At 46.5% G+C, this 144,179-nt stretch overlaps 3 protein-coding genes across 4 annotated transcripts; all 3 read left to right on the plus strand.

Moving 5' to 3' along the window:
* The first annotated feature begins 2,377 nt into the window (after positions 1 to 2,377).
* On the plus strand, positions 2,378 to 5,892 carry sdhaf1 (succinate dehydrogenase complex assembly factor 1). Its single transcript, XM_041179086.1, has 2 exons — positions 2,378 to 2,629; positions 5,427 to 5,892. Exon 2 carries the CDS (start codon positions 5,443 to 5,445, stop codon positions 5,722 to 5,724), a length of 282 nt encoding a protein of 93 aa, XP_041035020.1. The 5' UTR covers positions 2,378 to 2,629; positions 5,427 to 5,442; the 3' UTR covers positions 5,725 to 5,892.
* A 6,858-nt stretch (positions 5,893 to 12,750) lies between these two features.
* On the plus strand, positions 12,751 to 63,251 carry clptm1 (CLPTM1 regulator of GABA type A receptor forward trafficking). Of its 2 annotated transcripts, XM_041179281.1 has the most exons (15): positions 12,843 to 12,887; positions 18,246 to 18,365; positions 24,446 to 24,576; positions 28,755 to 28,878; positions 30,787 to 30,945; positions 33,738 to 33,855; positions 34,658 to 34,743; positions 35,038 to 35,158; positions 42,324 to 42,568; positions 46,961 to 47,054; positions 48,700 to 48,890; positions 53,624 to 53,719; positions 56,975 to 57,110; positions 59,728 to 59,895; positions 62,374 to 63,251. In XM_041179281.1, the coding sequence occupies exons 4-15, from the start codon at positions 28,876 to 28,878 to the stop codon at positions 62,538 to 62,540; spliced, it is 1,584 nt and encodes a 527-aa protein (XP_041035215.1). In that variant the 5' UTR covers positions 12,843 to 12,887; positions 18,246 to 18,365; positions 24,446 to 24,576; positions 28,755 to 28,875; the 3' UTR covers positions 62,541 to 63,251. The 2 variants fall into 2 exon arrangements, with proteins under 2 accessions (XP_041035213.1, XP_041035215.1); XM_041179279.1 differs by lacking the exon at positions 18,246 to 18,365 and having other exon boundaries at positions 12,751 to 12,887.
* A 29,095-nt stretch (positions 63,252 to 92,346) lies between these two features.
* Positions 92,347 to 103,161, plus strand: LOC121272556 (potassium channel subfamily K member 13-like). The gene is made up of 2 exons (XM_041179205.1): positions 92,347 to 92,815; positions 102,272 to 103,161. Exons 1-2 carry the CDS (start codon positions 92,347 to 92,349, stop codon positions 103,159 to 103,161), a joined length of 1,359 nt encoding a protein of 452 aa, XP_041035139.1.
* Positions 103,162 to 144,179: the final 41,018 nt, after the last annotated feature.

Genomic DNA, 144,179 nt, shown 5'->3' on the forward strand with positions numbered 1-144,179 from the left:
CTCCGGTACATCGATGATTACTTCGGTGCGGCTTCATGCTCTCGTCGGGACTTGGAAAAATTTATTAATTTTGCTTCCAATCTCCACCCCTCCATCATTTTCACGTGGTCCATCTCTGACACTTCCCTTCCCTTCCTTGACCTCTCTGTCTCAATCTTTGGTGATGGACTGTCCACCAATATCCATTACAAACCCACCGACTCCCACAGCCATCTCGACTACAGCTCCTCACACCCCGCTTCCTGTAAGGACTCCATCCTATTCTCTCAGTTCCTTCGCCTCCGTCGCATCTGTTCCGATGATGCTACCTTCAAAAACAGTTCCTCTGACATGTCCTCCTTCTTCCTTAACCGAGATTTTCCACCCACGGTCGTTGACAGGGCCCTCAACCGTGTCCGGCCCATCTCCCGCGCATCCGCCCTCACGCCTTCTCCCTCCCAGAAACATGATAGGGTCCCCCTTGTCCTCACTTATCACCCCACCAGCCTCCGCATTCAAAGGATCATCCTCCGCCATTTCTGCCAACTCCAGCATGATGCCACCACCAAACACATCTTCCCTTCGCCCCCCCCCCCCCCCCCCAGCGGCATTCCGTAGGGATCATTCCCTCCGAGACACCCCTGGTCCACTCCTCCATCACCCCCTACTCCTCAACCCCCACCTACGGCACCTCCCCATGCAAACGCAAAACATGCAACACCTGCCCCTTCACTTCCTCCTTCCTCACCGTCCAAGGGCTGAAACACTCCTTTCAAGTGAAGCAGCATTTCACTTGCATTTCCCCCAACTTAGTCTGCTGCATTCGTTGCTCCCAATGCGGTCTCCTCTACATTGGAGAGACCAAACGCAGATTGGGTGACCGCTTCGCAGAACGCCTTTGGTCTGTCTGCAAGCATGACCCAGACCTCCCTGTCGCTTGCCATTTCAACACTCCACCCTGCTCTCATGCCCCTATGTCTGTCCTTGGCTTGCTGCATTGTTCCAGTGAAGCTCAACACAAACTGAAGGAACAGCACCTCATCTTCCGACTAGGCACTTTACAGCCTTCAGGATTGAATATTGAATTCAACAACTTTAGATCTTGAACTCCCTCCTTCATCCCCACCCCCTTTCCATTTCTTCCCCTTCCCTTTTGTTTTTTCCAATAATTTATATAGATTTTTCTTTTCCCACCTATTTCCATTATTTTTAAATGTATTCCACCCATCGTTTATTTCACCCCGGCCCCACTAGAGCTACCTTGCTTGTCCTGCTCTCCATTCTTAATTAGCACATTCCTTAGATAATATCACCACCTTCAACACCTCTTTGTTCTTTTGTCTGACATCTTTTGGTTATCTCCACCTATCACTGGCTGCTTGTCCCACCCCCCCCCCCCCCCCCCCTTAAACCAGCTTATATTTCACCCCTTTCCTACTTCTACTTAGTCCTGTTGAAGGGTCATGAGGACTCGAAACGTCAACTTTGCTCTTCTCCGCCGATGCTGCCAGACCTGCTGAGTTTTCCCAGGAATTTCTGTTTTTGTTCTGGGAGGACCAGGGTGGGTAGTGACGGTGGGCGGCGCTGCGCTGGGAGGACCAGGGTCGGTAGTGAAGGTGGGCGGCGCTGCGCTGGGAGGACCAGGAGCGGTAGTGACATTCGGCGGCGCTGCGCTGGGAGGACCAGGAGCGGTAGTGACGGTGGGTGACGCTGCGCTGGGAGGACCAGGGTGGGTAGTGACGGTGGGTGGCGCTGCGTTGGGAGGACCAGGACTTTACGGGTAAGTGTGAGGAAAACGGAGGGTGATTTTGGCCGCTTTTGGCCTGAAATTGGCGCATTTAGAAACGGGAAAGGAGAGCCAGATCCGCCAGGCGGCAATGGGAGCGGCTGCTGCCTTTCGGGGCGCGGAAGCTGAGCGCGATTCCCGCCCTGTGGAAAGGGGTCACCCGGGCTCGGCTGGCTCCCAGCCTCAGGTTACGACGGTTTTACGCCGACTCAAAATTGGGGAACTAAAGCCAAATGCTCCATGAGATTGGGGGGGGGGGGGGGGGGCGGGGTGGGGAGGAAGGTTAATGCAAAAAGAACCAAACAAAACACTCTTCATGGTGAAAAATCTGAGATAAACACGAAATTTGCTAGAAATTCTCAGTGACCTGTGGGGAGAGGAAGAACAAATGGTTAATATTCCAGCTCAGAAACTCTCCTGTTCTTATACCAAAGAGAAATGCATTGGGTAAAGTTGAAGGAATGGGTTTCTAACCCATTCCTCAGGGGTTGCACCGCGCCCCTCATGTTTCACCTGTCTGTCTCCTCGATAAGCCCCTAATATTTTCTTTATTACAGGTTCAAAGATATCAAGCAAGCTCCGCACCCTGAATTTTGGACTTGGATCCCCTCTCCCCCCCCCCCCCACCCCCCGTACTCCTGTCCCTTCCCCGGAGTCTGCCGGGGGCTCAGGGGGTCGCACCCTTGAGGCGGATGATTGTGGGCAAGATCTCAGCAGAACGTGCCTGTGCCAGACTTTCAGATCAGATCTTCACCTGAGCACCTCCCCCACCACCGCCCGCATTCTCGGTTGAAAACGGAAGTTTGCACAAGAGGAGGAGGCTGTTCGGCCCATCGTGTGTGCCAGCCAAAAGGCAGCCATCGGGTATAAATTCTCATTTCCGCCTCTTCGTCCGTAGCCTTGCATTTTGCAGCGTTCCGAGCGAGTATCTTGGGTTTTTCTTAAAAGCGGTGAGGATTTCTGCCTCCACCACCCTTTTGAGGCAGTGAGTTCCAGTTCTCCGACCTTCTCTGGGTGAAAAGATTTCTCCTCACTTCCCCTCTATTCCTTCTACCAATTACTTTAAATCTATATCCCCTGGTTATTATCCCTGATCTAGCCACTCTATCTAGGCCCATCATAATTTATACACCTCAATTAAATCTCTGCTCCGCCTCCTCTGTCCTAGAGAGAACAACCCCAGCCTATCCAATCATTTCCTTACAGCTAAAAGTCTCCATTCCTGGCAACATTATCTTAAATCCCTGATGTACATTTCCTGCTATAAGCACATCCTTCTGGCAATGTGGTGACCAGAACTGTAAGCAGTGGCTTAACTAGTGTTTTATACAGTTCTAACATTACGTCCCTGCTCTTATGCTCTATGCCTCAACCAGTAAAGGGCAGGATCCTGTATGCCTTCGTAGCCGCCTTATCTATCTGTCCTGTTACCTTCAGGGATTAGTGTCATAGAGTTATACAGCACAGAAACAGTCCCTTCAGCCCATTGTGTCCACACCGGTCATCAAGCCTCTATCTAATCCCATTTTCCAGCACTTGACCCATAACCCTGTATGCTATGGTGTTTCAAGTGTTCATCTAAATACTTTTTAACTGTTGTGAGGGTTCCCACCTCTACCACCCTTTCAGGCAGTGAGTTCCAGATACCCCCCACCCTCTGGGTGAAATATTTTTCCTCAAATCCCCTCTAAACTTTCTTCATATCTGCCCTGTCCATGCCCCTCATAATTTTGTACACCTCAATCAGGTCCCCCCTCAGCCTTCTCTGCTCTAAGGAAAACAACACCAGCCTAACTAGTCTCTCTTCATAGCTGAAATGCTCCAGCCCAGGCAACATCCTGGTGAATCTCCTCTGTATCCTCTCTAGTGCAATCACATCCTTCCTATAGTGTGGCGACCAGAACTGCACAGAGTGCTCCAGATGTGGCCTAACTAGCATTTTATACAGCTCCAACATAACCTCCCTGCTCTTGTATTCAATGCCTCGACTAATAAAGGCCAGTTTACCATATGTCTTCTTAACCACCTTATCTACCTGTGCTGTTGCCTTCAGGGATCTATGGACATGCACATCAAGGTCCCTCTGATCCTCTGTACTTCCTAGGGTCCTACCATTCATTGTGTACTCCCTTGCCCTGTTAATCCTCCCAAAATGCATCACCTCACTTCTCAGGATTAAATTCCATTTGCCACTGTTCTGCCCATCTGACCAGCCTATCTATATCATCTTGTAGTCTAAGATTTCCTCCTTCCTATTTACCACACACCCATCTCGGTGTCATCTGTGAATTAACTGATCATGCCTCCTACATTCATGTCTAGATCATTAATGTACACGACAAACAGCAAGGGACCCAGCACCAAACCCTGTGGTACGCCACTGGACACAGGCTTCCAGTCACATAAACAACCCTCAACCATCACCTTCTGCCTCCTGCCACTAAGCCAATTTTGGATCCAAATTGCCTTGGATCCCAAGGGTTCCTACCTTACCAGTCTCCCATGTGGGACCTTGTCAAAAACCTTACTGAAGTCCATGTAGACTACATAAACTGCACTCCCCTCATCTACACAACTGTCACCTCCTCGAAAAATTCAATCAAATTTGATAGATATGATCTCACCCTGACAAAGCCATGCTGACTATCCCTGGATTAATCCTTGTCTCTCCAAGTAGGGATTAATTCTGTCCCTCAGAATTTTTTCCAAAAGTTTCCCTACCACTGATGTTAGACTCACTGGCCTATAGTTCCCTGGTTTATCTCTACTACCCTTCTTGAATAATGGTACCACATTAGCTGTCCTCCAGTCCTCTGGCACCTCCCCTGTGGCCAGAGAGGATTTGAAAATTGATGACAGGGCTCCTACAATCTCCTCCCTTTCCTCCCACAGCAGCCTGGGATACATCTCATCTGGGCCTGGGGATTTATCCACTTTTAAGCCCACCAAAAACCATTAATAATTCCTCCTTCTCAATGCTAATTTATTCAAGTATATCCCAATCCCCCTCCCTGAGTTCTGTATCTACATGGTCCTTCTCTATAGCGAATGCAGATACAAAGTACTCATTTAAAACGTTATCTACGTCTTCCAGCTCCTCACACAAATTGCCACTTTGATCCCTAATGGGCTCTACACTTTCCCTGGTTATCCTCATGCCCCTGATATACTTAAAAAATGCCTTTGGATTTTCCTTTATTTTACCCACCAGTGTTTTCTCATTCCCCCCTCTTCGCTCTCCTAATTTCTTTTTTAAGTGACCCCCTGCACTTTCTACTCTCCTCTAGGGCTTCTGCTGTTTTGAGCCCTCGGTATCCACCATAAGCTTCCCTTTTTTCCCTTATCCAATCCTGTACATTCCTTGACGTCCAGAGTTCTCTGGACTTGCCGTCCCCACCCTTCACCTTTACAGGAACATGCTGGACTCTCACTATTTCCTTTTGGAATGACTCCCACTGCTCTGATGTAGATTTTCCTACTAGTAGCTGCTCCCAGTCCACTTTGGCCAGATCCCTGTCTAATCGTATTAAAACCGGCCTTCCCCCCCAATTCAGAACCTTTATTTCTGGTCCATCTTTGCCCTTCTCCACAACTACCTCAAACCTTACTGAGTTATGGTCACTAAATCACTGGAATGTTATTTGTTTGTATTTTTGAACAGATCCAGGCAGATCACCATGGTCAGACACAGTAAACTGCAGAAACAGGTCTTAAACCTTTACAAACAGTTTCTCCGAGCGGCCAGGGAGAAACCTGGATTTTTGCCTCTGATTCACGACGAATTTCACAAGAACTCCCGAATACCCAGAACTGACGTGATGCACATTGAGTATCTGTTGAGAAGAGGGCAGAGACAGTTGGACCTGTTAAGCAAGTCGAACACCAAACAACTGGCAGCATTCACGAGGTTCAATCCATCGGAGAACCTAGGCCTACCGACGATGAAAGACCCGCCGTGACTTCCGTGAGAGCTGGCCTGAAGACGGTTAACATCTTGATTGTGAAGGAAAGTTGGCATGATGGTCCAAACTTGGAAAATTGAGCCACAGGGTAAACGTGGAACCCAATGAACTAGTTTGCGCTGGTCACACTAATAAATTAATAAACACTATGTGTATATGATATTACGACACCATAATGGTTATGTTACTGGACTAGTAATCCAGAGACCTGGACTAACGTTCCTGAATTATGAGTTCAAATCCCACCATGGCAGCTGAGGAACTTAAATGAATTAACTAAATCTTGCGGGGGGGGGGGGGGGGGAAAGGGGCTAGTATCAGGAATGGTGACCAAGGCTACCGGATTGTCGATTTGGTTCACTAATGCCCCTTTAGGGAGGGAAATCTGCCATCCTTACCCAGTCTGGCCTACACATGACTCCAGAGCCACAGCAATGTGGTTGACTCTTAACTGCTCCTCTGACGTGGCTGAGAGAGGCAATTTGTATTCAGGAAGGTGGCTCACGGCCAAGGGCAACGCGGGATGGGCAGTAAATGCTGCCTCCTCGCCAGTGACGCCTGTGAACAAATAAAAACAAAACTTCATTGATTGTGAAACAATAGGAAAGATTACAGCCTTTAGAAAAGAGTTTTCTGAATCTTTCAGCGCTGGTCTTTGCCTATGCCAGAGGGTTGCTGGGGACAACCTGATGTTATGCAGTTTGCTTTATTCTTTCAGGGGATGTGGGTGTCACTAGCTGGGTCAGCATTTAACAATTAGCCAGTAGTTAATATAACTAAAAGAAAAAATATCGGGGTTGACTCTCAAGTATTGTTATCAGCATTGAATTATGGATTTACCGCCTTTGGGATGTAGTCTATGAGAGTTTTATTGTAAGCCGTTAACCGCAGAATTTCCATAGTTAATTCTCATACAAGTTGGTGATCATTACTCTAACCTCCTATCATCAGCTCAGAAGTAAATAGAACGTGGAGCAGTAGCAAAATGGATAACAAACTGACCAGAAAATAGAGAGTAGGGGGTTCAAGACGGAGGTCGCGTGGCGCAGTGGGTAGCGCCGCTGTCCCTGGGCCGGAAGCTCCGGGTTGGGGTCCCACCACAGGACTTGATGGCTGAGGAAGGTGCTTTCATGACGCGGCCAAACGGGTTGAGTATCAACGTGTAAATCCCTCCAACACACGCCAATGGCAGGTAGTTAGAGTGGGAGAGATTCCTGGTCGGCCATGTGATGGAAAGAATGTGGGAGCCTCTACCGTCACACTCTGTTAACTCCAGGCTACAAACATGCAGGTAACAGTATATGTTGCCAACTCAGACACGGGTGGTGGTGGTGGTGGGGTTTGATGGTTGGCTTTATGGCCTGTGTGCATCAGATCAGTGCCAACAGCATGGGGTTCGATCCCTGTTCCAGTGGGGTGGATTCTAGACCTGCCTCATGTCCTACCCGTGGTGGAGATGGTGGCGCCATGGGCCAGACCCGCCTTTGAGCAGAGAACTGAAGAAGGGGTTAAAGGTTAGCTATTCAGACTGGCGGAGAAGTGGTGTTCCACAGTGAAAGGTGCTAGAACCACTGTTACCGTTTACATAAACGTTTTAAATTGGAAAAATTCGTGAATGGCACCAAATTGAGAGTTGTTAATATTGAGGAGAACTGCAGCAAGATACATAGAACAACCTTGCGAGTGCGCAAGTAAATGGCAAATGAATTTCAATATAGAGAAATGTGCATTTTAATAGAAGGAATAACTGCTCCTTGGAAAATAAGTCTAAATGGTGTAGAGGAGCAAAGGAGGTACAGATATATAGATCACTAAAACTAGTGAAGCAGTTTAATAAGACCATAACAAGCAAAGCATAGATTCACTTCCAGAGGGATAGATTTGAAAGGCAGAGAAATCATGTTAACCTGATACAGAAATTTGGTTACACCACACTTAAAGAGAACTGTGCACCATTCTGATCACTATATTATAATACAGAGAGTGGCACTGGAAAAAATTAAGAGAATGATCCCAGAACTGAAAGGTTATACCTGTCAGGACAATTGTACAGCCTGGGACTCTTTAGGAAAGAGAAGGCTGAGGAATATTCGGATAGAGGACTCAAAAATTATGAAAGGGTTTGAGAACATTTCCACTTGCTGGAGATTCCAAAACTGCTGGTTACAGTTACTCCTGGGAGATCTGCTGTCATGGTACGTTATGCTCATCTATCTTTTATTCATTCACAGGATGTGGGCATCACTGGCAACTGCCCATCCCTAATTGCCCTTGAACTGGGTGGCTTGCTAGGGCCACTGCAGAGGGCAGTTAAGAGTCAACCACATTGCAGTGGGTCTGGAGTCACATGTAGGCCAGACCAGGTAATGATGGTAGATTTCCCTCCCCAAGGGGGCATTATTGAGCCAGATGGGTTTTTACAACAATCAATGATAGTTCACATAGGCTTTCTATTCCAGATTTATTACTTGTGTTTCCATTCCACTGGCTGCCATGTTGGGATTTGAACCCCTATCCCCAGGGCATTAGACCAGGCCTCAGGACTACTAGGCCAGCAACATCACCACCATCTCCCCAACACGTCTTGTGCCATCCTTACACATCCACTGTCGGCCATCTGCAATCAAAACTAGGGGCCGCAAGATACGTAAACAGGGAATTCGGGAGAAACTTCTTCACCCAGAGAGTGGTGAGAATGTGGAACTCGCTACCACAGGGAGTGGTGGAGGTGAATAGTGTTGATGCATTTAAGGGGAAGCTAGGTAAACACATGAAGGAGAAAAGAATAGAAGATTATGCTGATAAAGTTCCATGGAGGGAGGTGGGAGGAGGCTCGTGCAGAGCATAACTCCGGCGTGGACCAGTTAGCTCGAATGGACTGTCCCTGCATTGTAAGTTGCATGAAGTGGATGCACAACATTCCTTGTGACATCCTTCACTTTGGTTTATGGAAGTTGGAAGACCAAGCACTCAGATCAGGCTGTGGCTTAGGCCATAAACTATCAAATAGATTTATTGAACCGTTAAATTTGCATGTATATCGCACCTTTGTTCAGAAAAACAAGACCTTCCAAAATACTTCACAATTAATGAAGTGCTTTTTAAGTGCATTTATTGCTGTAATGTAGGGAACCCAGCATTCATTTTACGCCCACAAACAGCTATGTTTTTGTCATGCTGATTGGGGGAATAAATATTGCCCAGGAGAACTCCCCTGCTTTTCTTTAAAATACAACAATGGGATTTTTTTTTTACATCCACCTGAAAGGGGCAAACAGGGCCTCAGTTCATCTCACCAGAAAGATGGCACCTCCAGCACTGTACTGGAGCCTCTTCATTTAGAGGTGAGGGGACTACCCACTGTTGATTTTTTTTCCTCCTTTTATTCTTTCATGGGATGTGGGCATCACTGGCAAGGCCAGCATTTGTTACCCATCCCTCATTGCCCTTGAACTGAGTGGCTTGCTTTACAACTAATGGTTTCATGGTCAACATTACTGAGACTAGCTTTAACTCAATTCAAATTCCACCAGCTGCTGTGGCATTAGGCTAGGTATCTGGATTACTAGTCCAGCAACATTACCATTACTCCACCATCTCCCCATAGGAGAAGGGTAAATGAACTGGATTAGATACAAACAGATCAATAATCATTACAATTTGACTGTCCATGTACTATTGCAAGCAGCAGATTCATCTCTTTTGCCAACTGTCAAAATAAAACAGATCTTTGTAAACTCAGCCCCTTATGTCTTAGTCTGTATTCCTGTAGTTCCTGAGTCTGTATTCTGTCCTGCCTCTGTCAACTTCAGAACCGCAGCAAACTGAAAGCCACCTTCAGGGCTGACACTCCAACTCTTGAAGATTCACCAGAAACAAAGGCCAATAAACCATATCTTTCATTGTGTGTTTATCCATTCATTGAGAAACAATATGGTCCTGCACAAATGCAGCTGTTGCATACAGTGGAGCTGAAAAAAGTTATTCACCTGCTCATCTATACTCAGCTGAGATGTCAAGATGAACAAATGGAGTAGAATGACACCTAAGCAGAAAGGTCTTAGGAAGTATCTGGTAGGTCACCAGATCAACAGGTAATCAGTTTGTTTATCTCATTGTTGTTCACATTTCAGTGTACTGGAAACTACATATAATAATACAAAAGGCCCTGTTCTTTGCAGACACAAAGAACATGTGCACACAATTGTGCTTTCAGTTAAACAAAATAACTGACAGCCATTCACTGGTTCATTCCCAGGGCAATGTCTTGACCAATCAAAGTCAGGCTGCTTGGTTTAAATTTCAAACAATGCTTGGCAGTTAACTGTCAGTGGCCATCAACTGGGGCATTCTCCATGGCAATGCCTCTACCAATCAGAGTCTATTGTCCCCTGACATTGGTGTTTTCTTGTGAATTGTCCTGAAGAGTGCAAGACGAAAAGCTTCGAAAAATAAAAATCTTATTTCAGCAATATGCATTGCTGTTTGTAGGACCATTCTGGGGTGCCAGTCCAGAGAAAGTAAACTCAGCTTTTACACCAGGGCCGAATGGTCTACTCCTGCTCCTAAGTCCTATGTTTTGGCTTCCCTTCTTCACTTGCTCTCACGTGACCTCTTGTTTTTCACCCGGCAGCTGCTGGTCTGAAAACCCAAGCGAAGATATTCAATTACATGGGATTTAATCTTTACAAGATGAAGCAGTGACATTTACAGAGAGCATGTGATCAGATGCTGCATTGCCATACATCACATGATCAATGTCATGTGATGAGATGCCACATGGCTATACGTCACGTAATCAGACATCATGTGGACAGAATGTCACACAATCAAACCTCCAATTAGAGTTCACAGCCTGAGTGCAGAAGGAGCAACATTTTTAAATCTTCCAAAATACCAGTGTACAGTACCAGCAGCATGAACCCTTTCCTAATTACTTTCATCATTGAGAAAACTTGATCTTTGCCCACCGAAATCCAAATGCAAAGTTAACTAAATGGTTTAACCACTTTTTTCTCCTCTTTTTTGTCCCTCCTAGAATATTATATGTCAATGGGAATCAGGAGAGGGGAGAACATTTTTGGTCATGATGCTCTGGTCATATGGTGCAGGGCAGGCTTGATTTTTTTTTTATTTCTTAAAAAGTACTTTATTCATTTAATTTTGCACAAGTACATTACATAATGCAAATTTGACATTAAAAAGTGCAAGCAGTCCAATTATTTTCAATACAGTACAGTACATGACACCCTGAGGTGCCTCACTGCACTTATAATCACAGGTAACGAACATTTCATTTCAAACATGCTTTGGTGCATATTGTCCCAGGCATTTTACACAGGTTCCAGTCCTTAGTGTTATAAATTGTCGCTCATTCACTGAGCAAAGGAGGAATCTGGAGCCAGTTCTGCCTTAACATTGGTTTATTCACATAACCCAGGAAACACAGGCATAAACTCCCTTTTCCTCTCCTCACACAGGTGCAAACTGGTTCTTATATATACTTAAGAATAATACCATAACCTTTCCCCAATTAGTAACAGTTGTTCTTACTTACAACTAGAGCATGCACTTCATTGTGGCAGGATTGCAAAATTTACTCCAGTGAGAAAGCCTTTAGAGTGGGGCCTTTCTCAATCTTGTCTGTCAATTCCACATGTATCACTTAGCCAATCCCAAGTGGAACTTCTGTGACCTATTTTTCCATACCCTTGCATGCTTCAGACAGCCATGAAATTGAAATTCCTGATGATCTATCTTGTTGCAATATCTTTCAGCCACAATTCATTGTTAAAAAATCATAAACTAATGCAAGTGGGGAGGACAGTCAGGAGATCAGGGGAACGGTCAAGTCTCAAGATGACAAGTCCAAGGGTATCAGCAGTAGAAGATCTGAAGCAGAAGCATAAAAGCAGTTTTTAAAAAATCAGTTTTTTTCTCCCCTCTTTAGACTTTTCATAGGCCAGAGCCATTCAGGAAACAAAAGGAAAATGAAGTCCAGAAGTTCAAGAAGCAGTTTATCCACCTCCTGAATCCCCCTCCTTCTGTCTCCTGGTCTTATTATCTTTTTTATCCCTTTGGTGTTATTGGCCTCAATGCATAGATATAATACACAAAGTGCCAACTTCCCCACACAGCACAATGGCACAAAAGGATAACATAATAGAAAGCAATTCAGAAGTGCTTTTCACTGAACTGAAATTTAGGATGGGTTCTTAGCTCAGTTGACAGTTAATTGTTCAACTCTTTCACTGATGGCCTTCATGCAGTGAGTGGTTAAAGTCTGGAATGCACTGCCTGAGAGTGTGGTGGAGGCAGGTTCAATGGAAGTTTCAAGAGGGAATTTCTAATTAATTAGAGTGTTATCGGAAAAGAAAGAATGCGCAGGGCTACTGGGAGAAGGCAGGAGTATGGCACTAAATGAATTTCTCATTTGGAGAGCTGGCACAGACATGATGGGCTGAATGGCCTCCTTCTGCGCTGTAACAATATTGTGATTCTGCAGTATTGCCAACAAGAGCTAAATGCATTCCTGGAGGTTCCATCACATGACTCGCCCCCACACTCCAGTCATGAGTCGGCCAACACAATCCATCCTTGTGACGTACGGCCTTCCTACGCCAATTGGAAAGCAAAAAGACTCATTACCCATTTGGACGATGCTTGACTGGCAGCCTTTCTGTCCCCCCCCCCCCCCACCACCACCCCACCCCTCCACCCCCCACCCCACCCCACCCCACCCCACCCCACCCCATATTTTTACATCTGGTAAAGTGAAATATTCAAAGAAAATAAATAAAAAGCAATCTTTTTAAATGCCCCGATGATTTTTCTCCAGGGTTGCACAGCAGCCGTGTGCTGGAGATTGACCTTCAATTCCTGGAGACTTTCAGGCCAATCCTGGAGGGTTGGCAACCCTCTGACTCTTGTCATGAATACCCTGGCACTGAGATATGCGTGGGTGGGCGGGCAGAACTTCCGCCAGCACCAAAGATGGCGGGATCCTATTTCTCACGCGGCTTCTTTTTTTTTGGCCGGGGGTCATGCGCCGCGAGATTCCCGTTTGACCCTGGCCCGAAATCCCGCAGTTAGTTTGCGGGCGGTGGGGCAAGATGGCGGCCCAGGAAAGTGAGGTGCTGGTCAGGCCGGCGAACGGCGAGGTGAGGAAACCCGGGAGGGGCGGATGACGTTCCGGGCCCGGGGATGGGGATGGGGATGGGGATGATGATGGGGGGGGTGGGGAAGGGAACCGGTCAGCGGCTCAAGGGAGGGAGGGAGGGAGGGAGGGAGAGGACGGGGACGGTCGGACGGCCGGACGGCCCCTGGTCACTGACCTCAATACAAAGCGGCTGCTCTGGGGCCCTGAGCTGGAGTCTCTGTGAGGAGCCCTGGGCACCTCCACCTTGGGCAGCAGCTGGGAGGCGGCGCCAGTTAGATTCACCAGAACGATACCTGGATTAACCCACAGGCCGGGGGCCGGGGGTGTTGTCTCCCCCTGAATTGGAAAGGCGGAGGGGCTGATTGGATTGAATTTGCCCGCTGGAATTGCTGGTAATGTCACTGGGGCTAGCAGCCCAGAGGGCCCGGGCGAATGCCTTTGGGACGCGGGTTGAGATTCCCGCCACGGCAGCTGGCGGAATTTAAAGCCCGTCACTGCAGTCTGGAATTGAAAGCTTAGCCTCAGTGACCGTGACAGCTTCAAAAAAAAACAACCCCCCTACCTGGTTCACTAATTTAGGGAAGGAAACCTGCCCCCCGCCCCCCCCCCCCTCTCTCCCCCTCTCTCCCCCTTCTTTACCCGGTCTGGCCTGCATGTGATTCCGGGTCCACTGCGATGTGGTTGACTCTTTCACTGCCCCCTCCGAAACGGCCGAGCAAGCCGCTCAGTTCGAGGGCAGCTAGGGATGGGGTAGCAAGTGCTGGCCTCACCAATCTGTGCCGGGTGGCTCGTTTGAGTTTTCACGCCAGCTTTCGGCTGAAAACCAAGAGGTCGCATGGGAGCCGGCCAAGAAGGGAATCCAAAAGAGAGGACTTAGGAGCAGGAGTAGGCCATTCGCCCTTTGAGCCTGCTCCACCATTCAGTAAGATCATGGCTGATGTGGTTGTGATCTCAATGCCATTTTCCTGTCTGCCCTCCCATAACCCTTGACTCTTTTGTCTATCAAAAATCTATCTAACTAAACCTAATTCAATGACTCAGCCCCCATTGTTTTCTGAGGAAGACAATTCCACAGACTAACAACCCTCTGAGAGAAAAAAAATACTTCATCTCCATCTTAAAAGAGAGACTTCTTGTTCTTAAACTGTGTTCTAATTTTACCCACAAGAACAAACATCCTCCCAGTATCTACCCTATAAAGCCCCTTAAGGATCTTGTGTCTCAGTAAGATCACCTCTCGTTCTTCTAAACTCCAGTGGATTCTCAAATCCAACTGAGGTGTGATACTGCAGAGTCTGGCTGCAGAGATGAATGATTGGCCAGTAAGGTTGATCCCAGACCTTCGAGTACTGGAGTAGCTTGATCCTAATTAATGTCTTCGCACTAAAGAGAAGGAAACATCTGCATTTCTATAGTGCCTTTTGCAACCTTAGCTGAGAGGAAAGATTGTCTAGGCTGGAGTTATTTTTCTTCCAGTGAAGACTGAGGGGAGATTTAATTAAGGTGTATAAAATTATGAGGGGCTTAGATAGAGAGATAGGAAAGACCAATTTCTCCTCACAGTGAGGTCAGTAACTAGGGGGCATAGATTTAAAACTTTGGTAATATTAGAGGGGAGTTGAGACATTTTTTTTCACATTGAGGATGGTGGGGATCTGGAACTCACTCCCTGAAAGGGTGGTAGAGGCAGAAAGCCTCATTGTATTTAAAAACCACTTGGACGTGAACTTGAAATGCTGTAACCTACAAAGCTTTGGGGCAAGAGCTGAGAAGTGGGAATATTCTGACTAACTGTTTTTTGGTATTCATGAATACGGTGGACAAAATGACTGGCTTCTGTGCTGTATAAATTTCCAATTCTATGAACTTCAGAATGCCTCAAAAAAAAAACTCTACAGGCAATGCCCAATATCTTGAAGTGGCATCATCGTTGTAACATTGGAAATATGGTAGCAAATTTGCGCACAAGAAACTTCCAAAGTAGTGGGATAAATTCTGTTTGTGGTGTTGGCTGAGGGATAAATATTGACCAGGATACAAGGGAGAGGGAAGGCAGGGTTTCAGTTTAACACCCCATCTCTGACTGCAGCATTCTTTCTGTACTGCAGTGAAGTGTCAGCATAGATAATGGACTCAGATCTCTGGCCTGATCCTGTAAGAGGTTCAGAGACCGGACAAAATTCGGACAAGGAGGCTCTTGATCCTGTGGTATCAGGACAGTTTATTAAGCAACAAAAGTTACCCTTAACAAACAAAGGCAGTCGATATCCTCATTCAGATTACTGTCTGTCCTCTTGAACTTCTCACAAACCCACAAGCTTCAATCTGGGCTGCGAGAGTGTGACAACCTAGTTAAAGCTGATGATGGTAGTGATGAGATCCATGTTGCAGAATGTTCTTTTGGTTGGGACAGAATGAAGAGAGCTGTGGTTTCCTGATTATATTGCTTAAGATTGTACAAAAGGAAAATGTTGCCACCCTCTTGGAGCTATTCACTGTCCTGGTAAAATGGAACCCAGCACAGATTCTGTAACCGACCTTTAAAGCTGTGCGAGAGATGCAAGCTTTTATAAAGAACACACATTCACAGAATAGTAATAAAAACAGAAAATGCTGGGAAAACTCAGCAGGGTCTGGCAGCATCTGTGGAGAGAGAAACAGTTAATGTTTCGAGTCCATATGACTCTCCAGAGCTTTTTCAATTCACAGTAATAGTCAGACAAAAAGTGACGGAGCCCATGAAGGTGATGTTAGGAGCAGCTGCTAGAAGTTCACTCAGATTTTCAGAAGGCTTATAAAGGGGGAGAGGTGGATGGAAAGGCAGAGAGGTTTTTAAGGACAGCATAGCAGCTGTTGGACCACAGATTGCTGAAGGCACAGTTGCCAATGGTAGGGTGAAGGAAGAGGTAGTGGGGCCGCATAAGAAGCCTAGATTAGAGGAATGCCAAGTCATTGAGGAGGCAGGGCAAGTTGATCAAGATGTGCCTTCAGCTACCCGGCCCAAAGTTCAGGAATTCCCTCCCCTAAATCTCCCTCCTTGACGAAACTGGTCATCTGTCCTAAAACACCCATATTTGTATTTATTTATCCGGCATTTATTGGCTATGATTAATTGCTCTTGAGAAGGTGGTGGTGACAGCAGAGTGGCTTGCCAGGCCATTTCTGAGGGGCAGTTCAGAATCAACCATATTGCTGTGGGTCTGGAGTCACATGTAGGCCGGACCAGGTGGGGATGGCAGATTGAAAGCCGAGCAAAGTTCCTCCCCTAAACAGTGTTGGTGAACCAGATGGGTTGACATCAATCCAGAAGTTTTGTGCCCACTAGCTTATAACTAACAAATGAATTTCAACACGGATCAATGTGAGGTATCACATTTTGCCAAGTAAAATAAGGAAGTTGCACATTACTTGGGAAATGAGAGTTAATTCGGGTGCAGGAGCGAAGGGACCTGGGAGTACAAATACACAGATTGCTAAAAGTAGCTACAAAGGTCAATAAGACCATAACAAATGGTCCGGAGGGATAGAATTGACAAGTAAAGAAGAAAATTAGAGTACTGTGTATAATTCTGGTCATTACATTATTAAAAAAGAGAGACAGGCACAGGAGTGGGTGAAAAAACGATTTACAAGGATGGTACCAGATGTGTGGGGGGTACACCTATCAGGGGAGGATGAACAGGCTGGGTCTGAAGGAAGACGGAGGCGGCCTGATAAGGTGTTTTGGATAGAGTGAGTACAGAGAAAATGTTTCCTGTTGTGGGCAGGAGCAGGGAAGAGCATAACTAGAGGCGGTCAATATAAGATAGTCATCATGAAATCCAATAGGGAATTCAGAAGAAACTACTTCAACCAGAGAGCGGTGAGAATGTGGAACTCGCTACCACAGGGAGTGGTTGAAGCGAATAGTATAGATACATTTAAGGGAAGGCTTGGTAAGCATTGTGGGTGCAGGAATTTGAGAGCTATGCTGATAGAATTAGATGAGGAACAGAAAAGTGGATCGTAAATGCCAGCATGAATTGGTTGGGCAGAATGGCCTGTTTCTGAGCAATTCCGCCAGCTGCTAAGGCAGTGTGTTCTAAATCCAAACCACTCACTGCATAAACAATTTTTTCCCCATGTTGCCTCTGGTTCTTTATATTTGTGCCGTCTGGTTATTAACCCTTACATTAGAAACAGTTTCTCTTTATTTGCTCCATTTAAATCAATGGTGTTCACTAGAAAAATACTTGAGGGCCAATTGGGATATTGAAAAATTTTGATTGGGCTGAATGGCCTCCTTCTGTGCTGTAAATGTCTGAGTCTATGAGAGCGGGGAGGGGGAGGCTGAGAGACTGGGCTTGGCGGGGTGGGGAAGAGTTGTTGGAGCAGGAATGGCGGGGGAAGTTGAGAGCGGGGAGTGATTTTTTTTATGTCTCGCAAGCTCTGATGCACGCAGTGATGGGAAATCGGAGTGCATTTCACAGCAAAGACAAAGAATTTGCACACAGGCCCTAGGAGGAGATGGACCATGTAGCAAATACCCCATAAATCCTTCAGGATTTGAAGCACCTCTATCAGATCTCCTCTTGCTTGGCCTTCTCTGTTCTATGGAGAACAGCCCCAGCTTCTGCAGCTAATCCATGTAACTAATCTGGAGTCACTACTAAATCTCTTCGGTACCCTCTCCAAGCCCTTCATGTTCTTCCTAAAGTATCCCAGAACTGGGCGCAGTACTCCAGCTGAAGCTGAACTATTGTTCTATATCGGTTTAGCATGACCTCTTTTCTTTTTCTCTCTATTTAATAAAGTGCAGGACTCAGTGTGCCTTAACCGTTCTGTTAACCTGACCTGTCTCCTTTAAAGATTTGTGTGCACACACCCTCGAGGTGGGGGGGCGGGAGGGGTGGAGTTCTCTCTGTTAACGCACCCCCTTTAATGTTGTATTTTTAAATTTATATTGTCTCTCCTCATTCTGCCTACCAAAATGCATCGCCTCACACCAGCCTGCCTGTGTCCTCTTGAAGTCTTACCATTTTCTTCACTTTCCTGTACTTTGAAGCTTTGTGTCATCTACAAGTTGCTCCCTGTATCCTGTCCGATTCATTAATGTATATCAAAAAAACAGCAGTGGTCCCAGTACTGAACCCTGGGGGAACATCACTGAATCCCTGCCTCCAGTCAGAACAAAGAGCCATTCACCATCTGACATTGCGTATTGGTCACGTGTTGCTCAGCTGTTGTATGTTTTGATTAGTTAGTGAATCTCTCATCTGATTTTGGCCTAGATTCATTTCCTACTGATCTGACCATTGCTGCAGTTGAGGGTTTGTTAGCTCGAGAAGTGGAGGCTGAATATTGCTCCTGTTACTTACAGGGTAGTTGCCCGTTGCATCCTAATTCAGTGGGCTGAAGGGGATATGGATTTTTACAGCAGGCCTGGAGACCGGTTAATGGTCTACGTGGCTCATGATCGCAAAGAGGTTGCCTCCAAGAAGTAAGTTGCTTCTTTTGTGCCAAACATGTTCTTTCTGTCTCAGTGGCTCCTACCACCAAGATGTCTCCAAGCTTTGGAATCCAGCCTATTCCCTTTCAGAAACCTCTGGGCTTTTGAAGTTCAAACTTGACATCGCCTAATTACTTTCTGATTTGCCCTGCTTTCTCTTTCTCTCTCCAAACCTGATTGATTGAATGCGGCATGAGCCCCAACCCTTCATCTTAAACTGAACCCCATGATAAACTTGCGTTTTACTCACAATTGGATTGCTCTAGAGAGAGCTTGCATGGACTTGATGGGCTGAATAACTGCCTTCAATACCATAATGACTCTAACTCTAGTAAGGGGAGAGAAACTTTCTAACTTATCTTGTGCTCCTGGACAGAATACTGTTACAATAGACAATCATGTCTAGCCTCCAACCTTTCTCTATTGTGTTCTCATCTCTCAGCTGAGGTTTTCTCTCTCGATTTCCCCTAAGCTGCAATCACTGTGTCTTGAACGCCCTCCCTTCTCCCTGCATCCTCATTGTGTTGAAATTAAGATGTGTGACCGTTTCTTGCAACCTAACTCATCCTTTCCTAAGGTCCCAGCAACTTATCTCAGGCTTTTGCTGCTCCAGTTGGCACCGCGCCCCCCTCCCCACCACAATCACAAAGTTAGTTTTCTTCTTACCATTTGCGAGCTTAGTGGTTTCTACAAGATCATTTCTCATCAAAAAGTAAAGCAGCTTGGTCGGTTCACCCTCATTTTTTTAGCTTTGAAATTTATTTGGCGGCAACGCCAAGTTGGTTTCCCACACTCGTACCTGGGAGTTATGACATTGAAAGCAGAGCTGGAACAATAGGGTAGTAACTCTTGAACCTTTTTGGTTGAAGGCCCCCTTTCCAATGGGTTAGTAATCATAGAACCTCATCTAAATTATGATGCTGTATAATACTCAGTACCTGGGTGAACTTTTTTTTTGAGTTCAAGAACATGGATATTTAAAATTTTCCTCTTCAAGGCTGAGAGCACCTGGCACCCATCACCAGCCTTGTTAACTATGAATCTACCTGCCGAACCTCCACGCATGCTCTGCTCCGAGGGTGAGACAGCCAGCCTACTGTGCTGCACATGCGGTGACCTACCCCACTCCTGTCCCCAGGATTACACCAAGCCTGCCTTTGGACCTTCACTATTCACGCTCAGCTATTTCCTGGAAAGGCAGTGCAGACCACCCAGAGCTCTGCGGACCCCAGTTTGAGAAACACTGTTTTAGGGGACCCCTCCCCCATTTTACATTTATTGCCAAGATGGTTGCCTTCCATCTGGACAGTGTTCTGCATCTTCACCCCTACCTCTGCCCTTCTAGAAGCATTGTCCATGCTTTCACCACCCGATGATTGATTTCTTGAACTCGCTCCTCATTTTCCTCATTTACTGAACTCAACTAATCTGGAGCTGTGACATTTAAATCAACCTTCTTCTTAACCTGAGTCATGAGCCACACCTTCCTACATTACAACTGTGATTATATTTTAAAAGTGCTTCATTGGCTGTAAAGAAATTTGAGATATCCTGAGGCTGTGAAATGTGCTATATAAATGCATATTTTTATGACCCTGGTTTGTGTCTAGTCCTCTAGTAGGCTTCATCTCAGAACAGTGTTGCTTTGGGGACATTTCTTCTAGATACAATACTTTTTCTATCATTCACCCTCCCTTCTGAAAGACTTCTTTCTCAAGTTGTGTCTTTGGTCCATCTTTCCTGTTTCTCTTCAACGGCTTTACTTTCTGCTCTCACCTGACGTTGAGATGTGAGAAGGACATTAGGACAGGCGGGTTAAAGCTAGTCAAAAAGAGCTATGTTTTGAGGAGTGCCTTAAAGGCGGAGAGCAAGAGGGCAGAGAGATTTAGGGAGGGAATTCCAGAGCTTGGGGCCTGGACAGCCAGCAGTGGCAGGGGTGGTGGAAGCAGGGGATGTACAAGAGGCCAGTCTGGAGGAATGCAGAGTCCTTGGAGGGGTGTAGGGCTGGTAGAGATTACAGAAATAGGGAAGGGGAAGGCCACTTACACCAAGGTGGGAATTTTAATACTGAGCTGTTGATGGACCGGGAGCCTGTGTGGATCAAAATCCTGGAGCTCCCTCCCTAACAGCACTGTGGGTGTACCTACACCACACGGACTGCAGCGGTTCAAGAAGGCAGCTCACCACCACCTTCTGAAGGACAACAAGGAATGGGCAGTAAATGCTGGCCCAGCCAGCGAAGCCCACTTCCCGTGAATGAATTAAGCAAAAAACAAGCGCAGGGCTGCTGGGTGAATGGGACCTGGTGCAAGTTAGGGAATGGGCAACAAAGCTTTGGATGTGCTTGACTTAACGGAGGAAGAGAGATGGGAGGCTGGCCGGGAGCCCATTAGCATACCAAATGTAAAGGTGACAAAAGCATGGATGAGGGCATCAGCACCAGATGGGATGAGGAATCCAAAAATCAGTGTTATTCTGAGTGTTACAGCAAATGACATAGAATTTACAGCACAGGAAGAGGCTGTTCTGCCCAGCTGGTCAATGCCACACAAACCTCCCCACCCTTCATCTAGCCCTATAAGTTAAGCTGCTATTCTGTTCCCCATAATGTGCTCATCCAACTTCCCCTTAAATGCACCCATACGGCTCGCCTCAACCGCTTTCTGTGAAGAGACGTCCCACAATCTCACCACTCTCTGGATAAAGAGGTTTCTCCTGAATTCCCTATGGGATTTATTAGTGGCTATCGAAGATTAATGTCCCCTTAGTTTTGGCCTCTCCTGCAAGCGGGAACACCTTTTCTACATCGACCCGATCAAATCCTTTTGTAACCTTGAAGAGCTCTATCAGGTCAACCCTCAGTCTCCCCCTTTCTATTTTCTATTCATAAAATATAACTTTAGTGGTTGACTTTTTTTTAAACATACCCTGTGACTTGAGAGCACTGCCACAATTGCAGGAATTTGCATTGATTTATTTAAAAATCCACCCAGCAGGATTCTGAAATCTCATGTTGATGCCTTCAATTCATAAATTAGTCACATGTCGTTTCACCAGAACCATACTGGAGTTTGGAGTTTTGAAGTAACTCTTTCCAGTACAAACACGTTTCCATCTGTTCCTATTCAGATGAAGTTACATTGTTTCATAGTTTGCCATTGTGAGATATGAACTCTTGATTTTGGGGTTACAAGCCCAGTACCATAACCACTTGGCTATTTAGGAGGACACAGATGGATGTAACTTGTATTCTGACTTATAATAGCGATCTGATCACTGCATTTAGTGTTAAAAAAGATTTGATGGGGACAGATATGGAGAAACTTTCTCTGCTGGGAGAAATGAGCATATAATGTAACTAGAGCTAGGCCCAGAAGGTGGTTTCCTTTGATAGCTGACAGGGTTATTCTGAATGAGGTGTTGCAGACTTGTGCCCTGTGTTGTATACGTCATCTTATCTTGTGGTATTATTCTGATTGAGGAAGTTGTGTTTTCCAAAGCTGATTATTGCTAAGCAGAACACATCTAGATGTGACGGCGGGAGAGCTCATGCAGTGGAGCAAGGGGCTGGAAAAATCTTTCCACATCCCTGCCTTTTCTTGGGTTAAGATGGGAAAAATTACCTCCCGGTGTAACTGATTTTACAAATATTCAGACAGAAACCGGTCATTTTCATAATACATCCATGCTGGTGCTGGTTTCATACGAGTATCCTCCCACTCTGCCAGTGCACCCTGTTCTTTTCTCTCCCATGCTGACCAAGCTTCCCCTTTAATGCAACAATGCTATTTGCCTCATCAACCCCTTGTGGTCACGAGTTCCACATTCTAACCACTCATTGGGTAAAGAAGTTTCTCCTGAATTCACTGTTGAATGTGTTAATAGCTATCATTCATGACCCTTATTCTGGTCTTGCCTGCAAGGGGAAACATCATCTCTGTGGTCTGCCCTATCAAACCCTCCCATAATCTTAACGGCCTCTGTTAAGTCATCTCTCAGTCCTAGTTGGTTCAATCTTCCCTGATGGGTATAATCGCTCAGTTCTGTTTGATTTTATTTGAAAATGTACAGAGAGCTTCTGCCAATGGTTTTAATTCCTCTTTTGGTCTTTATTTCCTGCTGATTGGTATTGTGGCATATCCTGGCCAGTGCCCTGTGCTGTTAATTTGTAAAGACTAGTGAAATGATGTGGCAGGAGCTTTATACACAGACGCATAGAGTGTAAGAGCAAGAGAACTATGCTTATTCTTTAAAAAAATCACTGGTTTCACCCCACTAGAATATTGTGTTCAATTTTGGGCACCGCACTTTAAGAAGGATGCCAAGATCTTGGAGAGAGTGAGAAAGTGCTTTAGTATTGCTGAAAAAAGAGGCATGCTATTGAAGCTTTTCATCTTGCAATCATCAGGACAGCTACACAAGATAAACCAGCAGTAAAGGAAACAACAGTTTATACTGCATGAGAAGAGAGTGCTGATTGGTTGCCAAATGGACTCTGATTGGTAGAGGCCAATGAGGAGAATGCAACAGAAGGAGCATGTCCACACATTACAGCTTTTCCAACTAAACAAAAGCTTGGGCGTCCGCCATTCCCCTGGCAATGGCTTGACCAATCAGAGTTGACGTGCCTCGTTGAATTTGAAACAAAACCTTGGCAGTTAAACGTCCTCTGCATTTTCCATGGCAATACCTCTACCATGGCAACACTTCTACCAATAAGTCCACTTGCCAACCAATCACTCTCTTCTCATGCAGTATAAATTGTTGTTCCCTTTACTGTCGATATATCTTGCATAGCTGTCCTGATGAGTGCAAGACTAAAAGCTTTGATAGCATGCCTCTTTCAGCAATACTCAAGTTCGGTGCTAACAAAACACTGTTAAAAGTGCTTTACTGGAATGGTACCCACAAATGGGATTTCAGTTACATGGAGAGACTAATGTAGTTAGGGTTGTTCTCCTTGGACCATAGACTGTTGAAATATTTATTAGAGGTAGTCACTGAAGGATCTTGATACAGTAAATAAGGAGAAACTTTGCCACTGGCAGGAGGGTCGGTAACCAGGAGGACACAGATTTAAAGTAATTGGCAAAAGAGACATTTTTACACAATGTTGTGACCTGGAATGCAGTGCCTGAAAGGTTAATGGAAACAGATTCAATAACTTTGAAAAGGGAATTGAATAAACACTTGGAAGTAAAGGTTTCAGGGCTGTGTTGGAAAGGGCAGGGGAATGGGACTAATTGGATAGCTCCTTCAAAGAACTGATATCAGCACAATGGGCTGAATGGCCGCCTCCTGTGAAGTATTGCTCTGAGTCTATGACTCCCATGGTGGAGTATAAATTTTGACATTTCTAAATTTAATTATGTTTGTTGCATATTATAAACAGGTGATGTCACTCTAGCTTGAATTTTCATTTTTAGTAACTTTTCATGTTGCTCAATCTTTTTAATTTCAATGTTTATGTAAAAATGAATTTTATTTACAAATGCATTTGGCTAATTACTACACTGCTGCAGTTGAATTTTAAGGCTGTTCTGAGAATGTACTTGTTGATAAAGCAGCCAGTAAATAAATGAAAAGAAATGGCTTTTTTTTTTAAAAAAAAGGTGTATTTATATAGGAATTTTCACAATTTCAGGAGGTCCCCCAAAGCCTTTTACATTTGAAGTATAATCACCTGTTATTTAGGAAATGAGGCAGCTCCCGCAAGCAGCAGTGAAATAGATGAGTTAAATATCTGTTCTAAGTGTTGGTTGAAGGATAAGTGCTGGCCAGGTCTTCAGGGAGGACTCCCCTGCTCGTCTTTTACACCTGTCTGAGGGGATAGTTGGGACCTCGGTTTAACGTTTCCAGCGCGGTAGAGCTCCCGCCCGCTGGACTATGAGCCTCCGGAGTGTGACTTGGACCCGCAATTTTTCCGACTTGCACAAGTAGCAGCGGAGCCACAGCTGAAAATGTGGCACTGTTTATGTGAAATGTTTCCACTTTTGCTCCGTTATTTCTGTCCATCCTTCCTTTTGGGTTGAAGCCTGATTCTATAACCTGTTTGTATTTGCATTCTGCAGGTCAGCAGTGAGGTGGTTGCTGATGGGCAGGTCCAAGTATTGGAAGGTAATGGGGTCGATACGCAACCACCACAGCAGCAGCAGCAGCAACCCCCCAATGCTTGGCAAGTGATAAAAGGTGTTTTATTCAGGTGAGGGCTACATCAGTAGAACTAGCAGGGCCGAGGGAGTTATAGTTATGAAGATGAACTTGTAAAACGGAAAGTTGATGGGTAGAAACCATTTCCCTTGGTGGGAGAGCTCACAACTAAAGGGCATGATCTTGAAATTAAAGCTAAGTTTTTCAGGGATGATTTCAGGAAGCACTTCTTCACACACACACACACACACACTCTAATAGGAATTAGGACCTCTCTTCCTCCAAAAGGCTGTTGGAGGCCAACTGAACATTTTGAAACTGCGATTGTTAGGGCTTTTGTTTGGGTATGAGCATTAAGGGTCATGGAACCAACGCAGGGAGGCGGAGTTCAAATGCAGCTCAGTCTCAATCTAATCGAATGGCAGAACAGGCTTGAGGGGCTGAATGGCCTATTTCTGTTCCTATGTTATGAAAAATTTTTGCGAGGCTGAGTATCGAGATAAGGTTTCTACTGTCTGGCCAATTAGTGGTGAGGGAGCACAGACTCGAGTAGAAGGATGAAGCAGGAAGCAGAAGTCTTCCACAGAGGTCATTGTGACATGGGATGTCTTATTGCTAGTGGCTATGTAATTTGAAAAGGAATAGGATAGCATTTGAAAAAGATGAACAGAAGAGTACATGAAAAGATTATGAATCCGTACCTAAAACAGCGGTGGAAGCAGAATCCCTAATAGCTTTGAAAAGGGAAGTAAATGTTTTCTTCAAGTATTTAACAGACTACCAGGAAAGGGCAGGACAATGGGCCCGATTGGATAGCTGCCTTTAAGAGTTAATTCTGGCAAGATTGTGCTGTAAATTTCTACAATTCTAAGACTTTCCCCTTGACCCAGCCTGTTTTTGGATAATTAAAATTCCCTTCAGCTATCACTTTTTAATATACCATTCTCCACAAATTGAATTCCCAATTTCCTTTCCAGTGTTTAGCGGTTCATAATATACTCTTCACTAATGCGCCTGATCCCTCGATATCCCTGGCCTCACTCTGAAGGGATTTTGCTGTAGTTGTATGACTAATGGGAAACAAAGCAGCAGGTTTGGGGGGGGGGGGGGGGGGGTGGGGGGGGGTGTGGATTCAATTTCATGGAAAATTATGAAAAAACTGAAAAGAAAGGAGAGCCCAGGAGAGGCTATTAAAGTCCCCAGAACACAAAATAGGACAGAGTGTTTGGAAAGGGCTAGGAATCTAACTTCAAGCACATCAGATAAAGGGACGACAATGAGAAATACAGGACTGAAGGTGTTGTATCTGAATGCACGCAGTATACGAAATAAGGTAAATGAGCTTGTGGTGCAGATTGAAATTGGCAGGTATGATGTGGTGGGCATCATGGAGACACGGCTGCAAGGGGATCAGGACTGGGAGCTAAATATCCAAGGATGTACATCCTATTGAAAAGATAGGCAGGTTGGCAGAGGGGGTGGGGTTGCTTTGTTAGTAAGAAATTAAATTAAATCGATAGCAAGAAATGACATAGGGTCAGATGATGTAGAATCTGTATGGGTAGAGTTGAGGAACCGCAAAAGTAAAAAAACCATAATGGGAGTTATGTACAGGCCTCCGAACAGTAGTCAGGATGTGGGGCACAAGATAAACCAGGAGATAGAAAAGGCGTGTAAGAAAGGCAAGGTTACAGTGATCCTGGGGGATTTTAATATGCAGGTAAACTGGGAAAATCAGGTTGGTAGTGGAATTTGTGGGATGTCTACGAGATGGCTTTTTGGAGCAGCTTGTGGTGGAGCCACTAGGGAACAGGCAATTCTAGATTTAGTGATGTGTAATGAGGCAGATTGGATAAGGGAGCTTAAGGTGAAGGAACCCTTAGGAGGAAGTGACCGTAATATGATAGAATTTACCCTGCAATATGAGAGGAAAAAGCTGGAATCAGATGTAACGGTATTACAGTTGAATAAAGGCAACTACAGAGGCATGAGGGAGGAGCTGGCCAGAATTGACTGGGAGATGAGCTTAGCAGGAAAGACAGTGGAACAGTAATGGCAGGAGTTTCTGGGAGTAATTTGGGAGACACAGCAAAAATTCATCCCTAGGAAGAAGAAGCATACTAAAGGGAGGACCAGGCAACCATGGCTGACAAGGGAAGTCAGGGACAGCATAAAAGCTAAAGAGAAAGCATACAATGCGGCGAAGAGCAGTGGGAAACCAGGGGATTGGGAAGCCTACAAAGACCAACAGAGGACAACTAAAAAAGAAATAAGGAGGGAGAAGATTAAATATGAAGGTAAACTAACCAGTAATATAAAAGAAGATTGCAAGAGTTTTTTAGTTATATAAAGGGTAAGAGAGAGGCAAAAGTGGACATTGGGCTGCTGGAAAATGATGCTGGAGAAGTAGTAATGTGGAACAAAGAAATGGCAGAGGAACTGAATAGGTACTTTGCGTCAGTCTTCACAGTGGAAGACACAAGTAACGTCCCCAAAGTTCAAGAGAGTCGGGGGGTAGAGGTGAGTATGGTGGCCATTACCAAGGAGAAGGTGCTAGGAAAACTGAAAGGTCTGAAGGTGGATAAATCACCTGGACCAGATGGATTACACCCCAGAGTTCTGAAGGAGATAGCTGAAGAGATAGTGGAGGCGTTGGTGGTGATCTTTCAAGAATCACTGGAGTCAAGGTGGGTCCCAGAGGAAAATCGCTGATGTAACCCCCCTGTTTAAGAAGGGAGTGAGGAAAAGATAGGAAATTACAGACCGATTAGCCTGACCTCGGTCGTTGGTAAGATTTTAGAGTCCATTATTAAGGATGAGATTTCAGAATACTTGGAAGTGCATGGTAAAATAGGGCAAAGTCAGCATGGTTTCATCAAGGGGGAGGTCATGCCTGACAAATGTGTTAGAATTCTTTGAGGAGGTAATGAGTAGGTTAGACAAAGGAGAGCCAATGGATGTTATCTACTTGGACTTCCAGAAGGCCTTTGACAAGGTGCCGCCCAGGAGGCTCAGTAAGCTAAGAGCCCATGGTGTTAGAGGCAAGGTACTAGCATGGATAGAAGATTGGCTGTCTGGCAGGAGGCAGAGAGTGGGGATAAGGGGGTCCTTCTCAGGATGGCGGCTGGTGACTAGTGGAGTTCCACAAGGGTCAGTGTTGGGACCACAACTTTTCACTTTATACATTAATGATCTAGACGAAGGAACTAAGGGCATCCTGGCTAAGTTTGCAGATGATACAAAGATAGGTGGAGGGACAGGTCGTATTGAGGAGGTGGGGAGGCTACAGAAGGATTTGGACAGGTTAGGAGAACGGGCAAAGAAGTGGCAGATGGAATACAATGTGGGGAAGTGTGAGGTCATGCACTTTGGTAGGAAGAATAGAGGCATAGACTATTTTCTAAATGGGGAGAGAATTCAGAAATCTGAAGTGCAAAGGGACTTGAGATTCCTCGGCCAGGATTCTCTTACGGTTAACTTGCAGGTTGAGTCGGTAGTTAGGAAGGCAAATGCAATGTTGGCATTTATTTCGAGAGGACTAGAATATCAAAGCAGGGACGTGCTGCTGAGGCTTTATAAGCCTCTGGTCAGACCACATTTAGAATATTGTGAGCAATTTTGGGCCCTGTATCTCAGGAAGGATGTTCTGGCCCTGGAGAGGGTCCAGAGGAGGTTCACGAGAACGATCCCAGGAATGAAAACGTTTGAGGACTCTGGGTCTATACTCGATGGAGTTTAGAAGGATGAGGGGGGATCTGATTGAAACTTACAGAATACTGAAAGGCCTGGATAGAGTGGACGTGGGGAAGATGTTTCCATTAGTAGGAGAGACTAGGACCCGAGGACACAGCCTCAGAGTAAAGGGAAGACCTTTTAGAATAGAGATGAGGTGAAACTTCTTTGGCCAGAGAGTGGTGAATCTATGGAATTCATTGCCACAGAAGGCTGTGGATGCCAGGTCATTGAGCGTATTTAAGACCAAGATAGATAGGTTTTTTATTGGTAAAGGAATCAAAGGTTACGGGAAGAAGGCGGGAGAGTGGGGTTGAGAAACTTATCAGCCATGATTGAATGGCAGAGCAGACTCGATGGGCCGAATGGCCTAATTTCTGCTCCTATGTCTTATGGTCTTATGAAATGCAAGCCTTTGCAGGTGTGTTGTGTTAGAATTCTGTTTTTGATCTCTTATTCTTCTGAGCAGTAATTTTATTTTTTAAAATTGTATTTCAGAATTTTTATCATCTGGCTGATCAGCAGTTGGTTCCGTCGTGGAAGTGCACCTCCGGAGCAGAGTGATCCAACCGGAACAGTGCGACATCCCAGCCGCAATCTTTTCCCCAAAGACACACTTATGGTAAACTAAACTGCTTTCTGAATCATTCCCCCACATCCCCCCACCACCTCAAAAAAATACATAGCCTTACTTAGAAAACATGAGTGTCTGCACCTGAAAGAGAGGCAAATTGCTTCTGCTGAAGCAATCAACTTGAAATCTTCAACCCATCTTCTGACACACTTGGTGTGCATTTACACCATTTTCTGCATTTAGTTCTAAAGACGTACTTTTATAGCACCATTTGACGATCCCAGGACACTCTAATTTTTTGGCTTTACACCCAATGACTGACTTTTGAAGTGTGGTCACTGTTTCGATGTGGGAAGCATGGCGACCAATTTGCGCATTGCTACCTCCTGCAAACTGTATTATAACGACCCAGTAATTTTGTTTTTAGCGATGTTGGTTGAGGGATATAAAAGCCAGAAAAATGGGGAGAGCTCCCCTGCTTTTCTTCGTGGGAATTTTTACGTCCACCCGAGAGAGGAGACAGGATCTTAGCTTAAAATCTCATCCAAAAGACACCACCTCCGAAGTGCTGGGCTTCCTCGCTGCTACACTGGAGTGTCAACCTACATTTTTGTGCTCAAGTCTTCAGATTTGTTCCTGAACCTCTAACCCTTTGACTCGGCTGAGAGTACTACTGAGCCATGGCTGACATTGTGCCTTATTTTCTGCCATTTTGCTGGCCACATATTAATGTGTGGGTCCTGTAGGGGACAGTGCTTAGACCCTGTTGACTCTAATCGACATGTTGTTATGATCCCCATAGAGACCAATTTCTTTTAAAAAGAAATTCGAACTTCCAGTTAATGCCTGAATGTATGACAACAGGATTGCATGTCGTAAGACATTTACTGTAACAAAAGACTAAAAGCACTACTGACCAAACACCATCTTTGTAGGCAACTTATACTTTAAACCACAGAACGGAATACCTCCCTTATTTTTAGCACAACTGAAAAAGCACACTTCAATGTCCTCTTAAGTAGACACTCAATTCTCCCTCAATCGGGCCAAAAATGATTCTTGGCTCCTGAGGGTTTATTTCTATTGCTTTTGTTTCTCAGCCTGGTAACTTCTAACCCCAGAAGTATTCTTCTGAATGAGGTGAATCATCCAACCTCTTTTTAACTCCTTATGAATTTGGTCAAGCTCAAGCTTCCACCTGCATCCTGGTGCAGTGAACCATAGAGACTTTTGGTCTCTAGCTCCTCTCTTCCTTGCTCTCGCTCACTCTTTTCTCACTCTCGCAGCGCACACACACACTTCCCCTCCCTCCGGGACGCTGGCAGAATAACCCATCTGAGACGTTCTAAGAATATGGCCTCCTCTGTAACTACCCCATCTTGAAGCACATCACCATGGCAGTGTGAATCACATGGGCCTTGTATCCAGGTACAGGTGCTAATTAGCTATCCATGGGACCCCTTTTATCTTGGAAGTAAATGGACAGTTTAAAGCATAACAGTTTGTAACCTGACATCCTCGACACTTTTCTAGGACTTTGGAGACTCTCAGTCTAACCACTATTAGCACAGAGGCTGCTGCCATTGTTTCCAAGTGTAAATAAATAGCTTGTACCTTCTTCCCAGTAAAACAATCTGGCCCCCTTTTAATCTCTAACAATCAAACCACCTGAGCCTGTTGCCAGGCAGACTTCAGAACAGGTCATGACCCCCTTCATTTTACCTTAAACGCAGTCCCAAAACCGCAATCTTATCAACCGCAATTTGTAACACTGTGAAAAATGGCCTAGACAGTAGAAAGAAACATAACAATCGTTGTTACTTTTTCTTGCAGGTTGAATCCGATTTACCATGCCATGCTTTTCTAGGCTATGCACTGTCACCAAAATTATTCAAATTGATTTTTCATTCCTTGTTTTCACATTATCCCAAAGTATCTCCTTTACGATCTTGACAGGACCTACGTGTTTATATCTCAGAGAATGAGCACTTCACAGAATTTAATGACACTGTTCCACTTTTCTGGGAGCACCTTGATCTGGTGTATGGAGACTGGACAAGTGGAGAGTCCGGGACTGGATGTTATGAGCACTATGGAGAAATAGAAACAACGGAGGTACAGCAGCTCTGCTATTTGAATATTTTTTTCAGCAATCTGGCTTGTGTAAAATTGAAAGCCCTGGGAGTTACTGAATTGCTTCTGCCCTTGGGCTGATGACTCTTCAGCCCAGAAATTACTGTCAGTGATATTTGTGAATGAATGCCTTGTGTTTTATTGGACTTTTAGCTAAGAGGGTTTCCTCATGCACAGCACCAAAGATTACTCCAACGTGCAAGCTCTCACTCCGTGGTAGTCATGTTCGTGGGCTAGTAATCCAGAGCCCCTGGGCTAAAGATCCAGATGCACAAGTTCAAATAACACCAGAGCAGCGAGAAAGTTAAATTGATTGAGTAAATTTGGAATAAAAAGCTGGTATCAGTAACGGTGACCATGTAGCTATCAGATTATCATAAAAGCAAAAAATTAGTCAACCATCTGGCTCACTAACGTCGTTTAGGGAAGGAAACCTGGGACCCTTCCCTGATCGGGCCTACACGTGACTCCAGACCCTCAGCAATGTGGTTAACAATGGAAAGCAGTGTTCTATTAGTCTACAAACCACCAAACTGATTTATCAACTAGCCAACCCTAATTAAATAAGGTGCTATATAAATCTAAGCTGTTGTTGCAAATGCTTTTTCAAAGACAAATTCCATAGGTTTACTGTAATATACAGAACATAAATATGCCTGCATGGAATTTATGCTTTTACAATTAAGGATGCTTTTGGACAGACAGATGCAAAAGGTTTTATGCTCATCAGTCATTAACCTTCTCAAGGTCTCATTTTTATTTGCAGCAAGCTATAGATATGCCATTTTTGTTCCTCTTTGTTGGCCAGACCTGTTCCAAAGTGAAATACAGAAAGAATTGCTTGTAATAAAATTTAATCATGGGACTTAATTGAATTGAGGCATAAAAATTAATAATGGCTGCATCTACTGAACGTTTAATGTGTTCACATGACATTCCTGTGTCCGGCCTTAAAACAAGATTTTAACTGAGCTAAAATATTGGAAAGAGTCTTTTCTCCCTATCTCTGTTTTTTTTTACTTAACCTTGTGTCTCTATGTTAAGTTTTGTCGCTTATCTGTGTTTACTTTCTCTTGCTTTCTGTGGCCAAGTAGGTGCACCAGTTTCTTCCTTCTAGTCTGCCTTATTTACGATTTCCCAGATTGAGGTTGAACCGAGTTGCAGGAGGTAAGATGAGAGATACAAGCTTGAATCTGGCACACTGTATCTTAGGAAAAGGAATAGGCCATTCAGCCCCCTTGACCCTGCTCCACTGTTCAATTTAGATCATGGCTGATCTGCATCTTATCTCTTCCACTGTTTTAAAAATTTATTCTTTCATGGAATGTGGGTGTCACTGGCCAGGCCAGTATTTGTTGTCCATCCCTAATTGCCTCTCGAACGGAGTGGCTTGCTCGGCCATTTCAGAGGGGCAGTTAAGAGTCAACCACATTGCTGTGGATCTGGAGTCACGTGTAGGCCAGACCAGATAAGGACGGCAGATTTCCCTCCCTAAAGGGGCATTAGTGAACCAGGTGGGTTTTTACAACAATCGAGGATAGTTTCATGGTCACCATCACTGAGATGAGCTTTCAACTCCAGATTTTATTAATTGTATTCTTTTAAACTCCTCCAACTGCTTTGGTGGGATTTTGAACCCCTGTCCCTGGGGGATTAGCCTGAACCTCTGGATTACGAGTCCAGTAACATTACTACTACTCAACCCTCTCCCATATCCCTTGTTAATCTTACCCAACAAAAATCTAGTAATCTCAGTCTTAAATTCAAAAATGTCCTGACATTCTCAGCTATTTGGGGGAGAGAGTTGCAAATTTCTATTGTCCTTTGTATTTGCAAAAAAACTTCTTGACCTCACGCCTGAATGGATGGTGTCTAATTTTAACATTATGTCCCTGTTGTTCTTGATTTTTTTTTCCCCATCAGAGAAAACTGCTTCTCTGTGCCGACATTATCTATTGCTTTTGACCTTTTACACTCCTCAGTTGGGTCGCCCCTCCATCTCCTCTACCCAAAGGAATACAAGTCACACCTGTTCTCACAAATTAACCATCCAAGGGCTTTGAAGATGTGGACAGCACTTTCCAAACCCCCGACCACTACCATCTAGAAGGACAAGGGCAGCAGATAGATGGGAACACCACCACCTGGAAGTTCCCCTCCAAGCCACTCACCATCCTGACTTGGACATATATCGCCGTTCCTTCACTGTCGCTGGGTCAGAATCCTGGAACTCCCTCCCTGACAGCGCCGTGGGTGCACCTACACCACATGCACTGCAGCGGCTCAGGAAGGCAGCTCATCACCATTTTCTCAAGGGGCAGTTAGGGACGGGCAATAAATGCTGGGCCCAGCCAGCGATGCTCACATCCCGTGAATGAATAAAAAAGAAACTAATTCCCCATCGTGTAATCTTAACGCAGGTTATTGTGAATCCTGGTTAGAAGCATTCTTAGGATGCAGCCATCCTTTACATTCTGAGCTTGCAGTTTGAAGGTTGATTGCTATAGTTAAGGTGGGTTTATACATTTAATATAATCTCCAGCTAAAAGTTCAAATGAGAGGGAATGTAGTGTATCGTTAAACCCATACCAGGAAACCATTCTTATCCTTGTTTGGAAAAATAAACAAATTACCAGTGTGTTGTGATACTATTTGCATTCCATGGCTGCTGCTAATTAGGCATCAGTGTTAGCCAACTGACTGACAGGATTTATCTATTCTCCAATATACTTAGAGCTGGTAAGTGCGAGTAACATTTGTTCTTTTTATTACAGAATATAAAATCCAATGGTTCCATGTACGTTCACATATTTTTCACCAAGAGTGGGTTTCATCCAGATCCAATGAGGAAAGCCCAGTACAGACGCCTGGCCACAGTGTCGACCACAAGAAGTAAGCTCAAGCATAGCTTCAATAACTCTTTTTTGCCTTGTGCTGGGAAGTTTAAGCTAGAACCGTGTATGAAACACTAGTTAAGCCACAGCTAGAGTGCTGCAGGTCGGTCTGGCCACCGGATCACAGGATCTCACTAGAGCGAGTACAGAGGAGATTTACAGAAGATATCATCGGGACTGGAGAATTTTAGCGATGAGGAAAAGATTGGATAGGCTGGGATTGTTTTTCTCAGGAGCAGAAGGTGCTGAGGGGAGATTTAATTGAGATATGTACAATTATCAGGGGCTGAAATAGAGTGGCTAGGAAGGCCTGTTTCCCTTAGCAGAGAAGTCAGTGACCAGGAGGCATAGATTGAAAACAATTGGCAGAACTACTAGCGAGGAGCTGGGAAACTCACTGCCCGAAAGGATGGTATAGCCATATGATTTAAAAATACACCTGGATAGGAAGTAAAAGTGCTGCAACTGACAGGGCTACAGATCGTGAGCTAGAAAGTGGGATTAAGCTAAATTACATTTTTGCAGCCAGCTCGGAGATGATGGGTCAAATGGCCGCCTCCCTGTGCCGTAACTTTCCATTATTTGCTGTTGACTTGCTGTTACTAACTTATGGTTAGTCCTGCATGTTCCTGAGATTGATGTGCAAATGTAGATTGATTCCAGATTTAACTGGGTTTGACATTGTTACAGGAATGGGAGACCCAAGAAAGTCTGTAAAATGCTACCGTTCTCAAAATGGTACTGTGCCTTGCACTAGTAACAATTATTCCTTAGTTAACTGTCTGTATGTTTTGCAATAGTGTTGAACAAATACAAGAGACGGAAGTTTCAAAAGACAAAAAACCTTCTGACTGGGCAGACGGAGGCTGACCCTGAAATAATTAAGGTATTTTTGTAAGGTTTTATCCATGTTTAATGCTCTTTCTTGAACACAACAAATATTCAAAGCTAATATAAAAGCAAAATACTGCAGATGCTGGAGGTCTGAAATAAAAACAAAGTGCTGGAAAAACTCAGCAAGTTCCAAAGAAGTGTCATGTTGGACTCGAAACGTTGACTCTTGTTTCTCTCCCCACAGATGCTGTCAGACCTGCTGTGTTTTTCAAGTGCTTTCTGTTTTTATTTCAAATATTCAGAGCTGTCTAATGATGTTTTCTGTATATGTTCGTCTTTTTTGCAGCGAGCTGAAGACTATGGCCCAGTTGAGATCATTTCCCACTGGCATCCAAACCTCACAGTCCACATAGTAGACGATCACACAGCATGGGCAATGGGAGCGGTGCCACCTCCTCTAGACCAGTGTAAGTGAATAATCATTGCCCCTTGACTTTCTCATGGCCTTTTCTATGCCCTTCTCAATTTTCCTCCAAATCAAATTGTTACAGTAGTTAACAGCCCTGTGGTGGCGTAAAGCTAGCTTTGCCAATGTAGCCTGGAGCTCAGGAATGCTGTGTTTCTGTACCACTCTCGATATATGTTTCTAGGGACTCGCCTCTTAAAATGAACCAGGGTTGAATAGTAATATGAAGACAGAACATTCCTTTCGCGGAACAATTTCTGTGTCTGCTTTTTGATGGTGATTCCCACCTAGCAGTTCGGTACAGAAAGCTGAGCTCTGACTTCTCGTTGAGAAGCTGCAAGCCCTGGTATTGAATGTGTAACCAGTCTGGAATAAAATACTTCGCTGCTACTTGGCTAAATTATATTTTTTCACTGGTGTCAGCACATTCAGCAAAAACAGTCTGATTAAAATGGTGACCATGAAACCGTTGCCGATTTTTTTTTTCTGTAAAATATCCATCTGGTTCACTGATGCCCTTTAGGAAAGGAAATCTGCCATCCTTACCTGGTCTGGCCTACGTGTGACTCCAGACCCACAGCAACGTGGTTGACTCTTAAATGTCCTCAGAACAAGGGCAATTAGGGATGGGCAATAAATGTTGGCGCAGCCAGCGACGCCCGCGTCCCATGAACAAATAAAAAAAAACAGATCATGGGGAAGTGGTGGCAAAGTGGTAATGTCACTGGACTAGTAATACAAAGGCCCAGGCTGATGCTCTGGGGACACGGGTTCAAATCCCACCACATAGCAGCTGGTGGAATTTAAATTCAATTAATTAGTAAATCTGGAATTGAAAACTGCTCTCAATAATGATGACTATGAAACTATCATCGATACTTGCAAAGGCCCATCTGGTTCACTAATGCCCTTTAGGGAAGGAAATCTGCCACCCTTACCCGGTCTGGCCTTCACGTGACTGCAGACCCGCAGCAATGTGGCTGACTCTTAACTGCCCCCTGAAATGGCCGAGCAAGCCACACGTTTCAAGGGCAATTAGGGATGGGCAACAAATGCCGGCCTTGCCAGCAGCACCCACATCCCATGAAAGAGTAAAGAACAAAAAGGAAGCAACTTGCAGTTAAGTAGCATAAAAGCAAAATGCTGTGGATGCTGGAAATCTGAAATAAAATGCTGGAAAAACTCAGCAGGTCTAAAGGCCTCTGTGGAGAGAGAAACCTAGTTAACATTTCGAGTGCAATATGACTCTTTGGAACATTTCAATAGCACCTTTCTAATATAGGAAAGAGTCCCACCATGCTGCTTGGAACCATGAGCGGAAAAAAATGGGTGCTGAACCAAAGAAGCGGACGTTAAGGCTGGTGTGTGAAAGATGGGGTTTCAAGGTGGGTTTTAATGTCGAAGGCATAGAGATGAAGCAGTTTAGCGAGGAAGTTCAGCGCATTGGGACTTTGGCAGCTGTGCCTTCAGCAGCCTGTGGCAGGAGGAGGAAAGGCATGGACCAAGTTCAGGAACAGAGTTTGGGATGGGAATGAAAGAAGTGACCTAAGGGGTGAGTGTTTTACATTTTGATGCGTTGGAGGACCAGGAATCAGTGTGTAAATTTCAGAATTCAGTCTGAAGGTGACCGAGGCATGGGATGAGGTAGAAGTGAGGCAGGTGATGTTACAGAATCACAGAATTGTTACAGCGCAGAAGGAGGCTATTCGGCCCATCGTATCTACACCGGCTCTCCAAATGAGCAATTTACTTAGTGCCCTACTCCCTGTAGCCCTGCACATTCTTCCTTTTTCAGACAACGGTCTAATATCCTTTTGAATACTTCTATTGAACCTGCCTCCAACACGCTCTCAGGCAGCGCGTTCCAGACTGTGTGAAAAAGTTTTTCCCTCGTATTGCGTTTGCTTCTTTTGCCGATTACTTTAAATCTGTGCCCCCTTGTTCTTGATCCTTTCACGAGTGGGAACAGTTTCTCCCCATCTACTTTGTCCAGACCCCTCATGATTTTGAAAATTTAATGCGGAGAACTGTAAGGTAATGAATGCACTTTGTAGGCAAAACCAGAGATGAAATCTGCTCAATGGAAAGATTTGAAGAATGATGATGAACAAAGCTGCAGGGTTCTGGGGCGAGGGGTGTTGCCGGGGAAATGGGCAGATGGAATGACTGCAAACCTCCAAATCTTCACCTGGAGAAAATTGATGCTTATCCAAAACTGGATGTTTGGCCAGCAGTCCGGCAGCACAGCAGTAATAGAGGGGAGAAGTGGTAGAACTGGGTGTCATCAGCTTGCATGTGTGGAAGCTGGTGCAATGTCTGCCAAAGGGAAGCATGTTGATGAGGAAGAAGAGAATCCCTCGAGGCGCCCAGTGTGATGCTGCAGGCTTGGAAAGAAAAGGCATTGGTGGAAATTCTCTGGCTACGATTGGATAGGTAAGAAACAGATCAAGTGAGGGGCAGTCCCACCCAGCTGGACCATGGAGGGAGATGGTATGGTTGGCCGTATCAAAGGCTACCGAGCAAAGGAGGAAGGATAATAACACATTTGGTTATTGTGACAGAGAAAGTCATGTGTGACTTCAGTTGGGGCTTTTTCAGTGTTGTAACAGGGAACGGAAACCTGGTTGGAGAGATTCAAACAGGAAGACATGGATCTGGAAACTTAAATGCACCATGCCTCCAAAATTATTTTGAAGATTATGTCCTGGTTTAAGTTTTAGACTATTTTTTAAGAAGTTAGTTGTAGGGTTCTGATTTGATATCTCAGCAGGAAAGCGCACCACCTATTGAGCCATGCAGATCAGGAGGGCCCCATGTTTCAGATAAATTAATCATCTGGACTTATGTTGCTATTTGTGGGATCTTGCTGTGGACAAATTGGCTGCTGCACTGCAACAGTGACAACGTCAGTAAAGCACATGATTGGTTACAAAGTGTTTTGGGATGCCCTGAGGCAGTGCGAGGTGTATATATAAATGCAGGTTTATTCTTTCAGTCTATTTGATCCCAAGTCGGTTGATCTCCGCTCAACAACAGTAGACTCAGAATTAACAGATTAGAAGGAGCTGTGGTGCTTCCTAGTCTCTCACCTCATTTCCTCTTGAACTTTTAATATATTTTATCTGATTCTATTTCAAAACTGTTATGGATTCTGCTTCCAAACACTAGGCATTCTAAGGATTTGCACTATTCTTTTAAAAAATCCTCCTCATCTCTCCTTTATCTGTTTTTGCTGATATTAAGTTCATACCCTCTAACTCCAAGATTGCTGACCAGTGGAAATAATTTTTCCCTATTTTCTATATCAAAATCCTTCATAATATTGATCATGCCCAATTGGATGCCCTCTTAACCTCCTCTGCTCCGATGAAAAAGTGCCAGAGTTTCTTTAATCTCTCCTTCTGTCTGCTCTGAAATCATCTCAACATGTCTCTCCTGTATCACCTACGTGAGCTTGAGACCCTTCTTAAAATTAGGGCACCCAAAACCGGACGCGGTATTTTGTCCATGATCTGTCCAGTGTTGATCTCCTTTTTGGTTTTTATATTTGTTGCCCTTATTTTTGAAACCTAGGACCCACTGTTGTATTAAATTGATAAACTTGTGCCCCCACTTTTAAAGACTTGTGCATCTATCCCATTCACTCAGTGTTCCTGGGATAAAGAGGTTAAAGGCAACCAGATCATTGTCGCCTGATCCCTGCAGGCAGGCTTGTAACTATCATCTGTAGCTTCTCTGGTCGCTCACTTGGGTACCTGTTTATAAACGTTGACTCCCCTATATCTACTTGTGTGACTGCAGGACCCAGGAGTATAAGAGTGAAACTCTCTTATAACCTAGACTGCATTTTTGTGCCTTGAGTGCACGCATGACTCCAATCTTTGAGAAGGCTGAGTTAACACTGGATGAGACGAAGCTTGGTTTGAATTGTGAGCTCCTTCATTTCATGGTGGTTAAAATGTACAGAGCAGTGGGATGGATGAGAGTTGCTCGGGGTATAATTTCTGTTCGTTTACTGTTGAAAAGTCAGGGACGCGAGTGTGCTAGCCCACTCTGGGTCATCTAATTTAAAATTTAAAAGCACAGTCTCTCACAATGCTGTTCAGCTGTCACAAGACAGTTGTTTGCTTGCTTGTGCTGTTCAACAGACTGCCGGTCGTGGTCTGGATCCCCCACCTCCCCACCAACCACCTCTCTTATTCCCATTTACTGTCTCTTTTCCTTCCCTCTACTGTTGGGGACTGTTCCTACAAGCCCCAGTAGGGACCTCCTGCCACTAAAGTTCAGCTGCCGCTTATAAGCCAGGTCTCAGTCTGTTGGGTGCAAGTTATTTAATTAATTAAATGAGCCTGCCATTAAGATTGGTAGGGCATCCATTGCCCCACTCTTGCTGAGTTCTCATCACCCTTTACTGCTCTCCTACCTGCATCCCCACATATATCTAAAACCTGGAATATGTCTTCTGACTTTTAAACAGACCTCGGATATCAAGATCGGTGAATGGTGGAATTGACTCGAGGGGCTGAATGACCTACTCCTCCTATTTTCTATGTTTCTATCAAAAAAGAGGTTACCCAACATCAAAGTGGAAAGTGAAAGCTAAAATATTGCGGATGCTGGAAACCTGAAACAAAAACAAAAAATTGCTGGAAAAACCCAGCAGCATCTGTGGAGGGAAAGATAGAGTCATATGGACTTGAAACGTTTGGGAAGCAAACTCCTTTAGCCAAAGAATCCTGAGCCATGATGGGCTCAGTTGAAAATCCTGCTGACAATTGCAATCAAGGCATCCACTTGATGAGGCAATGCCCTCAGGAGAGGAGGATGAGGAAATGCTATCAGATTACAGGAACCCTGAATAATGGTATCCGAGAGGCTCGAGTTGTGGTCTATTTGTTTTGAGTAGTTACTGTACATTTGAGCCTGAGCCAAGGTTTTTTTATTGGTGGTCATACAGCATGTAAAGGCTAGCACTTGAAGGCAATGCTAAGTAAAAATTAGTTACTCCTATTTTGTGCTACAGTGCCACTTCTGATATTGGCCTGTCACATGGTTATACTAAATATGGCCAGTAGTAACATCTTAACTATAGTGTTGGTTTTTTTAAAGAAGCATGGATTGGCCCTGAATGACTGAGCTGTCATATGGACTCTGGGTGGAGAGCAGCATTCAGACAAAGAGGCATAGATGAAAAGCCTATTCAAGTACAGCTCTAATAGCCCACAGCCACATCTAATCCTTCAAGTAGCGAACTCTCCGACTCCTGAAGGAGTGACCTTGAAAAGCAGGTCTTAAATTTACACACAATTGTATTTTTACGCACACTTTTTTTTCCCCCACATTTGGGGAATAGGGGAAACTGTTGGAAGGATTAGCAGGCTGATTATCAACCTGTTGGACCGCGCCACAAATGCTCCTTGATTAGCCAACAAGTTTGGGTTGCCCTTGAACCAGGAGCTTCTGGCTCAGAGGCAGGGTCATTCCCGACTGAACCACAAGACCTCCTTCAACATCATTAATGGTTTTGGTAGAATAAGTAAGGAGAAACTGTTTCCATTGGCAGAGGTAATCAAAGGACATTGATTTAAGGGAGTTGGCGGAAAAAAAACTAGAGGCTTTAAAACTAGCTTCATGTCGTGAGTTAGGATGATCAGGAACGTGCTTCCTGAAAGGCCAGTGGAAGCAAATTTACTATCTTTCAAAAGGAAATTGGATTAATGCTTGAAGGGGTAAAATTGCGGGACTATGGAGAAAGGACAGGTGAGATGGAGCTAATTGGATTGTTCTTTCTATCATGCCTGTACTTGCTTTTTGACTGAATGCTGTGTCATTCTATAATTGTGTGAAGTTGAATACAAGTCACTGTGACTGATTTGGTCAGCCTCTTGAGATCGATGTGGCCGCTTCCTGTTGCAGTGGCATTGTTGTCCCTTTGCATTTATTTCTGCTCAGAAAAAGCTGCGGCCGCTCTCCCACTCAGACGAAAATATTGTGGCGTGAGTGCAAGCACACTTGCATTGATATAGCACCTTATCGAGTTCCTAAGAGATTCACAGCCAATGAATTACTTTTAAAGTGTAGGCACTATTGTTATTCATTTAGTGTAGGCACTATTGTTATTCATTTAATCAAGTTCCAAGAATGGCAAATGAACAGATGACTGATTTTAAAGTGATATTTGAAGAAATTTTGTATAGGATATAAGGAGACCGGCAGCTCTTCGCACATTATCTTTTATTGCTGAACGGTCAGAAGAGGCTTGGTTTTAATGTTTCATCCGAGCGAGGCAATATGGGCAATTTAGCACTCCCTCGGTGCCAGCCTAAATTGTGCCATCATTTCCTGTGCCCCAAAACCTTCCAACTAAAGGGCAAGAGTTTTAGCAGCTGAGGCTAAGTGAACTTGAGCGCCTGCCCTTGTGACAAGTTCCAAGGAACTGACTATCAGTCATCATTCAGTAATAAAAGGTAATGCACAGAGATAAACACTGGTTTAATTGGGAAGCAGTAATTTCACGTCTTTATGTATATGTCATAACTTGAAAGGAATTCAAGTTCAAAATTATACCTGGTACCTCTTTCTCCTTATTCCTCTTTCTTTTGTTCAGTACTGAGGGTGTTGCGCTGCGTGCCATCTTTCGGGTGAGACATTAAACCAAGGCACCCCCCCCACCCCCCCCTCCCCTGTTTGCTCGGGTGGATGTAAAAGATCCCATGGCACTATTTCGAAGAAGAGCAGGGGATTTATCCCTGGTGTCCTGACCAATGCTAATCCCTCAATCAACAGGACAATAAGAGATTACCTGATCATTATCACATTCCAGTTTGTGGGAGCTTGCTATGCACAAAATTATCTGTTGCGTTCCCTGCATTGCAGCAGCGACTATACTTAAAGTACTTTGGCTATAAAGCACTTTGTGATAGCTGGTGAAAAAGTGCTATATAAATGCAAGTCTTTCTTTCAGTTTGTATGTTTGAATGGAATTTGTAGCCCAGGTGGCAATTTAAAATGATAATGCAATGGCCAAATTCCCAAGTTATATTAAAGTTAATGGTGATTGTTTTCATGTGATTATATGAGCATTAATGCAGTGAATTGTGGAATACTTGGAGACTGTGCCATGTGGAATGATGTTTCTCTTGGGTCCTGTTTTGATTTTCCCACAGATGTGAAGTTTGATCCAGTCAGTGGTGACTATTACCCAATAATTTATTTCAATGATTATTGGAACCTGCAGAAGGACTACTTTCCCATCAACGACACGCTGGAGAAACTCCCTTTGCGTATGACCTACTGCCCGCTGTCACTGTGGAAATGGCAGCTGTATGCTGCGCAGAGTACCAAATCTCCATGGAATTTCTGGGGAGAGGATTTGTACGACCAACCAGATGAGGAGCAGGATTCAGTGAAGGTTTTTTCTCCCCCCCCCACCCCCGCTTAATATCCAATATAAGTCATGTTCTCAATTATAGTTGTAAGCCTGATTGTGGAGCACCTAAAGTTCCAGTTGAGAGACCTAGCCCAGTAGCTGCATAGGAATGTAGGAACGTGAATTGGCCTTTGACCCGCTTCAGCCATCCTGTTAGATTTTGGCTGACCTCCCATTTTCCTGCCTTTTTGCCCTAGCCCTGGATACCCTCACCAACCAAAAATCTATCATTCTCAATCTTGAAAATTTCAACTGCCCCTCGACATCCTCAACCTTTTGGAGAAGAAAGCTCAGAGGCGGCCTTACTACCCTTGGATTGTACTCCTACCTGGGCTAGCTCTAATGTAAGATTATGCCTTCTTGTTCTTGATTCGACCAGCAACCCCCCCGCCGACCCTAGAGGAGGTAGTTTCTTTGTATCTACCCTGTCGGATTTAAACGCCTCAATTTTCTAAACTCAAGTGAATCCATTTTAAGTTTATGCAACCAGCTCCTCATAATTTAAGCCTTTAAGCTCCAGTAGTACTCTGGTGAAGCTGTGCTGCATTCCCTCCAAGGCCACTAGCTTTTAGCGAGTTGTGCACATGGACATCTGTATCTCTTTGCTGCTTTTCAGTTCATAGCCTTTCGTCAACCAAGAGAAAAAAAATTTGATTTGTCTTTCTTGGATCCAAGATGGATGACCTCGCATTTTCCCATATTGACTTCTATTTGCCGTAGCACCACTACTTCATCTCCACCCCTTTGTAATTTCTTCCTATCTGTGCCTCCTCACTTAGTGTCATTTGCAAGCTTGGATATACAGCTCTCTGTTCATTTTGTCAAGTTATTAATATGGTGAGATACTGAGGCCCCAGCCCGGATCCCTGAGGAACTTCATTCGTCGCGTTCCGCCAATTGAAGAATGTTCCCTTTATCCCTACTCTCTCCTACCTCCCAACCAGTTACCCGGTTTAGGTGGTTACCGTTTGAAGCTCGACACAGCGGTCCCCTTACGGCTTTGTAGGGAAATGCACCGTTTAATGTGATACTGTGATCTGTAAAGCTATTGGAGATTTGATCTCTAGTCTCTACGAATCAATTGACCAGCACAACTAAGAAGCTATAAAACATCAGGCAGGATTTTCGCTTACAATCAGTATCCATTGAGCATGCACAAAAAAAAATGGTCTTGTGTGTTTTTTTGAGTGAAGACTGGGTTAGGGTTAACTCTCCTCCCTTCTCATTCCTAACGAGTTACCTAATTTATAGTCTTACGGATGAAGATTGCCCACTCCAGACCCGTGCTGCAGCATGATTCAATGCTTTCCGGAGGGAGGTGGGGGGGTGAAGAAAGGGAGTGAAGAAATCCTTTTCTGCTCCATTTACCACACCACTAAAATCTAGCAAATTCCAATGCGTGCTCGTAAAAAACATCTACCCCCTGAGATATTTGTAATGTCTGTGGAGACCTGTTATTTTGGACCTCTGCCAATAGCAGAGAACAGTTTTGCTCTTGCAGCCACGGAACTGTAGATTCCATTCAGAATTTTTTACGTTGACAACCTCACTGGGTCTGGATATTAATTGCGAGGCCTGTGAGCTGCACTGCCAACTCCGTGTGCAGCAGCACCTCACCAGTACGGAATATAAATGAGATGCTTTCTTCGGTTAGCTTTTTTTTAACTGGAGAAGGGGCTGGAGGAATTATTGTTAAATGATTTGCTTTTAATTGATTTTCCAAGGTGTTGCCTCAGCAATGTAAATACTGGGAATTGATGAGGGACTTCGCCAACCTGTGTTTGGTGTCTTTGTTGCTATGTTTACTTAGATAACTTGGAAAATGTTTCGTGGCTTTTTCCCTTTAACCCTTTAACACTGACTTACATCCTCCAGTTAAACCCTGCAATCTTAACTAAACCTCTAAGCTTTCTTTTCTTGCAAGTTGACCCCATTGCAAAAGTCAGTGAGATAGGAATCTTGAGCTACTATAAACTCTCAGCATGCCAACAAATCGCCAGACACTTAAATGTCATATTTCCACATGACCAATTTAGGAATTGCAACAAAATAGTAATAGTTTTTTTTTAAAAACTTGTGCAAGAGGAAACATTTGCAGAGAAAAGAAGCAGAACAGGGAGACTAATTGGATAACTGACACAGACAATGAGCCGCATGGCCTTCTTCTGTGCTATATGATTCTTTAATGTGGAATTCATCAAAAAAGTAGACTGGATTTAATGCGTTCTGCTGTCTCTTGTCGGCTTATATCATTCTGTGAAAGGAAGATGATTTCTTTCAGTGACTCTTGCCTTTTTGGTCACAGTTGCACATTTTCATTTTTAATATTTCTTTGAAACCTTTTAATGTTTCAGCTAGTGGGTACAAACATTTCTTGTCCCTGCTTCCTTCATTGAATTAGGCTGACACTCCTTTCTCCAGAAAAACGAAGGCTGAGGTATGACTTCAAGGAGGTCTTAAAATTTCGAAGGATTTTGGTAGGTTGGACTTTAAGATGTTTTCACTTGTAGGGGACACCCAAACTAAGGGCCATAAATAAGATAGCCACTAATAAATCCAATAGGGAAGTCCGGAAAACTCCTGCCCAAAGAGTGGTCAGAACGTCGAACTCGCCACCACAGGGGAAATGAAGGAGGTGGTGGTGTAGTGTTTATGTCACTAATAATAATCCAGAGGCTCAGCTGATGCGCTGAGGATGTGGGTTCAAATCCTACCACAGCTATTCGAATTTAAATTCAATTAATAAGTTCAATTTATTGATTTTAAAAATCTGGAATTCAAAGCTAGTCTCAGTAACTGCAATCGATTTATAGTTAAAAACCCATCTGGTTCACCATTGCCATCAGGAAATCTGCCATCCTTACCCAGTCTGGTCTACATGTGACTCCAGACTCTCAGCAATGTGGTTGACTTTTAATTGCCCTCTGAAATGGTCTAGCACACCACTCAGTTTTACTAAACTGCTACAGAAAAGCCAAAAAGTAATAAAACCGCATGGGCCACTCAACCGGGACACTGGAAACGACAAAGGCACACCCAGCCCTGTCAACCCTGCAAAATCCTCCTTACCAACATCTGTGGGATTATGCCAAAATTAGGAGAGTTGTCCCAAAGAACCTGAGATAGTTTTACCCACAGAATCATACCTTGCCACCAATATCCCAAACCTCTCCATCATGATCCCTGGGTATGTCCTATCCCATAGAGAGGACAGACCCACTAGAGGTGGTGGCACAGTGGTATACAGCTGGGAGGGAGTTGCCTTGGGGGTCCTCAACATGGGCACGGCAACCTGCTGTTTACCACCTACCCTCCACGTTGAAGACCATGGAAGAATCACTGAGGGTGGCAAGGGCACATGAAGTCCCGAGCTGGTCAAATCGTGAAGGGCACACCTGCCAGACTGGGCCTGCAGCAGGAGGTAAGGGAGCCAACAGGAGGGAAAAACCTCCTAAACCTTGCCTTCACCAATCTACCTATTGCAGATAATGTTCATAAGAGTATTGGTAGGAGTGAACACACAGTCCCACCGTCATACCGAGGATACTACCCATCATGTTGTGTGGCACCACCACTGTGCTAAATGGGATAGATTCAGAACAAATCTAGCAGCTCAAAACTGGGCTCCCATGTGGTGCTGTGGGCCGTCAGCAGCAACAGAATTGTACTCGACCACAACCTGTAACCTCACAGCCCAGTATATCCCTCACTTTATCATTACCATCACATCAAGGGATCCACCCTGGTTCAATGAAGAATTGCAGGAGGGCATGCCAGGCGTAGCACCAGGCATACCTAAAAATGAGGTGTCAGCCAGGTGAAGTTACAACACAGGACTTTTTGCATGCCAAACAATGGAAGCAGCATGCAATAGACAAGAGCTAAGTGATCCCATAACCAACTCACTAAGCCTCCTTCGACAGCACCTTCCAAACCCACAACCTCTCCCACACAGAAGAACAAAGACAACAGGCACATGGGAACACCATCACCATCAAGTTCCCTCCAAGTCACACACCATCCTGACTTGGAACTAGTTTGCCCTTCCTTCACTAGCTGGGTCAAAATCCTGGAACTCCCTTCCTAATAACATCTGGTGCACCCTGCACTAGATGGATTGCAGCTTACCACCACCTTCTTGAGGGCAATTAGAGATGTGCAGTAAATGCTGACCTTGCCATCGATGCCAGCGTGCCAATAAAAAGAATAACAAAAAGCACAAAGTAGTTGAATGATATAGATGCATTTAAGTGAAAGCCAGGTAAGTATATTTTGGCTTAAATTATTCTTTGTAGTTTGCAAAAAGACATCTGTTTGTATTGTTAGGACAGTTTTCTGTTTAATTTATTACCCTCCTCTATTCTCTTATCACAGGTTGCCTTGTTGGAAACCAATCCCTATCTCCTAGCAGTAACTATTATTGTGTCAATTGTGCACAGTGTGTTTGAATTCCTAGCCTTCAAAAATGGTGAGACATAACTGCAATTTGTTTGTGCTTACTTCGTAATTACAGCGTAACCTGCTTCTCTATTGTATGATAGACAACTGTGTTCATCCCAGTAGTCCCAACATAACAGTGACCTGAGTGTTAATCTTATGCTGTGTGCTTTGCTGCGCGTCATTATATCTGTTTTGTAGACCTTTGCGGCTTGCCTTTACAGGGATTATATTCTGATTATTGTGAGAAATCGTGTAGCTCTACCCCCACCTCAGCGGAGACCTTTAAATTCACACCAGAGATCAAAGTTGGTATCTTCCTGGACTTTAGGGCTCAGCTGATCATTGGATAGAATTGGAGGAGCTAAGAAACCTTGAAATTTGGAAACTGTCCTTTACTGATCCTAACCTGTGATGGTCCATCATTATTTTAAAAGCCCATTGCCTGAAACCTTTTAAATTTGCACAGATTATACCAGAACCAAAGATACAACTATCAGGAAAGACTGAACAGGCTGGGGTTCTTTTCTTTAGAATAGATAAGGCCGATGGGTGAACTAATCAAGGTCTTCAAAATTATGAAGGAGTTTGTTAGGGTAGTGTTATGACTCAGCAGTTTGTAAAGGCAGAGTTATTTAAAATCCCAGCGGGAAACTTTAAACAACTTTCATAACCTATATTTTCAATTGGTATGTTTTGAGCTGCAGCTCTAAATTCAGGAATAAGACCACCGGTTCTTGTGAGGTTTTTATATCAAACTAAATGAAGCATTTATTAAGTTACAACAAATTAAACACATACACATGGCTATCATAACTTGTAACAAATTAATCTCCACTAAGGCAACAATAACCAGTACAATTAACCAGCCACCAGGCAAAGCATTTTCACCTTACGAATTCAGAATGAGGTTCCTTTCAATTTGTTCCTTTGCAGATAGTTGTAGGCTTACAGGCTTAGATCTTACATGCCTCTGACCTGCACACACAAACTCCTCAGGTTATGCCTAGCCGTCCCTTTGAATCCAAATTCTCATTGTATCACCGGGCCCTTTGAACTCTACCTCTTCTAACAATAAAACCCCTTTCATTGCATCAGTTTTATTAGTAACATAAACATCTTGCTTGGAGTCTCCTAGCTAGGTGCAAAATTTCATTCCCAGTCTTTGAATGCTCTATTTAAAAATGCAAATTGCCCCCCCTGTTTATCTAATTACCATTTCAAACCTACTTCTTTCTATGCAGACTAGCTGGCTTTAATCCAATTAACACACACACAGACTAAACCTCTATTTAAAAAAATAATAGTTTCCAATAACATATACATTAATATCTCTACCTGACAGGTAGGTATAGAGATGTTTCCACTTTTGGAGAGATTAAAACCAGGAACCATAAATAAGATAGTCACGCAGAAATCCAATAAGGAATTCAGGAGAAACTTCTTGACCCAGAGAATATGGAACTTGCTGCCACATGGAGCAGTTGAGGCAAATAGCACAAATTTATTTAGTGGGAAGCTAGAAAAGTACATGAAAGGAATAGAAAGATATGCTGATCGGGTGGGATGAAGAGGGGTATGGAGTTGTAAGCACTGACATATACCAGTTGGGCCAAATGACCTGTTTTTGTACTTGAATGTTCGATGTAAATAGAGCAATGTAACTAATTTTTCAGACATTCAGTTCTGGAACAGCCGTCAGTCCCTGGAGGGGCTTTCTGTGCGCTCGGTGATTTTTGGTGTCTTCCAGTCTGGCGTTGTATTGCTCTACATCCTGGACAACGAAACCAACTTTGTGGTTCAAGTCAGCGTATTTATCGGCCTCTTGATCGATCTTTGGAAGATCACAAAAGTCATGGATGTGCGGGTAAGAATATTCTCTTCCACTCCAGGGGAGAGTTTTTAACAGTGCTTTGTGGGAGCAGTATTTCAAGTGGCCAACCTGTGGAAGAAGCTCCTGAGGGAGACTGAAGAAGCAGATAGTCTTGATTCAATCTTAGATAATTAGCCTGATTTATCTTAGAAAATGCCATTTTGATTCCAGTACATTAGTAATTGAAGACACAATGTGTTGCATGTAACATGCTTGGGTGGATCAGGTGACTTTGCTTGTAAAAGCTGTCCACCAAGAGGTTCCTTTCACCTCATGTCTGGGTCTGCCGTAGGCCAGTTGCTAGTGATTGATCTTTATGATTATTTTTGAAAACCGGTGGAGATTTTGAATTATGTTGCAGCATGATTAATCCAGTTTGGGTTTTTAACTGAACGGTATTTTTTATTTTAAAATAAACCACAAACTATAATGAGATTATCAGCATATTTTCTTACAGTTTAATAATCAGTCCATTCATAAAATGCATTATTGCAATAACACATATTGCAGTGCACCCTTACAATACAGCCCCTATCTAATTAACTGAAACAAGAAAAGATAGTGCAAGAAACAGATGCTGCACAGCATCCCACAGTGGGCCCAGTGTTATGTACATGCATACGAACATGGAGTAGGCCCTTTGGCCCCTCGAGCCTGCTCCGCCATTTAATAAGATCATGGCTGATCTGATGGTAACCTCAAATCTACATCCTGCCTACCCCCGATAACCTATCACCCACTTGCTTACCAAGAATTGATCCACCTCTGCGTTAAAATATTCAAAGACTCTGCCTCTGCTGCCTTTTAAGGAAAAATTCCAAAGACTCACGACTCTCTGAGAGAAAAAAGTTTCACCTCACCTCTGTTTTAAGTGGGCATCCCCTTATTTTTAAACAGTAACCCCTTGTTCTAGATTCTCCCACAAGAGGAAACATCCTCTCCACAGCCTCACTGTCAAGACCCCTCAGGATCTTATATGTTTCAATCAAGGCTAACTCTTCTAAACTCCAGCGGATGCAAGACTAGTCTGTCCAACCTTCCCTAATAAGAGAACCCGGCCATTCTAGGTATGAGTCTAGTAAATCTTCTCTGAACTGCTTCCAATACGCTTACATCCTCCCTTAAATGAGGTGACCAATAACGTACACTGTACTCCAGACGTAGTCTCACTAGCGCTCTGTATAATTGAAGCATAACCTTACTACTTTGTATTCAGTTCTCCACACAATAAATCTTAACATTCTATTAGCTTTTCTAATTACTTGCTGTACCTACATACTAACCTTTTGTGAGTCATGCACTAAGATGCCCAGATCTCTCTGCATCTCAGAGCTCTGCAATTTTTCACCATTTAGATAATATGCTTGTCTTTTATTCTTCCTGTCAAAACAGACAATTTCACATTTTCCCACATTATAATCCATTAGCCAGATCTTTGCCCACTCATTTAACCTATCTAGATCTTTTTGTAGCCTCCTTATGTCCTCTTCATAACTTACTTTCCTACCTGTCTTTTGTGGCATCAGCAAATTTGGCAACTATCCCTTCAATTCCTTCAATCAAGTCATTTACATAAATTGTAAACAGTTGAGGTCCCAGCACTGATCCCTGTGGCACACCACTTGTTACATCCTGCCAACCTAAAAAAGTCCCATTTATGCCTATTCTCTTCTTCCTGTTATCCAGCCAATCTTCTTTCCATGCCAATGTGTTATCCCTGTATCATGAGCTTTTATTTTCTGTAATGACCTTTGATGTGGTACTCTATCAAATGCCTTCTGGAAATCTAAGTACAGTACATCAACCGGTTCCCCTTTATCCACAGCACATGTTGCTTCCTCAAAGAACTCTAATATGTTGGTTAAACATGATTTCCCTTTCACAAAACCATTTTGACTCTGCCTGATTGCCTTGGACTTATCCAAGTGTCCTGCTATAGCTTCTTTAATAATAGCTTCTAACATTTTCCCTATGACAGATGTTACACTAACTGGCCTGCAGTTACCTGTTTCCTGTCTCCTTCCCTTTTTAAATAACGAAGTTACGTTTGCTATCTTCCAATCTGATGGGACCTTCCCCGAATGTAGGGAGCTTCAGAAAATTAAAACCAATGCATTCAACTATTTCACTAGCCACTTCTTTTAAGACCCTAGGATGAAGTCCATCAGAACCCGGGCACTTATCAGCCCACAGCTCCAACAATTTACTCAGTACCACTTCTCTGGTGATTGTAATTTTCCTGAGTTCCCCCCCTATCTTCCATTTCCAGATTTACAGCTGCCTGTGGGATGTTACTTGTATCCTCTATAGTGAAGACTGATGCAAAATATCTGTTCGATTCATCTGTCATTTCCTTGATTTCCATGATCAACCCTCCAGACTCTCACTCTATAGGACCAACATTCACTTTGTTAACTCGTTTCTTTTTAAAATAGTTATAAAACTCTCTCAATCTGTTTTTATATTTCTGGGCTAGCCTTCGCTCGTACTCTAATTTCTCCCTCCTTATTAATCTTTTAGTCATCCTTTGCTGTTCTTTATATTCGGTCCAGTCTTCTGGCCTTCCACCTATCTTTGCACAATCATATACTTTTTCTTTACGCTTGATACTATCTTTAGCCTTTCTAGCTAACACGGATGGTCTGTCCATCCCTTGGACTTTTTCTTACTTGTTGAAATGTATCTAATCTGTGCATTCTGAAATACCCTCTTAAATGTTTGCCACTGCATCCCTTAATCTAATATGCCAATTCACTTTAGCCAGCTCTGCTTTCATGCCCTTATAATTGCCCTCATTTAAGTTTAAAAACGTAGTCTCAGACCCACTTCTCTCTCCCTCGAACTGAACGTAAAATTCAATCATATTATGATCGCTGCTACCTAGGAGCACCTTCACTATGTGGTTATTAATTAATACCATCTCGTTGCACCATACCAGGTCTAGGTTAGCCTGCTCTCTGGTTGGCTCCAGGACATGCTGTTTTAAGAAATTATCATAGAAACATTCTATGAACTTCCCACCTAGACTACCTTTGCCCATCTGACCTTTCCAGTCTACATGTAGATTAAAATCTCCCATGATGATCCCTGTGACTTTCTGACAAGCTCCTTTTATTTCTTCCTTTATGCTCCATCCTACCATGTGGTTATTATTAGGGGGCCTGTACACGATTTCCACAAGTGTCTTCTTGCCTTTACCATTTCTCATGTCCACCCAAATCACTTCTACATCCTGGTTTCCTGAACTTAGGTCATCCCTCTCTATTGTGCCAATACCATCGTTAGCTAACAGAGCCACCCCTCCACCTTTTCCTTGCTTCCTGTCCTTCCTAAATGTCCTATACCCTTTAATATTCAGGTCCCAAACTATGTCCTCCTGCAGTCATGTCTCTGTAATGGCTATCAAATTGCACTTCTTTATTTCTATGTGCGCTCTCAGTTCATCTGTTTTGTTTCGAATGCTTCGTGCATTCAGACACAGAGCCTTTGGTTTGATCCTTTTATTCCAGCTCCGAGCAGATGCCTCGAACCCTGGCATCAGGCAGGCAACACAGCTGTCTGTTACCCACGCTCTTTGCTGCATAGAACGGTGTCAATCCCTCTGACTATACTGTCCCCTACTATCACTACATTCCTTGTAACCCCTCCCTCCGATTGAATGGCTTCCTGTACCACAGTGCCATGGCCAATTAATTCATCCACCCTGCAGCCCCCACTCTCATCCGAACAAGCTGAAGATCCTGAAACCTGTTGGACAATTGCAAGGGCTGAGGCACCTGCACTCCTGCCCTCTGTGCCCCCTTACCTGCCTCACTTGCAGGCACGCCCTCCTGTCCCTGACCACTGACCAAATCAGAAGAGTCTATCCTATGGGGTGTGACCGCCTTCTGGAATAAAGTGTCCAGGTAACTCTTTCCCCACCCCACGACACCCCAATTTGCCGCAGTGTCTGCAGCTCGGCTTCTAGCTCAATAACTCGGAGCTGAAGTTCCTGTGGCTGCAAACACTGCAGATGTGTTTGCCCTGGATGACACCGGTATCCAAAAGCTCCCACATCCTGCAGTCACAGCACATCACCTGCCCTGCCATTTGCAATATAATTGCTAATTAATTATAACTAAAGTCTACACTGTCCAGTGGGTTTTGGCACTGCCAGTGAACCTTGCAATATTGATAAAAAAATACAGTACTTACAATGCTGATAAAACTAATAATACCAGTTTTGGTTTATCTGCTCCTGCTGCACCAGAGTGGGAATCAAATACTGGCGGCTGAGAAAGAGTAGAGGAGTAAAAGCACCTCCTCCCTGCCCTTCACCGAACTCCCCACTCAGCACACTTCACTTCTTGCAGCAAACCTTACCCAAAGCACCTCTTTCCCACTTTGAACCAAATTCCCAAGCATAATGACTCGGTCTCTGTCTCATACAGGCCTAAGTCTCCACTCTCTGACCGTGCGCCTCTCATGTTCCCTGAGTGCAAAGAAAGAGGTCAGGGGCTGGGTTGTAATCCTATTTAGTACAGTGGGACAAATAATTGCTGCTTGTTTCTTGAATGTAGAAGTTGTTCGCAGTCCTTCACCGTTCTATAATTCTGAACAGTAAAAGCAGCGATAGCTTAACCATACCTGCACAAAGTGCTCAGGGAGCACCTAGTTTTTCTCTTAAAGACACTCATAAGCTTTTGAAATTATTGTAGGTAATGTGATTGGAACTTTTTTTGTTATAGATTGACCGAGATAATAAAGTGGCAGGGATCTTCCCCCGCTTGACATTAAAGGACAAATCAACATATGTACAGTCCTCGACTAAGAACTATGATGATGTGAGTATGAAGCTGTGTTTATAATTGCTTAAAGCTGTTGAGTATGTTTTAAAATACAGGTACGGTACTCCAAACCCGGCACTCTCGGGACCGTGACCATGCCGGATTTTGGATTTTCCTGGATTTTGGACATCCAGCGTGTTAACGTGTAATAGGGTTTAGCCACAGAGTTCAGTCTATCAGAACAGCTGGTTCTCATGCAGTATCAGTTAGCAGTTTGTGTCTGGCTTTTGATGTTTTGAGGGCGTGTTGCCAATCAGAATCAGAGGGAGTAAGCAACGATAAGCTCCTCGTGCTCTAAGCAAGAACCAACCCCGAGTTGGGCTCAACCAGTACAGTGTCCGACCAGTGGCGCCATGTCAAAAATGACCGGTTTCTCAAATTGCTTTACGCCAATTGATTTATTGTTTTCTTTGTGGACGTTCACCTGGGCAAGCATTTTTCAGGCAGACGGAAAGCAGCATGCGATAGCTCAAGCAGTAAAGTTCTCTACTACAAAAATGTCCGGTTTTTGGATGCTGCTGGTTATCGGGTAGCCAGGTTTGAGGTACGCTACCTGTATACGAAGCTCCAGAGTGAAATAAGGCTATTTACATTATTTCCTTGGCAGTCTGTTTCCAACTCTATCCTCAGTCGCATGTCCTAAAGACCCAGCGCGTCACCTCGGAAGAAAGTACGCCGCCTTGGTATGCCACTGGCAAACCCGGTTTGCAAAAGTGCAAAATTAAGATTGCAGAATTAGGTGGGAAGCATTGGTTTAGGCTGCAGACAGTTGCTTGTTGAAATTGTGGAGCAAGTTGCTTTTGTCCATAAGCTGACGGAGTTGAGGAAGAAGCTGTGAGATCTCGGGCTCAAACAGCTTCCTTCTGCTGAAAATCTTCAGTGCCAGCTAGCAGTGGTGTAATCTCATTGCTGTATGGTATGGGAAGAGGAAGCCACAGTAATCAGGTGTGTCAGTATCAAAATACATCTAGCACTCCATCCAGAAACTGGTGCACCTTCTGGACCTGGTGTGGCCTTTGAATGAAAGAAAGACATCGGTGCTCTAAAAGCTCCAAGAGCGGACCCAATGTCTCCCATTGTGGCTGCCTCATGTTCCCCTGATTGCCAGAGGGCTCAGGTTGTAATCCCATGGTGACATTGTCTTTAATAGCAAAGAACTGATTTGAAGCTCTAACAATTGTGGTCTTTTCTGCCTCTACCTCATCCTCCAAAGCGCAGAAGCAGGGAAGTTACACTGAACCCTTATAAAGCCCTGTTAGGCCATAACTAGAGAGCTGCATCCAGTCCTGGTCACCACACTTTAGGAAGGATGTGAGGGCCCTCAAGAGGATGTAGAAGAGATTTAACAGAACGGTTCCAGGGCTGAGAGATTTTAGCTACAAAGTTAAGGTTGGATAAGCTGGCGTTGCTCTGGAGATTGAGGCATGGTCTGATAGTGTATAGAAAACCGAGAGGTTTAGATAAGGTGTACAAAGGAAATCTGTTCCATTAGCTGATGATATAAGGAGTAGGGGGCACAGATTTAAGTTATTAAGCAAGAGATGCAGAGGGGATGTGAGGAATAACTCCTTCATGCAGCAAATGGTCATGACCTGGCAGTCAGGCCCATGAAGAAAGAAAATTGGGTGGGCCCTTGAGGGAAATAAACTTGCAGGGCTACGGGGGAGAGTGGGGGTCTGGGACTAACTGGATTGCTCTACAGAGAGCCGTATAGACTTGATAGGCCAAATGGCCTCTTTCTGTGCTGTTCCTCCATACATTTACTTTGGCCTGCACCAATTCATGTCAAAGGAGATCCAGCAAACTTTGAGAGTTTCCTGGGCTTGGTGTTCAATCCTCCCTCTTTACCCCTCAAATAAATCCAGTGGGGAATCCGAATGAAACCTCCTAATGTGCGGCTTGCCACTATCAACATCCTGGGGGTTACCATTGACCAAAACTGAACTGAACCAGCCATATAAATACTGTGGCTACAAGAGCAGGTCAGAGGCTAGGAATTCTGCAGTGAGTAACTCACTACCTGAGTCCCCAAAGCCTGTCCACCATCTACAAGATACATGTCAGGAGTGTGATGGTAAACTCTCCACTTGCTTGGATGAGTGAAGCTCCAACAACACTCAAGAAGTTTGTCATCATCCAGGAGAAAGTAGCCCGCTTGATCAGCACCCAATCCACCACCTTAACCATTCACTCCCTCCACTACTGACACACAGTAGGATCGACAAGATGCACTGCAGCAACTCACCAAGGCTGCTTTGACAGCACCTTCCAAACTCGTGACCTCGACAGCTTAGAAGGGCAAGGAGAGCAGATGCATGGGAACAGCACCCCTGCAAGTTCCCCTCCAAGACACAGATCATCCTGACTCAGAACTTTATTGCCGTTCCTTCACTGTCGCTGGGTTAAAATCCTAGAGCACCCTCCTTAACAGCACTGTGGGTGTACCTACACCCCATGGATTGCAACGGTTCAAGAAGGTGGCTCACCACCACCACCTCGAGGGAAATTAGGAATGGGCAATAAATGCTGGCCCAGCCATCAACACCTGCATCCCATGAAAGAATAACTTAAATAAACAACATGGCATGGCTGGAGGGAATAGAATAGGTGCATTTAAGAGGAAGTTAGATCAGTATATGAGGGATAAAGGAATAGAAGAATAACTTGATAGGGTGAGATGAAGTGGGCGAAGGGCATGTGTGGATTGTAAACTTGGTCTGTTTGTGTTCTGTAAATTCATGTATGTTGACAGCTCCGTTTAGTGTTGTAAATGTAACTTGGGAGAATGTAGGCCTGTCATTTCCAAGAGATGAGTAGATGAGGTGATTAGAAATTCACTGAAATACACAATGGATATTTAGTGATTTTCCTTGCCAGGAGAAAGTTCAGTAAATTTCCCATCCTTATGTCTCCTTTTATCTTAAAAGATAAATCTGGAGGTCTGGACAGTGGAAATATGGTGAGATTTCCTTGATTCAAAAAAAAAACTGGATGCCTGTTTATAAAACTCTGTCATTTGGGGTAACTCTTTTGTTACAAAACAAATAAACTAAATTAACAAATCGAGGGACAAATTAAAAAGCAGCCCCTTAAAGGGAAACTGCAAAAAACAAAGACAAAATTTAAAGCAAACTTACAAAGGTGCACAAATTTCGTCACCAATTATAATTGTGTCACTAATAGCCTGTAGGATGTTCTAATCTTTGAATAGATTATTCGGTGGTTAATGATTTATACTTTGTTCTTTTTCAGATGGCGTTTAAATATTTGTCTTGGATTCTGTTCCCACTGTTGGGCTGCTATGCTATCTATAGCTTATTGTATATGGAGCACAAAAGCTGGTATTCCTGGGTATTGAGCATGCTGTATGGTTTCTTATTGACATTTGGTGAGTATAAATAACTTGCAAAAACTTGCTCGAAAATGGAGCAGACTATAGAACTTTGTCCAATTCACCATTTGTAACCTGTTCACTTGACTTACTGACCTCAATCCTATTCTATCACCTGATCATAACCTGATGAATTAATTCCGTGATTTAAGTTTGGTGCTGAACCCCACAGGGGGGGTTATGATTTGTTAATCGCTTTACGGGGTTTAATGTTGAGTCTTTGGCAATGGGAGGGGGAAGGAACTCAAAAGAACGCACAGTATATAGAACAAAACAGATTTCAATTATTTTCACCAGAGCCTTGTGGTTTGGAACATTGCACAGTTCGAATAAAGGACTGAAATTTTTATAAAATAAACAAGGTTTTATTGAGATTAGTCGTCAGTGGGGGGGTCGGGGGTGGGGTCACTACAGTAGAGTTGGTAGAGTCTAGGATGGAGGTGAGGCATAATGCCCCAGGTTCAGTTCTCATTGTAAGTTACCTGATCTTGATGGGATGCTGTAATTGGCTCCCAGTTATGTGGGGCTAGGAGAGAAGAGTATCTTCTGATAGACAACTGATGCTGTGAAGTACATGAAATGTAACTCAGGGTATCAGCACTGATTACAACGGGTGGAGGCAGCTAGTTGGTTTTTGTATAAATACTTGTTGATTAAACTCTCTGTATATGTAAAGCTGAGGTTGGATAAGGTCTAAGGTAGAAGTGCCTGGCTATCAATGGAGCCTTATATTAATTTATGTAGGGGAAAACCTCATTTGGATGATGTCAACAAAGGCCACTTGATGATCATAAAGATTCCAAAAGCCATTGATGTGCATTCCAGCCATTTTGAAAGGGAAAAAGTGACATTTAAACTCTGGCAGAATGAGAAGGATCATGAAAACCAGGGTGGTCCTGAATGAAAAGTTAAAACTTGCACAGGAGGATCTTGCAAACTGTTGGTGAAGGGATTTTTAAATGTTTTTTTACATTCTCTCCTCTCAGAAAGTGATGAGCAGCTTGTTTAACTCCTGTTAATGAATCCAGTTAGTTAATTTACAATCAGAAGCAGAGTTAATGTTTCAGTCTAATGACCTTTAAACAGAACACGACTGTGAAACTGGTTTGAATCAGCCTTTTAAGGAGCAGAAAAGTTATATAATCTTTCTATACCTGGTGAATGCAATGCAATTCTCTGTTGAATCATAGACTAAACTAGAAAGTTAAGCTTATATTTGTGTGTTTACGTAGAAGCATTTTAAACTAATATTAAAATACAACTATGACAGTGAAACACTTGCAGAGTGCTGAAAGAAGGGGTTAGACTGACTTGCTCTTTGCTCTGACGTTGACCTCTTATACATCTGTTACTCGTTTAAGAAAGAAACATTGATAATTGCTCTCAGTTGTGTTTAAATTTTGTTCTTGAAGCAAAGAAGATTCAGGGGAAATTTAGTACAGAGTCATGAAGGATTTTGTTAGAGTGAATAAAGGGAAACTGTTTCTCAGTGGCAGAAGGTCCGGTCACCAGAGGATACGGATTTTAGGTTATTGGCAAAAAAAAACCAGAGGCGCAAGATGAGAGATGTTTTTATTTTACACACAGTGAATTATCCTTGGGAACTCACTGACTGAAAGGGCGGAGGCAGCAGATTCAGTACTAACTTGCAAAAGGGAATTGGATTAATACTTGAAGGAGAAAAACTCTCAGAGCTATAAGCGAGGAAGCAAGGGAGTGTTCATGCTATTCATCAGTTAATAATTAAAATACCGGCTCGATGCAAGTTGCTTCATAGTATTAGGTTGGGTATTTATTACAATTTTGTGGCAAGAGTAGTATTGATAACTACACTGTCTGGATGCCAGTGAACTCCTGATTATATTTATTACCTTTTTGTATACTGCCATTGTCAAGTTCAGTATGCTGAGGCTGTGGACTCAGCCTTACCCACAGGCTTAATCATTTGCTGAAGCTGCACAACATGACTTGTGGAGCTTCACCCATCCACCTTCAGCATTCCCATGCCCTAAACCCAGATGACCGCACTGGGTTTAAATATAAGGGGTGTGAGATTAGCACGTTGAATGCAGATCAGTGCTCATTACAGCCATTTGTAGGTTTCACATCAGTGTGGTAAATGCGTTGAAAGTTGTTGCATGGGAGATGGAGCTAACATGCTGTAAACATTAGAATTCTGCGGCCACCCTTGAAGGTTTATTTTCCTGACGTATTCAAGCTCTGTAATTGTAAAGGGAGAATGGTCTAAAATTAGCACCAGTCATTGCAGGGGTAAAATTATAAACAGTTCCTCATACAAAGGGTGATAGAAGTTTGGAACTCACTTCCTCAAATGGCAATTGATGCTCTTTGAATTTGAGATTGATAGATTTTTGTTATCCAAAGATATTAAGGGATATGCAGCAGAGGCAGGCACATGGAGTTAGGCTGGAGATCAGCCATGTCCTTGTCGAATGGCAGAGCTGGATAGCCTCTCCCTTGTCCCTATGTTCTTAATCAGACAGCTCTTCCAAAGAGTAGCGCAGGCATGATGGGCGGAATAGCCTCCCTCTGTGATGTATCATTCTATGATTCTAAAGATTATAAGTGTCTGTTTTGTGTTTTCTTCCTTCAGGGTTTATAACAATGACACCACAGCTTTTCATTAATTATAAACTGAAGTCAGTAGCCCATCTCCCGTGGAGGATGCTTACCTACAAAGCTCTAAATACCTTTATTGATGATCTCTTTGCATTTGTTATCAAAATGCCAATGATGTACAGAATAGGATGTTTGAGAGATGGTAAGTGTTTGATATAAATTAATTCACTGATTAGCGGACCCTTTCTCTCTCTCTCTCACACACACACACACAGAAACAATTAGAGAAAGTGAAGATGTCTGCTGCCTCCATTGGCAAGTTTCACTTGTTTACTGACATTTTCAGTGTGAAGCTAGTGATGTATCAGTAGGTGGGACTTGGAATTCCTGCTTCTCTGGCTCAAGCAGCTAACTTGTAAGAAAACAGACAGACTGCTAGTCTGCTACCCTCTGGCATTGGAGTTCTAGAGGAGAGAGATACACCAGTGATACTGAGTCCTTCAAAATGAAATTGATCATGTTAATGATTCAGACTTGCACTGGTTTGTGGAGAAAGAATCAGAAGTTTCTTCATTCTTTGGGGTGTTCAGATTTTAGAATATTGTTGAAAGCTTGGCTCTGAAAGCTGCACAGCACAAATTTCCAAACCATTTTAAAACCTTGGAGGATATAGAGACTGGTCACATGACAACAGGTGACCGTGGCATCCATTGTGAAAAATAATTCCTTCTGACACTAGAGCATCTTTTAGATTTCTCTCTCAGTTCCATTTGACTCTCCATCAGTCTCTGCACTTTAACCATTCACTTACCTTTCACCTTTATCCACCCTACCTGCACAACAATCATTGTCTCCCATTCCTATTGCTTATCTCAGTACCTCCTCTGCGCATTCATTGGCATTGCCAGTGCTGAATCCTTCACCATTGACATTGACCAGAAACTGAACTGGACCAAGCCACATAAATACTGCACAGGTCTGAAACTGAGTATTCTGCGCAAATGACTGGCCTCCTGACTCCCCAAAACTCTTCCACCATCTATATGATGTAAATCAGGAATGTGATAGGATAATTTCCACTTCAGTAAGCCCAGCACCAACAGTCAAGAACAGAATCATAAATAAAAGCACATCATCTAGGACAGAGCGGCCCACTTGATCTGCACCCAGTGCACCATCTTCTCCCTTGTGGCTGCAGTGTGTATCTTCTCACCCACCATCTCCAGGACCATTCAGGATGGGCAATAAATGCTGGCCTTGCCAACAATTCTTGGACAAGTTTTAAGGAAAAACCCTGTAAACTCCCCTTCAAGTCTTACACCATCTTGATTTGGGAACACATCTATCAAGGCTGTTCTGACCTACACCTGACTGACCTACCTACCTAATCCCATTTACCAGCATTTGGCCCATAGCCTTGAATGTTATGACGTGCCAAGTGCTCATCCAGGTACTTTTTAAAGGATGTGAGGCAACCCGCCTCCACCACCCTCCCAGGCAGCGCATTCCAGACCGTCACTACCCTCTGGGTAAAAAAGTTTTTCTTTACATCCCCCCTAAACCTCCTGCCCCTTACCTTGAACTTCTGTCCCCTTGTGACTGACCCTTCAACTAAGGGGAACAGCTGCTCCCTATCCACCCTGTCCATGCCCCTCATAATCTTGTACACCTCGATCAGGTCGCCCATCAGTCTTCTGTGCTCCAACAAAAACAACCCAAGCCCATCCAACTTCTCTTTATAACTTAAATGTTTCATCCCAGGCAACATCCAGGTGAATCTCCTCTGCACCCCCTCCAGTGCAATCACATCCTTCCTATAATGTGGCGACCGGAACTGCACACAGTACTCCAGCTGTAGGAGGCCCTGCTCCCCCCCTCACTTTTTTTTTCAGGTTCTGAAGTTTCTCCCAAACTTTTAATTTACCCCCCTAAACGCCATTGTTGTTCCTCTTGCGAGTACTCTGCAAAGTGCCTCGGGGCGCCTTGGGGTCACTCTTGAGTTTGCAGCGTATTGCATCAGCACGATCTTCCCCTTTTGCGCTGGAACAATTCTGTAAGCAATACAAGAAAAAAAAAACTTTTTCACACAGCAAGTGGTTACAGTCTAGAATCCGCTGCCTGAGAGTGTGTTGGAGGCAGCTTCAATCGAAGCATTCAAAAGGGAATTAGACTGTTATCTGAAAAGGAAGATCGTGCAGGGTCACATGGAAGGACGGGAGAATGGTATTAAGTGAGCTGCTGGTTTGGGGAGCTGGTGCAGACACAATGGGGTGAACGACCATCCCCTGTGCCCTAACAGTTCTGTGATCCTCTGAAAGAAAAGCTTACGTTTATATAGCGCCTTTCACAACCTCAAGACATCTCAAAACACTTTAGAACCAATGAAGTACTATTGAAATGCACTTACTGTTGTAATGTAGGGGAAAACCGCAGCCGATTTGCACACAGCAAGCTCCCTCAAGCAGCAATGGCACAATGACCAGATAATATGTGTTGAGGGTGTTGCCTGAGGGATAAAAATTGATCTGGACACCGGGGAGAATTCTCCTTCAAATCGTGTCGTGGGATCTTTAACGAGTTGGTTTAGCGTCTCATTGGAAAGATAGATCAGATGCTGTTATGGCTTTTCGGATGCCTGAAGAAATGTTTCTATTTTTTTTTTTGTTTCCTTTCAAACTAGATGTGGTGTTTTTTATCTACTTGTACCAACGTTGGATCTATCGCGTTGATCCTACTCGAATGAACGAATTTGGGATAAGTGGTGAAGACTCTGCGAAGGTGTCAAAAGACAATAGTTCCCCAAAACCTCTAATGGAGAAACCGGAGGAAGAGAAGAAAAAGGATTAAATGAAAACCTTTGTATTGTCATAAGTTTAATGTTCCACTGAAAAGGCGGAAGTGAGACCGTGGACTGTAATAATCAACTTCCTGATTTTGTATTAATATAATCCTGTTGAAGAAAAGTGAATTTGGAGTCCAGGTTAATGTGCTGTACTGTATTTGTTCTGAAACACATCTGTATTTAAGTATGATAACTTTGTAATCACTGTATTCCATTGTGGAATATTTGGTACATTAAATTACTAATAACGTTTAAATCGCAGCCATTTGTCAAAAGGCAGCCTCTGTTCGTTTAGGGGGAAAAACTTAACAGATTTTAGAAATAAAGATTCTATTCATTCATCTGAAATTCTGATTCCTGTTTCAATCAGCACTCGTATGTTAATTTGTGAACTAATCTTGAAGCAGGATATATGTGAACTTGTTAGACTTGCTAGTGAATATTTGTTACTGGTTTAATCCAATTGCATATAAAGAAAAAAGTGTCAAAAGAAAGTGTTGTTTTCAAGGCCACGTATCACCTAGTGGTACTGACCTAAACAGGGCATTTCTGAGCAGAATATACCCTATTGTGAATATGGTGTTTATTTCTAATAATAGAATCCATTTTAAAAATATTTGTGCAAAAATACTCAAGATAGTGCTCACTCTTCATGATTTACTTGTGTCCAAGTTACGGCACCAAAATAAAAGTAGCGGTTAGTTGATTGAAAAACACTCCCCCGCCTCTGGTGCTTTTTTCCATCACTAAAGATTGAGACCATCGCATTAGAGCTGCAAGGGAGCCATTCACCACCCACCTCCCCAACCTGAGCGAGCAAACCCACCCCCCCCCCCCCCCACCCACCCCCACCCTCCAAACCTGAGCATGGAACCACCCCATTCTCCTCTCGGGGTGGGCCAATGTACACTAACATATTCGGTTTTATGGACCTGCTAGGTTCCGGATAATCCTTAACCTTTTTTTTAACACAGCCTCGTGGACTTGAGGTAAGAGGTGTCTGGTTAATGAGATAGTACTCATTAGGAAAGAAAACGAATCCCGCTCCCCCAAAAAGCTGTTTTTTTGACTAGGTAAATAAAAGAATTTGAAAAGCTAGAGTGATAGATTATTGTGGGATATGAATTCAAGCCGGTTAAATTCAGTGAAGATACCGCAAAATTGTTACAGCGCAGAAGGAGGCCATTCGGCCCATCGTGTCTGTACTGCCTCTCCAAATGAGCAACTCGCCTAGTACCACTCCCCTGCCTTCTCCCTGTAACCCTGCACATTTTTCCTCTTCAGATAAGACTACTTCCCAATTGAACCTGCCTCTACCACACCCTTGGGCAGTGCATTGTAGGCGTTAACCACTCAAAAAAAACATTTTTTTTCATCTGGCTTTTGCTCTAAATCTGTGAACCCTCGTTCTCAACCCTTTTTCATAAATGGGAACAGTTTCTCCCTATCTACTCTGCCCAGACCCCTCGTGATTTTGAACACTTCTATCAAATCTCCTCTCAGCCTTTCTGATCAACCACAGTGACCTAAGTGAAATGCGGAGCAGGCTCAAGGAGCTGATTGGACTGTTCCCTGTTCCTAAGTTTTATCAAGGAATATGGATCAAAGACCGGGTGTAAAGTATTTGAGATACTGATCATCCATGACCTAAATGAATGGCAAAACAAGCCTGTGGAGCAGAATGGCTGACTCTTGTGTTAAATTTATACTGCTACTTGACATCAGTGGTAGGAGTCAAAGGATTCCACCGCTGACCATTCCCACTGCTCTCTGTTCTGAGATATGATCACATGAAAACCTGTAACTGCATTTGAGTGCAGCAAGTCATTGTGCCCTAAATGAAGCCCAGGGGTTTACCAAATAATTTCATCAATGCGTGGCCCCTTTAACTGGTGGGGAGTGGGGAGGGGGTCAAACCATAACACCAGAGTTCAGGCCTCACAATGCATATCATCGTGAAATGTGGTTGTATTTGTAACCATGAATAAATCTTCCATGTGATTGCTCGTAGGAAATCGGGTACCGAAGACCCACTCTCAGGTCCTTCATTGGAGTCCCTGATTTGACCATCTCGCTGCCAGTCTGTGAGTTTAGTGCTTATGCCCTGCTCTTAATTATATCCTGATTCTTTAACACTATTAATCTTCCACCGCATTCCTCATTAAGTAAGCAAATTAAGTCTGCATAGCTTTGTAAAGGGCAGGTCATATCTGACTAACCTAGTTATAGAAGTTTGAGGAGGTCATTAATATGGCGGAGAGGGAGTTCTCTTTACATGTCGTCCATTTGGACATTGAAGCAGTTTATCAGGTTCCGCATTGCAGACTACAGGAAAAATGAGAATAGGTGGAATTGGAGATAACTTTGTGATGTGGGCTGGGAATTGGTTGGGAGATAGGAGACGGAGTATAGGATATGAGAATTTAACCTGATTAACAGGACGTGGTGACAAGTGGTGTTCCCAGGAATTTGCACCAGGACCTCCGCTTTTCACCATGTTTCTCAATAAGTGAGAAGGGATAGCGAGCCAGGTATTCAAGTTTGCTGACAGCATTAAGACAGGTGCCACAGTGAGTGGAAGAGGTGGGTGTGGAAACATTGATAGACTGAGTGGGCAAAAGTGCGGCAGCTGGAGTTCAACGTGGGGAAGTGGGAGGTCATCCACTTTGGGCCTAAGAAAGAGGGATAAGAAAATTGCTAAATGATGAGAAGCTGGGAACTGATGGACAAGCCAAAAAAGTAACTTAAAAACCTCACGAAATGTTAGTTTTCATCTCCAAGAGATCGGAATTCAAATGGTTAGAAGCTGTGCTACAATAGTCTGGTTCAGACCTCATCTGGAGTATTGCATTCAGTTTCTGGCACTGCATTCTCAGGAAGGATATATTATTCCTGGAGGGGGTGTGTCGTGTACATTCAACTGAATGACACTGGGGATTAGAGGGTTAAATTGCAGGGACATCTTGCATACACTGAGGTTGCGTACATTCGAGAGTAGAAGCTTAATGGTCGATCTAGGTGTTTAAGATTTAATCATGATGTAATAGATTAAATCGGGAGAAATTATTTCTGCTGCTGAGGGAATCCAGAGCAATGGGCTGATTCTTACAGTTAGACAGTTCAGGAAGCATCTCTCATCACATAGTGGAAATCACAAACCGTCCACCCCAAAAATCATTTTCGGGAAAGTTAATTGAAGACTTTAAAAATTAGGCTGATAGATTTATGTTAATTCTTATGGGACATGAAAGCAAGATATGTGGATTGAGTTAAGATAAAGATCAATGATTTAACTGAACAGCAGAACAAGCCCAAGGAACTGAATGGGCTCTTCCAGTTCCTATGTTCTGAAGTTTATAAAGGGATATGGATCAAGGGTAGGGTAGGATATTTTTATTTTTGTCACAGGTAAATCCTCCATTGTATTGCTTACAGGCAGTCGGATTCCTGGAGCCTGATTTCTGATCAATACTAAGTCTCACTCTCGGGTCCTTCATTGGAGTCCCTGGCTGACCATCTCACTGTCAGTTTGTGAATTTGGTGCCCATGTCCTGTTCTGTCACTATTCAGTTGCTGAACATCATTGGCCGTGTTTGTGTTACTCTCGCTTGGGTAAAAATCATCAAATGTTTGCTGGACCCAGTATAAAGTCCCAAGTGGTTATGTGAAGCAATGGAATCAAGGACCAACCTCGCCCGCAATTTCGGGCTCAGCTTGGCACTGCTTGGTGCAAATTGGAATGGCACGAAGGGGCTAATCCACACAGTCATCTCTGACTGACATCAACTGACCCTCACCCTTGGGACTGAACAGGAAGATCTCAAGGAGGGAGACGCTCCAGTACCCTGAGTGGGCTGAGACCTCTCAGGGTACCAACCCCAACCGAACTGGTGCCAAATGGAATGCGATGGTCCGCGGCTGAGTTGGTGTCACCAGAGGGGCAGTGATTCTTCTCTAAAGGACTCACCAGCAGTAGCTGGTGGTGCCTGGGGGGGGATTCAACGTAATCCCAGATCCACAGCTACCTCAGAGCCAGCTGACGCCAGAGGATGAGCCTTGTCTCTTTATCCTGAGGGGCCTCGCCCGGTGATGTAGACTGGGATGTCAGGGATTGAGGGTCACACTCCAGCTTATCTAACTCTGCACCACTGAGGTAACAACTGGAGCACCCCTTCCTCCTCGAGCTTTTCCTCTTTCCAGTGGGGCCAACCCGGGGTCAGTAAGGTGAGAGAGGGTGAGCGATTGTCCAGCAAAACCGGCAGGCCGGGAAGCTTTCAAGCAGTGATGCTGAAGAGCCACAGCCATATCCAACCTGCGATGCATTCGTGTGTCAACAATTTCAGTCCTAAACAGCTTATATTTCACCTCTTTTCTATTTTTCCTTAGTTCTGTTGAAGAGTCATACGGACTCGAAACGTTAACTGTTCCTCTCCGCAGATGCTGCCAGACCTGCTGAGTTTTTCCAGCTATTTTTGTTTTTGTTTTGGATTTCCAGCATCCGCAGTTTTTTTTTTTGTTTTTATTTCAGTCCTAAGTTCGGCTAAAAGTTTATACTGAACAGGAGACACTTAGGGCATCACCATCTGTGTTTCCCTGCTGTTAGCCTTCCCCACAGCACGGGAGCAGCAAATGCAACTCCACCTTGGAGCTTCGATGAGGACCAGCAGCAGGGGGAACATAACCAGCAGCAGCACCAGCAGCAGTGGGAACATAACCAGCAGCAGCACCAGCAGCAGTGGGAACATAACCAGCAGCAGCACCAGCAGCAGGGGGAACATAACCAGCAGCAGCACCAGCAGCAGTGGGAACATAACCAGCAGCAGCACCAGCAGCAGGGGGAACATAACCAGCAGCAGCACCAGCAGCAGTGGGAACATAACCAGCAGCAACACCAGCAGCAGGGGGAACATAACCAGCAGCAGCACCAGCAGCAGTGGGAACATAACCAGCAGCAGCAACAGCAGCAGTGGGAACATAACCAGCAGCAGTGGGAACATAACCAGCAGCAGCACCAGCAGCAGTGGGAACATAACCAGCAGCAGCACCAGCAGCAGTGGGAACATAACCAGCAGCAGCACCAGCAGCAGTGGGAACATAACCAGCAGCAGCACCAGCAACAGTGGGAACATAACCAGCAGCAGCAACAGCAGCAGTGGGAACATAACCAGCAGCAGCACCAGCAGCAGTGGGAATATAACCAGCAGCAACAGCAGCAGTGGAAGCATCACCAGCAGCAGCACCAGCAGCAGGGGGAACATAACCAGCAGCAACACCAGCAGCAGTGGGAACATAACCAGCAGCAGCACCAGCAGCAGGGGGAACATAACCAGCAGCAGCACCAGCAGCAGTGGGAACATAACCAGCAGCAACACCAGCAGCAGTGGGAGCATAACCAGCAGCAACACCAGCAGCAGTGGGAGCATAACCAGCAGCAACACCAGCAGCAGTGGGAGCATAACCAGCAGCAACACCAGCAGCAGTGGGAATATAACCAGCAGCAACACCAGCAGCAGTGGGAGCATAACCAGCAGCAACACCAGCAGCAGTGGGAGCATCACCAGCAGCAACACCAGCAGCAGTGGGAACATAACCAGCAGCAACACCAGCAGCAGTGGGAACATAACCAGCAGCAACACCAGCAGCAGTGGGAGCATAACCAGCAGCAACACCAGCAGCAGTGGGAACATAACCAGCAGCAACACCAGCAGCAGTGGGAGCATAACCAGCAGCAACACCAGCAGCAGTGGGAGCATAACCAGCAGCAGCACCAGCAGCAGTGGGAGCATAACCAGCAGCAGTGGGAACATAACCAGCAGCAGCACCAGCAGCAGTGGGAACATAACCAGCAGCAGCACCAGCAGCAGTGGGAGCATCACCAGCAGCAGCACCAGCAGCAGTGGGAACATAACCAGCAGCAGCACCAGCAGCAGTGGGAGCATCACCAGCAGCAGCACCAGCAGCAGTGGGAGCATCACCCGCAGCAGCACCAGCAGCAGTGGGAACATAACCAGCAGCAGCACCAGCAGCAGTGGGAACATAACCAGCAGCAGCACCAGCAACAGTGGGAACATAACCAGCAGCAGCAACAGCAGCAGTGGGAACATAACCAGCAGCAGCACCAGCAGCAGTGGGAATATAACCAGCAGCAACAGCAGCAGTGGAAGCATCACCAGCAGCAGCACCAGCAGCAGTGGGAACATAACCAGCAGCAACACCAGCAGCAGTGGGAGCATAACCAGCAGCAACACCAGCAGCAGTGGGAACATAACCAGCAGCAACACCAGCAGCAGTGGGAGCATAACCAGCAGCAACACCAGCAGCAGTGGGAGCATAACCAGCAGCAGCACCAGCAGCAGTGGGAGCATAACCAGCAGCAGTGGGAACATAACCAGCAGCAGCACCAGCAGCAGTGGGAACATAACCAGCAGCAGCACCAGCAGCAGTGGGAGCATCACCAGCAGCAGCACCAGCAGCAGTGGGAACATAACCAGCAGCAACACCAGCAGCGGGAACATAACCAGCAGCAACACCAGCAGCAGTGGGAACATAACCAGCAGCAACACCAGCAGCAGTGGGAACATAACCAGCAGCAACACCAGCAGCAGTGGGAACATAACCAGCAGCAACAGCAGCAGCAGCGGGAACATAACCAGCAGCAACGCCAGCAGCAGCGGGAACATAACCAGCAGCAACGCCAGCAGCAGTGGGAATATAACCAGCAGCAACACCAGCAGCAGTGGGAACATAACCAGCAGCAACGCCAGCAGCAGTGGGAACATAACCAGCAGCAACGCCAGCAGCAGGGGGAACATAACCAGCAGCAGCACCAGCAGCAGTGGGAGCATCACCAGCAGCAACGCCAGCAGCAGTGGGAACATAACCAGCAGCAACGCCAGCAGCAGTGGGAATATAACCAGCAGCAACACCAGCAGCAGTGGGAACATAACCAGCAGCAACAGCAGCAGCAGTGGGAACATAACCAGCAGCAACAGCAGCAGCAGTGGGAGCATCACCAGCAGCAGCACCAGCAGCAGTGGGAGCATCACCAGCAGCAGCACCAGCAGCAGCACCAGCTGCCTCCTTGTTGCTCCACAGGGCAGGGGGGATGGACACCGAGACACAGCTGGCAGGAGGGGGACTCCAAAACCGGGCCAACAGGCAGATGGTCGGCTCCTGTGACCCGTGGGGGAGAACCAGACCCGAGCAGCTAAGCACAATGGGGAGGCCCGGGCTTTCAACACAGGTCATTGCCGACACCCTCAGCCCCCGGGAACACGGTCCCCCTCCCGGTGAACGAGGTGGGCACACGTTGCCCCCGGGGTCCCTCGAGGTGCCTGTCGCTGGAGGTCCAGCCCTGGCCCCGCTGCTTCCTCCCTACCGTTCGACGCTCTCTCCTTCCGCACGGAGAGAAAGCAGGGAATTGGGAGCGTGGGAAATGGGTTGTGCGGAGAGGTGGGGGGTGGGGGGGGGGGGGGGTGGGGTTGTTGGGTGGGGGGGGTGGAGGACAGCGTTTGCGGAGGCTGACTGGGAGGAACGGGTGCGAGGGGGTCCGTGAGCGTGGGAGTCGGGTGTTCAGATGGGGAGGTGCCTGGGAGACAGGAATGAGTGGGACCGCAGGGCGTGTCGGTCTGAGGGGTGTTGTTTGGGACAATGCTGGAAAAGCCAGGGTCTCAGAGGCTTGCCGTCTCACCCTTCCTGAGGCCCTTGAACCTCTTAGGGCACTGTCCCCAGGTTCGAGGGACTACACTCCTCCCTCGCTTGCTCCCTCGGCCGCTTCCACCCAGCTTGGTTTATGAGGCTGGCCTTTCTTCCCTCTTTGTTGGCGAATATCACCTCATTTCAGCCCCCCCCAGATCCCACAGCAGGAGTCCAGCTGAGTGCCCCGAAACCCCGGGGGTGGGGGTGGGGCAGCCTACCCAGCTCACGCCCCCATTCCTGTTGTCACTGAGGCCTCAGGGCTAAATGGACAGCTCAGACTTTCTGACCCCCGGCTGGGGTCAGACGTTCTCCAGATGCTGCAGAGCTGGGCAGTGGCCAGCCATGGAAACCCCAGCCTGGTGGGAGGCCCTTCCTTTGACGGATTCAGCCCATCGCCCCACCCACCCACCCGCCCGCCCTCTCTGATTGGCTGGTGGGTGGGGGGGGGGGGGGGTGGGGGTGCAGGGGTGGGTAGTCAGGGCGCTAATGCCTGACAGCCTGACTAGCTGGACAGCCTCGTCCAGAGCGAGGCCTCCCTTGGCTTGGAGGAGGTTGGAGAGCGAATCATCGGTGACGATTGTGTCTCCGATGAGTTCGGATTTCAGATCTCCATATTCGCATTCTTCTGCCGTGCGGCGGAGGTCGTTGATAAAAGAATCGGCAGGCTCCCCAGGGTGCTCGGCTCTCCTGTTACGTTTGGCACGTTCCAAGATCTTGTCGGATCGCAGATTGAAAAAGAGGTCAAAGGATGAAGCATAGTTGTCCAAACTCAGATAGCCAGGCTGTGAATGACAGAACACTGAAGTCATGTCTCATTCATTTAAGAACATAAGAAATAGGAGCAGGAGGAGACCACTCAGCCCATCGAGCTTGCTCTGTCATTCAATACGATCGTGGCTGATCTTGGGCTTCAACCCCACTTTCCTGCCCGCTCCCCGTGTCCCTTAACTCCCTGAGACCAAAAATCTGTCTGTCCCAGCCTTAAATGTATTTGATGATGGAGCATCCACAACCCTCTGGGGTAGAGAATTCCAAAGATTCAGAACCCTTTGAATGAAGAAATTTCTCCTCATCTCAGTCCTAACTGATCGGCCCCATATCCTGAGACTGTTCCCCCCCGTGTTCTAGATTCCCCAGCCCGGGGGAAACAATCTTTCAGCGTCCACCCTGTCAAACCCCTTCAGAATTTTGTAGGTTTCAATGAGATCGCCTCTCATTCTTCTAAGCTCCAGAGAATACGAGCTCAATTTATAGAACACCTTAGGTCTGTCCGCAAGCATGACCCAGACCTCCCTGTCGCTTGCCATGTCAACACTCCACCCTGCTGTCATGCTCACATATCTGTCCTTGACCTGCTGCTTTGTTCCAGTGAAGCTCAACGCAAACTGGAGGAACGGCACCTCATCTTCCAACTAGGCACTTTACAGCCTTCCGGACTGAATATTGTTCAACAATTTTAGATCATGAACTCTCTCCTCCATCCCCACCCCCTTTCCGATCCCCCTTTTTTCCAATCATTTATAATTTTTTAAAAAATGTATAAAATTTTTTACATATTTTTCTTTTCCCTATTTCTATTATTTTAAAATTTATTTCCATCCATTGTTTTATCTCTACCTTTTAGCCTATTTCGATCCCTCCCCCCCACCCCCACTAGGGCTATCTGTACCTTGCTCATCCTGCTTTCTACCCTTAATGTCACCATTAGCACATTCCTTAGATAATATCACCACCTTCAACACCTTTTTGTCCTTTTGTCTATGACATCTTTTGGTTATCTCCACCTATCACTGGCCCTCTACCCAGCTCTACCTGTCCCATCCCCCCTCTACCAGCTTCTATTTTACCTCATTTCTATTTCTACTTAGTTCTGCTGAAGGGTCAGATGGACTCGAAACATTAACTATATTCCTCTCTGCAGATGCTGTCGGATCTGCTGAGTTTTTCCAGCTATTTTTGTTTTTGTCCCAATTTACTCAGCCTCTTATCATAGGACAGCCCCCTCATCCCAGGGACCCATTTGGTAAACCTTTGCTTTTATCAGCTTTTATTTGCAAAGATGCACGTTACACACCAAGAGTAACAGCACACTTTCAGCCTGCTCCTATACATACGAGCAGAGGTGAGTCCTGAATTAATACCCTTCACCCAAATGCAATTAATTCTCAACCAATATACAATGAACAGACTCCCTTCTCTCTCTTTAGGCTGTGTCACCAAGCTCCAGATTCTCCACCAATGGTGATAGTTTCTCTTCATCTACCCTATTGGTTCTCATTCATTCAAATCACCCCTTTAACCCTTTAAATTCCAGCAACCACAACTCTAGTCTAGGTATAACTTTGCCATGAAGCACACATACTGTTTTGCTTAATCTATACTGCACTCCCTTAGCACAGATAGATTCTTCTTGAGCTGTTGACTGTACTCATGGCAGTGTAACCAGTATAAAAAGCCAGCATAGACCAGTTGGGCCAAATGGCCTGTTTCTGCGCTTTTACATTTTATGTAACCTTAAGAGTCAAATTGAGGACCCAAACCTGTTACACGTTTGAACTCCATGTCGTGCGGAAGAGGCCGTTTGGCCATTCACGTCTTTGCTGGCAACTTATCTTAGACTTGGCGACATCTCAGCCTTTTACGAACCCAAAAACTCTTGCAAATTGCCAACTTTTATATATTTTCCTCACTCCCTCACTTTGGCTCTATCCATTCGGCATCGGGCCTGAGAGTTCAACTTGCATTTCTGCCAATGCCTGCAGTACCCAGGGTGAACAGTAGATGGGGCAGGGCACCAATATTTACCCAGGGCAAGTCCGCGGATTTCCTCTGGTCATCTCACATGGGGTACCGAGGCCGAGCATTGCCAACCCTCCAGGATTGGCCTGGAGCCTCCAGGACACTGGCTGTGGGCAGCCCTGGAGAAAAATCATTGGGACATTAAAAAAGATTGTGTTTTTTTGTCATTTTCTTTGAACATTTCTCTTTACCAGATATAAAAATATTGAAAATGGGGGATAAAAGGCTGTTTGGTTGACAGTCAATCGTCATCCAATTGGATAATGAGTCTTTTTGCTTTCCAGTTGAGGTATAACGAGCATACATATGAACAAGGAGCAGGAGAAGGCCATTCAGCCCCTCGAGGCTGCTCCACCATTTAATAAGATCATAGCTGATCCGATAGTAACCGGAAATCTGCATCCCACCTACCCCCCGATAACCTACAAACCCCACCTTGCTTACCAAGAATCTATCCACCTCTGCGTTAAAAATATTCAAAGACTCTGCTTTTGAGAGAGTTCCACAAACTCCACCACCCTCTGAGAGAAAATATTTCGCCTCGTCTCCATTTCAAATGGGTCACCCCTTATTTTTAAACAGTGACCCCCCTAGTTCTAGATTCATCCACCAGAGGAGACACCCTCTCCACATCCACCCTGTCAAGGACCCCTCAGGATCTTAAAGGTTTCAATCAAGTTGCCTCTCACTCTTCTAAACTCCAGCAGAGACAAGCCTAACCTGCCCAACCTTTCCTCATAAGACAATCCACCTATTCCAGGTATTAGTCTGGTAAACCTTCCCTGAACTGCTCCCAATACATTTACATCCTTATATTCGAAGGCAATACGTCATAAGGATGAAAGCAAAATACTGCGGATGCTGGAAATCTGAAACATAGAAATAGCTGGAAAAACTCAGCAGATCTGGCAGCATCTGTGGAGAGGAACAGTTAACGTTTCGAGTCCGTATGACTCTTCAACAGAACTAAGGAAAAATAGAAATGAGGTGAAATAGAAGCTGGTTTAAGGTGGGGGGGTGGTGGGACATGTAGAGGTGGATAGGGGGCCAGTGATAGGTGGAGGCAAAGAAGAGACTGCCAAAGATGTCATAGACAAAAGGACAAAGGGGTGTTGACGGTGGTGATATTATCTCATGGTGACATTAAGGGTAGAAAGCAGGACAAGCAAGTGACAGATAGCCCTAGTGGGGGTGGGGTGGGGGGAAGGGATCGGAATGGGCTGAAAGGTGAAACATCATAAGGACGGAGTGTGGGGGGGGGAGCGAGTCATGTCATGAAACCTCCAGGAATACATTTAATCACAGTTGGCAACCCTACTACGACCCATCTGGTCCAAGGTTAAAGATGTGTTGAAAGGAACAAAAATGTGCAGGGACTGGGCACCACTGTTCAATTCTGCGAGGGGGAGGTGATGGTAGTGTGCTATTGTCGTTATGCTAGTAATCTAAAAACCCAGGCTGACACTCTGGGGACCAGGGTTTGAATCCCACCATGGTCGATGATGTGACTTGAATTCAATAAAAATCTGGAATTTTGATAACAAGCCTAATGATGACCATGAACCAACCATTGTTGATTGTTTACCTGGTCTGGCCTACATGTGACTCCAAACCCACAGCAATGTGGTTGATTCTGAAATGGCCCAGCGAGACACTCAGTTACAACAAATCGCTACAAAGTCTCAAAAAAGGAGCGAAACCGGACTGACCACCCGGCATCGACCGAGGCACCGGACGTGACAATGGCAATCTCAGCCCCGTCAACCCTGCACATTTCTCCTTACTAACACATGGGGGCTAGTGCCAACCTTGGGAGAGCTGTCCCACAGACTAGTCAAGCAACATAGTCATCCTCATGGGCTCATACTTTACAGATAATGTCCCAGACATCACCATCACCATCCCTGGGTATGTCCTGTCCCACCTTGACCTCGTCCTCATCAACCTGCCTGCCACAGGTGTATCTGTCCATGACAGGATCGGTAGGAGTGACCACCGCACAGTCATTGTGGAGATGAAGCCCCACCTTCACATTGAGGATACCCTCCATCGTGTTGTGTGGCACCAACACCGTGCTAAATGGGATAGATTTCAAACAGATCTAGCAACTCAAGAGTGGGCAGCCATGAGGTGCTGTGGGCCATCAGCAGCAGCAGAATTGTACTCGAACGCAATCTGTAACCTCATGGCCCCGGCATATCCCCCACTCTACCATTCCCATCAAGCCAGGGAATCAACCCTGGTTCAAGGAAGAGTGCAGGAGAGCATGCCAGGAGCAGCACCAGGCATACCTAAAAATGAGGTGTCAACCTGGTGAAGCTATAACACAGGACTACTTGCCAAACAGCATAAGCAGCAAGTGATGGACAGAGCTAAACAATCCCACAACCAACGGATCAGATCTAAGCTCTGCAGTCCTGCCACATTCGGACGGGAATAGTGGTGGACAATTAAACAACTCACTGGAGGAGGAGGCTCCACAAATATCCCCATCCTCAATGATGGAGGAGCCCAGCACAGCAGTGTAAAAGATAAGGCTGAAGCATTCGCAACATTCTTCAACCAGAAGTGCCGAGTGGATGATCCATCTCGGCCTCCTCCAGAGGTCTCTAGCATCACAGATGCCAGTCTTCAGCCAATTCGATTCACTCCATGAGATATCAAGAAACAGCTGAAGGCACCGGATACTGCAAAGGGCCCTGACAATATTCTGGCAATAGTACTTGTGCTCCAGAACTTGCCGCTCCCCTAGCCAAGCTGTTCCAGTACAGCTACAACACTGGCATCTACCCAGCTATGTGGAAAATTGCCCAGGAATGTCCTGTACACAGAAAGCAGGACAAATCCAACCCGGCCAATTACCGCCCCATCAGCCTATTCTCCATCATCAGTAAAGTAATGGAAGGGGTCATCAACAGTGCTATCAAGCGGCACTTGCTTAGCAATAACCTGCTCACTGACGCCCAGTTTGGGTTCCCCCAGGGCCACTCAGCTCTTGACCTCATTGCAGCCTTGGTTCAAACATGGACAAAAGAGCTGAACTCCCAAGGTGAGGTGAGAGTGGCTGCCCTCGACATCAAGGCTGCATTTGACTGAGTGTGGCATCAAGGAGCCCCAGCAAAACTGGAGTCAATGGGAACCAGGGGGAAAACTCTCCACTGGTTGGAGTCATACCTAGCACAAAGGAAGATGGTTGTGGTTGTTGGAGGTCAGTCATCTCAGCTCCAGGACATCACTGCAGGAGTTCCTCAGGGTAGTGTCCTAGGCCCAACCATCTTCAGCTGCTTCAGCAATGACCTTCCTTCCATCTTAAGGTCAGAAGTGGGGATATTCGCTGATGATTGCACAATGTTCAGCACCATTCGTGACTCTCAGATACTGAAGCAGTCCATGTCCAAAAGCAGCAAGACCTGGACAATATCCAGGTTTGGACTGACAAGTGGCAAGTAACAAGTGCCAGGCAATGACCATCCACAACAAGAGAGAATCTAACCATTGCCCCTTGATGTTCAATGACATTACCATCACTGAATCACCCACTATCAACATCCTGGGGGTTACCATTGACCAGAAACTGAACTGGACTAGCCATATACATACTGTGGCTACAAGAGCAGGTCAAAGGCTAAGAATCCTGCGGTGAGTTAACTCACCTCCTGGCTCCCCAAAGCCTGTCCACCATCTACAAGGCATAAATCAGGAGTGTGATGGAATACTCCCCACTTGCCTGGATGAGTGCAGCTCCCACAACACTCAAGAAACTCGACACCATCCAGGACAAAGCAGCCCACTTGATTGGCACCCCATCCACAAACATTCACTCCCTCCACCACTGACGCACAGTAGCAGCAGTGTGTACCATCTACAAGATGCACTGCAGCAACTCACCAAGGCTCCTTAGGCAGCACCTTCCAACCCCACGACCACTACCATCTAGAAGGACAAGGGCAGCAGATAGGTGGGAACACACCATCTGGAAGTTCCCCGCCAAGTCACTCCTAATCCTGACTTGGAAATATATCGGCCGTTCCTTCACTGTTGCTAAGTCAAAATCCTGGAACTCACTCCCTAACAGCACTGTGGGTGTACCTACGCCACAGGGACTGCAGCGGTTCAAGGCGGCAGCTCACCACCACCTTTTTTGTTGGAGATGTCATTGCCTGGCACTTGTGTGGTGCGAATGTTATTTGCCACTTGTCAGCCCAAGCCTGGATATAATCCAGGTCTTGCTGCATTTGGACATGGACTGCTTCAGTACCTGAGAGTCACGAATGGTGCTGAACATTGTGCAATCATCAGCGAACATCCCCATTTCTGACCTTATGATGGAAGGAAAGATGCCAGATTTCCTTCCCTGACGGACATTAGTGAACCAGATGGGTTTTGTAACACTCTGGTAGTTTCATTATTAATGAGATTAGCATTTTAATTCCCAATGAATTCCGTGGAGGGAATTGTCTCTCCGGAGCACTCGCCTTGGGGTCTGGATTATTAACCTCGGGACATTGTTACTGCGGCACCATCCTCTTAAAGGAGCAGGTTAAGGTTGGAACACGATGGGAAGGAACGTGAATTAGCCGGGGTCAGTTGCTGCTGGCGACGAGTGTAAGATGGCACAGAGACGTTTCTCGTGCTCGGGAGCTGCATTCCCTTTCTCTTTACATCCGCAGGTTCTCTCAGTGGCTCTGTGCACCCCTCCCCCAACCCCCCCCCACCCACCCCTCCACCCCCCCCCCCCCCCCCCCCCCCCCACCACCCCCCGACCTCGCCACCATCTCCTCACCCAGCTCTTCGTGTGTGGGTGAAGGTTCATTGTGAAGAGTCGTCGACTGTGTGATGTGGAAATAATGGATGTGAAAGCTCTGCAGGAAGAACTGGAGCACCACTTAAGGATGCCTTGAATTTCAGATGAGAGACTTGAAGGCCTGACTGAGAGAAAGGGACAATGTTGTGATGCCTGCACCCGGCAGACTTCAAAGGGACAGATGCGATGAGGCGGGGGTGGGGGGGGGGCCTCTGTCCTCTGCCAGTCTCCGCTCACGGGCACAGACGAGAGCGCATCTGTGTCACAGAAGAAAACTTTGATCAGCAGCCTATTTACCGGGCGGGCGACTGATGAGGACACGAGGCAGGATTTCGTCTCCGCCTGAAGCCTTCTTCAATCGAGTGCCTGAGCCACGACTCCTTGGAAACCTGGAGCCACTGCCCCTCGATCCTGGGCGGCGCTCGCATATTAAGGAGGATGAACAAAAGTAAAAGCCGGCGACCACCATGGTGGAGTGGGAGTCACGTCACACCAGATGCCTTGCTGGTGAACGCAGCCACTTTGCTTGCTTCCACTCCCGTCCGACAAACTAGCCTCTATGTAACAGGGAACCACAACCCTTGCTTAGCGGCGTCCAGAGGTCCAATTTACATACAATTGACAACACAGACAGTCAGGCCAACCACTCTCGGCTCCACACAAGCCTCCCCCGACTGTATTTGCTTCATCCACCCCACCCTGATCAACACACCCCTTCTCCCTCACGTGCTTCTCTGGATTTCCCTTAAATGAATCTATGCTATTTGTGACAGAAATCAGAGATAGTATTAGATGCAAGGAAGAGGCATACAAATTGGCCAGAAAAGACAACAGACCTGAGGATTGGGAGCAGTTTAGAATTCAGCACAGGAGGACCAAGGGATTGATTAAGAAAGGGAAAATAGAGTACGAGGGTAAGCTTGCAGGGAACATAAAAACTGACTGTAAAAGTTTCTATAGGTATATGAAGAGAAAAGATTGGTGAAGACAAATGTAGGTCCCTTACAGTCAGAAACGGGAATTAATAATGGGGAACAAAGACCAACTAAATACATACTTTGGTTCTGTCTTCACAAAGAGGGACACTAATAACGTACCAGAAATGTTGGGGAACACAGGGTTTAGTGAGAGGGAGGAACTGAAAGAAATCAGAATTAGTAAGGAAATGGTATTGGGGAAATTGATGGGATTGAAAGCCGATAAATCCCCAGGGCCTGATAATTTACGTCTCAGAGTATTTAAGGAAGTGGCCCCTAGAAATAGTGGATGCATTGGTGGTCATCTGCCAAGATTCTATAGACTCTGGAACAGTTCCTAGAGGCTGGAGGGTAGCTAATGTAACCCCACTATTGAAAAAGGGAGGTTGAGAGAAAACAGGGAATTATAGACCAGTCAACCTGACATCGATAGTGGGGGAAAATTCCAGAGTCCATTATAAAAAAACTTAATAGTTGAGCACGTGGAAAACTGGCAGAATCGGACAGAGTCAGCATGGATTTATGAAAGGGAGATCATGCTTGACAAATCTGCTGGAATTTTTCGAGGATGTACCTAGTAGAGTTGATGAGGGGGATCCAGTGGATGTGGTTTATTTGGACTTTCAGAAGGCTTTCGACAAAGTCCCACATAAGAGATTGGCGTGTAAAATTAAAGTGCAATTGGGGGTAGTGTATTGAGATGGATAGAAAACTGGTTGGCAGACAGGGAACAAGGAGTAGGAATAAACAGGTCTTTTTCCGAATGGCAGGCAGTAACAAGTGGGGTACTGCAGGGATCGGTGCTGGGACCCCAGTTATTCACAATATATATTAATGATTTAGATGAGGGAATTAAATGTAAAATCTCCAAATTTGCAAATGACGCAAAGCTGGTTGGGAGGATGAGCTGTGAGGAGGATGCAGAGATACTTCAGTGTGATTTGGACAAGCTGAGTGAGTGGGCAAATGCATGGCAGATGCAGTATAATGTGGATAAATGTGAGGTTATCCATGTTGGTAGCAAAAACAGGAAGGCAGATTATTATCAGAATGGCTATAAATTGAGAGAGGGGAACGTGCAATGAGACCTGGGTGTCCTTGTACACCAGTCGCTGAAGGTAAGCATGCAGGTGCAGCAGGCGGTAAAGAAGGCAAATGGTATGTTGGCCTTCGTAGCCAGAGGATTCGAGTACAGGAACAGGGATCTCTTGCTGCAATTGTACAGGGCCTTGGTGAGACCACACCTGGAATATGTGTGCAGTTTTGGTCTCCTTATCTGAGGAAGGATGTACTTGCTATAGAGAGAGTGCAGCGAAGGTTTACCAGACTGATTCCTGGGATGGCGGGACTGACATATGAGGAGAGATTGAGTCGATTAGGATTATATTCGCTGGAGTTCAGAAGAATGAGGGGGGATCTCATAGAAATCTATAAAATCTAACAGGACCAGACAGGGTAGATGCAGGAAGGATGTTCCCAATGGTGGGGGAGTCCAGAACCAGGGGTCACAGTCTGAGGATACGGGGTAGACCATCTAGGACTGAGATGAGGAGAAATGTCTTCACCCAGAGAGTGATGAGCCTGTGGCATTCGCTACCACAGAAAGTAGTTGAGACCAAAGCATTGTACATTTTCAAGAAGGAGTTAGATATAGCTCTTGGGGCGAAAGGAATCAAAGGGTATGGGGAGAAAGTGGGAGCAGGTTATTGAGTTGGATGATCAGCCATGATCATAATGAAGGGCGGAGCAGGCTCGAAGGGCTGAAGGGCCTCCTCCTGCTCCTAGTTTCTATGTTTCTAACGTGAATGCTCCTTCCCCCTTTAAATATTTATCCAATTTCCTTTTGCAAGTTATTTTTGGATTTGCTTCCCACTGTCCATGCCTGGCAGTGAGTTCGAGATCATAACGACACACGGATATAGAGGGGGGAATGTCGTTGCTGTTTGGTTTTACCCCGTGATCGTACAGGTTCTCGTTGCCCCATTGCCTTTGGGGGTTGTCCCTTCACCCCTCCCCCCGCCTCTAGTTGCAGTGTTCCCTTTCCCTGTTCCGACCCCCTTCCCCCCCTTTACATGTTGTTGGGGGTCCTGTATTGCTGTGTACACTGGTACTTTCGCAAGCACCTCCTATGGTTCCAAGCTGCGGACACAGGTTACCACCTGAACCCTGCAGCGTATCAACTGCCTCCTTTCTGGAGAGGGCGCTTTGTCTTTCCCCGTCGGAGACTGTGGGATCCTGCAGCTGCTGCCAACCTTCGGACTGCCCGAGTGTTGCCATGACAACCGTGAAGCAAAGACACTCGCTGATTTTTGTTAAGGCTGCTTGCTGTTGTTGCAGTTCCTGACTGTGATGATGAGCACCTTGCCTGGCCGTTCCTTCCCAAACACAGCAGGCCCCACCACCGCCCGCCCCCCCCCCCCACAACCCACCCACCCACCCACTTCTGCCCCCACCCCCACCTCCCCCCCAACACCCCCTGTGCCTCCCGTGGAAATTCAATTCTTCACATCGACAGCCAAATCAGGGCCAGGACGGGGAACCCAGCGTCTTTAGCAAAATGGCACAGGTTCCCGTTGGTAACAAAACCACAGGGAGTTCTCCCCCATGACCCCAGCCGTAAATGGATCATCCAGTCACTTAGTTAATTTGTGGGAGCTGGCTGTGCGCCAATTGGCTGCTCGTTTTTCTGCACCATAACAGTGACTACGCTTCGAAAATATTTCATTGGCAGAGAAGTGATTTGAGATAGGTCCTGAGTTCGTAAAAAGCACCCAAAGCTCATATAAATCCCACGGTATCATTTCTTCCAAATACTAAAACGTGGCTCCATGATAGCGAACACTGCCCATTTAACAGGAGTCTGTGATAGTGACACGGCCCTTTTAACAGGAGTCAGTGATAGTGATGCTGCCCCTTTAACAGGAGTCAGTGATAGTGACACTGCCCCTTTAACAGGAGTCTGTGATAGTGACACTGCCCCTTTAACAGGAGTCTGTGATAGTGATGCTGCCCCTTTAACAGGAGTTTGTGATAGTGACGCTGCTCCTTTAACAGGAGTCTGTGATAGTGACACTGCCCCTTAAACAGGAGTCTCTGATAGTGACACTGCCCCTTTAACAGGAGTCTGTGATAGTGACAGTGCCCCCTTTAACAGGAGTCTGTGATAGTGACACTGCCCCTTTAACAGGAGTCTGTGATAGTGACAGTGCCCCCTTTAACAGGAGTCTGTGATAGTGACTCTGCCCCTTTAACAGGAGTTTGTGATAGTGACTCTGCCCCTTTAACAGGAGTTTGTGATAGTGACTCTGCCCCTTTAACAGGAGTCTGTGATAGTGACACTGCCCCTTTAACAGGAGTCTCTGATAGTGACACTGCCCCTTTAACAGGAGTCTGTGATAGTGACACTGCCCCTTTAACAGGAGTCTGTGATAGTGACGCTGCCCCTTTAACAGGAGTTTGTGATAGTGACGCTGCTCCTTTAACAGGAGTCTGTGATAGTGACACTGCCCCTTAAACAGGAGTCTCTGATAGTGACACTGCCCCTTTAACAGGAGTCTGTGATAGTGACAGTGCCCCCTTTAACAGGAGTCTGTGATAGTGACACTGCCCCTTTAACAGGAGTCTGTGATAGTGACAGTGCCCCCTTTAACAGGAGTCTGTGATAGTGACTCTGCCCCTTTAACAGGAGTTTGTGATAGTGACTCTGCCCCTTTAACAGGAGTTTGTGATAGTGACTCTGCCCCTTTAACAGGAGTCTGTGATAGTGACACTGCCCCTTTAACAGGAGTCTCTGATAGTGACACTGCCCCTTTAACAGGAGTCTGTGATAGTGACACTGCCCCTTTAACAGGAGTCTGTGATAGTGACACTGCCCCTTTAACAGGAGTCTCTGATAGTGACACTGCCCCTTTAACAGGAGTCTGTGATAGTGACAGTGCCCCCTTTAACAGGAGTTTGCGATACTGACACTGCCCCTTTAACAAAGTCTGTGATAGTGACACTGCCCCTTTAACAGGAGTCTGTGATAGTGACACTGCCCCTTTAACAGGAGTCTGTGATAGTGACACTGCTCCTTTAACAGGAGTCTCTGATAGTGACACTGCCCCTTTAACAGGAGTCTGTGATAGTGACTCTGCCCCTTTAACAGGAGTCTGTGATAGTGACACTGCCCCTTAAACAGGAGTCTCTGATAGTGACACTGCCCCTTTAACAGGAGTCTCTGATAGTGACACTGCCCCTTTAACAGGAGTCTCTGATAGTGACACTGCCCCTTTAACAGGAGTCTGTGATAGTGACGCTGCCCCTTTAACAGGAGTTTGTGATAGTGATGCTGTTCCTTTAACAGGAATCTGTGATAGTGACACTGCCCCTTAAACAGGAGTCTCTGATAGTGACACTGACCCTTTAACTGGAGTCTGTGATAGTGACAGTGCCCCCTTTAACAGGAGTCTGTGATAGTGACTCTGCCCCTTTAACAGGAGTTTGTGATAGTGACTCTGCCCCTTTAACAGGAGTTTGTGATAGTGACTCTGCCCCTTTAACAGGAGTCTGTGATAGTGACACTGCCCCTTTAACAGGAGTCTCTGATAGTGACACTGCCCCTTTAACAGGAGTCTGTGATAGTGACAGTGCCCCCTTTAACAGGAGTTTGTGATACTGACACTGCCCCTTTAACAAAGTCTGTGATAGTGACACTGCCCCTTTAACAGGAGTTTGTGATAGTGATGCTGCTCCTTTAACAGGAGTCTGTGATAGTGACACTGCCCCTTTAACAGGAGTCTGTGATAGTGACACTGCTCCTTTAACAGGAATCAGTGATAGTGACACAGCCCCTTTAAAAGGAGTTTGTGATAGTGACTCTGCCCCTTTAACAGGAGACTGTGATAGTGACACTGCCCCTTTAACAGGAATCAGTGATAGTGACACAGCTCCTTTAACAGGAGTCTGTGATAGTGACACTGCCCCTTTAACAGGAGTCTGTGATAGTGACACTGCTCCTTTAACAGGAATCAGTGATAGTGACACAGCCCCTTTAACAGGAGTTTGTGATAGTGACTCTGCCCCTTTAACAGGAGTCTGTGATAGTGACACAGCCCCTTTAACAGGAGTTTGTGATAGTGACACTGCCCCTTTAACAGGAGTCTGTGATAGTGACACAGCCCCTTTAACAGGAGTCTGTGATAGTGACACTGCTGCTTTAATGGGGGGATAAGTGCCTGAAGAGAAACAATTTACAGGGGCTACGCACAAAGGCAGGGGAGGGGGACTAGCTGAGCACTCTTGCAGCAAGCTAGCACAGACATGATGGGCCGAACAACCTCCGTCTGTGCTGTAACCATTTTATTCTAAATGGAAAGCAGCTTGCTGTAAGGGGTGCAGACTCTAATTGTGAGTGAGCGACAAACAACGACATTCATATCAGGGAAGATGAAATGCAGGCTCCTGAAATCTTCCTCGCTAGGCTGGCACCAATTTCCTTCACCTTCTGTTCTGTTCTCCAGCATTGACAGTAATGATTATACACTATTGACATCAATCTCCCTGGTTACATTCGCAGGGGCACATTCAGCAATAGAGTACAGAATATCCCACAATTGATGTACTTGAGTTATCAATAGCACTGGTGAATACACCAAGGCAGTTATGTCCCTGACTCACTTGTATAATTGTTGGGTTGGGAAGATGCCATTTACTATGACATAGTTTTTTGACAATATTCTCCTCTTCTTGTTAGGATGCCAGTGCCCTAGGCCTCAGCCAATTTTTCTTTAATTCAATCATGGGATGTGGGTGTCGCTGGCTAGGCCAACATTTATTGCCCATCCCTAATTGTCCCTTGAGAAAGTGGTGGTGGTGAGCTGCCTTCTTGAACCGCTGCAGTCCTGTGTGGGTAGGTACACCCACAGTGCTGTTAGGGAGGGAGTTCCAGGATTTTGACCCAGCGACAGTGAAGGAACGGCCGATATATTTCCAAGTCAGGACGGTGAGTGGCTTGGAGGGGAACTTCTAATTGCTGGTGTTCCCATGTGTCTGCTGCCCTTGCCCTTCTAGATGGTAGAGGTCGTGGGTTTGGAAGGTGCTGTTGAAGGAACCTCGGTGAGTTGCTGCAGTGCATCTTGTAGGTGGTACACACACTGCTGCTACTGTGCGTCAGTGGTGGAGGGAGTGAATGTTTGTGGATGGGGTGTCAATCAAGTGGGCTGCTTTTTCCTGGATGGTGTCGAGCTTCTTGAGTGTTGTTGGAAATTATCATTTTTCATGTGTAGGTGTACCTGGTGAGTGTTGCCTGGCTATTTGGCCACACAGGGCTTCACACTTTGTGACACAAACCACTGCCCAATGATGAGGAATGGGAATCCAAACTGATTTACCTGAAATTTCCCACTGCACTGCTCGAAGAGGAGCAGGAAGTTCCCTGGGTGTCCAGGCCAATATTAATCCCCCAAGCAACATCAGTAAAAACAGATTATTTGGTCATCATATTGCTGTTTGTGGGAGCTTGCTGTGCACAAATTGGCTGCTGCGTTTCCCACATTAGAACAGTGACTACACTTCAAAAAGTACTTCATTAGGCACTTTTGGACATGCGTGGTGTGGAAAGTGGTATATTGAATCATAGAATGGTTACAGCACAGAAGGAGGTTGTTGTAGGGTGGCTGAGTTGTACTATTAGTGATAGAGTTGATTAGCAGAGATTTCCTGGGTGGAAACTTAAAGTTCATTCACAATATACTCAGCAGCAACTACATGTGTGCTTTCAACTCCAACTCTATCCCAACACTGACTGTTGAGGTAGTCCACGCTACTCTCCATTGGTTACTACAGATCATGTGATCTCTCCTAACATGTATTATTCCTAAAGGTACATTACACACTAAATAAAACCATAATTACTACATTCTTCCCCCTTTAACTGAGCTATACATATTATATTTACAAGTACATATTTTTCAAGACAACATAATATTTACACTGGGTCAGGAATTTACAAGTTCAGTCTTTCAGGTGGTTTCCTGGTACATGTGGAATGTTGCAGCTCCACAACTTCAGATTCTTTGTCAGGAATCTCCTTTTCCGGAGTTACCTGAACATCAGGTGCTTCGGTGGGCACTTGCAGTTCTGTATCCTCAACTCTTGCAGGAACATCAGACATGTCAGTCCTGGGTTGAGTTTCCTCAACTGGAAACGCAGACCTGGTCATGGTCACTGGTGGAACCAAATCTTGGTGATTTGTCTCTCTCTTCCTTAAATGGTCCACTTGTTTCCAGATGATCCAGCCTTCCACCTCCACGTGGTAGGATAGAGGTCCAGTCACAGCACTAATTTCACCTGGTAACCACTTTGGTTCTTCTCTGAAGTTTTTCATGTATACCGGCTCTCCCACGGTCAATTTCCTCTCACGACTATGCCAGTTGTGTCTAGTTTTCTAGCTTCCCTGATTCCTTTCCACCTACCCTCTAAATTCAGCATTATTAAGCTCAATCTTGCCCTGAGATGGCGTTTCAACAATAACTCTGCAGGTGTGACACCTGTTGTTGTGTGAGGGGTAGCCCTGTAATGACAAACAAAGCGTGCTATCTTGGTTGCCAAGGAATCATCAGTTAGCTTTCTCACGCCTGCCTTGAATGTTTGAACTGCCCTTTTGGCCAGTCCATTTGAGGAAGGGCGGTACAGCACAGTTTTTATATGAGAGATGCCATTGAGGCTGATAAACCATTGAAACTCAGCACTTGTAAATGCTGTGCCGTTATCAGAAACGACTACTTCTGGTAGTCTGTAAATGGCAAAACTCTGACGTAGTTTCTCAATTGTAACGCCCGACATTGGTGACTTCACCTCATATACTTCCAACCGTTTCGAATGGGCATCGACAATGAGCAGAAACAGGAAAGGTCCAACGTAGTCAATGTGTAACCGCACCCAGGGTCTACCTGGCTACTCTCATGAGTGTAATGGAGCTGCCACTGGCAACTTTTGCAGTTGCTGACATTGCACACAGTGCTTTACTAAACTCTCTATTTCTCCATCCATCCCAGGCCACCATAGATAGCTGCATGCTATGGTCCTTATTCAGGAAATTCCTGGATGGGCACTGTGTAGTTCAATTAAAAAGAGTCTCCCTTCCCTTTGGAGGAACTATCACTTGTGCTCCCCACAATAAGATGCCATTCTGGCTGGTTATTTCATGTCTTCTGTTGAAGTACAGTTTCATTTCATCAGACACGGGCTCCTGTGACCAACCATGTAGCACCTGTTCTCGTACCTGAGATAGGACTGGGTCCCGACTTGTCCAGTCTCTGATCTGTCTAGCACATAGCGGTGAGGTATCTAAGAAAATTAACAGTAAAACAAGTTCCTGTGGAACTGGGACATGCTCATCACATCAGTGTTTGCGATTTGATTGCCAGGCCCATATACGAAAGTGTATTTTGTATGCTGCCAGAATTAAAGCCCATCATTGTATTCTTGCTGAGGCTATGAGTGGTAAAGCCTTATCCCCACTAAACAATCCTAGCAATGGTTTGTGATCTGAAACTATTGTAAAATGGCGGCCGTGTACATACTGGTGAAATTTCTTGACACCAAAGATCTGCGAGTGGCCTTTTCCGCTGTGGTGAGCGTTCTTGATACATAACCTATTGGCTGTTCTGTGTCATTGTCCATCTGGTGAGAGAGCACTGCTCCCACTCCGTAGGGGGATACGTCACATGTCAGCACCAATTCTTTCGTCTGCTCATAATGCAATAATAGATGGGACGAGTGCAATAATTGTTTCACCTTTATGAAAGCTTCTTTCTGGGGTGCCTCCCAAGACCAACGTAGAGAATGCAGGGGGGCAGCACTGTAGACAACTAGGTAAGAACCGCCTATAATAGTTGATTATTCCTAGGAATGATTTAAGCTCTGAGATGTTCTTTGGCGCAGGTGCCTCTCTTAAGTCTCTCACTTACTCGTCAAATGGGTGGAGGCCCTGTGAATCTACCCAGTGACCCAAATAGATTACCTCCCTTGCTTGGAACATGCACTTTTTTTTTTAGACACACCCCAGCTTGTGAGAAACGTTTTAAGACTTCTTCTAAATTTGCCAAATGCTCTTTTTCAGTGAATCCTGTCACCAATACATTGTCTAAACAGACTACAACCTGGGGCAGTCCCTGCAGTAAGATTTCCATTGTTCTCTGGAAGATGGCGCAAGCTGAGGAGACATTGAAAGGCACTCGTGTATATTGGTACAACCCCCTGTGGGTATTAATTGTGACAAATTCCCAGGAGGCATTATCCAACTCTAGTTGTTGATAAGCATGGCTCATGTCAAGCTTTGTGTACACTGTCCCTCCTGTCAGCTTGGCATACAGGTCTTCAATTTTCAGAATGAGGTGCCTGTCTGGCTTAGCTACTTTATTAACTGTCAGTTTGTAGATTCCACAAATTCGGAAGGTTTGGGTCGGGTTTAAGGATGGGGACTATTGGTACTGCTCATTCTGAGAACTGAACAGATTGTATAACATCCAGTTTCTCTAGTCTGTTCAGCTCAGTCTTGACTTTTTCTCTCAGGGCATATGGCACCGGTCTCAGCTTCATCAAGTGAGGGGTTGCTTCCAGATCTTGGCCTGCAGACCCTGGATTTTCCCTAGTTCATCCTTGAAGGCTGTGGTGTACTTTCTAAGTAGCTCTGGTAGCCCATTTGCTCTCAACTGGAAAATTTCAGTCCATTCTAACTTAAACTCCTTTAACCAATTTCGCCCCAGGAGCTTTGCCAATTGGTTTCCAGAATGGACAGTTTCTCTGCTTATGCCTTTCACATGAATGTCTTCACCCATAAATACTTTTTAGCTTGGTGGCTGTTTCTTCAAAACTTAATTGATGTTCACCATTATTCAAATATCTGAAGGTATGTTCCCCAGTTACTGCAGTGGAAGCTCCTGTGTCCACTTCCATTTTAACAGGTTTGCCATTTACTTTCACTGTGACAAATATTGGTTCTATCTTTCCAACAATGAGTAAATGTCTGAATTTGTTGTTTCAGGCTGTTCTACATTGTAGATTTCATTGGGCTTCTTCTTTTGTTTACAAGTCTGCTTGAATCTTTCCTTGTGCTACCTCATCACATGTCCATTTCTGTGATTATAGTAGCATTCGGTTTTTTTAAACTGCCAATCGCTAAAAGACTGATTTGTTTCCACCTCTATTAAAAGTATTCTTCAATTTCGCTGCTAAGTTATTTTTCTTTATTCTTTGGCTTGAGGTTTCCCGCCCGATGTGGAGGATGGTGCCATTTTGCTAACCCTGTATTGCTTTTAAATCCCTTACTACGCTTTCCATGGCCAGCGCTTTCTCTAGCACCTTCTTGAAATCCAGATTCACTTCGGACAATAATCTTTTCTGAATAGAGTCCTCTTTCAGACCACACACTAAACAATCTCTGACCATGTCATTCAGAGTTGTACCAAACTCACAATGTTCCATTAACTGCTTCAGATTTGCCACTTAGCATGCAATTATCTCACCCAGGTCTCTATTTCATGAATTAAACCTGAGTCTCTGCACCGTGACTGAGGGCTTGGGTTGAAAGTGACCCTTCACAAGGTCCACCAATTCATAAGAATTCTTCAAATCTGAGGCAATGGGTGCCATCAAACTTCAAATCAAACCATAGGTTTTGCTGCCACAAGTACTCAAGAGGATCACTCGCCTCTTCTCTTCCCCCGTAATCTCGGTCGCTTGAAAAAAGAATGTGAGGCATTCTATGTAGTGAGACCAATCGTCTGTGGCTGGTTCAAAAGGATCAATTCTACCAAATTGTGGCATTTTGAGAGGGAATAAATTCTACAATTCTAATGGAGCTTGCTACTTACAATCACTGGGCGAGGTATAGTGCCGATTTCTTCTTAACTTGATTTCTTCCGTTCAATCCTGTTTTACCCCTGTCTCCAGTTTGTTGCAGGGTGGCTGAATTGTACTATTAATGATGGAGAGTTGATCAGCAGACACTTCTTGGGTGAAAACTTAAATTTTATTTACAATATACTCAGCAGCAACTACATGTGTGCTTTCAACTCCAACTCTAACTCTGCACTGACTGCTGAGGTAGCCCATGCTACTCTCCTATTGGTCACTACAGATCATATGAACTATCCTAACAAGTATTATTCTTAAAGGTACATTACACCCTAAATAAAACTATAATTACTACAGAGGCTATTCAGCCTATCATGTCTGTGCTAACTATTTGCATGAACAACTCACCTAGTGCCACTCCTCCGCCTTTTCCCTGTGGCCCTGCAAGTTTTTCCATTTCACATACTGATCTGGTTCCTTTTTGAAAGACACAACTGAACCTGCCTCCACTGCATTCATAGGCAGCGCATTCCAGGTCCCAACCACTCGTTGTGTGAAAAAAAGCCCACACATACCCATTGCTACTTTTGCCAATCTCCTTAACTCTGTGCCCTCTGGTGCTTGATCCTTCCACCAATGGGAACAGTCTCTCCCTTTCTACTCTGCCCAGTCCCCTCATGATTTTGAACGCCTCTATCAAATCTCCTCTCAACCATCTCTTCTCCTAAAGAAACAGCCCCAACTTCTCCAATCTATCCACGTAACTAGAGTCCCTCACCCCTGGAACCATTCTCGTGAATAATTTTTGCACCCTCTCTAATCCCTTCTTCGGCTTGGGCAGCCTCCCACATCTATAGACACACGAGGCGGAGAAAGGAGACGTTTACATCTGTTTCTACAGCTTGCATTTCCCGGAACGGGTCACTGGCCTGAAGCTATATGTAGCTTCAGGGGTACCATGCCACATCAAGCACGGGTGACTCAGAGACTTGCCTGCTCTTATTGCTTCCCGTGGGCATATTGGAAGAAATTGCAGGCTGATGCTCAAAGTGCTTGGCCCTGTTATTAAGCCATCAAGTCCAGGGGGCAGGGGCAGGATATTTCGATAGTTGAGCGGGCGCGAACGAGCGTTAAGTGATGGGTGATATTTCAGTCGGTGGGTGCGCGTGGGAATTGGCAGTGCCCCCCCCCCCACCCCGCCGACAATTAAAAGGCAAATTAAGGCCTTTAACAATCCAATTGGTTTAGATTTCTCGCTGCCCGTCCAGCATTACTGGACAGCAGTGGGCAGGTGAAAGGGCCCTGGCATATTTTGCGAAACCTCATCCACGGACAGGGTGAGGCTTCGATCCGTCATTAAATAAAAATTTTCACGCTAATTTCTAACGTGTCCCTGGCACAGAGTCACATGAGGGGGAGGTGTTTTTTTGACATCCTACAATGCTTTATTTTTCATTTTCAAAACCGTTCATCTCAGGGAGCTTTACCACCGCGCTCGCCCTCCTCTCCCCCCACCCCCACCTCCCCCCCCCCGCCCTCCACAGGCGCTGCCATTTGCATTTCACACGGGGTGGGCCTTAACTGGCCCGCCCACTGTGAAATCGCGGTCTGGCCCCAATCGCGGGCGGCGGTTAGCTTCCTGGCCACTCCCGCCCAACCCTCCCCCCACCAAGCCCCCACAACAAGGGCAAAATTCTGCCCCAGGATGGGATGTAAACCCGGGTGGGACTGAGCCACTTTGGGGCGCTACCTGCTGCGCCAGCAGACCTCCCTAATGCCGTCACATCCTTCCTAATATGTAGCACTCAGGAGTGGGGCAGATGAGAGCGTAGAGCTAATGCCACCTGACTTGTAATCTAGTGGCCAAGGCTAATACTCTGGGGATATGGATTCTAACCCCTGCTAGAGAAGCTGGTGGAATTTAAATTCAATTAAATAAATGTGGAATTGAAAACTAGTCCCAGTGACCATGTCAGCTCTCATCGATTGATGTAAAAACCCGTCCGGCTCACTAATGCCCCTTCAGGGGAGGGAAATTTGCCATCCTTACCTGCTCTGGCCTACACGTGACTCCAGACCCACAGCAACGCGGCTGACTCCGAAATGGCCGAGCGAGCCACCTCACCTCAAGGGCAGTTAGGGATGGGCAACAAATGTTAGTCTGGCCAGTGACACCCACATCCCATGAAAGATTAAAGAGAGAGAGAGAGAGAGAGGAAAAATAAACTGGTTACAATACTCTGAGCCCCACAATTTAGGAAGATTGGGAACTTTGGCCCTTAAACCACCTTGGTGGGGGTGGGGGGTGGGAGGTTGTTTTACTTTAAAGCAAGTTGCTGATTTAACTGGAAAAGAAATATTAACACTTGGACATGAAGGCAGTAAAACTAATCTGAACTGGTCTTCAGATGTATCACTGACTTTTTTTTAATCGGATTTGAACATTTTGCACTTGTTTTTGTCTGTGTGTGTGTGTGGCGTCCTCTGGACTCCAGATTTAAGACCGATGGAACTGGTGGTGGTGGTGGGTGTGTGGGGGAAGCTCCCATCTTCCATATATGGGAGGAGAAGAGGCTGGGGTGTTCCAGGGCTGCCGGGAGGGAAAGTGCTCAGAGAGACCTCCTGAGAAGGCAGCAAGGATCCCAATGCCCGGCGCAGCCAGCAGTGGGCATGCAGCTCTGCCTCTGACCTGCTATGGCCGGGAGGGCTGGCTCCTGCTCCTCCTGCTCCACCTGCTCCTCCTGCTGCTCCAGCCCTACCTGCTCCTCCTGCTGCTCCAGCCCTACCTGCTCCTCCTGCTGCTCCAGCCCTACCTGCTCCTCCTGCTGCTCCAGCCCTACCTGCTCCTCCCGCTGCTCCCTCCGGCTCAACGCGGACAACGCCCGCTTCGCGCTGCTGGCTGCCTTCATCTCGCTGTACCTGGTGTGCGGGGCGGCCGCCTTCTCGGCTATCGAGCGGCCCGTGGAGGTGCGGGCTCAGCGGGCGTGGAGCCAGAGGCTGGCCGACTTCACCCGCTGCCACAACATCAGCCGCCGGGAGCTGGGCGCCTTCCTGAGGGAGTACGAGGAAGCCCATGTGGCTGGCATCAGGGTCGACCCCCTGAGACCCCGGTGGGACTTCACGGGAGCTTTTTACTTTGTCGGGACGGTGGTGTCCACCATAGGTCAGTGTGTCCACCCTTTAGCTGATCGCTAGACCAGTTTAGACGCCCGCCTCCAGGGGAGGGCACACAAGTGTGTTCCCAGGACATTCGCCTGGAGACTATCCGGCTGGAATGATGTGGGAGGTTGAAACTGCTGTTGATTTTTCATATTTCCTGAAACTGGCCCATCAGCTGTAAAATATCCATAATTGATATCAATTGATGTGGTCCTGATTTCAAACTTTTATCACTGTTTATTGCCTGAACTGCTTTCATTGCAAGTTTCACCCTCTCTCAGTTCTGATTTCCAGTGTTGCTGTTTTCTACTTTCTTCCTCTCTCTCTCTCTCTTGTTTTCTGTCTCCCCTCCCGCTCTCTCCTACCCTTGTCATGTCCCCCCCCCCCCACCCCCACCCACCCACCCACCGTCTAGCAGGCACCGTTTAATCCTCGATAGTGTGGGCAGGCTGGTCGACAATGGGAGGCGTCACGCCAAAGTCTGACCACCTTCCCCAACAGATGTGCGCGCCTCGTAGCAGAGGGAAGGTGGGGGGGGGGGGGGGGGGGGGGGTGGGGGCGGTGGGGGTGGGGGTGCAGGGCCATTGAACGATGCAAGCAGAGATGGGGGAGGGGGGGTGTCGTTTGCATTTGTCCATCCCACTCCTTGTCCGTTTCCCCATAACCCTGTTTCTAAAAAAAAAATAATCTAGGAATCCTTGCCTACTGAGCAAAGTCAAAATCCTGGAACTCCCACCCTCACAGCACTGTGAGTGTACCTACGCCACAGGGTCTGCAGCGGTTCAAGAAGGCAGCTCACCACCACCTTCTCAAGGGGCAATCAGGGGTGGGCTGTGAATGCTGGCCCAGCCAGCGATGCCCACACCCCATAAGTGAATTTTTTAAAAAAGGACCCCTTGCAGAGGGTTGGCGAGGTCATTTATACTGCCTGTGCTGCCACCCCAAGTGGATTAGCTAAAAGAGTACAGATCAAACCTGATCAGCACCATGCTGCATTTACTAACTGGGCCACCAAGAGAGGGCAAACTCGGCAGCTTACAAAACCTGCATGGTTATTTCCCAGAAATCGATAGGCAAAAATGGCTGACAGAGAGTATCCCTCACCGAACGCTTTGCACCCTTCTTAATTCCTCTTTAGTCCTTGTCGGTCGCCTCTCTGCCACGCACACTTTCCTGGGCTGACCCTCTGCTCCCTGTCTCTGTGCCCATTCTACACCCTGCCTCCCTCCCCTGCGCCCTGACTTGACCCCTTCACCTCCTGCCCTCAGACCGGAGAACACTGGACATGCAACATGGTCGCAAGCTGTAACATTAGTGGGCAGCAGCTTCAAACCTTCGATAGAATTGTTTTGAAGAAACCCACTAATGTGTGCTAATATTTCAGGCCAACTATGCACGCTTATATTTTTTAAAAGACTGAGAAACCTTAATGCATGGGGTTGCCAACCTCCAGGACTGGCCTGGAGTCTCCAGGAATTGAAGAGCAATCTCAGGGACACTGCTGTGTGCAACCCTGGAGAGAAATCAGTGGGATATTAAAAAAAAGATTGTTTCTTTTTGTCATTTTCTTTGAATATTTCTCTTTACCAGATATAAAAATATTGAAAACGGGGGAAAAAGACTGTTTGGATGATGGTCAAGCATCATCCAATCTGGAATGCCGTGTACAGTTTTGGTCTCCTTATTTGAAAAAAAGGATATAATTGCATTAGAAGTAGCTCAGGGAAGGTTCAATCGTCTCATACCTGGAAGGAGGGGCTTATCTTATGAGGAAAGGTTGAGCAGGCTGGGTCTATACCCACTGGGGTTTAGAAGAATGAGAGGTGATTTTATTGAAACATATAAGATCCTGAGGGGATTTCATTGAGTGGATGCTTCCTCTTGTGGGAGAGATTAGAACCAGGGAACAGCGTTTAGTAATAAGAGGCCTATTGTCTAGGATGAGAAGAATTTTTTTCCCCTCTGAGGGTCAATAGTCTGTGAAACTCTCTTCTCCAGACTGTAGTGGAGGTTGGGTCATTGAATTGATGCTATGGTGGGATTTGAACCAATGTCCCCAAAGCATTAGCCTGGGCCTCTGGGTGACTAGTCCAGTGATATTACCACTACATCACTGTCATAAATGCTGACATAGTCCAGTTGGGCTGAATGGCCTGTTTCTCTTCCATATACACAATGTTACCCTCTGAGGAAATTCAGAGACAACCAGTTCGTAGTTTATAAGACCATGAGACATAGCAGCAGAAATTAGGCCATTCGGCCCATCGAGTCTGCTCCGCCATTCAATCATAGCTGATAAGTTTCTCAACCCCATTCTCCCGCCTTCTCCCCGTAACCTTTGATTTATCATTCCCCTTTACACTTTCCCACCCGCTTTTCTCTGGCTCTGTATAAAAACTGATCATCTGTAAAATCCTCCGGTTTTGATGAAAGGTTTTTCTCTCTCTACATTTACTGCCTGACCAGCTGTGTTTTCCAACAGCTCCTGTTTTAATTTCAGACTTCCAGCGTCTGCAGTATTTTGTGTTCGCCTTGGTCAGTTTATCACTGGTTGGACTATGGAATCAATAACTCGGGATAATGGCCCCCTTCAGCCCCCGTTCCCTCCAATGCCTGGCGATCAGGATATCCCGGAATGAATCCTGCTTTTGCCCTGACATTCTCTCTATTTGTGTGTGAGAGATGCTGCATAATCTCACACATAGGAGGGCTGTCCTGCATTAATAGGGTTGCCAACTGTGATTAATTGTGTTCCTGGAGGTTCCATCATATGACTCGCCCCCCCACACTCCAGCCATTAGTCGGTCAACACGTCCATCCTTGTGACGTATGGCCTTCCTACGCCAATTGGAAAGCACAAAGGCTCATCACCCAATTAAGGGCATGTATAGGGATGGTGGCATGATGGTAATGTTACTGGACTAGTAATCAGGAAGCCCAGGCTAATGCTGTGGGGATGTGAGTTCAAATCTCACCATTGCAGCTGGTGGAACTGAAATTCAACTATAAATCTGGAACGTAAAGCTAGACCACGCAACTCTCATTGATTTTTGTAAAAACCCGTCTGGCTCACTGATGGGGAAGGAATTCTGGCACCAGCACCCTTAGCCGGCCTGGCTCAGACCCATGGATTTGTGAGCTGGCTCTCTGAAATAGCCCAGCAAGTTACTCAGTTCAAAGGTAACTAGGGGGGTGTCCTTGCCTGTGATGCCCACATCCCATGAAAGAATAGAGGATAATGCAACACCTGAGCCTCCTCCCACCCCTTGCTGACCAACATATTCTATCCCTTTCATGTGGTTAACCTGCTTCCCTTGAATACATCAACACCATTCACTTCAACCACTCCATGTGGTAAAGGGTTCCACATTCTAACCAGTCTCTGACTAAAGATGTTTCTCCTGAATTCCTGATTGGATCTATTAGTGACTACCTTATATCTATAGGCCCTGGTTTTGTTTTTTTCCCCCAAATTTGGAACATCTGCCCAGCCAGTCAAACTCTTTCGCAGTCTTGAAGAGCTCTTTCACTTCACTCCTCCACACCACTTTACTGAAGAAAAGTCTATCTGGCCTTTCCTGGGAAGTATATTCCCACAATTCTCCCGAACGTTTGCCTTAAATTCAGTGGGCGGTCAGTGGAAATCGCCAATGTGTGGCGGGAAATGGTCAACTGCCCCAGAGAAAACATCCCATTCATTCCTACTCTGCTAATGGGAAGGTCTTGTAGTTTAGTGTTAAATCCTCCTTGGTGGTACTCAGAGTGGTTTCTGCCAAATAGCCCACACAATGGGATTCTGTAAGCTCTGTGCGTAAAGACTCTGCTCGCTGTGTTACTGGACCGTCCAGCCCAGGGGAGCCACCGATTTGATTCCCCCCCCCCACCGCCGCCCACGCCCCCCCCCCCCCTTCAATACTGAGTTGGCTGCTTTCTGTCAGTTTAGCAGCTAAACATTCCTGTGGTGGAGAGAAAAACTAGCCAGGGTTCCTGCCCCTGATTATAACCAACTTTGTCTGTGTGCGTGCATGTGTGTGTATGTGTGTGAGTGTAGGTACATATGGTATATTTATCTGTGTGTCCATGTTGGTTGAGGTGTGTCTGCCTGGATGCCTGTGTGTCCATGTGCATTTGTGTCTGTTGGGGTGTGTCTGTCTGTGTGTCTGGGTGTTGGTTGAGGTGCACCTGTCTGCCTGTGTGTCCATGTGCATTTGTGTCTGTTGGGGTGTGTCTGTCTGTGTGTCTGTGTGTTGGTTGAGGTGCACCTGTCTGCCTGTGTGTCCATGTGCATTTGTGTCTGTTGGGGTGTGTCTGTTGGGGTGTATGTCTGTGTGTGTTCATCCATGTTGGTTGAGGTGTGTCTGTCTGTGTGCCTGTCTGCCTGCGTGTCCATCTAAATTCATGCCTGGGGTGTGTCTGTTGGGGTGCATGTGCCTGTATCTGTGCACGGGGCACCTGTATCTGTGCGTGCCTGTGTGCTGGGCGAAGCTGAGATTGGGCTCTGCTAAGATACCTACCATGGTCGAATAGCCTGCCAACATTCTCTGCAAAGGCTTGTCCAGATGGCAATAACTATAATAACGGGTTTGGAACAACAGCAACATGCATGCAAAGAAGTGTGTGCACGCACACATACACACACACAGACAACATACTCCCTAACCCAGGGACGCACACATACACACACACAGACAACATACTCCCTAACCCAGGGACGCACACATACACACACACAGACAACATACTCCCTAACCCAGGGATGCACACATACACACACACAGACAACATACTCCCTAACCCAGGGATGCACACATACACACACACAGACAACATACTCCCTAACCCAGGGACGCACACATACACACACACAGACAACATACTCCCTAACCCAGGGACGCACACATACACACACACAGACAACATACTCCCTAACCCAGGGACGCACACATACACACACACAGACAACATACTCCCTAACCCAGGGATGCTGAGACCAACTGCAGTGACCCCCATCTGCTGCTCTCTCAGTTAACTCAAACCAGGGGTTGAACCTAGAGTTGCCAACTGTGATTAAATGTGTTCCTGGAGGTTCCATCACGTGACTCGCCCCCACACTCCAGCCATTAGTCGGCCAACACGTCCATCCTTGTGACGTACGGCCTTCCTACGCCAATCGGAAAGCAAAAAGACTCATTACCCAATTGGATGATGCTCGACTGTCAGCCAAACAGACTTTTTCCTCCATGTCCAATATTTTTATATCTGGCAAAGAGAAATGTTCAAAGAAAATGACAAAAAATCCCCAATCTTTGTTAATGTCCTGATGATTTTTCCCCAGGGTTGCCCACAGCAGTGTCCTGGAGATTGACCTTCAATTCCTGGAGACTCCAGACCAACCCTGGAGGGTTGGCAACCCTAGATGAACCAGGTGCCTTGCTGTTAGTGGGTGCCTTGGTACCACATCAGGCAGTGCCATTACCCAGGCGGCCATGAGCGGGCGATCCACGACTATGTGGGCATTTTCCCACTGGGCAGGAATAAATATTTATTTACGCTGCAGTAAAATTGAGGAGATACCGGCAGGAGGAATATCGTGTTTTTCTGTTACAGGGTTATCAGGACCTCGAGCCGGTAACGGAAGCGAATAATTAACGCTAGTTCTGTCGATTTGCCGTCTCTGCAGCTACTCATTTCTTGCGCAATGTCGTCGAATGATGTTTTCGTAGCAAAAAGAGATTAAGATTCAGTCCATTAGCGATGCCCAAGTACCACAATGCGAGGAATTCAAACAAATCGACAGCTGAGACCATAGAGCAAAAGGTTCTATCGAACGTCATTATGTTTCCACATAAAAGTATCCGCAAATGGAGATCCAGCTGTTTGTGCTGATTAATATGAGATGACAACTTGTGCACAACTATTGGGGACTTCAGAAAAAATGCACCTTTTCCACAAACCACCAAGCTCCTCACTCCTACCTCAGCTCATCTGCTGCTCAGACCCTCATCCTTACCTTTGTTACCCACAGGCTCGACCATTCCAGTGCTCTCCTGACCAGCCTTCCCCCCCCTTTCACCCTCCTAAATTTCGTCACATCCAAATCCTGTTCAACCATCGCCCCTTTGCACATTGACCTACACTGGGCCCTAGTCCCGCAAGGCTTCAAATTTAAAATTCTCATCCTCGTTTACCAATCCCACCCTGGCCTTTGCCCCCTGTCTACCTCTGTAACCTCTTCCAGCCCTCCGAACATAAGAACGAATATACGAACATAATTAAAGGGATCGACAGGGTAGATGCAGGTGAGATGTTTCCCCTGGCTGGGGAGTCTAGAACCAGGGGACACAATTTCAAAATAAGAGGGAAGCCACTTAGGACTGAGATGAGGAGAAATTCCTTTGCTCAGGGGGGTTGTGAATCTTTGGAATTCTCTACCCCAGAGAGCTGTGGAAGCTCAATCATTGATTATGTTTAAAGTAGAGATTGACAGGTTTCTAAATACCAGTGGCAGAAATGGATATGGGGATAGTGCGGGGAAAAGGCATTGAAGTGGGTGATCAGCCATGATCGTGTTGAATGGTGCAGCAGACTCGATGGGCTGAATGGCCTACTCCTGCTGTTATGTTCCTACGATCTTCTGCGATCTCTGCGCTCCTCCAATTCCTGGTCTCACTTCTTGATTTTAATCGCTCCACCATTGTTGGCTGTGCCTCCAGCTACCTAGGCCCTAAACTCTGGAATTCCCTCCCTAAACCCTTCCTTCACTTCTCTCTCTGCTTTTATGATGCTCCTTAAAACTTACCTCTTTGACCAACCTTCCTAGGTTGCCCTGTGTTAAATTTGTTGCATAGTGCTTCAGTAAGACGTCTTGGGATATTTTACTACGTGAAAGGCACTATATACATGTAAGTCAGGGAGGAGATGGTGACATAGTGCAAATGTCACTGGATTGGTAATCCAGAGGTCTGGGCTAATATCCTGGGGTCACAGGTTCAAATCCCACCATGGCAGCTGGTGGGATTTAAATTCACTGAATAAAGCTAGTCTTAGTGCAATTATCGATTGTTATAGAAACCCATCTGGTTTACTAAAGGGAAGGAAATCTGCTGTCCTTACCCAGTCTGGCCTGCATGTGACTCCAGACCCACAGCCGTGTGGTTCATTCGTAAACTGCCCCCTGAAATGGCTGAGCAAGCTCAAGGGGCAATTAGGGATGGGCAACAAATGCTGGCCTTGCCAGTGACACCCACACCCTGTGAAAGAATAAAGAAATTAAAAAGTTGTTGTTGCAATCTACTGTTCTCTGGGTTTTCTCCTCCTGGTGTTTGGTTAGTTCTCTTTGAAACCACTGCCTCCCACTGGAGATGGCTCAATATGCAGCCTGGCAAGAATCAAGTTCAAGCAGGTAATAGGGAGGGCAAAGGGAATGGAGTATACAAATAGGGAAGTCTTGCTAAAACTATACAAGGCACCAGTTAGACCACACCTAGAATACTGTGAACAGTTTTGGTCCCCTTATCTAAGGAAAGATATACTGGCATTGGAGGCAGTCCAGAGAAGGTTCACTAGGCTGATCCCGGGTATGGAGGGATTTTCTTATGAGGAGAGGTTGAGTACGTTGGGCCTGTACTCATTGGAGTTTAGAAGAATGAGAGGTGACCTTGTTGAAATATATAAGATTCTTAGGAGGCTTGACAGTGTAGATGCTGAGAGGTTGTTTCCCCTTGTGGGAGAATCTAGGACCAGAGGGCATAATCTCAGAGTAAGGGGTCACCCATTTAAGACAGAGATGAGGAGGAATTTCTTCTCTCAGAGGGTAGTGAATCTGTTAAATTCTTTACCGCAGAGGGCTGTAGAAGCTGGGTTGTTAAGTATATTCAAGGCAGAGATAGACAGATTTTTAATCAGTAAGGGAACCAAGGGTTATGGGGAAAAGCAGGAAAGTGGAGTTGAGGATTATCAGATCAGCCATGATCTCATTGAATGGCAGAGCAGACTCGATGGGCCAAATGGCCGACTTCAACTCCTCGGTCTTATGGTCATTGGGCAGCTATTTCACTGCAGTGTGCACCACATGCTGGCCTCAGCCAACACACACACACACATATACAACCATACATTCTTTTCATCTGCAGGACAGCGATTAGAAACAGGGTATATTATCACCCTTCCCCGCCCCAGGACGTGCTGAGGTCAGCTGTGGCATGCAGACTCTGCTCCCAACAGACATCAGACCACTTTAGGGATGGAATTTGGAGTTTTATTTGTCAAAATGGCTCAGAACAGCACTGGAAAATGCATTTAGGAATTGAAACCCAGCACTGTAATCCCCAGTCCTTTTCAAATAAACTCTGCCATTACGAACGTCCCACTGTATTCACCTTTCTATTACAAGCTTATATTGGAAGCTTATTACAAGCCTCTCATAACAAAAACGTTGCAACCAGAGAAAACTGCGCTGTGATCAGCAAAGGAGCCAAATCTTTGGCCCTGTATATTCTTTTTAAATTCTTTCTCAGGTTGTCAGTGTCGCTGGCTAGACCAGCATTTGTTGCCCATCCCTAATTGCCCTTGAGAAGGAGGCGGTGAGTTACCTTCTTGAGCCGCTGCAGTCCCTGTGGTGTAGGGAGACCTGCAGTGCTTTTTCCTGTAGCAGTTTGCTACAACTGAGTGGCTTGCTAGACCATTTCAGTGGGCAGTCAAGAGTCAGGCACAAGAGCCTGGAGTCATATGGAGGCCAAATCGAGTAAGGAGGGCAGATTTCCTTCCCCATAAGACAATAGTGAACCAGATGGGGTTTTACAACAGTCCAGTAATTTCATGTTTATTATTAACGAGACTAGCATTTAATTCCAGATTTATTCATTAAAAGTCGCTTGGTAGTACGGAACTTGAGTATTGCTGAAAAAAGAGACATGCTGTCAAAGCTTTTTGCCTTGCACTCATCAGGACAGATTCGCAAGAATACCAAAGCTCAAAGGGAACAACAATTTATACTGCCCGAGAAGAGGGTGCTGATTGGTTGGCGAGTGGATTCTGATACACGTGTTGGCATGGGAACTGCCAAGCTTTTGCTTAAATTCCAACCAGGCAGTTCAGCCACATGCCAACCAATTGGCACTCTCTTCTCAAGCAGTGTAAATTGTTGCTCCCTTTGAGATTTGGTATTCTTGCACCTGCCCTGATGAGTGCAAGAATTAAAGCTTTGACAGCATGTCTGATTTTTTTTTTCAGCAATTTATTAATTAATTGAATTTAAATTCCCCAGTTATAAAGGTTTGTCTGCACCCTGCGTCCGCTGATCTCTTTAATAATCTCTTTACACCCTTTGTGTCATTGTGTTAAACTTCATGGGCGTGATTTGGTCATTGAGGCTTGAGCTGGCTCCAAAGCGGAGCAGACTGACGAGACCTCAGTTATGGAACACTTTCCGCTGACCTGTCCTCATCTGATTTCCTCGCAGGCTTTGGGATGGCCACACCAGTGACGATCGGGGGCAGGATCTTCCTGATCTTCTACGGCCTGGTGGGATGCGCCGCCACCATCTTGTTCTTCAACCTGTTCCTGGAGCGGGCCATCACTCTGCTGGCCTACATCTTGCGCTGGTTCCACGAGCGGAAGGTGCAGCGGAGTGCGGCGACGAAGCGGTCCGGCCGCGGAGGCTCCGGCCACTCGGCGGAGGTGGACAGCCTGGACGGGTGGAAGCCCTCCGTTTACTACGTCATGCTCATCCTGGGGGCCGCATCGATCGTCATCTCCTGCTGCGCCTCGGCAATGTACTCGCCCATCGAGGGCTGGACCTACGCCGAGTCCTTGTACTTTTGCTTTGTGGCGTTCAGCACCATTGGGTTCGGCGATCTGGTGAGCAGCCAAAGAGCGGCCTACACCAACCAGAGCTTGTACCGGGCGGGGAACTTCCTGCTCATCCTGATGGGCGTGTGCTGCCTCTACTCCTTGTTTAACGTCTCCTCCATCGTCATCAAGCAGTTCCTCAACTGGATCCTGGAGAGGCTGGAGTGCCGGTGTTGCCGATGGTGCCGGGGCGCGGGGAGGGCGAAGACCCACCGGAATGCCATCCACCCGGCCGCTGTCAAGACCAGGCGGCACGACGTTTCTGTGGAGACGGTGTGCGACAGTGAGACCGATGGGCGCCGGATGTCGGGCGAGATGATCTCCGTGAAAGACTTTTTGGCTTCCGACAAGGTGTCCCTGGCTATAATGCAGAAGCAGCTCTCCGAGACTGCCAACGGCGGTCCCAGGCAAAGCCACACACGGTACAACGGTTTCTCTGGTGGTGTTGGCGCCTTGGCAATCATGAACAACAGATTGGCGGAGACGAGCGTGGATAGGTAGCCGGGCGGATGGGAAGCCTTACCAGTTATCAAAGCAAGCGGAGGTTAGCTCGGTGGTACGGCTGACTGACACTCATCTGCTCTCCATCTTTGGCAGAGGACGGTCCAAGATGTGATCACTCGCTTCACGCTGAGGTAGTTGATCTCGAACCCGGGGCACTGGCGATTGGGGCATTTTGACTCGCCTCAGCAAACTTTGTCGAAGGGAGTGGATAAAGGAGCCAGGGCCTACCCTGCTAGACGAAGTCCAGCGCCCCCTACCTGCTGGCAAGTTCGGCCGTGGACCTCATCTTGAGCCTCCCCACCTCCCCCCTCCCCCCTCCCCCGCCCGCTGTGGGACAGTCCTCCCGTGGCAAACACTCCCAGCCAAGGCTTGGCGCACAATTGGTCAAAATGGCAGGGGATGCCGGCATCTTCGGGAAAGGGAGGGGGCTTTCCCCCTGACGGCGCCAGCAACAACGACTTGCATTTAGGCGGCACCTGCCGACGGAGTAAAACATTCCACGGCGCTGCCCAGGAACAATTTCAGACGAAACCTGACACCGAGCCTTGTGAGGCATTGTTAGGACATGCGGCCAGATGATCGGTTAAGGAGGAGCATTCTAAAGGAAGAGAAAGAGAGGGATAGAGATATTTAGGGAAGGAATTCCAGAGATTAGAACCTAGGAAGCTGAGGGCATGGTCACCAATGATGGGGGGGGGTGAAAACTGAGGACGTACAGGAGGTTAGAATTGGATGAACGTAGAGATTCACTTCAACAAAAACAGAATTACCTGGAAAAACTGGCAGCATCAGCGGAGAAGAAAAGAGTTGACGTTTCGAGTCCTCATGACCCTTCAACAGAACTGGGTGAATCCAATGAGAGGGGTGAAATATAAGCTGGTTTAAGGTGGGGGGTGGGGTTGGGTGCGGGGAGAGAAGTGGAGGGGGGGTGGTGTTGTTGTAGGGACGAACAAGCAGTGATAGGAGCAGATCATCAAAAGATGTCACAGACAAAAGAACAAAAGAACACAGAGGTGTTGAAGTTGGTGATATTATCTAAACGAATGAGCTAGTTAAGAATGGATGGTAGGGCACTCAAGGTATAGCTCTAGTGGGGGTTGGGGGAGCATAAAAGATTTAAAAATATTTAAAAATAATGGAAATAGGTGGGAAAAGAAAAAGCTATATAATTTATTGGAAAAAACAAAAGGAAGGGGGAAGAAATAGAAAGGGGGTGGGGATGGAGGAGGGAGTTCAAGACCTAAAGTTGTTGAATTCAATATTCAGTCCGGAAGGCTGTAAAGTGCCTAGTCGGAAGATGAGGTGCTGTTCCTCCAGTTTGCGCTGGGCTTCACTGGAACAATGCAGCAAGCCAAGGACAGACATGTGGGCAAGAGAGCAGGGTGCAGTGTTAAAATGGCAAGCGACAGGGAGGTTTGGGTCATTCTTGCGGACAGACCGCAGGTGTTCTGCAAAGCGGTCGCCCAGTTTACGTTTGGTCTCTCCAATGTAGGGGAAACCGCATTGGGAGCAGCGAATGCAGTAGACTAAGTTGGGGGAAATGCAAGTGAAATGCTGCTTCACTTGAAAGGAGTGTTTGGGCCCTTGGACGGTGAGGAGAGAGGAAGTGAAGGGGCAGGTGTCGCATCTTTTGCGTGGGCATGGGGAGGTGCCATAGGTGGGGGTTGAGGAGTGGGGGATGATGGAGGAGTGGACCAGGTGTGAAGTAAGATTCACTTATTTGATACAGACAATAGCACTGAGCTTGCTGTACATTCTGGGAACTACTTAACTTCTCCAGGGAGATGGTTCATGTAAGTCATGCTCAACTCGGAAGATCATGTGAAATATGTTACAAGACTGTAGAATGTAAGTGTAAAGATTCCTACCGCTGTAAATAAAACATACGTCTATTGAAAAATGATGCATTAATCTTGTAATATATAACCTTAGCAATTGAAATGTCAACTTTTGCTATCCAGAGGAACACTTCCTCGTGGAAGAGTTTGAAGAGGATGAGGACACACATTTCCATCCTGCAAATATTGATCAAAGCATAGCTGGCGGATCGTAGAAAGGAAGAAGTTACATTTGTATAGCACCTTTCACAACCCCAGGGCGTCCCAAAGTGCTTTACAACAAGCGAGGTAGTCTTCAAAAGGGCAGGCAGTCGTGGGGAAACATGGCAGCCGCAACACGCTCCCTCAAACCGCAGCGATCAGATACTGTAATCCGGGGGCTTCACGACCCGCGGGTCGTGACCCCGGGCGGGGTCGCAGGCCGCAGCGGCGGCCGCGGAGCTCGGACTGACCTCAGGCAGCTGCAGGGTCGCTTTAAGCCCTTGGGCGGTTATCCTGTTGGTGGGCGTGGCCCGGATGGACAGCTTTCTGGGGCCCCCCCCGCCCAAAAAAAAAAGTGAAGCCCGTGGAAAGGTAGGCATGCGTTTAGCTCTGTAGAAACGCTGCCTTTTCATCAGCTGTGAGCGAGGTTGGCGGGTCCAGGATTGGCCGGGGAGCCGCGATTGGCTCCCAGCCGGGAATTCACGCCGGCTGGCCAATTAACGCCTTGGGGGTGCCGGGGGTGCCGGGGGTGGGGGCGGGTGGAGGGTGGAGGGTGAGTGCTGGGGTGCTGGGGGGAGAGCGCTCACAGAAAAAGCCCCCTGAAGGCAGGGAGCATTAGGCTAGGCCTCTCGTCCAGTGATGTAACCACTGCGCCACCATCACCTCTGGGGCAAAGAGCATCGTGGCATCAGGCAGGAAAGACAAGTTGAGTGCCGTGGTGTTGAAGGCAGAGAGAGCTGCCTCAGGGAGCTGAAGGCCTGAGCAATCTGAAACAAAGGTCTCAGAAACCGGGAAAAACGAAAAAAAAAAAGCTTCCGGATCGGTCACCTGAAAATGTAGGCGGTGAAAATGCCGCCCGCGGAAATTTATCTTAATTTTAATTTATCACGGAAAGCTCATCCAGCCCGTGGATGAGGTTTCCTGAAAAATGCGAAGGCCGTCTGGTCTATTCCCCCGCCTGCCACGCCCACCGTAATGTTGGCCGGGCAACGAAAAGTCCCTTGCCAATTGCGCCGTTAACTGCCCTCTTAATTGTCGGCGGGCGCGCTTCAGAGTTCAGTGCGGCGCCCACCTGCCGACCGGAATATCGTGCGCAATTTCGCGCCTTAGCGAGCCGGGCATGCAGTCACCTGCTCAGCGAAAAGCTCTGCCCTACCGGTGTGGAACTGGGGTCACATTCTGGGCCTAACGGGTGAGGCTTGCTTCCCTAAAGGAAATTGGTGAGCTGGTTGGGCTTTTAATTGCAAAAGGATAAATGGAGTTGACATTCAGGTCGGCTGTGATCTAACCGATTTGTGGGACAGGCATGAGGAGCTGAAGGGCGCATCCCTGTTTCTGATTCACGGACAATGGTCAAATTGTGAATCTAAACTCTGGCCCTACACACTTCTGGAGGTCCAAAGATTGCACCTGCCTATATGTTTTACAATATTAAACAAATGGGCATTTGTGTCCAGAAAATGCAGCACTTTGAACATCCCGCCTGTAACCCAAACAAAAAGGGATGTACAGCCAAGTAGGGTGGTGTAAGAGATATAATGGATGATCAAAAGCTTGGTCAAAGCGGTAGGTTTTAAAGAAAGCTTTGAAGGAGGGGAGAGAGACAGCGAGAGAGATAGAGAGACGGGGAGGTTTATGGAGGGATTACCAGACCTGCACAGCAGAAGGCTCCCCTCCAATGAGTAGAGTGATGAAAATCGAGGATGTGCCAAAAGACCAGAATTCGAGGAGGTGCAGAGTTCGCAGAGGGTTGTAGGAGTGGAGGTGGTTACGGAGATAGGGAGAGAACGAGACGATGGAGGATTTGACAAGGATGAGAGCTTTTCGATTTGAGGTGTGGGTAAACAAATAGCCAAAGGAGGTCAGCGAGCACGGGGAGTGATGGGTGATTGGGATTTGGTGAAAGGTGGGATATTGGTGGCAGAGTTTTGGATAGCTCAAGTTTACGTTGGGTGCAGGGTGGGTGACTGGGGCAGAGAACATTGAAATAGTCAAATCTAGAGGTGACCAAGGCATGGATGAACATATTCAGGAGTAACATTCAGAGGGTAATTGGATACTTAGTGGAAAAGGAACATTCTTCAGGCCTGTGGGGAAAGCGTGTGAATATTTGGATAGCCCTTTTAAAGAGCCAGCACAGGCATGATGGGCCAAATGGCCTCCTATGCTGTATGATTTATTCTTTCATGGGATGTGGGTGTTATTGAAAAGGCCAGCGTTGGTCGTCCATTCCTAATTGCCCTTGAACTGAATGGCTTGCTCAGCTGTTTCAGAGCCAACCACATTGCTGTGGGTCTGCAGTCACATGTAAACCAGACCAGGGAAGGAGAGCAGAATTCCTTCCCTGTGAACCACATGGGTTTTTACAACAATCGATGGTAGTTATCATGGTCACCATCACTGAGTTTAGCTTTCTTCATATTCCAGATTTATTAATTGAATTTGAATTTCACCAACTGCCTTTGGGGGGGGGGGTGCAGTGTGTGGATTTGAACCCACCTCCCCAGAGCATTAGGCTAGGCCTTTAGTTCAGTGATATTACCACTATGGCACCATCGCCCCTAGAGAAAAGACCATCATGGCATCAGGCAAGAAAGACAAGTTGAATGTAGTGATATTGTTGAGTGTAGTAGTGTTGGGTGTAGTGGTTGTTGATTGCAGTGATATTGTTGAGTGTTGTGGTATTGTTGGGAGTAATTGTGGTGTTGAATGTTGTGGTGTTGGGTGTAGTGGTGTTGGGTGTAGTGGAACTGTTGGGTGTAGTGGTGTTGGGTGTAGTGCTGTTATTGGGTGTAGTGGTGTTGGGTGTAGTGGTGTTGTTGATTGCAGTGATATTGTTGAGTGTTGTGGTATTGTTGGGAGTAATTGTGGTGTTGAATGTTGTGGTATTGTTGGGTGTAGTGGTGTTGTTGGGTGTGGTGTTATTGTTGGGTGTGGTGGTATTGTTGGGTGTAGTGGTATTGTTGAGTGTAGTGGTATTGTTGGGTGTTGTGTTGTTGAGCGTAGTGGTATTGTTGGGTGTGGTGGTATTGTTGGGTGTAGTGGTATTGTTGAGTGTAGTGGTATTGTTGAGTGTAGTGGTATTGTTGAGTGTAGTGGTATTGTTGAGTGTGGTGTTGTTGGGTGTAGTGGTAGTGTTGGGTGTTGTGGTGTTGTTGAGTGTTGTATTATTGGGTGTAGTGGTATTGTTGAGTGTAGTGGTATTGTTGAGTGTAGTGGTATTATTGGGTGTAGTGGTGCTGTTGGGTGTTGTGGTGTTGTTGAGTGTTGTGGTATTGTTGAGTGTTGTGGTATTGTTGAGTGTTGTGGTATTGTTGAGTGTTGTGGTATTGTTGAGTGTTGTGGTATTGTTGAGTGTTGTGGTATTGTTGAGTGTTGTGGTATTGTTGAGTGTTGTGGTATTGTTGAGTGTTGTGGTATTGTTGAGTGTTGTGGTATTGTTGAGTGTTGTGGTATTGTTGAGTGTTGTGGTATTGTTGAGTGTTGTGGTATTGTTGAGTGTTGTGGTATTGTTGAGTGTTGTGGTATTGTTGAGTGTTGTGGTATTGTTGAGTGTTGTGGTATTGTTGAGTGTTGTGGTATTGTTGAGTGTTGTGGTATTGTTGATTGTTGTGGTATTATTGGGTGTAGTGGTAGTGTTGGGTGTTGTGGTGTTGGGTGTAGTGGTGTTGTTGAGTGTTGTGGTATTATTGGGTGTAGTGGTAGTGTTGGGTGTTGTGGTGTTGGATGTAGTGGTGTTGTTGAGTGTTGTGGTATTATTGGGTGTAGTGGTATTGTTGGGTGTTGTGGTATTGTTGGGTGTTTGTGGTGTTGGGTATAGTGGTGTTGCTGAGTGTAGTGGTATTGTCATTGGGCTGGTAACCCAGAGACCCAGGGTAATGCTCTGGGGTCCTGGGACCACGACAGATGGTGAATTTGAATTCAATAAAAATCTGGAATTAAAAGTCTTATGATGACTAGGACATGGCATCGCTGTTTAAAACCCATCTCGTTCACTAACGCCCTTTAGGGAAGGAAACCTGCTGTGCTTTCCTTGTCTGGCCTACATGTGACTCCAGACCCAATGTGGTTGACTCTTAACTGCCCCCTGAACAAAGGCAATTAGGGATGGGCAATGAATGCTGGCCTAGCCAGCGACACCCACACCCATGAATGAATAATAAATAAACAATTCAGTGGGCATTTTGCTCAGCTTCTGGTGTGGCTACAACGCTGTGCAGTATGTTACTGCCCACTGGCTTGGCCTCTCTCCTGTTTAAACATGGGCGTTGAAAAGTAGAGAGGTTCCTCTCACAGTTAAATTTTCACCACTCTAGTAAGCACTTTCACAGCCCACGTTCATTTTTTAACCATGCAGAGATTGTATTGAGGTTATTTAAATGCCTATTTCATCAGGAAAGTAATTTACTGACTGGAATCAATCTGGTTGGAGATGCTGTGAGAGTGGATGACTGGTCACTGTGATTATAGACTTACGTCAGAAGTGAGCCCTGATTTGTCGAGGACACTTGCAGTCCCCTTGTCATCAGCAATAAGTACCTCTCATTCTCAAATTTCAAATCTAGGCACAGCTAGGCATAGCTGAAAGCAGATTCCACCCCCACCCCCAACAACCAGACTCCCCCCTACTTGTACTGTTATTACCAGAAGTCTCAATCAACCTTTGAAACCAGAGAGCACATTCATAAACATTGCAAAAATAATCATCTGAAAATACTAATAAGCACTTATAGGGGAGAATCATAGAAAACAATTTGAAAATATCTCCCTGCTCCAGGTTCTAAGATGGTGTTGGTGACCATGGGCTTCTATTGGATTGGTCTATGATGGCAGTGGTTTGACTCTGACTTCTGCAGTATGGCTGACCAGGAGACTCCCCTCCTCTTACCGCCTGCCATGTTGGCAGGATTTACAGGCCGATGATCAACCTGATTGGCCACATTGCGAACGCAGCTTCTGGGGGCATCAAATCCTGGGGTGGGTCTTGAACCCCCCCCGCCCCCCCAGCTCCTGGCCCAGAAATAGGGACACCACCCCACTGCGCCACAAAGACCACCCTTCTGGAAATGTAGGCCATTTGAAAAAGATACACCTTGGAAGCCTTTCCGGTGCTTTCCATTCTCTACAGCTCCCAATGACAAGTCTTCCATCCTTTCACTGCCATTGGCCGGGATTTTCCGGCCCCAACACTGGCGGGAATTACCATGGGTGGGACCGGGAAATTTGGGAGAGCCATTGCAGCTCTCCAAATGTTCCCATTCACCCGCTCTGATGCCCGCCAGTGTTGGGGGGTGGAAAACCCTGACCCTGGTTTAACACCCTACTTGGTTAAAGCCCCTTCCCATTAACTCTATTGTGTAGTATCCCAGTGGAATAAACACCGTCCAGTTTAATAGCAGTTCAAAGCGTGAGGTAAAGAAGCATTATTTCGGAGCCTGACATTCCACCAGCACGCCATGTGTAGCTGGGAATAGCACTGAAGGAAGGACAGCTTGCTCAACAGTCTTTGACAATTAAAGGAGCTGAGCCACAGTAAGGCGGTGCAACTTTTTAAAATTCATTCATGGGATGTGGGCATCGCTGTCTAGGCCAGCGTTTATTGCCCATCCCTAATTGCCCTTGATCAGAGGGCATTTACGAGTCAACCACATTGCTGTGAGGTCTGGAGTCACATGTAGGCCAGACCGGGTAAGGATGGGAGATTTCCTTCCCTAAAGGGGCATTAGTGACCCAGGTGGGTTTTGCCAACAATGGTTTCACTGTCATCATCAGACTTTTACTGAATCTAAACTTCACCATCTGACGTGGTAGGACTTGCACCCGGGGTCCCAGAGCATTACCCCAGGTTTCTAGAGCATCGTGGCGATACCACTTTGCCACCGCGGATACAGTGCAGGTAAAGCAGAGGCACTGGCCAGGATTTATGAGGAATAGACCGTGGAGACTGTACAACTTAGATAAGATGTGACCAAGTGTTCTGCTGACAGGTTCTGCTACTGAAAAGTTACCTATAAGGAGCTGCACATGATGGATGATTGGTGGAAGGAAGCTAAAGAAAGATGGACAACTTTCTGGGGGGGGGGGGTTCAAACCCTATGGTTTAAAGAAAGAGTTCATAATATGATTGGGCATTGTACTTTTAAGAGGAGCTTCACAGGACAGTATAGCCCTGTCTGTATAGTAACCCGGGTCCATGCCTTGAGAAGGGGTCTAAGACATTGCATAGGCTGGAGACCTCTACCGTGGTCAAGAGGCGGGGTCCAGACACGGGTCAGAAGGGGACCTGCGATCAACACGTTGGGTGACTCGTTGAATCATAGAATCATGGAGAGTTTACGGCCCAGAAAGAAGCCAATTTGGCCCATCGTGTCTGCACTGGCTGAAAAATGAGCCACCCAGCCTCATCCCACTTGCCAGCACTTGGTCTGCAGCCCTGTAGGTCAACTGGTGATCGGATCACCAAGCGTACTGGAAATATATTTCAGCATTGTGCTGCCAGGTATTCTTGAAGTATTTATTTACTGGAAGTGAAGTAACAAACCAATCTTGTTTACTTTTCTCTTCTTTTTCAATCTATTAAATCTGTCATCATTTTCTGTAATCATTTTAATCTGTGCCTGTCTTAGATCAGTGATTCTGGGAAGAAACAAATTAACCCCATTGAGTGTAACAATGTTTTGAATGTTCAGCAATTTGTTCTCTTTAATTTGTGCATTGAGAAAGTTATAAGCCCACATGGGGGTTTTTAGATAAAAAAACCTTACAAAACAGATGAACTTACATTTATAAAGCGCCTTTCATGACCTCAGGGTGCTTTACAACCACTGTAGTACTTTGTCTTGAAGTGTAGTCACTGTTATAGTGTGGTAAAAGTGGCAGCCAGTGGGCACAGCAAGCTTCCACAAAGACGGAAGGCTGATTGTCCACTTGTTTGTTGGAATGGGCAGTAAGAGGTTGGGGCCAGAGACCGCTGGGTACCGCCCAGACAATCGGGGAAGATTGAGGGTTGGTGGGGGCTTGGGGGGTGTGGCAGCATGGAGGGAAGAGGCCAGGATAGAACAGGGGAGGGGGAAATCATGGGAAGAGAGATCTTTGCGGGGAGAGATTGCGGGAGAGAGAGATTGCGGGAGAGAGAGATTGCGGGAGAGAGAGATCGCGGGAGAGAGAGATCGCGGGAGAGAGAGATCGCGGGAGAGAGAAATCGCGGGAGAGAGAGATCGCGGGAGAGAGAGATCGCGGGAGAGAGAGATCGCGGGAGAGAGAGATCGTGGGAGAGAGAGATTGCGGGAGAGAGAGATTGCGGGGAAGGATGACTCTGGGGAAAAGATTGCTGGGGGTGGGAGAGATGATGGGGGGAAATGTATAAGCGTGATTAGTTTGCATGTTTACATGTATGTGCAAAATGGAATACTTTGATACTTCGCTGACTCATTCCTCAGGGCAATGCCTTGACCAATTAGGGTCAAGCTGCCTGGTTTAAATTTCAAACATTGCCTGGCAGTTAACTGTCAGTCACCGTCATAGGTGCATTCTCCATGGAGACGCCACTTGCCAACCAATCAGCAATCTCTTCTCAAACAGTATAAACTGTTTTCCCTTTTATTGGTATTCTTGCGACGTGTTCCTGATGAGTGTAAGACAAAAAGCTTCGACATGCCTCCTTTTTCTGCAATACTCAAATACTTTGATTTATAAAAAATGGATCTTTTTGTTGGCTTTTATTTTGCATTGTGACTAAGTGGATGCTGTGATTGGATGACGGGGGAAGGTCATTTGTGGGCCGATTAGTGAATAGTGAATTGGCGTTGTATTTGCTGTGATTCCAATCGTTTGCAGACAGACTCCCCACCCCCAACCAGAAAAGGATTGTCCAGGTTACCTCCTCCCTTCCCGTTACTCCTCCTCTTGCTCCTCTTCCCACAACCCTCGCACAGTCAGCTGCTTATTCTAAACGCTGCACTGTTGCAGAAGAACATGAAAATTATAGTCAGCTCTCATTGAATAGAGAGCCTGGAGTGACTTCCTTTACACAACACTGGATGGTGAGCGGCAAGGTGTTGCAGTCATCTCCAGCGCTGGTCTGGGAGGAGCCAGACGCATCAAGGTTCATCGCCATGGTTACCTTCACCCCCATTGGCAATGCAGTCCTCCCCTTGCTCTGAGGCTGCGATTGTTGTTGCTCCCAGTGGCAGATTTCAGTGAGGTCTTCCTTCCTGAAGGGCGGATATCTCACCCTCACTGAGGTTCAGGCAGGAGGATTGCTTCCTGAACAGTCTGGATGGATCTGGTCTCCTCCAGGGAGCCCTTCCCCACCCACCCCCCCACCCCCCCCCCCCCCCCCCCCCACCTCCCCCCACCTCCCTCTTCTAGCAACCTGCCCTGCTCTGTGTGTACTCTGCTCATTCTCCACCACGTGCTGCATTCCAAGGGGAATGCCTACCAGCATTTCTGGGAGCAACTGGTCCATTCAGAAGCCTTGACGTCAGGATAATGTCCTTCAGCGGCTGCCCACACCGACCTGTGTAGGCCTTAGCAGATTCAGAGATCTCTCGAAAGCACCAAACGGCTTGTAGAGTCGTAGCAACAGCCCTTGTAGAACTCAACCAGCGGCGAATCTGTCGATGATTCCCTTAAATAACACTGGCTGGGGAATCTTTCCAGCTACTCTGCTTAAGTCCGGTCAGGAGCGATTAAGAGAGGGCATTATAGCTGGAGTACTGAATTCCAAAATAGCAGCACTTCCATCGAATCAGTGTCACATGCTGCCTGACTTTATGAGCTGAATACTCTGCGAGCAGATGCCCCACGTCACATGTTTACACCTTCACCAATAGGGCATCCTGTGCCACTCGTACCCAGAAGTGCGCGTTAGTGCAAATGACACCAATTTGGACTTCGTAAGGGTGGCTCAAGAGAAAGGGCGGAGCGGATTTGAATTTTGCATAATAACCGACCCGCCCCCTCCAGAGCGGGTTACTCCCATTCCCCAAACTCACCGTGGGTTTCACACGTTTGCCAATTTAATCCTCCCCCCCCCCCTCTCCTACCCCAATCCTCTCTCTCCGCCACTCTCCCCCCACCACCACCGTCACGGGTGGTCTGGGGGTTAAAACTTACCCCTGTTGTGATAGAAGAGAAGGCGAGATTGAGAGACGGCGTTGCACTGCGTCGGCTCCAATAAGCAGTCTCCAGGAAAAACTTACCCCGGGGAGGGACTCAGATCAAGACAAGGCCTCAAATCTGTAGGCCACAGATCTGTAGGCCGCAAACTGGCAAGCGGGATGCACCAAGCCTGGTCCCTGGTCCCGGGGAGGTGAAAGCAGTACTCTTCTGAACCAATACTGATTTATTCAATATTAGGGAAATTAGATCCTTAGCCTCTCGTTCAAGTTTTGAGAACTCAGCCTTAATGAGGGCCGCATTTCGCTCCTACAGGGGACTTTGAAGTGTTGATGGCCTGGGGCTGTTGGTTACCTTCTCCCAGTGTCAGCTGCTTGTACTCATTCCGATGTTTTGTGCCCTCTGCTCCTGTCCTCCTGCTGCTGAGACCTGATGAGTTTGGATGTTGGACCTCCCTTGCAATTGCTCGGGTTCCAGCCCAGTGACGGCTGCTGCCCCTCTTCCCCAATCCACCCCTTTTTGGGTTGGGGGGGGCGGGGGGGTGTGTGGGGGGAGGTTGGGAACTTTAGTCTTTTGTTTTAATGTGCGCCCCCCCCCGTTTGTGAATCTTAAGCCTCCTGGTCCATGGATCGGTGGAAGCCCCTCTTACACCGGAGGCAGGATTCGCTCATCCCACGTCAGAGACATTGGGTGGGTGGTGGGGTGGGGGGAGGAGGGGGGTGGGGGGGGTGGGGGGTTAGCGGCTGAGGGACCCTCGTGAACCCTCGAGGCCCCAGAGAGCGAGAAAGGATCCCGGGACAGTACTTTGAAGGCGGCCAGGGGAGTCGTCCCAACAAACACTGCTCCCCCGCCCCCACCCACCCCCACTCGGCCAATATCTCCCCCTCCGCAAACGTCACGGGGACCGACTACCCGGTCATTTATTTTGTGGGAGCTTGCTGTGCCGCGCCCCCCTGCGTTACAGCACCCCTTTGGCCGTGAAGTGCTTTGCGCCGACCCGAGGTTGTGAAAGGCTGCGGGCGCCTCTCTTACTTTCTTTCTTTATTTCCTCCTGAGTCCTGCCGCATCCCCCCACCCCCCACCCCCCACCGTCTCTCGGCCGTGATTGGCTGATCGTGCTGTGCCCAATTCGCTTGCTGTGATTGGCTGGCAGCATTGGGTCTGGTTCTGGTTCTAGGTTTTGAACATTATGAGGCCAGGGGCCTAACTAACCAGGGGGCGGTGGTGACGTAGTGGTAATGTCACTAGACTAGTCATCCAGAGGCCCAGGTTAATGCTCAAGGGGATACAGGTTCAAATCCCACCATCGTAGAATTTTAAATTCAATTAATAAAATCTGGAATATAAAGCTAGCTTCATTAATGGTCACCATGAAACAACCACCAGTTGTTGTAAAAACCCATCTGGTTCACTAATCCCCTTTAGGGAAGGAAATCTGCCATCCTTACCCAGTCTGGCCTACATGTGACTCCAGACCCACAGCCATGTGGTTGACTCCTAACTGTCCTCTGAAATGGCCTTAGCAAGTCACTCAGTTCAAGGGCAATTAGGGACGGGCAACAAGTACTGGTCTTTGCAGCGATGCCCATATGTTAAAGAATTTTTAAAAATCTCAATTTCTTCCTTGTTTTATATCCTGAATTCTGCCTCCTTAAAGAGGCGATGGTTAGAATCAGAGGTATCAGTTGTTATGATCTCCTTGGAGACCGATAACTTTTAAAAAGAGATGAGCTTCCCAAATGACTAACGGAAATGACCGAGGGGCAAGATTTCACGTTTTGAGACTTCTACTGTAACAAACAAACTAAAATCAACAGAAATCAAACATTAATTAACAGGTAACTAATACACCAAATTGAAGAAAAGGTACTTTCACATCAACTGACCACTGCAATTGAGATATATTTTACCATCACTTGCGTTGTGCACTGTACTTCCAGTAGCTATAAAACATTACAGGATGAAGTCCAATGTTACTCCCAGCTCTTCAGCAGGTTTGCTTCTCCCTGCTGTGCTAGTTGCAACTTCCAGTGTCCTTTGAAAGTCGTTTCACTCAGCCTGAGTCTTCCACATCCAACTTCCACTACCGAGGCCCACCTTGGTGACTCCTTGTTGCTTAACTCTCCAAAAGTCCCATCTGTTCTGTTCCCTTCCTTTCAAATAGAAAACAAATTCTTACAAGCATCCTGCTTCACCACAACAGTGGCTGCTTTGCTCCTCCACATGGCAGTATCTGCCTTGTCTCTCTCTCTCTCGGTCTCTTTCAAAAATCAGCTGTTACCTTTCTATGAGTTGCTGTCTAGATGCATGACAATTATCACTTGATTTCAATAGGTTTCTGTTTTAGTTGCACCCCCATGGCAACCAGATCACATAGGCATGTCTCCGAGCTGGAGTGCTTCTGGAATTCACAATTTTACCTTAAGCTAGAGGAAGCATTTTAAAATATAGCCATCTTGTAAAGTTCAGCATTTGTAGCAGGAGTATGTCACAGAAATCACAAAGTCACATTTACATTAGTCCCAATTCTAACTCCCCGAGCTTGCCTGAATCAGAACATGAATAAAGCTAAAATAAGGGCAGCGATTTATTCCATGTGGAGCTACCATCACCCTATTGTCATTCCATTGTGTCCCACTGTTAACCTGCTAGAAGGCAGTGAGCTCCCTTTTAAATATCCAGATCGGGTCCCATTGACAATCTGCTATCTTAACTGGAGCTCCATGCAGTGGAAGTAGTTCCATTCGATCTTTGACCTCCACCTGAGAGGGCAGATAGGGCCTCAGTTTTGAAATGTCCTCCAGTAGGTTTTCTTGTGGGCCACAAGGGGCTCCCCTGGCCTCACCGGAAAGCCTTGGGCCTCCCTTACCCCACAAGGGGCTCCCCTGGCCTCACCGGAAAGCCTTGGACCTCCCTTACCCCACAGGCACCCCCTTTGCAATTGCTCCTCCACTTACCTGATTGATGGGGCCGATTGCCATATGTCCCTGGCTGCAGCCTCCTGAAGCCCTCATTCCCGCTCCTGCTACCCAGGCAGTGGATCCGGCTGCATTTGGGTGGGAGTCCAGGGAGATGTATTCTAATGAGGCCAAGCAGTTCGGCTGCATGGGGCATCACAGGCAAACAACTTTCGAGGTTTGTGACAGAGCTGTTGATTTCTGACTCCCAGCTGCCATCTGGTGGTCACTTCAGGCCTAACGACTCGTTAAGTATCTTGTGCTTTAGTTGTGTCTTGACCCGAGTCTGCTTCACCTCTTCACCCAACCAATGTCACTAAAAATACTTTGGCCCTTCCACCTTTCTGCTGTTATGCCCAAACAGCCCTGTTCATTCCTTCCCTGCCAGATTCATTGGAAAATTCAGGCTGAAGTGTCGGATCCTCTACGTGTGCCAGTCCGCAGTGGGTTAAAAAAAAACTTGCATTTTTTTTTAAAGCACGTTCAACAAAATAAAACATTCCAAGATGCTCCTCATGGGACACCGAGACCCATATGGAGATTTCAGGGAAGGTGACCGAAGAAATGGTCAAAGAGGTCGGTTGTAAGGTGTGTCTTAAAGGAGGAAAGTGAGGTCGAGAGGGGGGAGGGGTTTAGGGACGGAATTCCAGATCTTGGGGCCCAGACAGCTGAAGGCACGGCCGCCAGTGGTGGAGCGATGGGAATCGGGGGGAACGCTCAAGAGGCTGCTTAGAGGAGGGCAGAGATCTCGCGGAGGGTTGTGGGCCTGGAGGAGATTACAAAGATAGGGAGGGAGAGAGAGAGGCCATGGAGGGATTTGAAAACAAGGGTGAGAATTTTAAAACCAGGATGTTGCTGACTGGGAACCCAAGTGGACCAGGAGGTGGAATAAAACACGGAGAGTGCTGGTAAAACTCATCAGGTCTGGCAGCTTCTATGGAGGCAGAGTTCACGTTTTGAGTCCAGTATGACACCTGTTAACCCGCTGAGTCTTTCCAGCACTTTCTGCTTTTATTTCAGGTCTCCGGCACCTGCAGTATTTTGCTTTAATTTTAAGTCACTTGGTGAAAGGGATTTGGTATAAGTTAGGACAAGGGCAGCAGAGTTTTGAGTGGCCTGATGTTTAGGGAGGGTAGAATGTGGGATGTTGGCCCCAGTCAAGCTTTATTTCATTATTCATTCATGGGACATGGGTGTTGCTGGCTAGGCAACTTTTTGCTCAACTCTTTCAAGACCTTCTAATGTAGTATCTTTTAAGACAGTTAAAATACCTTTGTCTGTTGTGACCTGTGCAACACCAGCTCCCATTAGACCAGCACCCAAAAGAGCAATTTTCTCAATTTCCTTCTGTGGTTTTCCAAACGTGTCCTTCTTGCATGTTACTTGACCAGATAAAGTCCAATCAGTGCCTTTGATTCATTTGTCATCACCAGTTCTCCAAATTTCTGTGATTCAATTACATAACCAGCATCTGATCCCTGCTCTAATCCAGTTTTCACAACCTCAATGATCTTCAGTGGGGCAGGATCCCTAATTGCCCTTGTTCAGAGGGGCATTTAAGAGTGAACCACATGGCTGTGGGTCTGGAGTCACTCGTAGGCCAGACCAGGTAAGGATGGCAGATTTCCTTCCCTAAAGGACACGAGTAAAGCCTAGAGGTACCAAAGGCATGGATGAGGGTTTCAGTAGGCTGGGCTGGAAAAGGCTGATGATATGGAGATGGAGATTGGCACTCTTAGCAATGGCGTGGATTTGTTCCCATTCTCTTTCTGGGCACCACACCCTAAGGGAGCATTGGTGACCATGAGCCTCCAAGTTAATCTTGCTCTAGAGACTTGGGTCATCTTCACTGGTGGTAACATTCATCCAGTTTGTGAGGCTCTTCAGAAAGATCATTCTTTGTCCATCTCGATCTCCTTTATCATCGATCTTTCCCATCAGCATCAGACTTTCTAAATCATGATTTCTTATTAAGCACCCAAAAAACACCAACTGTCACGTCCTGATCATGATCAGCAGAGTTCTTTTGGTCTCTGATTTTACTAGCACCTTGTCATTGGTCGTGTGACTTGTCCAAGATTTTTTTTACTATTTGTTCATGGGACGTGGGCTTCGCTGGCTGGGCCAGCATTTGTTGCCCATCCATAATTGCCCTTGAGAAGGTGGTGGTGAGTTGCCTTCTTGAGCCGCTGCAGTCCGTGTGGTGTAGGTACACCCACCGTGCTGTTAGGGAAGGAGTTCCAGGATTTTGACCCAGCGACAGTGAAGGAACGGCCGATATATTTCCAAGTCAGGATGGTGAATGGCCTGGAGGGGAACTTCCAGGTGGTGGTGTTCCCATGTGTCTGCTGCTCTTGTCCTTCTGGGTGGTAGTGGTCGTGGGTTTGGAAGGTGCTGTCTAAGGAGCCTTGGTGAGTTCCTGCACTGCATCTTGTAGATGGTCCACACTGCTGCCACTGTGTGTCGGTGGTGAAGGGAGTGAATGTTTGTGGATGGGGTGCCAATCAAGTGGGCTGCTTTGACCTGGATGTTGTCAAGCTTCATTATTCACCTCAAAAAACATATCTCTACAGCCTCAATTCTTCCCTGCATTGCTTCACTGATTATCCAGCGCTTGCTTCTGTATGTCAACATTGGTTTGATGTAACATTTCAGGATTCTCAGCTTTGTTTTCATGGCGAATTTTGAGTCAATTATAACCTTTTTCATTTTTTTTGTTACAATTATAAGGTTTATAGGATAGTTATGTTTTGGGACTGTGTCTTTAACTTAGGGTAAGATTAAGGGAATCATGTGACCTGTTCTGACAGCAGATCTGGGTGACGTGGCTGTTAAAGATTAAAGGAAAACTCAGATTGTTCTTGCTGGGAAGAAGGTGTGAGGTGTTCACACTTAGTCACTTACAATAGTCAGACTGGTAGTCTCAAAGGTCCCAGGAAAGTGTTGAGAATGTCAAGTTGCAACAGGTTATGCTTTAACCTGTCTGTTTGATTCCACAATAGAATAGAGTTGGAGTCTAAAGAATAACTAATCAACGTTCCTACCTGGATATAAGGTCCATGTGATTTATGTTGTCATGGAGATGGGTAATGAGAGGAGCAGAGTTTCTAAGGTATCCTTTAAAATCTCAGACAAGTTAGTCTTCCAGGATCTGGGGGAGAGAGAGCAGCTGGAGGCCAAAAGTCTCTATAGTTTGCCGCACAGGAATACTGGTGGGAGCTCACACTCGGATCTGAAAGATCAAATTCATGAGGATTAGGAATGAGCCTGGAAGATTCACCTAGCTTGAGCTAGACGGAGAATCACCAGGAAAAGCCCTCGACACAAAAGACGGTTCTGGGGTTAAAAGTTACCAGGCTGGGAAAGTAAAGGAAAGGAAAGGAATGAAAGTAAATCCTTGGGGGGGCTAAGAATCACTTTGGACTGGGTCTGGGAAAATCGATTGACTACTTAAGGGACAGTGTAAAGCATACCTGAGAAGTGTGTTTTCGGATGGATTAAAGGTAAAAGGGGAAAGTTTTGTTCCATATTTTAAAGTAGAGTTGCCTACAAAATTAGTGTTTAGTCAATGGTGCTTTTAGTCTGTTTGTTACAGTAAATGTTTAAAATGTGGAAACTTGCCATGTAGGGTTGCCAACTGTGATTAAATGTGTTCCTGGAGGTTCCATCACATGACTCGCCCCCACGCTCCAGCCATTAGTCGGCCAACATCTCCATCCTTGTGACGTACGGCCTTCCTATGCCAATTGGAATGTGAAAAGGCTCATTACCCAATTGGCTGATGCTTGACTGTCAGCTAAAACAACCTTTCCACTGCCACCCCCACCACCCCCACCATTATTTTGATATCTGGTAAAGAGAAATGTTCAAAAGGAATGACAAAAAAAAAGAAACCTTTCTGAACGTCCGGATGATTTTTCTCTCCAGGGTTGCACACAGCGGTGTCCTGGAGATTGATCTTCAATCCCTGGAGACTCCAGGTCAGCCCTGGAGGGTTGGCAACCCTAAAAGGTCACATCATCCTTTCCGCTATCAACTGGCAGTTTGAATTTCTTCTCCGAAGTTAACAGTGTCTGTGGAGATCGTGACAATGTGTGGTTGGAAGCTCACTTCAGAATTAGACGTGACGCCAAGGTTCCGGCTCAGCTTCAGACAGTTGCCGGGGAGATGGATGGAGTCAGCGGTTAGGGGGTGGAGTTTGAGTTGGGGAATGACCCACTCCTGCCTGGTGTAATGTGGCCTATGTGTGTCAGGTCTCCTACATGCACAGTACACGCTGGGAGGATGCTGGTTACAGATTGGTATGTCTCAAAGCAGCCCCGTAGTCTTCTGTAGGTTAAGTGTAAGTCTTTATTGACTAGGCCTATTGACACTGTTACCACCGGGATGGGAGAAGTGCACAGATTCTCTAGCTCCATTACTCCGCAGGTCAGACCCATTACTTTAAAAGTTTAACTCACTCACCAGAATGGCCAATTATTTACCTTCACAACTGTTAGACCCAGAATAAGAGAGACTTTAACCAGGCCGCTTTCAATAAACTCAGTATGATCAATTTGTTATAAAACAAAGCTTCATTTTTTAAAACAAGTTGCAAGGACTAGTTAACACACAATTGCAATCTGGAAGTTTAGCTATCTATCCCCTTTAAAGTTCCCCAGCACACACACACACACACACACACACACACACACACAAACAAAGGAGAAACAGATAGGGGTCTCTGCAGACATAGGCAGTTGAAGAGTAGACTTTATATTTAAAAAAAGGATAAAGTTTGCAGGGTTTCGACGCTGTCGGTCTGGATAGCTCCCTTGCGTGAAGACAGATCGCTAGTCCCAGTAATGGCCTCGATGTTCTCACCAATGGAGCTTTGGCCTGGAGGAGAATAGAGCCGGTTCAATCCTCCTTGTCTCTGCCTCTTGGGCTGCCAAGGATGGACAAGTTCCACCGATGTGAGGGTTCTTAGCTGGATATTGACAGTCACACAGTTTCAGGTAAGGCAAAGAGAGTGTGAGCTGGCAGCATTTCCCCTTTCCTGATTCAGTCCCAACTGAATTAAAAAAATAACAAGTTCAAAACTTAAAGCACAACTCTGTCATGTGATTTCCAGTAAATCACTAGCCTTTGCCTTTAAACCAGTATTTTCCCCCATCCATTAAAATAATTGCATTGCAAACAGGCAAACATCTCTTTCCCATCAAGTACCATGCTGGTCAGGTGATCTCTTGGAAAAGGCTCCCAGTCCAAAGGTGAACTTATGACCTTTTTAAAAAAAATTCCAAGTCAGCTTCCAAGTGTTTAAATAATGCAAAGTCCATACAAATCTTAAAAGAAAATATTGGCCCTTAAAGATATGTTTCCCAGCAACATACAGTACAGTAAAGGGTACAGGCTCGGAGCTGTCTCCATGTCTAGGCCTCTACACGTCTCTGCTCAACACCATGCTGACCGTGGGTCTGGGTCATGTGCCTTCGTGCATCACTACGCGGGTGGTACTCTACTCAGTCCCACATTAACCCCACATATGCCAGTCCCATGTACTGCAGTGCACATGGTTATCAGACTTGTATATGCGCAGCAATCTGAGAAAGGTGTATATGCAAACCACCTGACATTTAGACATATTCAGGATGGAGCAGTCCATGGCCAGTGGTGTGCTCAGTTAGTGAAGGTTTCTTGGTGCAAGTAAACCGAGAGGGAAATTTAAAAAAAAATACGCTGCTGGCAGTAAAAATGACCATGAAGGTGTTGGAATATCAGAAAAATCCAAATGGCTCACCAACATCCTTTAGGGAAGGAAATCTGTTGTTCAAACTGGCTTGTACATACGTATAGCAACATGATCAAAGCAAAATACAGCGGATGCTGGAAACCTGAAACAAGAACGGAACATGCTGGACAAGCTCAGCAGGTCTGGCGGCATCCGTGGAGAGAGAAGCAGAGTTAACGTTTCGGGTCCGCTTGACCCTCCTTTTAGCTCCAAAGACGAGTCATACGGAGGTAAAACGTCAACCCTGCGTCTCGCTCCGCAGCCGCTGTCAGGCCCTGCTGAGTTTCCCCCGGCAATTGTCCAGTTCTGCCCCACAGCCATGGGTGGCCGACTCTCAGCTGCTCTCTGGATTAGCCGAGCGAGTCAACCAGCTGCATCAAACCATCAAGGAGGCCCTCCAGTAGGGCAACTAAGGATGGGCAAAAAGTGCCAGCCTCGCCACATCCTGTACGTCCTCCGTTTGGCCCCTGGGGCTCATTGTCTGATTCTTTTGTGGGCAATGGTTGAGCTGGGGCTGACCTCCCGCGTGTGAGCAGTTGGCTGAGCTTCTGCGGCACCAGGAACCTGGGACTATCGCTTGCGATCTCTTTGATTTGAGAAGAGGCGGAGAGATCTGTTAAACTGTGGCGCGGGCCGCAAACCTCTGGCAGGGCGGTTACCACAACAGAAGACGGGTAAAACGAGCAAGATTGGACAAAGGGTTTATTGTAATGGTCTGCCTGACCAGAGGTTGGAAATGACCGGGTTGCTTATCCTGCACTCTTGTCAAACTGCATATTGTGATTCGGTGCCTGGATTAATTCTAGGTGGAGGTTGGCTAACAGGAGGATCATGTGGATCATTAAAAAGCACCATTGTCATCTTTTCAAGGGGATGGGCAATAAATGCAAAACTGTCAGCATTGGCCATGCCCTGCGAGCAAGTTAAAGATTCCGCACCATCCCCACTGCTGTCAGCTTCAGAGCGACTGTTATTGTAGATCAAGTCAGTCGGAGAATCAAAAAAAAAAGCCCTTTGAAGATGGATCAGAGCAAAGGAACTTCATAAAAAATGCATCTCACGCACCCCATTAGAGCTACAATCAAACTCATAACATATGAGCGACCTGTCTTTGTACTGAGTGATTTGGTTTTCTTGCTGTGATCCATCATGTGGAAATGTTCCTCGTTCAAGAACAGAGGCAGCCCCAAGCACAGGGGTTGCCAACCCTTCAGGGCTGGCCAGGAGCCTCCAGGACAGATCCATCTCCAGGACACTGTTGCGAACACGCACATCAGGCTACTTAATAAGATAAGAGCCCATGGTGTTGGGGGGGAAGTACATTAGCATGGATAGAGGATTGACTAACCAGTAGAGTTGAGATAAGGGGGCCATTTTCGGAATGGCAATCTGTGACAAGTGGAATCAGTGCTGGGGCCACAATGGCTACAAGACCAGGTCAGAGACTAGGAATCCTGCGACGAGTCACTTACCTCCTGACTCCCCAAAACATGTCCACCATCTACAAGGCACAAGCCAGGAGTGTGATGGAATACTCCCCACTTGCCTGGGTGAGTGCAGCTCCCATAACACTCAAGAAGCTTGACACCATCCAGGACAAAGCAGCCCCGCTTGATTGGCCCCCCATCCACAAACATTCACTCCCTCCACCACTGGCGCACAGTAGCAGCAGTGTGGACCATCTACAAGATGCACTGTAGGAATTCACTAAGGCTCCTTCGACACACCTTCCAAACCCACAACCTCTACCACCTAGAAGGACAAGGGCAGCAGACACATGGGAACACCACCACCTGGAAGTTCCCCTCCAAGTCACTCACCATCCTGACTTGGAAATATATCACCGTTCCTTCACTGTCGCTGGGTCAAAATCCTGGAACTCCCTCCCTAACAGCACGGTGGGTGTACCTACACCACATGGACTGCAGCGGTTCAAGAAGGAGGCTCACCACCAGCTTCTCAAGGGCAATTAGGGATGGGCAATAAATGCTGGCCCAGCCAGCGACGCCCACATCCCAAGAATGAATAAAGAAAAAAATATTTACAATATATATTAATGACTTATATGAGGGAAACGAATGTACTATCACCAGGTTTGCAGATGACACAAAAATAGGTGGGAAGGCAAGTGGTGAGGGTGACACAAGGAGTCCACCAGAGGGATACAGACAGGTTAAATGAGTGGGAAAAAACTTGGCAGTTGGAATAAAATGTGGGAAAATGTGAGGTTATGCACTTTGGGAGGAAGAATAGAGGAGCTGAATATTTAATAGCTATTTAAATAGCGAAAGACTGAAGAAAGCTACAGCACAGAGGGATTTGGGGGTTCTCGTGCATGAATCCCAAAAAGCTAACATACAGGTTCAGCAGGTAATAGGGATAGCAAATGTAATGTTGGCCTTTATTTCAAAGGGAATGGAGTATAAAAATAGGGAAGTCTTGCTAAAACTATACAAGGCACTAGTTAGACCACACCTAGAATACTGTGAACAGTTTTGGTCCCCTTATCAAAGGAAAGATATACTGACATTGGAAGCAGTCCAGAGAAGGTTCACTAGGTTGATCCTGGGTGTGGAGGGATTTTCTTATGAGGAGAGGTTGAGTAGGTTGGGCCTATACTCATTGGAGTTTAGAAGAATGAGAGGTGACCTTATTGAAACATATAAGATTCTTAGGGGGCTTGACAGGGTAGATGCTGAGAGGTTGTTTCCCCTTGTGGGAGAGTCGAAGACCAGAGGGCATAATCTCAGAGTAAGGGGGCACCCATTTAAGGCAGAGTTGAGGAGGAATTTCTTCTCTCAGAGGATAGTGAATCTGTGGAATTCTTTACCGCAGAGGTCTGTAGAGGCTGGGTCGTTAAGTATACTCAAGACTGAGATAGACAGATTTTTAATCAGTAAGGGAATCAAGGGTTATGGGGAAGAGGCAGGAAAGTGGAGTTGAGGATTATCAGATCAGCCGTGATCTCATTGAATGGCAGAGCAGACATGATGGGCCGAATGGCCTACTTCTGCCCCTATGTCTTATGGCCTAACTTTGGAGAACAATCATCATGGCATTAAATAAACTGCATTGTTATAATTTCCTTGGAACATGCCTGTTAATAGTTACAAAAATATTAGAAGTGGAAAAAAAGCCTGTTTGACTGACGGTTAAGAAATCATCCAATTAGGTCATAAAGAGCCTTTCCGCTTTCTAATTGGCTGTGGGAAGGGAGTGGGGGGTGGGGGGGCCACAAGGATTAAGGTGTTGGACAACCAATGGCATGAAAGCCTCTGGACCAGTTGGAGGCAGGAGGTCAATCTGCGAAACCTCCAGGATTATATTCAACCATAGTTGGCAACCCTAATAACAAGGCCTCTTGGACAAGATGACATCTCCGCCCTGTCTTCCTTGAGGTTCACTTGCTCGCTCAGCTGCTTTCCACACATGATTTTCAGATTCCTTCCTCTTGCTGGGGTTTGGGTCTGATGTTGCGCCAGTCACTCCTGCTGTAAGCAACAGCAATTTTGCGACCAGATTTCATTGTTAACTCTGGGATGATACTCAGTAATCTACATTAACTCCTGGTCATGCAACATCTCGATATCCAAATTCTCATTCTTGTTTTCAATTCGCCCCTCCCTAGCTCTGTAATCTCCGCCGGCTCTAGAACCCTCTACATCTCAGAGCTCTGCCAATTCTGACCTCTTGTGCATTCCTGATTTTACTCTCACCATCATTGGCGGCTGTGCCTTTAGGTCCCTGGCCCAAAGCTCTGGGACCCTGATATCTATCCAGTTCTCTTCCTCTCTTTCCCCCTTTAAAACACCCCTTAAAACCTGCCTCTTTGACCAAGCTTTTGATCACCTGATCTAATAACCTGGTTTTCTGCCAAGTTTTGTTACTGCTCCTGTAAAACGCCTTGGGACATTGAAAGGCGCTATGTAAATAATATAATTAGTAATATTATAAAGTGGTGCATTGTCCATGCAAACACCTCTATCAATCAGAGTCCACTCGCCAACCAATCCACACTCTCTTCTCATGCAGTATAAATTGTTGTTCCCTTTACAATCTGGTATTCTTGCGAATTGTCCTGATGAGTGCAAGATGAAAAGTTTTGACAGCCTGTCTCTTTTTTCAGCAATATTCAAGTTCTGCACTATCAAATGGCTATTTATAAGTAATATATTCTTATTGAACCCGCAACCTTCTAACTCAGAAGCAAGACCCACTACCCACTGGGCCACGGCTGACATTGTGGGAAAGGGTTGCTGCTCATTTGGTGCAGAGCAGGATAGTTTGATGGGCTGAATGGCCCCCTTCTATGCTGCATGATCCCAGGCCTTTGCTGAGTTAGACAAATTGAGGGAGCGAGGTAGGAAATTAGCAAGCAAGATCTCAGAAGTAATAATCTTCGACCTGGTGAGCTGCACTTCACTCGGGACTTGGTGGTTTGTTTGCCCACCTTGCTTTGGGCAGTACTCATGGGCATCAGCGCCAGGCCTCACAGACAGCGCCACATCACTTTTAGGAAGGCTCATGAGCAGGTCTCTACCCACCAGACCAGCTGTAAGCGGGGGTGGCTTTTCAATGGCTGCAGGGCTAGGGCTTGCTTGGGGAAGGGGGCAGAAGTGGCCTCAGGCAAGGGAAGAGGCTGCAGGGCGAGGGCTGGACTGGGGAAGGAGGGTATCCCAGGGTGTGTGCGGGGGGCACATGTTGATCTGTGCAAGTGGCCTCAAGATGGTGAGGGCTGAGGAGGCAGTCTCCAGAGGAGATGAGGCCAGATGGAGATGTGAGGGTGTGTGTGTGAGAGAGTGAGTGGTGATGCCCCTTGAGCCCCCAGTGAGTGAGATGCCAGTGAGTGTGTGATGGGTTTGTGAGTGTGTGAGTTTAGAGTGATGAGATGGTTGCCTTACCCTGGGGGCACAGATGAGATCATTCATCCTCTTTCTGCACTGGATGAACAACCTCTTCTGTGCAGCGTTGGCACTGACCCCTACTGCCATCACCTACCGAGCCTGAGTGGTGATGTTGCTGCCCCTCCTGTGGCCAGATCAGGGGTAGGGGACACCACAATGGGCCTCCATGGTGTCCAAAAGGTGCCTGAGGGACGTGTCACTAAACCGGGGTGGGTGTTGGTGGGGGGGGGCCCAGTCTTCCTGCCTTTTGGGGCCATGTTTTATTTGCAGCCTCCCTGGGCTGGGTGCAATCAGAGGTGTGCGCGGCTGTACTTTAATTGTGGCTCCCGGTGTGATGAAGCGGCGAGGTGACGGTGTGGCGGGCGAATCGGACCACGCCCGCCATCGGAAAGGCCTGTTTCCCGGGAATGCCTGATTAACGAGGCGGGATGGGGACGGTAAAACGCGAGAAGCCGCCATTGCGGCCGGCGGGTAAAGTGTTGTCCTTTCCGCCCGCTACCACACTTGGTGCAGCTCTGGGGTGATTCCGCCCAGTGAGTTTGCTGCCTCTATGGTGAATGACCCGACAGCGGAGATTGTCAGTGGAAGGCTGCCTGTTTCATCTATGAAGCAATGTCGGAGTTTGCGGGAGTGCTAGGAGGCGGCACACTTTCGGTATAAAGACGTCGTGTGCAAGAGGCAGCCCAGCAGAAACTCAGCTGTGAAACCAGGACAGGTTTCAAAGAAAAAGCGCCGGAAGGAAGGAACGGATCAGCTCCTTTATATCTTGTGCGTGACATAGGGGACGACTGGAGACACCCCTGTCGATGGTGGGTGACCACGGCAGCTCTGAGAGGGAGCTATGTGATGGTTGACAAAACAATAAACAAAAATACCTGGAAAAACTCAGCGGGTCTGGCAGCATCGGCAGAGAGGAACGCAGTTAATGTTTCGAGTCCGAATAACCCTTCAACAGAACTAAGGAAAAATAGAAGAGAGGTGAAATATAAGCTGGTTTAAGGGGGTGGGGGGGGGTGGTGGGACAGGTAGAGCTGGATAGAGGGCCAGTGATAGGTGGAGATAACCAAAAGATGTCACAGACAAAAGGACAAAGAGGTGTTGACGGTGGTGATATTATCGAAGGAATGTGCTAATTAAGGGTAGAAAGCAGGACAAGCAAGGTACAGATAGTCCTAGTGGGGGTGGGGGGAAGGGAAGGGATCGAAATAGGCTAAAAGGTAGAGATAAAACAATGGATGGAAATACATTTAAAAATAATGGAAATAGATGGGAAAAGAAAAATATATATAAATTATTGGAGAAAAGGGGGATCGGAAAGGGGGTGGGGATGGAGGAGAGAGTTCATGATCTAAAATTGTTGAACTCAATATTCAGTCTGGAAGGCTGTAAAGTGCCTAGTCGGAAGATGAGGTGCTGTTCCTCCAGTTTGTGTTGGGCTTCACTGGAACAATGCAGCAGGCCAAGGACGGACGTGTGGCAATGAGAGCAGGGTGGGGGTATTGAAATGGCAAGAGACAGGGAGGTCTGGGTCATGGCTGCAGACAGACAAAAGGTGTTCTGCAAAGTGGTCACCCAGTCTGCGTTTGGTCTCTCCAATGTAGAGGAAACCACATTGGGAGCAGCGAATGCAATAGACTAAATTGAGGAAAATGCAAGTGAAATGTTGCTTCACTTGAAAGAAGTGTTTGGGCCCTTGGACGGTGAGGAGGGGGAAGTAAAGGGGCAGGTGTTGCACCTTCTGCGGTTGCATGGGAAGATGCTGTGGGAGGGGGTTGAGGAGTAGGGGGTGATGGAGGAGTGGACGAGGGTGTCCCGGAGGGAACGATCCCTGTGGAATGCCACCGGAGGGGGTGAAGGGAAGATGTGTTTGGTGCGGCATCATGCTGGAATTGGCGGAAATGGCGGAGGATGATCCTTTGAATGCAGAGGCTGGTGGGGTGATAAGTGAGGACAAGGGGGACCCTATCATGTTTCTGGGAGGGAGGAGAAGGCGTGAGGTTGGATGCGCGGGAGATGGGCCGGACACGGTTGAGGGCCCTGTCAACGACCGTGGGTGGAAAACCTCGGTTAAGGAAGAAGGAGGACATGTCAGAGGAACTGTTTTTGAAAGTGGCATCATCAGAACAGATGTGATGGAGTTTGTGAGGCTCTTCAGAAAGATCATTCTTTGTCCATCTCGATCTCCTTTATCATCGATCTTTCCCATCAGCATCAGACTTTCTAAATCATGATTTCTTATTAAGCACCCAAAAAACACCAACTGTCACGTCCTGATCATGATCAGCAGAGTTCTTTTGGTCTCTGATTTTACTAGCACCTTGTCATTGGTCGTGTGACTTGTCCAAGATTTTTTTTACTATTTGTTCATGGGACGTGGGCTTCGCTGGCTGGGCCAGCATTTGTTGCCCATCCCTAATTGCCCTTGAGAAGGTGGTGGTGAGTTGCCTTCTTGAGCCGCTGCAGTCCGTGTGGTGTAGGTACACCCACCGTGCTGTTTGGGAAGGAGTTCCAGGATTTTGACCCAGAGGCGAAGGAACTGAGAGAATGGGATGGAGTGCTTACAGGAAGTGGGGTGTGAGGAGCTGTAGTCGAGGTAGCTGTGGGAGTCGGTAGGCTTGTAATGGATATTGGTGGACAGTCTATCACCAGAAATTGAGACAGAGAGGTCAAGGAAGGGAAGGGAAGTGTGGGAGATGGACCATGTGAAAATGATGGGGGGGTGGAGATTGGAAGCAAAAATAATAAATTTGCATTCGCAAATTTCCAGCATCCACAGTTTTTTGCTTTTATATATGTGATGGATGACTTTTCCAGAATACCTTACTGGAACATTGAGACTGTACAGGATGAAAGCAGATGATGAACTGATGTGTGTTTCCATGACGTATATCCACTTAATGTTTTGCAATATCTTTGCACATGCAGAAGTTTGTACTTAACTAGAACATGTTTAACAGTTTCAAAAAAGATCCAATTTCATCCCTCCTTTTGTAAAGGCACTGACTCTTGTTGGGAATTTTTCATTGGAATGAATCATATCTCTGTACCTTGTTTGAGTAGCCATACCATTAAAGGCTTTTGACTGAGTGGGTGGCATCAGAACCGAAATGTGTCTTCTTAACACCCACACACTTTCCAGCCAAAGTCTCGAAATTATCCCTTTCATCTGCACCTTCTTATTTTCCACTGCTTTAACAATTTCTTCTCTCTCTTTATTGGAGCAGAAGGAGGCCATTCAGCCCCTTGAACCTTTCCACCCATCAGTGATATCTTAACTGAGCTGCCCCTGAACTCCATTTACCTGCTTGGTTCCGTATTTCTTATTAACCTTGCCGAAGGGGGAGGCTTTTCCCCCTCGGTGAGGGGGCCTGGGATTGGCCGTGGAGGGGTCCACCTCCTGCGACCGGGCCCCGATTGGCCAATTAACGGGCGGCCAGCGAGAAATGCCTGCTGCTAATCTTGGCGCTGCCGGTGTGGGGTACGGGAGGAGGGCGAGCGCTGAAGTGTGCCCGTGCGCGGGGGATGGGCTCAGGGTAAACTCCCCGGGGCACAGAGCCGCCTCAGGGAGCTGGCGACTTTTAACATGAGAAATAAAGATTTGAAAAAGTAAGGAAAACGCATCCCCGCATGTCGCATGAACAGGGACTTGTGAAAGACGAGTCTTAAACATTTTTACTGGTTTTTTTTCCAGTCACTGTCTGAAATCTCATCCCACCCCCCCTCCGGATGAGGTTTCGCAAAAAAATGCAAAGACCACCTGGTCTATTCACCCGCCCGCCAACCATGAGGGTGGACGGGTAGAGAAACATTCAGTTTGATGCAAAGGCCGCCTGGTCTATTCACCCGCCCGCCAACCATGAGGGTGGATGGGCAAAGAAACATTCAGTTTAATGCAAAGGCCGCCTGGTCTATTCACCCGCCCGCCAACCATGAGGGTAGATGGGCAAAGAAACATTCAGTTTAATGCAAAGGCCGCCTGGTCTATTCACCCGCCCGCCAACCATGAGGGTAGATGGGCAAAGAAACATTCAGTTTAATGCAAAGGCCGCCTGGTCTATTCACCCGCCCGCCAACCATGAGGGTAGATGGGCAAAGAAACATTCAGTTTGATGCAAAGGCCGCCTGGTCTATTCACCCGCCCGCCAACCATGAGGGTGGATGGGCAAAGAAACATTCAGTTTAATGCAAAGGCCGCCTGGTCTATTCACCCACCCGCCAACCATGAGGGTAGATGGGCAAAGAAACATTCAGTTTAATGCAAAGGCCGCCTGGTCTATTCACCCGCCCGCCAACCATGAGGGTAGATGGGCAGTGAAACATTCAGTTTGATGAATTGATTAAGGGGCTTCACAACCCTCTTAATTGTTGACTCTCGCGGGTGCCCACTGACTGAAATATCACGGGAGTGCGCGATGGTGTCAGGACGCTCGCCAGGCATCATCGCACGAAATCCTGGGCATAAATCTATCAATCTCAGCTTTAGAAGTTTCAATTAACCTCCCAACTCCGATCCCCAGCCTCAAGAGCTCATTGAAGGGGAGAGTTCCCAGATTTCCACTTGCCTTTCGGTGAAGCTGTGCCTCCTATCATCAGCCCTGAATGGCCTAGCTCCAGTTTTAAGGTTGCGCCCACTTTGTTCTGGATTCTCCCGCTAAAGCCATCTAATTCTTCAATCATAAAAACCTCAGTTGGATTACCCATTAATCTTTTGTGTTAATTCATTCTCATGGATCCCCAAATCTCTCTGCTCGTCCCCAGTTTCAGCATTTCGAAAATACTCCTGATGGACTTTTCTTGGGTCTGAAGTGCAGGACCTTTTTTTTTCAATTGATTCATTCATGGGATGTGGGCGTCACTGGCAAGGCCAGCGTTTGTTGCCCATCCCTAATTGCCCTTGAACTGAGTGCCTCGCTCAGTCATTTCAGAGGGCAGTTAAGAGTCAACCACATTGCTGTGGGTCTGGAGTCACATGTAGGCCAGACCAGGTAAGGATGGCAGATTTCCCTCCCTAAAGGGGCATTAGTGAACCCGATGGGTTTTTAATGACATTTGGCAATGATTTCATGGTCATCATCATTTAGAGAGCATCAAACTGGTAAATAAGGGAGTGTTGATGCATGATATTTATATGTACTCCAAGAATTCAAAGAAGGTTCCAGAGAAGTGGCTGAAGCAAAAATGAAAGTGCACAGGATTTGAGGCAACTTAGTGACATAGATAGGGAATTAGTTAGGAGGTAGTTGATACAGAATCAGGATAAATGGCACGGACGATGATGTTACTAGTGGTGGCCCCTATATTGGGGCCTCAGCTTTTCACTTTATTTATTAACATCTTCAACGAAGCAATAAAGAGCTCTATATTCAAGTTTGCTGATGGCACCAAGTTAACTAGCATGGTAAATAGCCTGGAGAGGAGTAGAAAGTTGCAAAGGGACATTGACAGATTAACTGAGTGGGCAAAAACCCATGGCAGATGGAGTTCAGTGTTGGGAAGTGTGAGGTGTAGATGGGGTAATGGTGGCGTAGTTGTAATGTCACTGCACCCAGTAAGCCCAGGCTAAGTCTCGGGACATGAGTTCTAATCCCACCACAACCAGCTGGTGGGATTTAAGTAAATCTGAAACTAGTCCCAATAGCCCAAATGAAAGTGCACAAGATTTGAGGCAACTTAGTGACATAGATAGGGAATTAGTTAGGAGGTAGTTGACACAGAATCAGAATAAATGGCACAGACGATGATGTTACTAGTGGTGAGCAATAACATACCACTTTTTTGCTCCTTAGTTTTCTTTCCTGCAAATCCTCACGATTCCCACTGATGGAATACGTGCACCTCAGTGCAGTAAACTTGTTCCTTTTCAGGCCATAGTGCAGGGTGACACATGATTGAAAAGAGTAGGAGAGGAGTGAGCATAGAATGGGTAATAGTGATTAGAATGGGTAATGGTATGTTAGTTATATTGTTAGGATGCACAGGTGAAGGCCATTGTTTAATTAAGTGCTTTGAGCACGTATAAATAGGGGACAAACATTTTAATGTAATTTATGTCAGTTTCCTTTAATTATTTTTGTCTTCTGCTACAGTGTGCCTTTAAAAAGCTGACACTTCAATCTAACTTGTAAATTAGCTTCTCCTCTGGTTAATTTGTTTCAACCAAAAGAATATAAGTAGGGGACAGCTGGGACACTGAGTGTGATAAGAGAGCTGTGAGACTGAACAAGTCAATAAACTCTCTCAGTACAGAAAAAGGGGCCTGTGCCTTGGTTTTTACTTCACGGCTTAGATTCTGTTGGCAATTAGCACCAGCTACAACAAGAGTAATGTACCGAATGTGAGGATTTCCAAAAACATCTTCAATAAGGTACCACATGGTCCGAGCATGTGGAGTCAGGGTATATGTAGCAGAACGACTAGGAAACTGGCTACAAAACAGGAAACCGAGGGTAGGGCTTAACGGTAGTTGTTCAGAAAGGGATGTTAGCTTTCCACAGGGATCAGTGTTGGGATCTCGATTGTGGGGTAGGCTGGTCCGACACCTAGGGGAGGATTTTCTCCCTCGTCCGGTTGGGCACTTCGGGCGGGTCCAGGAACTGGCGCGAGACCGACTACTGCCCGCAATCGGGGTCCGGCTACGACTTCACGCTGGCTGGCCAGTTGGTGGAACAGGAAAAAAAACCGGAACTGCCTCAGGGAGCTGACAGATTTTAAAATGAAAAAATAAACTTTTCACGTACGGTATAAACATGTCCCCACACGTGACTCAGTCACATGAAGAAGGACGTGAAAAGAAAGGATGCTGAATTTTTATGTTTTTTCCAGTGAGCGTTGGAAACCTCATCCAGCCCCGTGGATGAGGTTTTGTTAAAAATGTAAAGGCCGCCTGGTCTATCCCCCACTGCCACCACCCCCCCCACCCGCCAACTGAATGGGTGAGCCGGCAGCAAAAAATGCAACTTAATTAATTACCTAAGGGCCTTAATAGGCCTTTTAATTGTCGGTGGGCACGCTGCCAACTCCCGTGTGCGCCCGCTGACTGAAAGATCGCGAGAGCGCGCGATGACATTGGGACACTCACCCAACCTCATCGCGCACTATTTCACTCCCGCTCGGCTTGGGGGATGAAAATTTCTGCCTCTGGGCTTTCCTTGCCTCATTTTGCATGTACGCTTGTGTGTAACAAAACCCACAAAACCGGGATGCGGATTTGATGGGAGCGAGGCTGGGGGGTGAGGGGCTGATGAAGCCAGTGCTCTAGCGTGCTCGTAGCTTCACCGATTCTGTTCCTCTTAAAATATGCGGAGAGACGAGACCCCTTGCCAAAACCCCAAGGGCTGCCTGCGCCAGTGAATGTTTGATGTGAAATGTATATTGTAAATGTCGCCTGGAATTGTAAGTATCGTGGGTCACCTCACCATGCTGTGTACTGTATTGAAAGAAATTGAAGTGTATTGTGCTTCATGTAATGTCAAATTTGAACTGTTACATACAAATGTACTTATATAAATGTTATGATTAAAGTATACTTTTTTTTTAGAACAAATCTGATTCTCTTCTCCTTTGACAGTTCTTCCATTTTTGACAGCAGAGTAAGACATCCTCCATTCACCTGACCTTTCCTTTGATGTTAAATGGCAAGTATTCATTTGCTCGCTCCAATAGTCTGTAACTTGGATCTATCTATTTTGGAAAAGAGAGCACAGTCCTTGGAACAAAAGGAGTATGAAAAGAATTCTTAAGCACTGTGTAGTCTGAATTATGAAAAGACTCAAAGCAGAGGAGGGGGGTTGGTGATAATGTTTAGTAACCCAGAGGCCCAGGCTTAATGGTCTGTAGGACACGGGTTCAAATCCCACCACGGCAGCTGGTGGAATTTAAATTCAATTAATAAAAGCTGGAATTGAAAGTCAGCCTCAGTGATGGTGACATCATTGATTGATTGTCATAAAAGTCTATCAGGTTCACGAATACCCCTTCAGGGAAGGAAATCTGCCATCCTTACCCGGTCTGGCCTACATGTGACTCCAGACCCACAGCCATGTGGTTGACTCTGAAATGGCTGAGCAAGACACTCAGTTCAAGGGCAATTAGGGATGGGCAACAAAGGCTGGCCTTGCCAGTGATGCCCACCCTTGGGGGTGGGTGGAAGAAGATTAAATTGAAACCTAGCTAGCAACCGATGGGGTCAAGGCTGGGTGACATAGATCTGTAAAATGCATGGCCCTCACCACAGGCACAGCACTTTAAAAAAAAGTTACGGGAAGCACGTCAGTGCATGTTGCAGGGTTTTTGATGCTCGCTTCGGGGCTCATCTGTCAGTGACCTTAAACTTCCTAAAAAGGACTGAGAGTCCGTAGCTTGAAGTGGGCCTGGCTTTTATTCCCTTGATGCTGGTGAGACAGAGTTTCCCTTTGTACGAGCCGAGCAGTCGCAAGATGTGGGGGATTTTCCTTTCTTTCCTGTGGAATTCCTTTGTTCTCGTCCTTGAGGACCTTGTGGTTGAATGCGAGGAGGAGCAGTGCTCATCACACACACCACAATAAAAGTCAAACACTGAGCTGGCCGGGCACTGACTTGGCAAAGCCGCCAGTTACATCCTTCACAAGCTGTTCCAGTGACACTTTTCCATCGTGTAACACTACACTACACTGCACTTCCTCCAACTACTCCAACCAGAGCTGATCCATTGCTTAATTCCCATTCCCATAAGCCCGAAAGTGCATTGCCAAGATCTGGATGCAAAAGCTCCAGCGGGGGCTGAGCCGGTGGTTTATAAAGCTCATCACTAACTTCTCTGCTTTTGCGCTCCCTGCCCCTGTTTTTAAAGGGCCAGGGTCCCGTCTGCCCACTCAACCACTTTCTCTACTTGCCCTGCCATCTTCAACGAATTGAACACACATACCCGCTGTACAATCACGTTCCGGGAGGCTTCTGAGTCAAACAACTTTAACCAATAAACAAACTTTATTTACACCATAGCTCCCAAGGATGCTTGTATCCAGCCAGCCCCTCAGACAGCCGCCATCTTCCTAGGAAACCCCTCCCTAGAATTTATTGCCCCTGCACATTGATTGGTTGAACAAATCACGTGACCCCCCCCCCCCCCCCCCCCGAATACTCAGTTGAACTGATCTTAAAGTGACAGTCATCGCGCCCCAGAACTGCAATTTGGACAATTGATGAATTATATTCCTTTTTAATTTGTTCGTGGGTTTTGCTGGCTGGGCCAGCATTTATTGCTCATCCCTAGTTACCCTTGGGAAGGTGGGGGTGAGCTGCCTTCTTGAGCTGCTGCAGTCCATGTGGTGTTGGTACACCCACCGTGCTGTTAGGGAGGGAGTTCCAGCATTGGTGCTGATCGAAGTAAAGGACCATGGGATACAGGAGGTCTAATTAGTACCTGGGTTGAACTCCAGACGTGTCTCTGTAATGTTGGGCATGCATGATGTTGTATATATGCTGACATCTTAGAAAAATAATTGCACTGAATCTGAATAGCATGTAAATTTTTGACCCAAGCCTGTTGCAATATTTAATGCCTTCAGGGAAATGATAATGGTTGGTAACTTGCAAACCTTGACCATTATGCGAGTGGGTGTAGAGCTGGAGGAACTCTTAAAGCAATTGTGTTAAGGTGTTTGCAGTCACCTCCTTTTGGCTTTCCAATTGGCGTAGGAAGGCCGTTCGTCACAAGGACGGATGTGTTGGCCGATTAATGACTGGAGCGTGGGGGCGAGTCATGTGACGGGAACCTCCAGGGATACATTTAGTCACAGTTGGCAACCCTATATAGCCCGGAGGGTACAACCTGCCCTCTGCTCCATTCAGCGTTCTGACTAGGCCCCACCTGAAGGCCTGTAAAGAGTGATGAAGATCAGAGCAAGGCCGTGACAGGAAGTCAGTCATGGCCACGAGTTTAAAGGGCCCCCTGCTCTCAAGGATCGGTCTTCACTTTTATCGGAGGCTCAGGGGGGAGCATCCAGACTGCACAACTGGTCAGTGAGAAACCGGAAAACCACTTCCCGATCCAGCTGCAGTGGGGTTGGAGATCAGATGAGCAGGCAGGGGCGCAAACAAAGGAGTGAGCTCGTCTCGTCCTTTGGTCGTTGTCCTACCATGGTTGCTTCTGCTGAGTAACTGAACTCAAAACGATTAGCTGCAGATTTATCCTCAGAGTGTTACTACCTGGAAAGAGAAACAAAACGTCAAGTGAGACCCAGTCTCATGATTCGTGTTAAAGTGGAATATACATGTTTGAGATGGGTATAAAATAAACACATCCAACACCTCGTACAAAATAAAAATAGCTGGAAAAGCTCAGCAGGTCTGACAGCATCTGTGGAGAGGGATACAGTTAACGTTTCGAGTCCGTATGACTCTTCACCAGAACGTCGTATAATATTCTGGTGTTGGCAATGGCTCAGTGAGGTTAGCAACCTTGCCCCCCATCAAAATATTGAAAGGTGAAGTTCCAGTTGAGCACAAAAGCGGAGGGTTGATGACCCCCCTCCAGTGTAACACTGACAGGGTGCTGCACTCCCTGGTGTGCTGTCTGTCAGGTGAAACATTAAACCGAGACCTCCATCTGACCTCTCAGGGGGATCCGAGAGGGCCAAAGGCAAACGGAATGTTGTGGTTTATTGCGAGGGGAATGGAATACAAAAGTAGGAGGTTCAGCTGCAGTTGGTGAGGCCACATCTGCAATACTGCCCAGAAGGAAAAGACCAGTTCGGACCAACGCTCTTACTTCCCAGTTTTTACTGGTGTTCCATTTTAAGGTGTACAAGACCGGTTGGGACCAGCGCTCTTACTTCCCAGCTTTCACTGCTTTTTCCTTCTGGGTTTATAAAGTTTTGGTCTCCCTCTTTAAGAAAGGATATAATTACATTAGAAGCAATTCCAAGAAGGTTCACTCGACTGATCCCTGGGATGAAGTGGGTTGTCTTATGAGGATAGGATGGACAGACTGGGCCTGTTTCCATTGGGGTTCAGAAGAGTGAGGGGTGATCTTATTGAGACATATCGGGCCAGAGCTTTCGAGCGGTGGCAACCTACAGTCGGAATGCCGCTCTGCTCCCTTTTTATTTAGTCGGGAGCTGCACATTCCTCATTGAACCTTCTGACTGGGACCTGCTGTAAAGCGGCAAGGTTAAAGGTCCCAGCCACTTTGAGAAGCCAGGGAGAAGGTAGGCGTGTAAGGTAAATGGGTGAGGGGCTCGGGTTTGGACAGGCTGTGGGGGGGCGGGGGGGTGGTCGGGTGGTCAGTCAGGAGGGGGGAGGGATGTTGTGGGGGTTTTCAGGGGTGCGAGGGTAGTTAGGGTATGGGGAGGGTAGTCGGGGGTGTAGTCAGGGGAGGGGTAGGGGGATAATCAGAGAGATGGGGCATGGATTCAAAATAATTGGCAAAAGGAGTCAAAGTGATGGGAGGAAATGTTTTTTCACCCAGAGAGGGTGGTGGAGGCGGGTTCGATCGAGGTGTTCAAAAGGGAGTTGGATTGCTATGTGAAAAGAGAGAATGTGCAAGGTTACGGGGATAAGGCAAGGGCGTGGGTCTGGGTGGAATGCTCTTTCAGAGAGCCATTGCAGACTCGATGGGCCGAAGGGCCTCCTTCTGCACTGTAAAGATTCTGTAACCTCTGCCATGAGGCAGAAGTGGCCTCAGGCAAGGGAAGAGGCTGTGGCACGAGAGAAATACTGGGAAGGAGGGTGTCCCAGGGTGTGTGCGGGGGGCACATGTTGATCTGTGCAAGCAGCCTCAAGGTGGTGAGGGCTGAGGAGGCAGACTCCAGAGGAGATGAGGCCAGATGGACATGTGAGGGTGTGTGCGAGAGAGCGAGTGGTGATGTCCCTTGAGCTGGTAGTGAGTGAGATGCCAGTGAGTGTGTGATGGGCTTGTGAGTGGGTGAGTTTAGAGTGATGAGATGGTTGCCTTATCCTGGGGGCACAGATGAGATCATTCATCCTCTTTCTGCACTGGATGGACAACGTCTTCTGTGCAGCATTGGCACTGACCCCTACTGCCATCGCCTACCGAGCCTGAGTGCTGATGTTGCTGCCCCTCCTGCGCCCAGAGTGGGGGTAGGGGATATCACAGTGGGCCTCCATGACGTCCAGAGGTGCTCGAGGGCTGCAGTCTTCTTGCCTTGCATCGTTGGCGATGGGCTGAACAGCCTCCTTCTGTGCTTTCTGATTCTGTGAGTTGACTTCCCCTCCGACAACTGAGAAGCTAATAAGCTGCCAGTGATGCAGTGCTGAGCACACAGAAGCTCTAACACCACACTCTTCTTTGTACCCCTAGTTGATGTTTTCTCAAGCATGCTAGTAACCTTCAGGGATTCTGGACTCTGTCAACATCTGTGGCTGAAACCAGAAATCCAAACAACTAGTATCCGGCACAAACAAAATTTCACTAAGTATCTTCCGCAGTACATCATTAGCAGGGAGATGGACACAGGCAGTTGTAGCGCAGGGAGATTTATATCAGTGAGTTTGCCCTCCATGACTGGAATGGTGGGGTGGAGGATGGGGAATTGATTGAGATATAAAGCAAAGGCTCACATCCAAAACCTTAACCTCTCTTTCCTCTCAGGTCAAGGGATTTGAGCACAAAGCCTAAGGGTGACATGATATTCACGGCCCCTTTCTGAGGAGGTGCTGCGCTGTGGGGTGAGGGATTAAACAGGAGGCCCTGCCTGCTCTCTCAGGCTGGTGTGAAAGATCCCACAGCAGGTATCAAGCGAGCAGCAGAGCTCTGGCGAAATATATCCCTTCACCACGGCCGCTAAAGCAGATTACCTGGCGATAACCCCGGTGTTTGCCACGCTTTTTTTCGGGAATTTCCTGCATTACAGCAGTGACCAGGTTTCAAACTGGTTGTGAATTGCCTTGGGGTGTCCTGAGTGGTGGAAGGTGCTTTTTTAAGTGCAGGTTCCCCCCTCTCACCAGATCCTGGAAGGCTTGGTGTGGCTGGTTCCCCTGCAGTTCTGCTGCTTTGAGTATAGGTGGTGCTGTTTGCTGTAAGTTGATTCAGACCAACACTCCATCCCTCCTTTTTTAAATGGATCTTTCAGCTGCAGCTATTTAAACACAATATTTTTCTCCTTGCTAGTTTTAGTGTAAAAGTAGATTTGCCACCACATAGACTTTGCTATTCTGAATTTCCCTCCTTCGCATGCCTTGGTCCGCCTCAGCACCAGCCTGCATTTATTTAGCGCCCGTAAGCTGGTAAAACATCCCAAGGTGCTTCAACCGGAGCGTTGTCACAGATTCCGCGGCGTAGGCTTAGAGAGGGAGCTCCACAGCTTGGGGCATAAGGCTGCCAATAGCCGGGTGGGTGGGTGGGGGGGCGCGCTGAGGGTGTGGGGTTAGGAAATTGGGGATGCTCACCAAGAGGGTGGAATTGGGGGAACGCAAGAGTTCGCCAGAGGCTTTAGGCTGGAGAAGGCGATGGAGCCACGGAGGGATTTGTACACGAGAGTGAGAGTTGCCGGAGTGGAAGCCAATGTTGGTCAGCAAGCACAGAGCCGGTAGAAGCAATGCAGCAAATGGCCAGAGTTCCAGAGTGGGGGAGGGGGGTGAGTGGGGTGTTGGGGGTGGTGGGGGGGGGGGGGGGGGGGGCGGCGGGGGGGAGCGGTGGGGTAAGGTTAATAAGGTTTTCACCCTCTCCATTTAGAGCTCCCTCCATAAACCCCATTCTCAGGCTACTTCGTTCCTAACCTACCAAAGCCTGTTTGAAACCCCATCTCTTTGACTCCCAACTTTTCCCAGCTGTGTCTCAACATCTGTTTGCACTTGTATATAGACGTTCGGAGGGTTCTATGATGTTGAAGGAACTATATAAATCCAATTAAGCAGCATTTGAAAAAATAAATAGGGAAATATTTCCCCTTGGCTGGTAACTGGAGAACATAGATTTACGATTAGCAGTAGAGGAATAAATGAGATTTATTTTTTACACACAGCTGTTTAGATATGTGATGCTTGAAGCTAAAAAAAAGTGTTTGAAGAAGAATCCATAATAGGAAAATTGATATAAGGAAAGAGAAGAGGAACAGAGCTAAGGGGATAGCTCCTTATTGAGCCAGTACAGGTATGTATGAACATACCAACAAGGAGCAGGGAATAGGTCATTCAGCCCCTCGAGTCTGCTCTGACATTTAATAAGATCATCGCTGATCTGATAGGAACCTGAAACCTGCATCCCACCTACCCCCCCGATAACCTAATCGATGCCCTGGAGTGACTTTAGGTTATAATATGTGTAATAACTATTGCCATTCAGCCCATGGTACCTGAAGTCCAGTAGAGTAAGAGGCAACTTAATTGAAACCTTTAAGATCCTGAGGGGTTTTGACAGGGAGGGATGTGGGGAGGATTAAAAGCCAAAAAACTGCGGATGCTGGAAATCCAAAACAAAAACAGAAACAGAAATACCTGGAAAAAACTCAGCAGGTCTGGCAGCATCGGCGGAGAAGAGCACAAGTTGACATTTCGAGTCCTCATGACCCTTCAACAGAACAGAACAGAGAGTCCTGTCGAAGGCTCATGAGGACTCGAAACATCAACTGTGCTCTTCTCCACCGATGCTGCCAGACCTGCTGAGTTTTTTCCAGGTATTTCTGTTTCTGCTTTTGTTTTGGATTTCCAGCATCCGCAGTTTTTTGCTTTTAATCCTCCCCACATCCTCCCTGTCAAAACCCTTAAAGGTTTCAATTAAGTTGCCTCTTACTCTTCTGGGCTTCAGGTACAATGGGCTGAATGGCTTCCTTTTCTGCTTTTGTGCCTTATACTCAGGAAAGCTATTTTATTAAGAATTATACCCACTAAGGCGTTTAACTGCACCTCAGGTGGCAACGCTCTAGCCCCCAGGTATTGTGGGTTCAAGTCCCACCCCAGGACTTGAGTTTGAAAAACTTGGCTGTCCCTTCAGCGCAGAACTGAGGGAGGTGTCGCCTTTCAGTGGAGATGTTAAACTGAGGTAAAAAGAGAAAATTCTGGAAATACCCAGCAGGTCAGGCAGCATTCTGTGGAGAGAGAAACAGGGCTGACATTTCAGGTCTGTGACCTCTCATCAGAAGCGTTAAAGCGAGGCCCCCTCTTCTCTCCCAGATGGATGTATAAGATCCCATGACACAGTTTTGAAGAAGAGCTGGGGTTGGGGGGGGTGTGGGGGGTGTTGTGGGCAGGGTGGTGGTTATCTCTGATGGCCTGGCCAATATTCATCCCAGCCCAACACCTCATATATATAAAAAAAAAGCAGATTATCTGGTCATCATCACATTGCTGCTTATGGGAGCTGACTGTGTGCAAATTGGCTGCCACTTCTCTTACAATGTAACAGCGACAATGCTGCAGAGAAAGCACTTAATTAACTGTAAATCACTTTGGGATATCCTGAGGTCGTGAAAGGCACTATAGAAATGCAAGTCTTCCTTTACGTTCCCAAGTGACCGGTCACCCACACCAGCAGAAAATGACATCCAGCGGCTCTTGTGGTCTTAAATCCTGCTGATGGCTTATCCTGCGTGACGAAGACCCTTGCGGACAGATGTGCCGCACTGTCTCCCAAGCCCCCCACACTGGGCGGAAGGGGGGGCTGCCGTGGTTGGTGGCCGGGAGGTCATCAGTAAAAGGCTTAAGGAAAAGTTAACACAAGACATTGTAGTTTCACTCCCTGGATGAAACGATGTTATTTTTTTCCCCCTCTCTCTTTGATTTTTCTCCTCGATCCCCAGCTCCGTCACCCAAAAGAAAATGATTCCTGACTTCCCCGCAAACCCCACCCCTCCCCCCCACCGCCAACCCTCACCATCCCTTTCACTCCACATTGTCAGCCTCTGCTTCCCTACGCATTCCCCGCGCTGCAGAGTCAAAGGTTAAATCTGGCGGTAGCTACAGAGCACGTGCGTCACTCGTTGAGAGAAAATGGCTGAGTAGTGCCTCAGGGAGGAGCTCCAAGCTACATCTTGGCCCCTTATCTAAACCGTTGCAAATAATTAGCTTTGAATAAATGTCTTTTTTGAAGAAAGACCCGTAGCCTCCGGCAAGGTTGTCTCCCGGAGTGAGAAACGAATAAATACCGAGAGCGAGCCACAATAACAGGGCCCACGCCACATCCTGGGCCTAACTCTCCGCTTTGCCCGTGGCTGTCCTGTGCCTCCGACTGGACGGGGAAGAACCACGTGCCTCAGGCTGGGACCTTCTGGTCCCGCGGAAAGCCGAT

Source organism: Carcharodon carcharias, chromosome 34 (genome assembly GCF_017639515.1).
Source record: "Carcharodon carcharias isolate sCarCar2 chromosome 34, sCarCar2.pri, whole genome shotgun sequence".
NCBI classification, from domain to species: Eukaryota; Metazoa; Chordata; class Chondrichthyes; order Lamniformes; family Lamnidae; genus Carcharodon; species Carcharodon carcharias.

Coding starts and splice junctions, on each gene's coding strand:
- sdhaf1 (XM_041179086.1), top strand. CDS start 5,443: ATGGTCAGACACAGTAAACTGCAGAAACAGGTCTTAAACCTTTACAAA.
- LOC121272556 (XM_041179205.1), top strand. CDS start 92,347: ATGGCCGGGAGGGCTGGCTCCTGCTCCTCCTGCTCCACCTGCTCCTCC. Junction 92,816..102,271: donor GACGGTGGTGTCCACCATAG/GTCAGTGTGTCC, acceptor ATTTCCTCGCAG/GCTTTGGGATGGCCACACCA.
- clptm1 (XM_041179279.1), top strand. CDS start 12,840: ATGGCGGCCCAGGAAAGTGAGGTGCTGGTCAGGCCGGCGAACGGCGAG. Junction 35,159..42,323: donor GCCACCTCCTCTAGACCAGT/GTAAGTGAATAA, acceptor ATTTTCCCACAG/ATGTGAAGTTTGATCCAGTC. Junction 47,055..48,699: donor ATTCCTAGCCTTCAAAAATG/GTGAGACATAAC, acceptor CTAATTTTTCAG/ACATTCAGTTCTGGAACAGC.